The sequence below is a fragment of the Metopolophium dirhodum genome, chromosome 3, assembly GCF_019925205.1.
Source record: "Metopolophium dirhodum isolate CAU chromosome 3, ASM1992520v1, whole genome shotgun sequence".
Classification (NCBI taxonomy): domain Eukaryota; kingdom Metazoa; phylum Arthropoda; class Insecta; order Hemiptera; family Aphididae; genus Metopolophium; species Metopolophium dirhodum.
The window spans coordinates 14230511-14348766 of NC_083562.1; the positions used below are offsets into that span (position 1 = coordinate 14230511).

Sequence of the window (118256 nt, forward strand, 5' to 3'; positions counted from 1 at the left end):
ACGCGGAAACATGTTGGCTTAGAGAAACTATTTAAAAGTGATCTTTTTTACAGTCAGAAATTTTGATCTTGGAGAAAGTTTTTGATTTAGTATTTCATTGTTTATTATATTGTAACGACAGCATATTAAAATATCACAAAATCCGTAAATAAAATTAATAAAAATGCGGGCATTGGTTGTTATTCGTTTGGCGTTAGTATTATAATTTAGGACTTAAGTACTTACGAATGTACATCCTACTTATTTATTATTAAATGTTTGAAATTAAACCCATAAAACCTACAGGTTTTTCTCAGGGAACAGTTTCTTATTTGTTACCTTAGATAAATTAAATAATGTTGTGTGTATTATAATCTAAATTTTAACCTATCTCAAATAAATAAATTATAATTTACTTCCTTTTTAACGAAGGTCAATGATATTAGTCAGAACATTCTCAACAAATACTCGTTTCACTTACGGCGATTTCTCTAAAATAATAGTTCAGCCTTGACAAGATTAAATATATTTGTAATACTTAAGTTGTTGTCGTAAGGACTAGGAGCATTTTAAGCATAGGCCCTAAGGTAAAAATGTTCAAGGTTTGACATTTTATAATGTTACAAAGGGCTGCAATTATAAGGAATAAAAAAGGTAAACTTACGCTACGTAGTAAAATAATATTTTAGATAAGCATTTTGAATAATATTGTAATTATAAAATATAGGCTATAGCAAATTAGTTATTGTTGTGAAAAACAATCAATATCTGTATAATTTACCTTAAGTATTTTATTATATTCTGAAAAATGTTGTTTTCAGTTAAGAACGCAAGCTAAACTAAACGAGAATCATACAGAAATTTATTTATGAGTGATATAAACTTTTTTAATCCATGTTCCATTTAACAGCGGTATAATAAATTGTCCGATATTTTAATTTGTAATCTCTTATTTAATCTTTGAAATAAAATAGTACCTATACATTATTAATGTATCATAATATTGTATTTATTATTCATTTATTACAAGCATAATGATTCTAAACTCGACATTTGATTTTAAAATTGATGCGGTTAAACAATTTTAAAATAAAAATAAATAAATAAAATAATTTAATTACTTCAAAAAATCCCAACAATATTGTACTATTTTATCAATCACCATATTATTATTATAGATAGTGTTTCGATTACCGAAAGAGAGAATAACAGTTCCATTGCGTTATTGAAATTGAAATTGAGTACGGAACAGAAACGACGACGATCGATCGATCATAGGTACAAAGCTGTGATAAAGAGGTGGAAAAGGGGGCAAGTGCCCTAGGGCGACAAAAGTTGTAATATTTTAAGGGGTGGAAAATAAATATATATGTTAGGGGCGCTCTAACTCAATGAAAATTAGTACTGCACTGTAAATTGGCATAACATTTTTTTTTTTATTTCAATATTATTTATATTTCTTGCTTACGTCAATACCATTTAGCTGAACCCCTAAACACGCGCAAACGTATAACGTTTTTGAGCGAATTGGTGAAAAAAAAATAACAAAGTATAAATAAATATTATAATATACCTACTGGTTTTGATATATTACTAATGTTACGGCGGCTATGGTGTTGGCGGGGAACAGTATTGTACACTATACAGGGAAGGGGCGAAAGTAGGCGGTGCGAAATTGGCCAAAAACATCGTCAAACGCTGTGATCCGCATGTGGCCTGAACGCGGAAATCGGATCACGCGCGCGGGTTTTTTAACGCGCAAGGTCAAAAATAATTACTGCCAAGGTTTTTTTTTGGAACGGATCGACGACGGCAGTGCTCTATGTTTTTGTTTTTACATTACTAAATTACTTATTATTGTTATTTTCATTAAGTATAATAAGTTCACTATATTATTATGTATTATTAAAAATATTTAATCGATACAGCGACACGACGGGCGAACGAAGACGATCCGATAGCTGATTGTTATTTATTGTTATTATTAGTTTTTCAATTCTGTTTTGGTAAGGTTTTTTCCACCAATTCTATACTACCGGCTATTGCGACCTGAATAAAGAAGACTATGACGTAATTTGTTGTGAGGGAGGGCACACAATATTAAAGTAAAATTGAAAACCATTATCATCGCCTTGTCTGCATACAATATTATTAGACGATACGCGTGCGCGTCTGTGTGTGTGTGTGTGTGTGTGTGTGTGTGTGTGTGTGTGTGTGTGTGTGTGTGTGTGTGTGTGTGTGTGTGTGTGTGTGTATGTGTAATTATTCGGATTATTGTTTACTTTTTGTTTGTTTGAGACCCGGAAGTCTAAAATATGTTCGTTCGCATAACGATCACATAAACATCATAGATCGATTGATTTCCTTATGCTGTTTAAATAAACTAGTTTACCGTGGTATAGGTATATATTATAGATATTACGACAATAAATTGAAAATAATTTTTTTTTATTCATTTCTACAGTTTCAAATTCATGGTTCTTTGGCCTACTGTGGTTTTAAATAAGATGCAAGTGAATTGTAGATAATTATAATAACACAGTAAAATAATATTTTAACGTTTGTTTTTGGTTTCAGTAGAAACTAATAGCAATTTTCGAATTTGATTCCTATGGATATAGGCCAATGATCATTTGAAAATATTTTATCGAGTAGGAATCGAATATAGTACATTAAAATTTTTTTGGTTGTACTTGTACATAGTTCTAACAACACATATCTTTCATATTATAATCAAATTCATTTTTCACTTTTGTAGATTCTGATATGATGTGTCTATACGGTTTGGTACTTATACTTCAGTAGTTAAATGCAGTACCTAATGCATACCATAAACTAAAATTTAAAAAAAAAATGCTAGTAAAAATGAAATAGATTATGTAATATATGCATATACCAATGTATGCCATCGAAAGTTCGTAACGTTCATGTCATATTATATAGAATCATAATATAAAGACGTATACTGTATAGCTATAAATTATTAATTACGAAGTAATTGTCATTGAACGGGTTTTCAATAACATATGTGTATAAGTGTGATAGGTTAAGTCTAAGACAATAATAATTGCGCTGACTTCCTCAGTTATATAAGTCTATTTATTGAAACGTTTTTAAAAAGATGATAATGATGGAAAGAGTATGAATTTATTTAATAAAACGCAATGGTTGGTAATTTTCTTATTTTTGTATGGTTACTATAGTTTGAATGAATGACAAACAGGCAGACAGCTGCTGCTTCAATAATGTAACATGTCTTGACCAATAAAATATGCCTAATAATGTGATGTCTAAACCAAAATTTTAAATTATTATATTATTATAGTTTAATATCATTTATCACGATATAGGTAAATAATATGTATTGGATTGTAATTTGTTAAGACTCGTCATAGGACTATAGGAGGTCTACACCATGGGCCAATTGCAAGGTATTTTAACTTATTATAACTTTGAAATTCAAAGTAGATACTATGTACCTACTCTAGTTGTATTTATACGCTACAAGGTATAATTTATTAAATTGTTTGTTAATAATTGGTCAAATACGAAAATGTTAAAAATATATCAACCAACATTTGATAGCATAATACTAAAATACCTACAGAGGTGCTTGTAAATATATCTATAATATAAAAACAACAACGGATGGTTAAAGAAAAATCACATCTATTGTTCAAAAGTGTTGACTGTAATTTAAAATTTTGCAAGACATAACATGATATATACGTATGACTGTGTGAGCACTGATCAGTGAGCAGTACCTATGTGCGTAGTGAAACAAAAGAGTTTTAATATAGATAGAATTACACGAAGGATCAGCTGCAAATTTATGAAATATATATAGTTCGTATCTATTTTCTTTAGGGTTAAGTAGTATAGTTATACGTTTAGGTAGTTCAAGGCAACGCATGATACCTTTATTTATTCGAGCAATATAATATTATAACGTATGAGAACATAATAGTTTATACCTATCACACTATATCTGTAAACAGCGTAAACAGTTCTACTCATAACGTTTTATTTAAGATACTTTAACTTTGACGAATTAGAAAATAATTAAGTCGTCAATATACAATGACAATGATAATACTTCCTAGTTTAATGCCATTTAATCAGCATAACTACGTTTTAAGAATATTTTATTTATTAGGTAATAAAACAAAACAATATAGAGTTTCATTTATATAAGTAGGTATACAATGATATACAAGTAGTAAACAAGATAAAATAATACAAAACTATATATTTACTTCCATTTTATTATCTATCAAGTGCTCAAACTTTGAAGCACATAAGTATAAGTGAATAACTATTTAGGTAAAATAATATTATTTTTTCAATGTTATTATAATTAATGATATAACTAGTATATTATTAAGTAGGTATTATTGAAATACTTATAGATTTGTAAAAACACAAAGTTCCTATGGGTTCAATATATTTAATATCAATTAATTTTAATTATTTTAGTATTGCATTTGATCAAAACTGGGAATATATTATTAATTTATATAAAGTATAAACAATCCACATGAAAAATAAGCATTGTTAACAAATTACACGCGTCCTACGCCTACCATTACCTATCATCTTTAAATGTGAATTTAAATTCAACTCATTCCATATAGGTGTGCCTCCCGGCTACCATGCAGATTGAAAAGTTTTTTTTTAATTTGTTAACCTATTGAAAATGTATTGTAACTTAAAAGTTAAAGGTAATGTTGTGAATTTTAATATTATATATAATTATATCCATACTAAATATTTTATTTATAATACACTTACGTGAATATGATAAAGTTGTTTCATGTTCTACAGTATTGTTATATTTTGTTTATCAAAAAATAGAATAATTTAAATTTAAAGGCAATTTTATTATTGTGAACAACAATTGTTATTTTTAGTAATCAACTATCCAATATTTTGTAATGCTTAATATTTATTCACTTTAATTCATTAATCGATATGATCTTATTATTTAAATTTCAAACATTTATTATAATTTGAGTAAAATAAATTACGAAATATTTAATGTACTTCTAGTTTACAAGCATATTAGATTCTGAGTGGAGCAAGGAATTTATTAGTTTTATACTGATGTTTGTTTTCTAATGTCTGACAAAATATAAATATTTAAGAATGGATAGCACACGCATAATAATGTTATGGTGCTAACATTAGATATCGCGGAACGAAGGAGCGGATCTCCTGTTTTCCAAAGGTGCCTGTTATCTATATGCATGTACAAATTATTAATGCATTGGTTTATGCATTATTTGAGTACAATTTACGAAGGAGGAAGGCAAATAATTAATTTTACATTCATAAAAGCATTTAGTTTTTAATACGAATATCTGCAGTAATGCCCATTTAAAGACAATGTAAAATGTTTAATTTATGATTGATAATAACCTTTGTAGTTGATGCTAAGAATATAAGAAAAAGATGTTTCACGTTTAATAAATATTTTAATATGACTCTTGAGAAAACTATTCTATATATTATATTTATATATCATGCACGATATTGTAAGAATAAGCTCTCTGTGGGAGTCAAATTCCTTCCCCCCTTCAACAACGCACCATTACCGTTTAACTTGCTTTTCCTTTAACGCATGGTAAGGAAAATAGAATATCCATAGTCGGAAAGCAAATTCTATACCGAACTTTGTACTAAAATTATTTGTTCACCGTTCGGGTTTCTGGTGCTTGATGTATTCGAGTGTTCAAAAATAAAAACAAAATAAATGGGTACAGTTGAACAACTCAGGAATAACTTGGTTAGTAAACTGTTAAACTGTGTGTTTGTGTGCCTAATACTTAGATTATACCTACGAGATTATATTATATATATCCTCTTAGATTATTCCTCAGAATATTATTTAAATTCCTAAAACATTAAAGTGATAGATACTCATATACTAAATTAATGGACGCACGAAGCATAATGCATAAATGTTAATACTAAGTGTTAATAACTAAAAATATTTAATATATAAAAAGTACTGTTATAAAGTACTTGAGTACTATATTCGACTAAAAGTATTCAAATATTTTCTAAGTACTCAAAAACGTATTTTAAATACTTTTGAAAAAAAGTACTCAAAATCAAATACTTTAATAATTATTTTCAGCTTATATATTTTATATTTTATTTAGATCGAACTGACCACAAAAATACATACAAACCAGCATATTATTAGGTATTATGGATGACATTTCTTTTTTTTATACATTTTTGGAATTGGTATACAATCTACAAATTGTTTGTAAATAATAAGCTTAATTATATTATTTAATTTTAGCTTGATGACTTGAGGGGAGAAACCACGCATTGACGACACTTGGCGTGTGATTATGGGGTATTAAATTAGACGGGGGGAAGGTCGTGACACCATATTATATTCTTTTTACTCTTTTGGTAGTATTGCCGGGCATTACTTTTGCTAATTTTTTTGATAGAATATATTTTAAGAGTGAATAATTGTAGTAACGTGTATAAGGCTGTCTTAGGGGGGGGGGGTCAACCCCCTCTTAAACTTGTTTATAATTAAGAGGACGTCGTACCCGCATGTGTTGTCTCCGTCACAAGTAGTTTATACATACGACATACCAATTTTACGTTCACCAGTTTCAATATTGTGCTGTTAGTTTTGATATTAGAGTGAATCCCCTCCGATCACAACATGTATATAATAATATGAATCTAATATGTGTATATGATGTAATATGTCTATTAAAAATTGTATATCCCCCACCCCCTTTGAAAAAATCCTAGATACACTAGTGATTGGCCTATTATACAATTTAAAGGTAAAATTATTATATAATGTGTACAGTTCAAGATAAAATGTACAGTTTCGAAAATATCATAATTTACATAAAAATAATAATAACAATATAAACCTTGATGGGGCCATAGATAATCTTACCTTCAAATTGTGTAGGTAATTTGTCAATTCATTCTAATATCAAAACTAATAGCACACTATGAAACTGGTGAACGCAAATTTTCTATGTCGTACGTGGTACGTGTGCAGTAAGACGGAGACAACACATGCGGGTACGACGTCCTCTTAATGAATTTAATTCATGAAACTAAATTAATTATAATAATTTACTATGTTTCCCTAATAATATTTTTAACTGTATATTATTATTTTGGTATTGTTATGTACACTTATGTGTTTGATATGTAGGAGGGAGCCTTTGTATGTTATTGAACAATATTTTTCTAAGTTATTTGCATTTTATTTATATTTGCGATTTTTTATGGAGCCAAAAATTTTGAAATCTATTTTAGTAGTTTTGTAGAATTATAATTTGGAAGACAATTTGTTTTAAATTGGATTTAAAGTTAAAACAATTGTAATATGTTAAATTAATAATAACTATATAATAATATATAAAAATAATATTTATGAATTTATGAAGTAAAATGCAAAAAAAATTATATTGATATATCCTAGATACGCATTATGATAAAACCCCTGGAATTTTAACTAAAATTGATTGTATATTGGTGTAGTCCTTAGATCGTGAAGGTTATTATCAAAAATCAAATAATTTCAAGGAATTATATGCACGTAATTTGGCGTATTGGTCATTGACCACAGTACGGATTAGTGATTAATATAGCATTAATATCTGTAGAAAATAAAATATATATGTATAATAGGTATGTATATAATATGTGTATATATTATATTTCATTAAAAATAACCTTCCCATGCTAAAAAAATATTAATTTTACATATTATATTATATTGTATCTATAATATTTTGTATGATATTTTTATTTCCTGATATTATGTTTATCTAATTTTAAATAAATTACAATAAATATACATTTTACATTTATGCAGATTAAGAAAGCAATGATCCAGTCGCCGTGATTGTTTTTAATTTGAAGTATATACCAATAATAATTTAAGCACCTTCAATAGTTAATAAATAATAACATATATATATAAGTAATAAGCAGTAAGCATTGACAGCGATTAAGCATCTCTGTAAAGTAAGCCATTTTAAAATGTTAATATTGAGAAACAAATACCTACATATTGTTTAACTATCGTTTTACAATATACCTAATATTGAAAACAGTAAAACTGTAAAGTAACCTACCTATGTAACATTACCTTTACAGGGAAGGAATAAACAGAGAGTAAATTTTTTTGTACAGCCCGATGATGTAAAAATATAAATAAGTACAGAAATTGCATACATTTAAGATAAAGTACATATACTGTTGTCTGTTTATCATTCACAGTCAAAACTATTGACTTTTTCTATATATTATATCGAATTTTTGTAATTAATAGTGGTTTTTAAAAAGTGGTTTAATAAGTAATAACTCCACAACATTGATTACTGATTACTGATTAGTAATGGAATGTCGAACTGAACTTAGTGATATTATCATACAAACATTGATGGTCGATCAGAAATCACAATACATCTAAATTATTATCCTTGTTCATATGCAATGATATTGTATCTTACATTTTAAATTATGTGATGAAGTTTTAAATACCTACAAAATACAAATACAATTTAACTAAGGAACATGATGGCCGGAATAATTTTCTAATGCTAACAGTATGGTAATGACACGCGTAAACGGAATATCGTATTCTTAAGTATTTTGTAACCCTTCGGTAAATATGCGTAAGCCTTAATTATATAGAGAAAAACCATTGTGCTATTATAGGTGTACACACGCTCGCACACACACACACTCACATATTTACAAACTCAAACTGAGACCCTATAATAAGACCAATACGATAGTTTGGCTCATGTCCCGACTGGAACGCGTCCAAACACGTTTTTATTCGGCCGTCATATAAAAACATTACTTACATAAGAAAATCTAAACACATACACATTCAGTTCGCAGTCGGAACTCTGAATGTTATAATATGTATATACTATAATATAATATTTATCCATTTTTTTTTTTTTTTACTGTCGTTGACGATTATGTGTATACGTATGAAAATAATATTTTAATATGTGATATTTATTTTTACATCAAAACACCACCACACGTTGGTGAACCTGAAACACCAGTCTATTTAACGGATAGACACAAGCGACAGCGATCAGCGATGGCGATCACCACAGTCGGTAGTACAACAACTTACTGTAGTAGTAAAAATAAAACGAACGTCTATAAAACAACGGACATCCTTGAACGTCATCGTCGCACCGTCGTTGACAAAGGGCCGTTTGAGGTCGCGAACGCGTTCGCAAATCCTTTCTTTTTATTTAATTATAAAGATCATAGTGGCCGAAAATAGAAACGACACCCACCGACGACGTTTAAAATTGTTTAAAATTAATCGGTTTTATATGCGACGAAAATAATTACACAATACTATTGTACATACTACGACACTCATAAAAATATAATATAAAGGTGCGTGTGTACTAGGCGTGTGTATGTATTTTTTATATTATAAATTACATTATGTATAATATAAGTGTGGTTTTATTTTCTCCGTCTCCGGCGCCAATCTTGGGAAGAAAGTCCACATGTAAAATATCTCTTTAGCTGATGGCTGGTTGATGAAAATAAATAAATAAATAAAAACTTGCAAACATCAAATCCACTCTCTTCTCGCCTGCGACCGCTATCCGTCCGTAGACCGTTAGCGGTATTATTTTCGTGAACGATTTTGTTTTGAAAATTTGTTGTTATAATATTATTTACTTTAAACAGTGACGGTGCTACATATTTGACGAAACAGGTGGGTCGTCGGAGTTGAATTCGCCGCCACTGTTCTACAACCAGCCCTGAACTTTGCAAACGCTCGCGCACTCGTTGACCTTGTTGGCTCTCTCGAAAACTGTTTCCGGGCGTCAGCAATGGCGATGGCCGTCATTTTTATCTTTTTTTTTTAAATGTATTTATTTATAGAGCCATGCAGTTTTTGAATTACGCTGCAATCTGTATCAATCTATAATATAATACTAATTACTATTATAATAATTATACTATTGTAGATCGAACACGTGTATTTAGGTTGCTGTAATTATTTATGCGTTAGGTATATAGGTACCTAATATTATACCAGTGACCAGTAATATAATGATTAGATAACACTCTAATAAAATATTAAAATCAACATTACAATAAAATGTTGAAGGTTATGGTGGTTGTGGTAAATGTAGAGGGGGAGAGGTTGTATAAAATTTAACTTTGGCTGTGGGAAAGTTCTTAATTTTTAATACTATGTAAATGTTGTTTTAAATTTCAAATTAAGTGCTAGACTGCAGGGATATGAATGCAGAATTTAATTTAATAAATAAAAACTAAATATTTTGAAACTATGATTTGCTACTTTGTGAGTATATAATATTACAACTTTTAAAAGTAAAGAAGTTAACATTGTTGTTAACAACGTTGAAACATTAGTCAGCTATCAGGGAGAAGGACTATCAGGTATTTAGACCCTCAGAAGTTTCAATAGACCCTCAAATTTAACTGTATATTATTATGTACCTACATCTGTGGAACATGTATACATCGGGGCGCGGATCACAAAATTATTATATTTTTCCTCGAGATCAAAACAATTGCACACTTACCAGTTAATATATTATCAATATATTGTTATTAAAAATGCTTGAATGTATAGTTAGTATTTAATGTCATAAATTTTTGTTGGATTTAACCTTTTTGATTTTTTGCTTTCAACTCATTATTCTCCAGCCATCACCGTAAATAAGCAAAGTGCACAAAAATAAAAAAAAAGATAGTGGTAGTCTTGTTTATAGGAAGTCGAGAGTACGTTGAGTAAACGTGTTTCATGAATCCGGAAGCAAATTTATTTTATATACACAGACATTCACTTTTCATGCAGGCAAAATGTTTCGTAACAATTTGTGTATATATATATATATATATATATATGGCGCCTCACGTTTGATTTCAACTGGACAATGTAATCTTACACTCTCCGTAGGACATGTACACAATATAATTATTGTATTAGTTACACACGGTAGCCACCACTCCGATTTCGGTCAAAAAATCTGAGTTCTATCGATTTTAAATTAATTCTGCTGTGACCTTAAATTATCTACGCATTTCTCTAGAGATCATGAAATCTGTATATTGCTGTACAAGACATTTGTTTTCTATTGTTTATTAATTTATTCACCATTTTACTCGATTTATAATAAAAACCTCCTAAGTCGAAGGAAAATATGTATGTATAATGTATGTACTATGAACTTGTTAAACTGGGTTTTTGGGACAGTTTTTGATATTTTGTAGCTGATTGTATGCGTTACCATTGTATCAATAACATTGCAGACTATTGAGTAATATAATACTATTATAATACACACTTTAAAATCGGACGAAAACGGTAGCTGCAGGTTGCCGCTGCTGCCATAATTGCGTAAACTCGTTCGGAAAATTACGAAACAATTTATAATATGTGTGTGTGTGTGTGTATACCTATGTAAGAGACTTGTGAAAGATCCTAATTTGTGTTATCATGTTTAAAAGGTAATTTAAAAAAAAAATTAAGTAGATGCTAATTAGTAATTACTTCCTGTGTCCATACTGCATACGTATTTATAGTGTTACTTTCTATCGATTGGTTTTATTTTTTTAATCGAAATAATTACTTTTAAATTATTTACTTTTATTTTTAGCACAAAATTGTATGGCGTTTCACTTGTTTGTATTTTTTTGAATCGAGTTCGTGAATCGAAGACTTAACACCATTACATGTGAAAGTTCGCTAGAATAAGGAGAGCCAATGCAAGTCGTCGGTAACGGTCACATAATAAGTAGTGTCGGATTCATCTACATTGCACAATCTACAATATCATCTTGATGAAAACAAATGGTCTTAATCTTTATTTAACATCATATTCTTTTACAGCTATTCTTACATTCTTTGTGTTTAAAATATATAATAATATGTCCATTGTCCAGTCTTGTAAAAACATTTCATATTACTTGAGCAAAATTGTTTAACTGTATCAATGTTTTTAATGTTCATTAGAGAAAGATGAAGCTTTTTATTATTGTATCTAATTATTTAGATTTCAATTATTATATAAATTAGTATACTTTACTATACATTTATTCACATAATAATTTATTAATATGTATACGTAAAACGTATATATTGCGTTATTTTCTACGCAATCTATTATAATTTACAATTATACGTTACAATTTAATAATAAAAACACAATAATAATATAATATGCATTACGTTATTATAAATACAAAACAAGTTCATCTTCAATATTCCCTTTTCGAGAAGGATGTTACGACTTACTGACCATTGTCAACTTCAAAAAACAATAATTATCTAAACATTTTGATGAACAAGGATTGTTTTCTTAACCTTCATAGTAGTCTATTATTTTTTTCAAACATAATTGAATTTCAGATCGGTTAATTTATTTACGCATATATTACTATAAAAATATTTACAATAATAATTACAAATAAATATTAAACATAAACATATTGATTATTGACATAATATTATTATATGTATATATGAGGGCATTGTAATATTGTACTGATACTGTAATAAATAAGCTTATATTATGTGAAATGTGAATGGTAGATATATGTATATATATTATAAAGATTGTATTTATTAAAATATTACATAATATATTAACATAATATAGTCAAGCTGCCAGTGTAAAGGGCCAAAATGTGTGTATATATTTTTTTTGAAGATATCAATTTACAAATCCATACATAACATTATATCTAACGATTAATGAATCATATTGAAATTCGTACACCCTTATAACAAGCAACAAGTAACAACACACGTCATGGTATAATATTTAATTTCCCCTTTTATTTGGTTCAATTAAAACGATACTTAGAGAATGAGAAACAGAGAAAATAACATAATTCAGTTAATTTTACGCAGTTTTGTCCACCGCTCGTGTATAATTGCCACGCATTAGGAAAGAGTGAAATTCAACGTATAATCTTGTGCAACGGACAATGGGTTCGCCCGCGCAACCGTCATGTTATTTCACACACACAATAATACAGCATATTAATATATAGTATATAGACATACAGCAAACGTTTTCTAATCCATTGTGCTGTTATTCATCTTGTAGTGTATATTATAGTTCTATACTTAATATGAAAAAATCGAATTTAAATAATACCAACTATTTATAATTAATAATTATTGTAGACAGTAGACACCCAATGTCTTTCATATAATATAATCCCACGAAAAATATTATGCTTAAATTGTATTTTGTTTTGCTCATTTACAGAAATATGGTACTCTAAACGCTATATTATAGGTGTAGATACCTACTACCTACTCACTATATACTCGTCTATAGGCACAGTAGCCAGTAGGTTACATATAATATAGGCTCAAGCCTCGAACAAGGTCGTTTATATAATGTGGGAGAAGTGAAATTTCTATAACTCGGAACACCCAATAAATATTTTAAAAGTGTATGAATATAATTTATTGATCAATAATTATATTTTAATAATTTGTCATAAATCTTCTGATGGTCTATATATTATCAGTGATAGTGTGATCTATATGTAACTATGCATGAAAGAGCTAGAGAGCCAATATATAACTGTCTATTAATTTTTACTTAAGAGATAAGGAAACTAAGTGAAATACTGAAATTACGTCTATATACCAATTATAATTAATGTATTCCTAATTTTTTTTTAAAGTTACCTATTATTTTTCAACTCTTTATACGATAAAGTAACATATTATAGAATAGTATAGATCCCACAATATTATAAATGCAGGATTACAATGGTGTTAGATTTGATAACATTTAATGAAAATCCTATATTAAAATATATGAATTTGTGTGAAACATGGGTTATTATTTTAAATAATATATTTTAATATGTCTTAATGGTTAATATTACCTACTTACTAATAATTGTAAAGATATATTGTTAATGACACTTAGTAAAGAAATATGTCAAGATTACTATTTATTTATATAAGTTATTAAGAACTGAAGGTTAATGACTTACAGACAATGTATTATAATATCTTAATGAAAATTATACTTTTTAAAAATATATATTTTATACATAACCAATTTAATGCCATATCGTAAATAAAATTCAAAATTGATGATTATTTTCAAATTAGAAGTAATTAATTATTATGAAATACTATCTAATAGTTGTGATTTTACTAATTTTAATATGGTTTATTTTCAGTATAATCAAAAATGCAGTCCAGAAATATTATATTATATGGTTATAAGTTATAGCACAAATTATAAGTTATGGTTAATTGTTAATAACCAAAACAAATACCTACAACAAGCATAAATTATAAAACTTTAACTCACTCTCAATAAGTCAATTTTTAAGATAGAATAAAACTTTATAAGTCAAAGTTGCTTAAAAATTTGTTTTATTACGCTTGCGTGGATTGGTGGACATCTTTTTTTAAATAATCGGTTTATTAGGCCTATATTAAGCCTTTTATGCAGTAAAAAAAAAACATAAACTAAATTCAGCGTCATGCGTTTGAAATATTTCGTGTTGCCTCTTTCGTTGAACATACTGTAATTATAATCGAGTTTAATCTATATGGTAGCCGTTATATTGAGTCTTATTATACGCAACTAAATTACAATCTTTAGATCACATGTCTTTGATAATAGTAAGATTATTAAGACGTAAAATATAAGTAATGTCTTTACACTTAAAGAAATACCGGATTGATATATAGTTTTCGATTGTTTTTAAAAATGTTTTATACTTTTGAATACGTTTATACACACATTTATGATTTCATATTATATTGAAATGACAGGTAATCAATTACATGGATGTATGACAAAGCCACGTAGGTATTATAAAATATTATAATTGCATAAAAACTGATACTATATTGTACGTCAGATTACGTCTATATGTCATACGAATACCGGAATACATTATTATATAATTGAATGCAATATATGTATGTACTGAATTTACTTTGCATTTGTTTTACTTGAAAGTTTGATAACTTGAGGAAACCTCTGCAATATGCCCAGCGAAATCACTGAAAATACAATAACCGTTACAGGTTACAGCTGTATGGCATCGTTTTGTTCCAGTCTTCTAAAACACAATATTATACAATTCTAGTTTGTAAGTACCTGCCTGGCTACCTATAAAGCTATAAATCAATTATACCTACATTTTGTATAATGTCTAAATTAACGGGAAAATAAAACACTGCAGAGAAGACATTCGACATTGCGGGCCGTCGCAACTCGCAATGATAGTCTTAACTCTTGTAAGCATAGGAAGGCATGTTTACGTGCTAGTCACTCCAGACCTGCAAGTTTGAATTGACTCATCTTTAGAACTTTTTTTATGCAATGGGGGAAGTGAATTCATACAACTATACAAGTATACAACCATACGCAAGAAACAAACACGGGTACTTGTAATTTTACTCGAAAACAACATTTGTAACTCAAACTGTCAGTAAGAAAGTTAGTATCCATAGATTTCAAACCATTATAATGCCATTATAAAGTAAATGCACAATAATATTATGTAGTATGTGTCTGTGTACCATGATTGTTAAGCTGATGAGTGATGGGATGGCTGCAGTGTGAGATTTTCGAGAGGTAAAAGAGACTATAGACTTATCATCGTAACAATTATTGTTATCAATTATAAAATAGAACTAATGTAGGTAATGTATGTATATTATACAGCCAGATTACATAATACCGGCAGTCGGCACACATAGCGACGAACACCTAATTTTCGCGAAATATACGTGTGCATATAATATGTTATGCGCGTATTGTGCGCACAATAATACAATATCGCAAATTAGTGTTACAAAATAGTGTTGTAAACAGTTTTTTCGATTTCTGTATAAATACGATATACCGATATTATAAAATAGGTATGTATGCAATATGTCTACTTATAATATTATAATACATAAAACATATAAATTAACACATGACTGTACGTACATTATATACTCAGACGTCACTATAATAGTCAGTTCTCATGCTGGTCTCATAATACTATCACAATACTTATACCTAATAGTGTATATAATAATAATTTATAATTTATAGTTTTTGTAACCACGGCCGACTGCATATTTTGCGCAAATAGTGGTGGCACTCAGTAGCAGTGCCGTGAAGAAATGCCAAGGTAACTTTAGCCCCCTTCGAAATCACAATAAGATTTTTAAACTAAAAATGTTATTCAGAATTTCAGACTATTCTACAAACAGATGGATGATAACATAACTTGCTTCGAGTTTTTATTTTTGTTCGGAAAATGATTTAACTATCATTACATCGTAGCAATACAGGGAGTTGGGAGTAGAGACATATCGTGAATATGGTGTATCTATTGAGATCTAAACATTTTACATTGGAATACAATTTAAACATTATGACGTCAGGTCTTCGTAGATCCCGAATAATGTATATTGTATAATACGTTATCTACAGTCTATACTCCATACTTTCTAGTCAGTAGACACGCTATAATATATTTTGTAATACTCAATAACAAATATTCAATATCACCTTTAATATAATCTTTAACATCTCGACAAATTTTCGACAACTTAGCATCTCCAAAATATTATGTCAGTTGTGACTTAGCCGCTAAGGAGTAAGAAGTATACAAATTATATTTAATAATTGTATTTATTATATACAATCGTAATATTGCTAATAAAAGACAAATAATAATAATAATTTTAACATTATAATGCTATGGTTTTCTATGCTGTGTGTCATTTAGTATTGAGCATTTACCATAATTATTTACCACAATTTAATATATTTTTAATTTAGATTTTGGATATACTATTTTAAACCGTGCTACGTGTGATGTGTCTAATAAAATAAACAATATTATTGTTTAATGTTATCTAAATTCTACTCCCACATAACACACAACAACAATGCTCAATGCGATGTCCAGTGCGTACTGGCGTAAGTTCAAAGTTTCAAACCATTATAGGGAGAAAAAAGTTTTGTTAAGGGTCAATCGCTAGTATCTAACCTTTTCCGCTTTCCACAAAGTGTGGGCGGTGACCGATTATAATAATAATAATATATAACATCATAATATATAATAATATTATATACGTGTCGGCGGCGGCGGCGGCGGTGGCGGTGGTGGTGGTTGACGTAACGGCGGGCGAAAGGATTCAAGGCCGATCGCGTTGGCGATGACCACCGCCGCCGCCGCCGCCGCCGTCGTGTCGTCATAATTGCTTTCTACTATTATACACATTATTATTATATTATTATTATTATATACGTAGACGCTGGCCCGCCCGTACCTACCATGTGCTCGTGTTGCCGTGTTATTACAATGCGTTCGTCGCTCGGTGAAAGCGAACGCGTTTATTCAAACGTGGTTCCGACCGTGTGGCGCGTGTGTGTGTTTATGCATACATTGCTAATTATTATTTACTATTTATTATTTTAATTTATAGTATACTGAGTTCGAATCGGTGGGTGATTACTGATTCGCCGTCGAGACTCGTCGTATGCGACTCTGTCCTCTCTCCGTCGTACACCTACGTACTGTGCGCCTACAATGTGCATGTACACAATATCTACGTCTGCACATCACACGCGCAATTCAGTCGTGTTCTGTTTCCAACGTACCGGTCGATCCGACACACGGGGAAAACCAATTTTCCCACATTTTGGCAATTTTTCAGCCTCGGGTCTTAGGCACCAAACATTCGAAGAAGACAATTTTTTTAGTTCCGTTACTTTTTCAATTTTCTACGATGCGTGACTTATAACATAAAAATTAAATCAAACAGTGTGGAAAATGACGTAATTAAATTTTGTATTCGATCAATACGATCATAAATCGACGAAATGCCTAAAAATATTATTATGTACCTACTTCCTTGGAAGTTTAGGCGTTTAGGTACTCAGTTTGTTGCCAATATAACATTCCGTTATTGTTGTTTTTAATATTAGATGTTAATATATTTAACATTACATTTTGCAGACAATATTATGTACGACACTGCAACGATAGTGACAACGCGACGACGACGACAACAACAACAACAACAACCGACGCTTACGGTTTGCAAACCGAGCTGTCGCTCACTCGCTCTCTCGCTCGCGCCCACCGGTTCCACCGGCTTTCCAGTTTCCATTCCATTCGCAACGTGCACCCGACGCTCATCGCCGTCGTCGTAACTACTCGTAACGACCGCTGGTGCACTTCCTCCATAATAATGTTATTATATGTTACTTCTTAGTTATTATATTATTCTGTTTCGCCACCGCGTTACGACTCACGCTGACCCGCACGCAGATTTCTAACCTGGTAAACGGTATATACCGTCCACATAATAATAATTGTTGTTACCTACCTATTATATCGTTGTACGCCAACGCACACCACTACGGTAACCTCGACGGAGCTTTTCGGCGAAAGTAATGATATAATAAATATTAAATAATAATATAATTTAATATTATTATCATGGGTAATATAGCAGGTACGATATAATAATATTATTGTGCCACGATTCTTCGGTGCGGGTAGGATGCCGAACGTTGTATACAAATATTTTTTATTAAACTTTTTAATCATTGTTTAATATTGTTGTTATATTTGGTTATTAATTATCACAAACGCGTGATAATTGATATTTAACGTAAACGCGCACCTTATAATAATATTATAGTTTAAAACAATGTAGTTTATATATAGTTTAAATGATAATATTATAATGATATATTATAAAAAACAATGTGTCAATAGGAAAAAAAAACATTTTTTTCGTTGGAGGGGTAATAATATAAAAATTGTATATCATATTATATTTGTCTAGTATTAGTCTATATTATAAAAATGAATATCAGTGTGTCCTTTATGCATTCCTAATCCGATAATCAGATTGCGATGATATTTGGTTCGGAGATACATTGAACTTCTGGGCAGAAGATAGGCTAATTTAAAAAGGGTAAATAAGAGGTCCAACCCGGGGAGGCGCTCAAACAGGGATTTTGAGATTTACGATGGAAATTTTTGTTTGTAAATGGTATTGCTATATTAGTTTTAATAAAAATAATTATTGGCGCAGTGGCACTTCTATGTATCTTAGTACAGAATGTTTCAAGTTCGAAACTCGGTTTCGGAGGCCCAATTTTTCGCATTGTTTTTACATTTTTTTTTCTTATTTTTCCTTTTTAATTTCTTTTTCTTTTTCTATACCTACATACAAATGTTTGATCATTCACAAAAGTAGACTTTTAGTATTAAATGTTATTTACTTATATTTATGGTAGACAGTACTAGTAGACAGTACTGGTAGGCAGTAGACACTAGGCATTAAACCGTTTTCTTCACGTGGTATCTCATTAGGTACCGGTCAGCCGACCGAATTCAAGTCTGTGCAGTATTGTAATATTTACAATTTGATAACACATATTGTTGTTTTCTCGTTATGACACGTATTTTGCTATTTTCGGTATGCAGTCATGAGATTACAATAATTTATAAATTCATTTTCATCGTAGATAATTGTCTCTGCAGCGCAATATAATTATTATTGTGAGATACGGCGCAAGATACTCAGCGATGATATCACTCGTATTTTAATATTTTACGCTGCGGCTGCACGTCCAATTTTTATACACACATCACACATAATATGTATAGTGTATACCTATAATCACTATAAACAATATTGTATAATAATAATAATAATATGTTATAACAATTTTGATCAATTAAAATTATATGATACTGAATGTTTTGATTAATTTTTCCATACATTATTTGAGTGTTGTGTTATGTACAGCTACTGCTGCTGTATTAGGATATAGAGTTGGTACTTATAGAATATACTCTAAAGTTGAAACTACTGAAACGCATAGACGTAGAACGGGGAGGGCTAAATGGGCTATATCCCACCTGGGATTTTTTTTACCCTCCCCCCAAATAGACTATAGCCTCCCCATCCCATCATATAAATTCATTACACTGCACCTATGCTGAAACGTTTGTTTTATTTATAATATAGCTTCGAACTTAAAATAGACGTGTATTATTATTTATGGTTTATTTTGGCACTATTTGATATTTATTTAACATAACATAAATTAAAACTTTTATAAACACGCAATTACTCCGCATTTATACACTATTAAATATTAATCCATTAGCACTTATTTTCAAAATAAAACTAAAAATTACTCTCAAATACTTGAGTTTAACAATGATGTAGATTGACAAAAAAATATGTGATTTAGTATTGTGAAATATTGTTTATATTATGCAATTTGTATAATTCAAATGTAATAAAACCGGTACATAGACAAAATGTGTTTATTGCAGGCAATTCACAAATGAAATCGTGGTTATAGATTTATAAAAACTACAGTTTTAAAATACGATATGTTCTGATGTTTGTCAATATGACAATATGTCAATATGTAATTATGGAATAATATGTTAAATAGAGAAAAAAATAGCACTTTCGGTTTCAGTTGACCCATATAATTATGTTAATATTATTAGGTATGGGTTATAGGTAATGGGTATTGTAGTACTGTATAATATTATTGTGTATATTTTCGTGTAAGATATTGAATACCTATTGATATACAAACAACAACAACTATTGAACTATGCCAAAAACTAAAACCTGAGATATCGTTGTGATATTGACTCATTGGCTCACTCTTTCATATAGTTAATGGTTTCACCATTGCTCGTAAATAGTAAAACATAGTTACATAGTAAATAGTAATTTCATACCTCTTAATACATATTATATACAATTTATCAAGTTAAAACAGCGCTGGATTTTGATTAACTTCGTTTTTTACTATAATTTATTTGAAACTATAAGATATCCGTTTTTATAATGTTAATCTATATTGCACAAACAAAGATTAAAGTAGGTAGCTATTTGGCTATTTGCTATATATGTTGTTTTTCGCTATGCAATTATATGGTGATTTACAGGTATTGCAGTTTAAGATGTACTTATTATTAATTTAAATAATAATCATGTAATCATAATATATTCTACAAGTTAATACAAATTATAAACACATTTTTTATTTGATACTCTGACATTTTCTCGTTAAATATTAATTCTCACTCCTTATCATCTAAAATTTTTTTTATTTGCATTAATAATTATGTCTCGCTGAAAAAAAAATAAAAACCTTTTCACAAATCCATAGGAAGTACCTAAAATTTACAGACTAGATATAATATATTATACTATTATACTGTACTGTATTTGTATGAACGAGTTTCTATTCTATTATGTATATACAATAATATAAGAAAATAAGAAATGATTATGAAAGCATATTCTATACAAATTGTGTGTATTATTATACGATTGACATTTTACATCTATTACCCTACATGTCTCATTATTATAGTCAATATGACTATATAGTATATATCAATATATGTATATTTAGAATTTAGATAGGTGCATGGGCCCAGGCCCGTGTTTAAGAGAGGCAGGGTGGGAAATTATTCCCCTGTGGAATTTTGGGGTGGTAGGTACATATTGTTTTGGAATAATTTTTTATGATTAGCCAACCTAGAACAATTAAAGCTACATAAAAGTATTTTTTTTTATGTATTGTGGAAATATAGCCGAAGTTTATTATGGGTTATTCTATCAAATTTATTTTTATACGAACGTGGAACAATTCCTTGATTAACTGATTACGACAATTCGACATTATAGATTTAGTTAAAAGGTGTATAACACAAAATGTCAAAATCCTAATAATATTATATTTATTTTACTCAACTTTTACGTACCTAACAAATTTTTAATTATTCGGTAAAATTTATCGACGTTAAAGACGAGTGCGTCTGGTACTGTTTCATCTTATTCAAATTGTACGTAGGGCAAGGGCAGGTACCTAATATTTTATTTGTCTATAGCCTAATATAAACGTTAAATAGTATTTACTATTTACTAGTGCGTCGAACACTCGAACTAGTCTCTCCGAGTTCCATTATATTCAAATAGAGCCCAGTTATGTTGTTGAATTGTACAATTTACTGATAGAATACACAAAAACATTACCTAAATACCTAATACCTATGAAAAATTGGCTCAAAATAAATTTGAAGAAAATGTTAAAAATAAAAATCGGAAAATATAAAGTGATGAATCAAATGAGCCCGATAATACTGTATTTTATCAATACTTTAAAATAAATACTTTTTATCTGTGACAGTTTGTTAAATGAGCTAATAAAAAGAAAAGAGCCCATTTTAATTTAATTTGAAATTATTTATTTTGTAACTACGAGAATACTTTCCACCTGAAATTAGAAAAGTTGTTATAAAGTTACAAATAAGCAATAAGTAAGTTCATGTATGATATACCAATAAACCATTATAATATTATTATATACACTTTAAAGTTTATATGAAACACAAGTACATTTTTATATTTTTATTTTAACACTGGACATCCACACCCCCCTCCAAAAAAAAAAAAAAATGGTGCGTAATTTTGTAAGTGCTCGGGGCGCCTAAATTCTAAACGCAGCCCTGCCTATACGTAAAACGAAACGGAATGGAAACAGTACGTAGTGATATGTGGGCTGTAAGGCTGTTCAATACTTCAATTATATTATGCAACTGTCAACTAGACTGGATTTGTAGGTACTTCGTACTTATGGAATATTAAAAAAACATAACCAATAAAATTGTATTAGGTAGCCCACTATCCATCAACAATAAAGGCCAAGGATAAAAAGTTCAAAGAAATGCAGAAATGCAATAAAAAAACTAATCGGAAAAAAACATACACACAAATTATAGTTTATAAAGTTTATTTCTTATAAAGTTGTCTAGACTATCTGACTGTAAGTACAAACGTCAAACACATAAATAAAATATTAATTTAAAACTATACAAACTAAGTAATAAAATAATTTACCTTCACCTATGAATTATAGAAGTATCAAATTACATAGTACATCCAATGTTTCAAATGTTTGTTCATTTTACGTTTACACTTGATTTTTATTTTATGAACATATTTTAGTTATTTGACGGACAACAATATTCTCATTAATTTTTGTCAAACTATTCTTAATTGGATTGATTTTCTTTATCTAGCATTTAATTGCGTTTATTTATTTTGTTTTCAGCAGTCCTGCATCATTACCTTATAATTTATAGGATTATTTAATTATGGGTTTATGGCTATATAATATTTAATATTTAGTATTTATCAATATTCAATAATAAATACAGGTTGCAGATTACACACACCTTATGTAACTACTTTACACCTACATGGTACTTGTACAGTTGTACTATTCGCTAATAATGCATATAATTATTCCATTGCAATTAGCTAAATTATAATAATATAGCAAATTTAACAAGAAGCTATATGTACCTATAATTAGTAGGACGGTTTTATATTCTTCAAAACCATAACATTTGTCGTTTTTACACAATCAGACATTCAGACGTGATAATGTGATTTCAATGGTATTATATAGGTACCGAGGTGAACAATCATTCAATAATAATAATACATTGTCTATTGTATACGTTATATTATATTATTTACGTGTGGTTTTATACTTAGTTTAAACGAATTCAATAATAATAACACGAATGAAATGCGTAACAACAATCATCATCGTTTTCATGGTTAATTACCTGGGTAATTGCAACACTAAGAACACTTTATAGTTTATTAGTATTGTATATATAGCTACTGCACGTGTTGACAACTGTCCAAATGTATTATTACTTATTAGTTATTACTTATTACTCATTATAATTACCCCCCGGCCCGTTTGAAATAAATCGTATTCTCGGCACTGAGGGTTAGGTGGAAGGATGACTCGATGCCATCCTATGTAATCTAGTCTAACTAATAGCCAATAGGTACATAATAACTAATAAATAATAACTAATATAGAGTGTCTAAATCCAATATATTACATAGTATATACACTACGCCAAGCTGTGCAGGGGCGTCTTCAGGTTAGGTTAGGTCCATGGGGGACATTTTAGTCTTGAATACCACTTTTAACAATTAACAAAAATTATAATATGTATTTATCTATTAGCAAAAACAGAACATTACACGATTTACGGGGGGCGGTCGCCCCCATCAACCCCCCTCCCCCCAGAGCCGAGCCTGATGCTGTGTTCATAAATATTTAATATTTATGTACCCTCCTCCCAATAAAAAGTATTATTAAGGGCTAAGGGTAGGCTAAAAAAATAAAATTAGTAAGAAAGCTCCCTCCAAATAAATTTCATATACAAACTAGAAAATAATAAATTAAGCTATAAATAAACTAATAACCTAATTAATTTAATAAATTAATGATTGTTGAACATGGGGCCAAACTATAAAACGTTGTAATTGGGTATTTTCTACCAAAAGATGGAAAATATCTGAAGAAATTTTTGAAGACTCCAAAGTCAGTTATAAATTCTTATTAGTTATTACGTATTATACTTATAGCAACTTACTGTAAAAAGATATTTGTCTGCATTATATCGATTTAAAACGTAAATATACTTTCGAAATACTCATTGACGTAATTAGGATTTAGTAGTTACCCCGCTCTATAGAGTCTAAAAAAATCAATGTTTAAAAAAGGTAGACATTTAAAAGGTTGCCTTTTGTCATTAAAATATTCTTTTCTAAAAAATCAAATGTAAATAATAGAATATGTATATATTTTGTATTCTACTGTAAGCACAGTTAATATTAGATATAGGTATAATATTGTATACGTGATACCGATACGCCTATATTTAGAAGGGAATACTTTTAAAATATGATCAATGATGATTTATCATTAATCTTATTATATCTCTTTCTATATGTTTAGTATAGTTAGATCACTGGCTCTATATTATGTTTACATGGTCGTCCATAATTTGTAGGTACGTTTTTATAATCTTCATAAAATCTAGAGAACCAATCACATTTTATATTACGTCACTTGTTTCTGCAAAAACTGAAATAACCAATAATCCACATAAAAATTAAAAGTAATAATATAATATAGTTTATGTAATTTGTAATTTGAATTATTTATTATTATAGGTACACATAGCTATTATATAGCTTTTTTCGAGGACTTGGGAGGGGGGGGGGTAATGCAAATTGAGGTTAAAATAATCTTAACGCCAATGGAAATACTATAGGTCATAAAAAATTTAATGGTTTGACGTTTGAATAGCATATCCAAAGTACCTACACCAGGACATTCATATTGATCCAGTAATATAAATGAGATTATAGCAAAAACTTCAAAAAGACAATTAGTCAGTACCTAAGTTATTTAGTTTGCGTATAAAATATGCATATTGAATATGATATTGGTTTTTGTATCTTATAATTATTATTACATAGAATAATACAATTATCATAGAAAACATTTTGTTCATTTTAAGAAATGGTTTGAAATACCTGTCTAATTTGTAATGAATATATATATAATATATACCTATATTAGATTGCAAGTTATAATTTTAAACTCCTCCTAAAATTTATCCTTTGGGGTTTTTGCGCCACTGACTGTATCAGATACTTATTTATTAGTCATTATTTATTTGTTTACTTATTATTTGTTTGTACGTAATCTTGCATGGAACGATGTAGGCATATTATAGCTATAGCTCATATAATATTTTGATAACGTTTTCAAAAGTATAGGTACCGGGTATCGTAATAATATTATGTCTTTAAATAATTAATACCTAATTTTTGTACTTGCGAAATGATTCAATTAACGTAAAAACCAGTATAATATACGATGTACATTGTACAGTCACATATTATAATAGTATGCATCGATAATTGTTGAAAATAAAAGGTGGGTTTTCGATTAATCATTTGATAACATTTATAATGAGTTACTTTCGATCAAAGGTTTTAAACAATTATTTTATCATTTTATGATTATACAGACATGATACTAAATTTAATATAATTTAATATATCTATCGTGTCTAATGACTAATGAGTAATGACTGATCCGAAACCAATGATGCAATATAATCAAATAATTTGATAAATTATAACCACCGTTCATATAAATAACTCTAAATTACCACATATTTATTTTATACGACATAGTTAGATCATGAATACCCATTAACCGGATACCTACATAAAGGCTAAAAGTACCTAAACCTAATCAGGCTAAAATATGCTAATCGTTATATTACACCATTAAGATTTAAGGCAATGATGTCTATACTGCAAATAATTGTCAACCTGATTAATTATAAAACGAAGAGTGATTAATATATAGGTTCTATATAATATAAAGATCATAAGAATAAAAAAATACATCAAACAATCTTGTCACGATTATATAAATTATAAGCACACAATATTATTAATATACATATAATGATTGCTCCCTCCTATATTATGTTGTTAAAATTTAAAGTGTTCAATTAAATTGAATAATGATAATAATAATATAATTTTCATAATTAATATTTTAAAAATATACAAGTGTAGTACCTCTAATGTTTAGAAATAGAGATGATTACAATGAACAGCTATATGAGTATACTATAAGTAATGATTGAAAAAAAATGTAATTTGTATAAAAATGTAACTAATATCTTATGGCTAATATTCGATACATAGTATTCTGTATTATACTGTGAACAGTAAACTAATACCGAGTTTAAATACTGCTATAACATTGGTAGAACTTAGGTATCGAAGGTTTTCAAATATCTTTAATTTGGTTTGACAGTTTTCTATGGTAGTTTTAAGTTTATCATTTTGCAGGTAAAAATGAGAAATAAAATAAATAATAATTAATTTAATTTCTTATATAATAATATAGTTTTATTGGGAAAGGCGTACAGGAATATTTTGATTAATAAAACTTCAAATCATTTGACCGTTTGACATGAATTATATAATAGAAAATGTTTCGTTATTTGGAAGTATTTTTATTTTAAAAATCAATATGAAATAAAAAAGTTCTATTCACTGAATTAATACAATACTCGTGATAAGTGTGAAGAATAAAAACATTCTAACTACCTACCTATGTGTTTATACATTTTTAAAAGGTAAAAATGGTCTATACCTGTAGAACATAATCCAGTTATTAAAAGTTAGTTTTAAAGTTATATTTATTTTGAACGCTTATATTTAATTAGTTCATTGGATGACAATAGTTGTAATTATATGAAGCCTAAGTCTGCCTAACATCCATTTGTTTTAAGTGATTAAAAAATAAATATTTAGATTTTTGAATCTTATTTCCTGAAAATTTAAAAAAAATAAGATATCATTTTTTCATTCTAGGTTGAATTAATTATGGTAGAATGAAACAATGACTTTAATAGTTTGATCATATAATTGGTCTACTTAATAATTGTTTCTTATAATATAATTAATAGTCTTAGTGTCCTTAAATAACTACTGTTGTATTTGATCGCACAAAATATGGTTTTAACTTTTATTAGCATAAACTATAAACACGTCTAATGTCATGCTCCAACAAAGATCACCTTAAATATTTCACAACTAATTTTTGTATAAAAAAAAATGAAAAACACAATTTTTTTTATCATTTTCTCCATTTCCGCGTTTGCCTGTAGCCGACTGAGAGTGATTTTAACCTTGTATTAAATTCTGTGTAGCGAATTTTAAGAAAAATACGTTGTATGTTGAAACAAACTCCATAAACCGTTTACGGTTTTGCTAGTTTCGGTCGAATTAACTTAACAACTAGTTAAAAAAAATCCAAAATATTTGCTTGTATTGATTGATTATTATTAACGTAATATTTTATTTTGAAATTATGTTCAAATTTCCGTAACTAACGAAAGTTTTGAAATCGAAAAATTTCAGTCTGTTATATATATTATAATATGTACTGTATATATATTTATCTATAAACAAACATTTTAGTAAGTATTTTAAAATAAAGTAAATATTTATCATATATTCGTAGTTTCATACTTTCATACATCAGACCTTTTTTAAAAAGAAATATAAAATTAATTATTATTGAATATAAAGTAAGAAATTAACTAAAAAAAAATATTAAATGATATATTTCAAAATAACCAACAATTTTAGTGTTACATCTTTAAAAAACAAATATTTTTTGAATTTGTGGTGTCTAATATAAAGTTATAAGTTATAAATGTTGAATAGTTAGGACCTTATTGCGGCTGATAGTTGATTTCGAATACATTATTTGTAGCCGGCAAGTGGGTATAACGCTCTTCTGTACATTAGTTTTTTACTTTCTAAAGTTACTGTTGTCGCTGTGACTGATATTATATTAATGATCACGATAATCACGAAAAACGATTCTGAGCGAAGACCTGTAGTTAACCTAAGTTATTACTAAGTATATTTTATGAAATTATTTTTATTAATGTAATTTATTTTACTATTAGATATTACTAGATTAGTAATACAGTAGGTAAGTTAAAAATATTGCAATTAAAAAAGTCATTGTGTGACTTTGAAAATTTCAAGTACCTACCCACAAATAATATTTTTAAACTATAACAAAATAAAAAAACTAAGTTTATATATTTTTTTAGATTCTTTGGTTACCATATAATCTGTTTATGAGAAACCTTATTTTAAATTTTCAATCATTTAGCTATAAAATTGAATATTTTATACATTTTTAACTATAAAATAATCACATTTTTGAGATTTGAATGAAATATATCAACATTTGATGTTTAAATGCTTATAAAAAAAAATTCAATACCTTATATCTGTATATATTTAATATTTGTGAAATGCAATTATAATAACTTATAACTGCAGTTATAAAAAAAAATTTCAAGCTTTTTTCAAAACATTCATCGCTCTGCTCAAAACCTATAAAATATAACGGAAAACAGGAACAAAATGCTTGTTTTTTTCTTGCAACTTAAAAATTAAGTATTGTAGATACTTTATATTTTCACCATATATTTTTATATTAGTATTTTCTTGACATGATATAAATTTCAAAAAATGTTGGCTCTTTTTGTATTATTTGTATGCATATAAAATTTGTGACTTTTCGTAGTTTTTTTAATGATTTATGTATGATAATATTTTGTCTTGTGAGTACAAACACTTGAAAATTAAATAGAAAGTTCTTCATAAGTTATTAGGATATGCTAGGTTAAGTTAAGTATTTACAGCAATTAAATCTATTTTATTCTAAAGCACTTAAAGTTCAAATTAAAAAAAAAAAAGGTTTTTTAATCGAATTATCTAAAACGTCCAAATATTATGTTCTAGTTAAAAATGTATAACATTATTAATTCTAATAAATAAGGCTTGAAAATACAATACAAGATTCTTCGGAGCAGACGTAATCATGTCCTTCAGAATCATTTTTCGTTTGCAATGATTTATCAATGAATTCAAATGTAACACATGCAGATGCTACTATAGATATAAGTGAGCCTATTCTATGACTATATATAGTACACTCTAAACATATACCATACAGTAGAGGTACTTCCTAGTTTTTCTTCTTTTAAGTATATTGTCATAAAAATATGAATTTTTTGCATAGAAAATTAGAACCTTAAATACATTTTGGTACCGGTTTGTTTTTAATAGTAATGTTTCACTTTCTATTATAATAATTCAATGAGAAAACAAATATCGAATAACGAATACAAAATAAAACCAATAAAAACCGATACATATTTTACTTATTATTTTGTTCCGCATTTATTATTAAAATAAATAAATAAGTTTACTTTAATAAATAACAAAATTCAAATATTTCCATAGTTAATTGGTGTTGTGTATGAACTATGAAAGACTAATTTAGAAGAGAAGATTTATAATAATTTATAATTTATAATAATTAAATGATGAATTTAATATTTATTTATTTTTTTTTTTTTATTTAAAAGTTTACAGACTTCCACTGCTAAGGTTATTAGCCAATAATTTTTTTTTTAATAAAAACAGATTTGATATTTATATACATATACAATTGATAAATAAAATTACATATTAACAGTTAAATTATTAATTGTGTTTACAAGATAAATTGGCTGAATCAGAATTTGTTGATGAAATTGCATATTAATATTTATTATACCTAAAGAAATATAACTCTGACAGTCTGACTTAAAATTTGCCTTTTTTATCATAAATTAAAAAAAAAATGATATTAATAATGATACTTAAATAGTATAATAGTGCTCTCTTTTATTTTAATTTACTAATAGGTATAATATGACAAACATTTTAAATGGACATGTGCTTTTTTTGCAAGTTATTTTATATTTGTATAACTTTATAAGTTGGAAACGCTGGTAATCAATTAAATTCATAGACATAGCAATGCATTTGAAAGTACCTATAGTATAATAGTTATTTATTATTATACCAAAGTCAATGTGAGTTGTGAGTTTGTGACCAATGTGCCTTTTCCATTATATAAAATAAAAATACATACCTAATGTACCTATGTATCCATATTATATTATACTATATAGAATATAGATCGATAATATTAATTGTAAACAATATCAATAACAAGTTTTACGAGTAAATGGTTTGCGATAGTTATCACGAGTAACGAGTAATGGGTATAATATAGTGCTTTTTTTTTACAGAAATCGCCTATTATGACCGAAAGTCTGGCGGCGAAACTGCGCTCACGGCCGAATAAACAAAATATTTGAGTTTCATAGAAAGTCGTTTTATAGTCAGTCGTGTGTTGCTTACTTGTGTATCGAAATAAAACAGATTACATTACCGACTTGTCGTCAACTAAATGGGTATGACTGTACGAGGACGTCAGAAAAACAGGCAACGTGTTGGAAATAATATATACATATTTATCGTTATACATCTGAGAGAATCAATTTTGTTTGTGACAGTTGCTAAAAAAGATTTCTACGTAATCTGTAATTATTGTTCATTTATTTGAACATAATTGCATAGCCATGGGGGTCTTCAGATTCAAAACCTCCATGAGCTTTTTTTATAATATTAAATCGATTATAAATTTAAAATATTTTTGAAAGGATATATATTAATAAGTATCAATAACTATCATTTCAAATTAGTGATAATAGCTTATAACTGTTGCCAAATAAATTATTATTTATAATTGCCCAGTATTAAATGTGTACGTAAACAGTTAGTTGTAGTAAGTACATTGATATATTACAATGTATAATATAGTTGGAATGTAGATAAACATGAATTATAAATTATAATTGCATGTTTAATTGCTATACTATATATTATTCAATATTCAGGAGTGCAGGTACCTATAGGGAAAACATTTTAGATAACCACTCTTACAGGAAAATTCTGAATTTACGCTTTGGAAAGGTAGTTAAAAAATAAATATTATTTGATTTACATATAATTACATATCCACCCATATAATAATTTAACAACGTATCTATCATTATATAAGTATATAGCGTGTACAAATAATATACATAATGTAACTTGCAGAACACGGAATTATCCAAAAATTGTCATGGAATTCTACCATGTTGTTTTTTACACATAGATATCATGGTACGTTATGTAAAACTACACTTTACATAATAATACATATCTTATATTATATTTATAATCAATGATAATACATTTTAATATTGTTGTGAATAATAATATTGTCAGCACCGATATGAATTATTTCAACATTATCAACTAATAACCGCAACAATATACAAAAGGATGCACGAACACAACTATACAGTGTGTGTTTTTAATATTATATGAAAAACCTATTCGATTCAAGTCATAATCTACGATTAATATTCATTTATAATACTAATTTAACAGGTTTTTTTTTTTGAGGTGGAAAAAAATCCATTTAGGATTTAATTATTTTAATTTACATTATTATTATTATTATTATTACGTAACGAAGAGACAAGATAAGAAAATAAGATCATCATAATAATAAAATAGTAAGTATTAAAGTACTTGGTTGTTATTGTAATTTGTATTCATATTTTTTTATTGAACGTCTAATTTTTTTTCAGATCATACACCCAAAGGCCAAAGAAAAGACAAAATAATATTTTAAACAAAAACAACACACCGTCACGCGTTGACATCAATATAAATATTATCATAAGTCTCGATGTCAAATGTTTCAGTTATAGAACAAAAAGAATAAATTTAAATTTAAATCAGTGGAAATTAATTCACGTTTAATAGCCTATAGACGATTATGTGTATTGTATACGTAACCTATTTATTACAAGACCGTCGCTATGATATTGTATCGTGTATTCGTGTACGATAAATTCAAGAATATTATCGGAAGTTGAACACGGAAATAAAATACAAATCGTGTCGCAACTATCGAAAGTGTCGACGTTTTTTTTGTTGCTCAAGCCTGATGGTGATGTAAAAATAATGACTGTGTCCACGATTATCATGTCCGATGACATTATAACATCGTGATAAAATGTAGGTCGGCAATAGAGTATTGTCGATGGTCTTCTATGAGAAATATTTACAGATTTGATTGGAAAAAAGAATATTGTGCACCTGAATTTTATATAATTTAATATTTACCTATATAAATATAGCGTTATCTGTGTATACTATGTTTTATGTTTATATGTGTATTATAAAATAGAAAATTGTCTTTCTGTTCCAGATGTAAGATATTAGGTGCATCGAACTTCATCAGAATCAGCAATAAAACTGGTTTTAATAAAAAATATTTGGTCGGGGAACCGAAAAAAAAGAAATAATTTGGCGTGTATTCAAATTTGATTGCCACGTGGTTGCACGTGCGAGTACAGTGCAACATAATATTACAAAGGAGCGTCTTTATTATACGATAGAAATATATGTAATATCAAATATTTATATTATATATAGTATACGATATAAAAACTAATATTAATACAGCTGATTTGTCGATTGGAGAGTTTTAAAACATTTTTTACACAGCATAAATTGTAGGTTTCGATAAATATAATATCACTTTAATTTATGTACTTAAATTGTATACAATATTATTTTAAATTTATACACGTCATATAAATACAAACATACTGGGTATTCGCTTTTCGCATCGATTAAAACAAGACGCAGTATAAATAAATAAAAGATACAATTGTGTATCTTTATCACAAAGTCCAAAGTCTGATAAATTAATAGTCAAATTGAATGCGCCGTAATTTATTTTGGGGGGTGGCAAGGTATCATTTTGCCCCTCCCATAGATATACCAACCTTTTTATTAATTAACTCTTATGTACTTAATATTATTTACCGATATGGGTACCTTATACAACCTACAATTTGTTTCTTAACCGTAAAATGAATCTTGTGATAAGACTTGTGTAAAAACAAAGAATTAAGTATAAAAAGAATACAAATATATTTTAACTGATGAGCGGTGGATGGGGGCTCAGGGTTTTGATTTTGGTTGGTAAATTATTTGGCCCACCCTCCCAGATTTTTACCCAGTTACGCCACTGGTCAAACGTGTGTATCGTATAATTATTTATTTATTTATAAATGTTTTTGTTATTACTTATATCAGGTATATTGTTTGTCGTCAGCGTAAAATAAATATTGACGATTCAATATGATATTATTATGTATGTTTGTGTAATGTGTAATATATCTTATACCTAAGATGATGACCAGTAGTAACTACACCTAGTCCACTAACGAGAGCATCAAAATTCCTGGTAATCTAAATGAATGTTTGAACCCAACTAGAAGAAAGATGCAAACAATTTTTAACTACCTTTCCAAAATCTATCAACATGTATGACTCAGTTATAAGCCAGTATATTGTACCTACATAAATTCTGGGGATATGGCCATAATATATTTTTAGTAATTTTTGTAAGCTCGCATTACCTTATAGTTGTTGATGCTGGATCAAGAATAGAAAAAATATATTATCTGAAAATTGTTATTTCCTAATATTAATTGTATGTTTGTATGAGAAGAAACGTAACTCGTAAGTAGCGTACTGTGGTATTAATGTAACTTGTAAGTATTCTATACCATCGATTAAATGCAAAATATAAATCATTTACGATAATATATCAAGTAAATTATAACTTATAAGTATATTATACTATATTTAAGTCTTGTAAGATTTAAGTATACTTAATCTGTATGACTGTACATATAAAATATACCTATTAGTGTATTATGCGTTAGTTATATTTCTTTATCACATTTCACAGAATTCAGAAACTTACAGTAATACAAGATAATAAGACCACTGATTTTAGAGGTGAAATATAAAAGTTTTATGTAATTACAAATTAGGTAGTATAAGCAGGACAGTAGATTATACACTTGTACGCAAACCCGGTCAGTCGATTAGTTCATATTATGAAACAATTATATAGATTTGTTTTATCGAATACATTAATGTACTTATGTACCCCATGTACGTAATTCGATTGTTCTAAATAACTCATTGCTACAATTATTCAACTATATTTGTATACTCTTTATCAAAACAATGACTACAATCAGATATTCAGATATGTAATTTTTTTTTTATCTTTTATGGTTTCGACGAATAACACAACTATAATATTATTATGTTAATGTACTCAAATGTAAACCTAATAATCGAATGAATATCTAAAATTAGCATTATTGACGAATGATTCTCAATTTTAAATTACATATTTTGTTTTATTAATTATCTTACAATATTATATTGTAATAACTAATAACTAATACGTTTCTAATTCTTATATGATATAGACCTAAAGTTGACTACTAAAACTAGAATGAATAATATTCAGAAACATTAAATATTTTTTATTATACAAGACGAATATTTCCAAAATTGCAGGTCTTCTTTCGTTGAAAATTGAAGCAGTTTATCAACCACGCGTAATTGGGAAGTAATCACATAAAAAATTTAAATTTGTTTCAATGACAAATTCAGAAAATTCAATTGTATATTATGCATTTTATTAATTTAATATTATAATTGATGGTTTTCACAGGTCGAAAAAGTGTCCGTGATGCAAAACATTGAAAGTTTATCATTATCTATTATTGAATGGGTCGTATGCTTGGTGGCTGGTGCTAATATTTTTGTTTACTGTTAATATAAATAATAATAATTAATCGTTACCTATTTAGGTACAAGGGTCAAATACACTGTTGATCGCATATTATACCAGATTTCAATGCGTAAAACGAAAGTCATAAAACATATTTTGTATTTTTTTTTTCCACAGAATCTATCAAACGCGTTTGCAGCCTTCGAAAAACGATAATTATGTGTAATAAGTTCAAAAAGAGTTTTCAGAACATCGGAACAGTATAAGTTATCAGTGTTCAATTAAATATAAATTACACAACTACTGTTATACATACTACGTGACGCTGTGAGCACGTGAAGATCAGCAAATGTATGCCAAAATATTGTGCAACACAACTGTGACAGTGCAGTCTCCGTAATTATAAACAACGTATTTTATTATTCGAAAATAATAAGAAAAGCAAAAAAATAGATACCCCCCCCCCCCCCCCCCCCACCAATCATTTAAATGTATAATGACATAAATTGGCATTGTATATTAATATATTATTATGTTATTTGTTTATTCTAAGAAAAATTTGAAAAATATAATATATTATAATAAAATCGCCAAAGAGTGCAGTACATATTTTATAACATTTTGTTGATATTATTTACGGAAGCTGTAAGGGGCAGGTAAAAGTTAATAAGCTTATAGCCGCTGAGGATTAACCAGATAAAAAAATTGAAATAGTAGAGGAAGTTAACACTAAAAGTAGATAAGAATAAATAAAATATGTCTATTTTAAATGTCTATTATAATTGATTCATAAACAATGAAATAACTTTAATTGAATATTTGAAAACTCTTGGATGTAATTGCGTATTGTGTAATCCAATTTAAACATTTTCAAATACGTCTTATCTATAGGTACTTAATAGTTTATATTAGATTCTGAAATCTGAATGGAGCGATGGAATGTATATTGTATATTTGTATATGTACAATGTGATATGTGTTTTTTTTCTGTATGTCATTAACATTTGGAGTAGTAAAAATGCTCTGATTTTTGACATCAATGTCTTTTTCTGATAGAAAAGTGAATCTATAGTTGGTACTTTTTAGAGGAGGTCTATATAGAAAATGTTTACAAGTTTTCGGGGCAAAAAAAAAAAGTGAAAATAATGGTAATTTTTACGCAAAACCAATTTTTGGACAAATTTTAGTAACAGATTCCCCACAAACTCTTCTACCTTTCACAAATGAAAATATTCACCAGAAACATTTTTTATGAGCGTTTGAATTTAAAACTGTTACGATTGATTTTCATCGGTAAATTAATTATTTTCCATCTATCGATTTTTGATATTTTGTTGTAATTTAAAAACGAATAACCGCAGACACTCGAAATTTTCACCAAAATATGTTAAAATCATATTTTTCCATTCGTGGTAAAATATTCAAACAATTTCGGCTCTTTTTGTGCTATTAATAGACGTGATACATTTTTTCAAATGTTGTAAATTATTTTTCAGTTAGAAATTCATAAAAGTTTTTCTATTCATAGCTAATATTAGAAATTTTAATAGAAGATTCCACATAAATATTGTTCTACCTTTAACAAAAAAAAAAAAGTTTACCGGAAAGTTATGCTATTTATAGCCATGAGATATTTTCTAGTTTTATTAATTTTTAACAATAGACAAACTGTGTGCGGTTTCGAACGACGCTCATAATGAATTGTGTATTTGTATGCCTTAAATTTATATTTATAAATAAAAATAAAAACTATGTACCATGTACCAGTTCTGAACGCTACTCAGGTCTAGTTTGAGTAAATATTGATGATGTAAGTATTAATCTGAAAAGACGATCCTATCAGTCGTGCATATAATATATAATATTAGGTTTTCGGTCCATTCAATAGCTGAAGATTAACTCTTTTAATTTAGTGAAAAATGCCTGCGTGGTATATTTTACTCCTTTATATTGTTATACCCCCCCCCCCCCGCGCTCACCAGACACTGTGGCCTGTAGTTAGTATACGCGTATAGTACAACAATAATAACTGTGTATGATAAATAAATAAAATAATAGTGATGATTTGTACATAATATTTTACTACGAAATGGATTAAATTTAAAATAGCACACGTCACACGTACCTATATATTTCTTAAAATACACGCACATATTCGTTTATTCGTATACAATGTGTTCATATCGTGCCAATTATTTTTTACGTCATTCCGAAAAGAGATTATATGAGGATACTGCGATTTAAATAACAAGTACACAACTTGTATAGTCTGTTGTATACGGTAAATAAGGTCGAGTGTGCGCTCGTAAAATCCGCGTTAAGGTTCAATAACAATAATAATATGCAATATTATATTATGATAAATTATAATATATCGAACGATTAACGTAATTTTCTCGTATAAGAACATGATGGCTGTAATTTGTATGCAATTAAATTTTATCGTCTCGCAAATATTATAAAATGGACGGCGACGAGCTCTCTTATGAAAAAAAATAGTCGTAATTCAAAACGAAACGCAATTTTTCAACGGCCCGAAATAATGTTCGGCTGGATTAACAAATGTTTTAAGACCCACTAAGTATAATAATATAGATATGACATAAAACTGGCATACCGGCATCGTAAATTTAGGTTTTTTTGGTGGGTGGGAGGGGGGGGGGGCAAAACCACCCTCAATCAAATCGATATTTTAATTTATTTAGTAATGAATAATGATTGTATGAATATATTCAAATAATTATATTAAGGTCTTCACACCAAAAATTATTATTTTGGATCCTTTCCACTGAAAACAATTTCAATTTGCGTTACAACATTATAAATGCGTCGACGTAAACAATACAAAATATACAATTTTAAGTCTGCAATTTGTTGAGCTCGAAATTGATTTATATATTTGTGGAACGAATAACGCGTATTTACACGTGTGTAATTAATATCATGCGCACTTATTTCAATGCGACGTTGATTGTTATTTGTTAATGTGAGTGTATTATTCCACCGGCCTGAAGTGATACCTACACATATATTATGTAAATAATGAAAAAAACCAAAAGTAACGGGTTTTCAAAGCGTCTCGCGTCATACTCGTGCCCAACATTATTTTTACTGATTGTAATATTAAAGGTATTGTATAATCTATAATATATTATACGAAACGCGAGTTATATCATTATTATTTTAGTAATCGAGTATGCAGCGACAGTGGCGCGTGGCTTTTTCTATTTGGTGTGAAGTGTGATTTCCCCTCACTTCATCTCCCCACCACCCAAACAACTATAATACACCGGTACAATCCACTACACAATCGCTCATAAAGATAGCCAGCCGAATATTGCAATCGGGACCGATCGATTGGCAGACAATTCACGCGTTTTTTTTTTTTTGTCGAGTTTTGCACGTAGATAATACTATTATTTGTCAAACCGTTTCGATTGATGCGGGTGTGCGTTCTCTCCGTATACAACGACCTTTCGGTCGCCACGCTTGCGAGTCTGTGGGAATTGAAACATTAAAAACCGTTCTCGTTTCTAGCAATAATTAAGTACAATACACCGGCGCGATCGACCCCGTCCGGACGTAAGTCTACAGAGAGCTCGTGTGATACATGTATAATATTGTACATGTATATCGTTTGTACAATATAATAAACCTACCACAAATCGCAATATCATCGCGTATCACTGCGGTTCTCGTCGTGCGTGTTACGACGACGACGACGACGACGACCGTAGACGCGGAAAAGCCTCGGGCACACGATGCGATTGAAAAGTAATAGGGATACAAAACCACTTTCCCCGGCACAAGCGATCCGGTCCGTAACACGTATTACGTAAGAGACACAGCCGTTCACTATACTACCTATATATATCATACACTATTACTATTTACTATATCTCACTATAATACCACAACACTACTACTAATACCACTATATTCACAATACCGGTCTGTACGCGCCATTATATATATATACACACACACAGATATTCTTGTTGTATACAAATAACAACACGCGTGTATGCCTTCGCATAACGTAGTCTATTTAGGTGTACAACACGCGTCCGATATCCATATTACCGGCGTGTGCCCCTTCTTCTCCGGACTCGTGTCCGCGCGCGTTTTGTTTTTGCCTCGAGATCGCTTCCTCTTTCTCTCAGTCCGCGGCGTGGAGTTGGTGTACGGTGATGGCGTAACATTATAATAAATTATAAAACTGTATATTATGTGTATAGGTGGAAGAGAACAGCGGCCAACTGTAATAATGCGCTGCTACGCTATCCAATATAATAATATACTGTCACTGCACAGCGATTTCGTTGCGTGGGTAGCAGCGGTGACCGTATAGCCAACGCTTTATTATATACGGCGACAGCACGGCAACCGGACAGCCGCATTTCAAGTTTCGACTTGCGGGGAGCGCACACTGGATAGGATAGGTTCTGGAGGCGAACGTGATAAAACAATACAAACGAGGTTTTTTTTTTTTTTTTATCGATATATTTTTATTATTACTTTTTTCGTTTTCACTATCAACCAAACACACGTTATAATATTAATAATAATATAATAATAATAAAAATAAGAGTAATACAAAACTGGTTTGTCAGGATGACATTTGGATAATAATTAAGTACAATTTCGATAGAACACACATAATACATGAATAATGTGTACTTACATAAATATTATTTTTTCAAAATAACCAAAGGTCAAAAGTAATTAATTTGTTATAAATCAAACAGTAGAGCAGTGTAAGAGTAGCTAACGAGGGTTGGCTAAATACATAAATATAGAAAAAAATAAATAAAAACTCAATATAATCGATTTTTAAAAAAATATTAAAAGTACAAAAAGAACGACTGGGGAGGTACGTTCTGCCAAAATAATAAATTAATAAATTACGATTCTACAGTATAGTAAATACGAGCTTAACACACGAATACAAATAAAAAGATAAATAAGTCACACACGACGAGCACATGTACACACATAAGTTTTAAGTCGAGTTGAGTTAATTCTGCGTAGAACACGGATAGGATATTGGAAATGATTGCGTAATTTTTATTTTTTTTTTTACAAACTTACACGGGATCAGACATTAATTACGAATAAATTAAATTGATTGAGTTCCAGCAAAACGGGTTGATAATGTTTAATTTTTATAATACGAAACATTAAAAAAACAAACGTTACCGGAGTCTATAGTTGTACACACACACACACACCTGCGTCGTAAGATTTACACGCGTTACATCGCATAGAATGGATGGCGCGTATGGTAGGTACGTTTCGCGTGGTATGTATATTTATATGTACACAATAAATATAATAATATTAAAGTTGTTATGCGAGTCGGTCAGCGTGCGTATAATATTATTAATAATAATTAAATAAATAAACAGTTTTTTTTTTTTTTTTTAGTTAAGTTATGTAAATAGTAGTTATAAAAGAGAGGAGTAATAATAAAAATAATAATAATAATCATAACATTGAAGTCAGTTTGATGAAAGTATTGTGTAATAATTATAATAATAATAAAAATAATAATAATGGTTTGCCGCACGCGTACGAACGCAATACGTACTGACGTGATCGGTGGGCAGTACCGTTCTAAAGGACAAATTCTGAGAAAAACGCGAGTGGCGACGATAGCACGTAGACCGATACAGATCCGAAAAAACGCGACTTCCGGCCAGTTTCCGGTTGCAATCAGACGCCACGCTCGGTTCCTTATCCTCCAGAAATGTTCCCCGTAAAACGCATATAGCCCACCGATTACGATCATCCAAAACTTAATCACGTTCATATACGTACGGTCAAAATAATATTAATAATAATAATAATAATTATAAAAAAAAAAAAATAATAATAAAAATAACGGCACCCCCGCGCGGTACGACGGGGTGCACCGGTTAACGCGGACCAAAACTAATGCTAAATAACATAATAATAATAATAATAATAATAATAATATACGAGTATAATAATTAAAAAGTAATAATAATAATTAATAAGAATAAATCGAGTAAAATTCGTTACGGGCGTATAGTTATCGGTTTCTTTTCGTTTCTTTTTCTTTTAAACGCGCGCGAGGGAGAGTGATTTGGAGAGAGGGAGTGAGAGGGAGAGGGAGAAAGATAGTATGTGTGTGTGCGAATACGATAGGAATGATTACATAGTATAGTAGTATTATAGTACCTATACGACATAATAATATTACATAAGTTAAGCGTAAGTATAAAAATTCGGAACATCAGAATAATATCATAATAATTGTCTGTAAAACGAACGCCGTTAAAGTAGTAAAAAAAAAGAAAAAAAATACTAAATTAATTAACGAGAAATATAATTTAAACTATGTACAAGACTGTTATCACGTTTTGGTATATATAAAAAAAATTAGAACAATGTGGCAACGGCCGATGGGCGGGGGGGAGAGGACGCTCAGAACCCGTAGAAACCAAAATCTGGTTCGCTGAGGCGACGCGGTACGACTGTGGCCGGCACGTGGAACGAGAACACGTCACCGGTGGCCGGTGGAGAGCCGGACAGCCTGTTGAACACTGGTAATCGGCCCTCGGGCGACTGCGGCGGCGTGAACATGCTGTCAAGCATGCCGAGCCCGAGGTCGGCCAGCGAACCATCGCTGCCGATGCCGGACGACGATGAGGTGGACAGCGGCGGCGAAGCAGGCGACGCTGGTTGTATGTAACCGTCGCCCTTGTGCACGAAATGGCATCGTTGACCGTAAGGGCAGTAACCGGCCGAATTGAACGAGCGGCACGGTTCCGTCTTGTACTTGGGGTGTCGGAACACAGGGCGCAGATCTTGTTCGCCGTGCGCGAACTGACACTTGTCGCCGTACGCGCACTTGATTTTCTCGATGTACTGACGGCACATTTCCGTCTTGTACCGCGAGCCCATCGGTGCCTGCGGCGGCAATGGCTGTTGGTCGTCGGTCAATTGCGGTTGTTGTTGTTGCTGTTGCTGCTTACCAGATCCACCGCCCCCGCGACGACCCTGTCCCTGGCGACGTCTGGGTTCCGATGACACGGATCCCTGATTGCTGCTGCCACTGTTGCTGCTACCTGTCGACGACACCATCTCTTGCCACCAGTGTTCCACTTCGGTAGCCACTGCGCGTGGTCGATTCTGTGTCTACGGAAAAAGAAAATACAATTAAATTTGTATATAATATTATTTTTTATAAGCTACGATTAGTACATAATTTGGACTGATAGGTAGGGGGAAACGTGAGAGGTGACTGAGTACCTATTTATTTTATAATATAATAAATGTTATATAATTATTAATATAGGTACTCGAGCGATGCGGTGCGTAAAGAGAAACCCAGTTTTATTTTAATTTTATAATAACGCGATCATCGTATTACAAGTTACAACATTTGCACACACGGGGACCGGTATCAAGTTATTCGTTTGGAAATATTACAAAAGAGTTTTTTGATTTTTTCTATGTTTACTTATAGTTTTGTTTCTGTGCTTTCGTATATTATGCAAGATACAACGAAAGACTTTATGCCAATACAGGCTCAGGTTTTTAATTTACCATTAATGCAGTTATTCCACTTTACGATGGGTTATTAGCGAAATCAAATCTGTATAAACAAGGTTACCAATTATTAATTTCTGAGATAAAACAATAATTATAATTTATAACTGTTATTCCCTAACAATAAAACGAATACCTAGTTTAGTAACTACATTAATACTACAGATTACAGAACCACTCAATCGCCTACATAATAATATACTATTATACTAATCAACCAACTGCCTATAATAATATGTTGTTCTACCAACTGTCTAAGTGTACTTATTGTTTGATAGGTTTATTTGTTTATTTTTCAAAATTAATTCAAAATTTTACATAATTTATAGATATTTTTTAAATTTTAATGATCGAGTGGGATATTGATTTATACCTTAACATATTTTTTGTTTGAGAACAATATTTCCATAATAGACACTGCGAGATTTAAAGAAAAATAATGTACTATAACTTTTTTTTATCGTTTTTAGGCTCAAGTAAAATTACAACGTGTGTAATACTGTAATAACATTTTTCCCGCACATGGCACATCAGCATATGTTTGAGATAGCTGATAATGATTTATCTGCAAACTGTACATAATAATTATGCTGTGGTAAAATATTAAGTCAACGAATATTTTGAAACGTACAGAAAAAATGAATACTTCTCGTTATAAATGTAAAATCACAATGCAAGTACGTTTGTAAGGAAATACACGAATTGATATGTTACATTAATTGTCAGGTTCACGTAGCATACATATTAATATCAGAAGGTTATAAAAAATTATATTCTTTTAGTCAACACGTCGCACACGAGATTTATTTGTATTCACTACCGTCGCGTAAACACATGGTTCAAACATTTCAAACGCGTCAAAAATTCAAAAAAAAAAATATCGTCTTTATTTTCAAATTTCTTCCGATAATATTATTGCCATTGATGTAATGATTTTCGGTATACTAGACGGAGGGTTCCGCTTCCATATACATTATATAGTATTATACACACACACAATATACATCCGGTCATTATCTATATAGGTACAAACTACGCATTCGGGGAGCTGTCTAGACGGGCAAAAACATCGCACACGTTACAATGGTAATTTATAAGCAATAATTGTATTGTGTTTTTTTCTTTTCGACAGATGATAGTCTATAACCGAGATATGGAAAACATAAAAGTCGAACGAACAAACGCGTAATATACAGACATTACTCATAACTGCCATTCCTCAGTTGTAAATTATTATTTATCAAATAAATTTGATTTATTTTATTTCAATGATTACACACTTAGAACAAAGAATACAAGTCAACTATATGAACGAAATTTCAACTAAAAAGATATCAGTACTTATGAATTATAAGTTCGATATTTGGATAGTGCGCGATTTTCGGAGTAAGAAATAGAATAACAGGGTAATAAATTACAGGGTATTTACATTTAAATAGTAACGTTTGAGATAGTTAAGTCTTACTCATTTATTTGACATTAACATATTATTGATAGTGACCTACTAATTTTCTGAGTAACTGCGTGTACAACGGACTGATCGATCAGTTAATTATTATTATTATTATATTTAACAAATTAGGGATAGACTAAATGGGCTAGACCTTTATAACAACAAATACTATAAAACTATTATAGGGTGTACATTAGTAATTCCAGAGATAGCTAATCAGTGATCATAATATGTTCTAATCTGAAGATAATATAATATTGTTAGTAAGACAATATATTATTTGTTTTCATTAATAACTAATAATAATACGTTTTTTGAACGGCCGTATACCACGCGTTTTGTTTCATGTAAACAAAAATGTTCGAAATCAAAGATAATTTTTCTCCATGATACTATTTTGTCATCTGAGCGCGTTTCGCCTGGTTTTTATACCGTGACTATATTCCTTACTATTATATTGGTTTTTTTTTGTCTAATAACGAAAATATGCGCAGACACAGATATTACAACAAACGGACACGGTCAGTGTTTAGAAAGTGAAAATATAACCGGTGCGGTCTTGAACGCTGTTGCATAAGGCTGTTGCGATACTCCACACGCACACACAATATTTTCACGTGTAGTAACAAAAAAGAAAAAAAATTATCATCGTTTATTGTGTCCCACACCGATAAGTCCGAAAAAAATTACGATGACGTTTATGCGTTACATCAGTATTCTCTCTTTTAATCTATTTTTATTCCCTTCAAGACGTCGCCGACTATGTCGCTGTCGTGGGAAACACGTCACACAGACACACACACGCGATGCAAACATACACGCGGTCGTACACACACACATACGTCACACACGCACACACACAAAGGTATACGATTACGCGACAACTTCGGGAAGGACGAAGAAAGTGAAAAAATAAAATATTCTAGTCAAAAACAAATGACTAATGATAGAAATTCGAACTTTAAGAAAAAAAAGATGTACCAGCGTGCAAAATGTATGTCATCCGCGAAATGCGCTCGCGAAAAAACGCAACGCAACGTCAACAAGCGAAGATATTATAGTCAAATTAAGAGCTAACCCAAAACGATATTGAATTGATAATGATTACCCATTGTCACCGTCTACAATATTATTGTATACACACACACACACACACACACACTTACATTATATGTATGTAGGACGGACAGGCGTCTTCTTGTGTGTACGATTTTTTAGTGACAAGGTCATGTGCTTGTGTGTGCAATTATACGCAGCGGTAAGCACTACCGGGATAGCGTTTATACATAATTTAATAATACCTAATAATGGTAATATTAATAATTCAACTATACGGGATATGTATGTTTTTAATTATCTAGGGTGAGAGGAGTATTAGTTTTTCAACCACATCGTCGTTGCTACAGGCTGGTAACGTTCAGAAAATTAAAGAAAAAAATTGTGAAACTGGCAATTTTTATTTATTTGAGCTTGCAGCTGCCCACGTGTTATTAATGTATGGGCCGCGCTGCGCACTCTACTAATGATAGACGGGTATCAGTACGGTTCACGAGCGGGGTGTGGTGGTGGTGATGGCGGCGGCGACGACAACTTCCTGGTCATGTAGCGAATTTCCTTTCTCTTGTTTCTCTAACACGTGTGACCCCCCCGGGGGCAAGGACGTGTTCGATAACCTAAACGTCCCAAACCATGAATCGTTTGTCCTTATTTTTATTGCTGTTTTTTCAAAAATGTACGATACATATTAAATGTAGACATGTAGTATTGTAAGTATAATTGATTATCGGATACTACAAACAATATAAAGCCATATAGCGGTACCTAACGTCTGTGTTTGAACATTATTCAGTCGATTTTTAACACGTGATCGGCCCCCACAGACGACACACACATAGTATGAAACGCATTTGGTTCTTTAACGTTAATTTATCGTCGTTTGTTTACCTAAATACTAGGAGGTGTAGACATAAGTAGGTACGACTACATTGTGTCTAGTACGGCCAACAATGCGCCATGCGGGTCGATGACATGATGGTATATCGTATATTTGAAAATTTACGTTTTTTTTTTAATCCAATATCATTTCAAGATAATAGTTTTTTTTCGTATTTATACCTTGAAACTTATTTAGAGTGTATAAAAAACCCGTGTTTGGTTATCGATTATGGGGATTGAAACGTGACAATAGGATTTATGAGAAAATTGTGGTCGTCTGTTTGTTTTTGGTGAAACATTGTCTTAACGGTTTTCCCAAGAGCAGAGAAAACCGGAAGACTGACGTATAACGGAGGAGTCTCGAACCGTGACCACTTTCGATTTTTATGAAATCATACGAACGGCGGTTAAATTACTTATTCAACAATTCGAAATCATTATTATTATTATTAATATTATTATCTTATCGCATTAGGGATTTTCATTGGAGCACTTAAACGGTGTAAATAGCGAAAATGTAAACACGCAATGAGGATAGGCTATCGAAATCGATAAAAATAAAAGGCGATATCATAATATAAAACGTTTGGTATTACCGTGACCTTAGGAGTTTATCGCTCTACCTGCTTGTTATTGAGTATAATAGTTAAACAGTTTTAATAAAGATATTGTTATTTTTGTATGCAAATTTGCTTCATCTCCATAACTGCTAATAATAAAATGTTCGAGTCTTATTGATTTTATACGTTGAAATTGAAACCAGCGCGAAAGAATCATTGTCAAAGCCCCAAGGTAATATAAACGTATGTACAGCATTGCAAGTGTACACCATTGTAGACCATACTACATTACTACACTTACAGTAACGAAGTAAACACAACAGCCAATTGGTCGAATATATTCAGCACTACCTAGTAGGGACAAACACACTACAATCTAACAAATGCGGTGGCCTTCACAGCATACAATACGTACCTAAAATTTCAAATGGCGACCAATAAAACGTGTTTGGCCTTTAAAACCGTACGACACATTATCAGTTATATAATCACGCGTGAGCTCATGTAACCGCGTGGTGCATGGGGATTGAAAAAAAACCTGTTGGAATAGAAAATGTTCGTCTGCACATACGGCGGTCGTTATGCTTTGTGCATGTGAGAAAGACGAAATATAACGAGGGCGGGCGGACGGGACGGACCCTTGCCGAGCACACAAAGGGGATCGAACAGGTGGTTGCTGTGTAGGACTAATACCACCCGAAGATTCGGTCGACCCTTTGGGTAGATATGGGGATGGGTAGAAAAAGGAGAGAATAAAACGACAAACAAGAGGTTTCTATATTATTTCTACGAGTGTACAGATGATTTTTCGTTATTGTGTTTGCGTAGCACGAAAACAGACAAAGATGCACCGAAAATAATATCAATAGGTCACAAACCTTATGGACCTAAAACAATTAAACCCGAACGGAAAAATGGCTCGCCTGCCGATAACAGCTAATACCAATTTGACGTTCAGGAATATTTGTTTCAGAATGAGCTGTTCATATATATTTTTTAAATTATTATTTTGTTAGGTTCTTAAGTCAGCATACCTATATTGCCGCTATTGGCCAATTAAACCGACTCCGTTATCGCAGACGAGCACGTGATTAGCTGTAACGCAGTAGGGCCGCATTGGAAAAAACTCAATTTTTCAATCATACAACAATTATACAGTATTATTAATTTTATTTGTAATTTATTTATATTGTTATCATCATGACGCACGTCTCCATGATGAATCGACGTCAACGCTCGCGACGAAGAGGTCCGACCTAACAGAGTGGCGGTAGGGTGTTAGGGTCTTGGGGATTCGCTACGATACTGTAATTATTTATAATTAATATTATGTCGAAAACAAAAGCCCAACGACAAGCACGTGGCCCACGTGGTCGTGCGACAACGTGCTTTACGTGCCTACTCCGCACCACTTTTGCTGCGACACTACTTTCACAATTAACATAATTCAGTAAAATAACTTAAATATTACATACTATAATAATATGTATAATTGTATTATTGTCATTAATTAATGTGTGTGATTTTTACCTTGGCGACTGTTTCTCCACTGTTGAACAACGAGTTGGTCATTTTTTCACGTAGATTGTCAAACTTTTCTGTTTTCGTAAATATTTCTGAGACGCACTCGTTTTATTATTTCGTTTTTAATAAATAATAAATTGATTTACCGTAGGCTAATTTTCAGCACGTTGCGTAAAAAACCGAATCGGTAGACAAAACAACACACTGGTTATTATTTAACAATATACTATAATAATAAGTGTATAAATACAATATTATTGTTATAATAATAAAATTATTATGTAATGTAACACTGGGCGATTTCGTGTGATGAACAACGACTTTGCCAATCGACGACCGTGGTCAAGAGGTAAAAAAACAAATTGTTTATTGTGTATAGAATCGAAAACCTCGCGGATTAGTTGTCGCTAGGCACAAGTCGCTAAAAATATACTGAAAAACGCCGTGTGATGGTTTGCGTGTTTGAAGCGTGTCTGTCTCGTTGGACCGCGTATGTGTACGTGCCGATCGCGTTATTCGGACTGACGAGCGTACGCGGAGGAACAGTCGAGATTGGCCACGGCGTGCTGGCCGCCGCCCGATAGAACGGACTAGTTTGCCCCCCCCCCCCCTCGCCGCTGCGAGCCGTACCGCTCCCGTCAACGTCTTCCCGTCGAACCCTCTCTTACAACCCCCGCACCGCGCGCGCCCGACCGGCCGACGTTCGTGTGCGTTTTCTCTGCGCCGCACGTTACCGCGCTCGCACCACCCCTCGCTTGATTTCCCCTCCCCCCCACACCTGTTCAAGGTCGCCGCCACCGCACAGATGATGATAATATTATTATCGTCGCGTCGTGTGTACTACGTACGTCGTCTCGCGTCACGTGTTTTCGACGAGCTCGCCACCGACGACTTGACGCTCACCACTCCCCCCACCCCAAGCAATACGGCAGTGTATCATAGCAATAATTATTGACATAAATTATACTATATATATTATAAAACAAAATTATTGTCGTTAAAATATTGTTATGTATTATATTTTTATTTTCCGTTTTTCCGCCCCGCCGCTCCGCTTCGACCCGTCACCCCTAACTTATATCTATCGCTATCATGTGTAATATCAGTAGGTTTTACCATTTAAGTTGGTAGGTCGTTTGAACCCAGTGTTTGAATATTATTATCCTGTCACACACTGTGCTATCTGGATATCTGGACGAGAAGTAAAATAATAATATATTGGTTTACAATTTTACGTTCAAATTCTGTTTTTCACATTCGTCTTGTTTGAACTATTTAATTTCATAATAGCTAAACATTAGTTTTCTCCAACAAATAAGGAAAATTACGTTATACGTGCAATCATTTTGGTGTCAGTCCGTGGTTTATAAGTGGATATAACCAATAATTGTTTTATTTACTAACTAGTAACTACCTAATCAAATCCACACACATTATACTGTTTACTAAATCGTCAAATACAAAAGTGATAAGTATAAATATAAATACTAAAAAGTAAAAAGTTTATCGACAATAATTTTACAAAAAATTACAAAATTCGAAAAATATTTCAAGGCTATAAAGTATAAAATATAAATAGATCAAAAAGAGCTTTAAGATATTTCAAAAATGTTACCGTTTATGAAAAATGCAAAATAAATATTTGGTGAAAATTTCAAGTGTCTATTACTGCTGGGGATTTTCTATTTGATCTCTTAAAAGTACTAACATGGTTCACTTTTCTATCAGTAAAGATGCTAATGTCGAAAATCAGAGCATTTTTACTTCCACAAATGTGGATGACAGACAGATTAAAAACACTCATTATTGTATATACCTAGGTAGGTACCTAATACTTACAATATATTCCACGCTCCGCTCAGAATTAAAAATATTAAATATACTAAATACATATTATATTATGATATATTATGTGTATTATACACAAGTACCTAGGTACATAACGCGCGTGATAAATATTAATTTATTGATGATTACTAAAATATAGTAATTACATATTAACATTTAAGATATTTATAATATTATACATCCTATTATATGCATAGTCTATATCGTATATATGAAGAATAGTAGAATATATACCTAATAGGTACCTATATTACACCTACCTATGTATTATATTATTAACCCGATGTATATTGTGTCAAAAAATTAAAATATAATATTCAATTTAAGAAAGTTTGCCTAATGGTACTACACAAGTACACTAGGTACTACATAAATATGGGCGTATGGCATTACCCTGGAGCAGGGCTTTCCGACCATTTTGTACTGCAGTCTGTATCTTTTGGGTATGATTAGTGATGTAATGAGATTGAAAACATAGAAGAATCAATTTATTATTATATTTATCCAACTGATTTCTTCCTGAGATTTATATATATATAATATTATATAGCAAGTACCTATCTTGTAGTCCAAGATAAAAACATCAATCAGTTTGTTGGGCTGGCTTAGAATCTTCACGGGCCGAAATCGACCGATGGGTCGTAGTTTGGAGACCCCTATTCTATAAAATTTAACAACGGAGTTTACGATGAAAAGACGAACTAAGAAAGGACATAATACAAAATTAAATTTAAAAGGAAAACGTTTTTCTCGATGTAAGTAAAATACTAACCACACTATTCAAGCGCGAGGTGTTGAATTCATTATTTTGAATATGTTTATCTTTTGTTTGGATAAGAACAAAAAACAATAATAGGTAGGTACCTACATATTTTGTTTAGAATTGTAGTCAATACATTTTACTAAGATTCAGAGAAGTTATGATGTCTTGTTCAATATTTTAATTAAAAATTAAAATCTAAAAAGGAGCATGTTTAATAAACACCGTAAATGTTATCTGCTGAATGAGCAAGCAATATACCATATACGGATGTGCACGTGTATTGTATAATAAAGAAATTAAAATTTACCATTAGTTTTGTTTTTAATTTTCCGAAGATAATATCAGCCCTAATGTATATATTATACTCATCCCGTTTATTCAAGACAATGCAATAAATAATAATGATGAGAATATAATATTATTTATTTTATTCAATAATATTTTTGTTGATGCTGATTAGTGATTAATTTATTGATGACTATGAAGAATAGAATAATATATATATTGCTGAGTGCTGATGACACTATATTATATCATATATGACACGCTGTAGCGCAGTGCACTACTGTCACTACATAATTATTTGCCATAGTATTCACTATTAAGTATTAACACAGAAATACAAAACATTAATAATATTTAATAACGTAAATATTAACTAATAATCAGCTTCAGTACAGTGTAACTACAACTTACTATCTATTGTTGACGTTTTCGGTTGTGCTGGTTTTACCATGTTTTACTAAAGGTGTATCGTCTCACAATAGGAATTAAATACAAGTTACTCAATTTTAAATGATTACGAATGTGTAATATGTATTAGTGTATAACCCTATCACTTATCAGTTGTCGGTTTTTTCATTTATCAGTGTATAACGATGGCGGAGACGTGTTTAGGTGTAGAACCTATAAATGGACACAGGTGCCATTTCACGTCACTATTCATAAAAAATGTAGGTATATACAAAATACAATAGAAGGTTTTTAAATGTCTAAGATTAAATAACAACTTATTCTAATAGCAGGGTGTCTCTCAACATATAACTTTTCTACAATTACATATTTGTTCTGTGTTGTTTTTTATAGCATAATAAATTCTTTAAAATAAAAAAAACCTAACCAAATAAAAGTAACAACGGAAATTAATTGATTAATATTTGTATAATAACAAACGTTACAACAAACGATACGAACTAAAATTTAAAAAAATGTATTGATACTTAATAATTACATAGGTATTGTATTATTGTGTTACCAACCGTTTCCATTCACATTTCACATACACACAAACGAAACACACATAATAATATAGATAATTATGAACTATCATTAATGATCAATCACATGGTTATCACTTATATATTATAATGTATGACTGCATGAGTATGTATTTGAACTGCATATTAAACAACATACACTTTTACCCACTTACTGCTCTGTTGAAGCATTAAAGAGTTAAGCGAGAGTTAAACGTGAAACAAATTGTATAGTATTCGTAAATTATGTATTTATGAAATAATATGTATAAATAAATAAAATTATATAAATATCATTTCTTAAAATCTAAATCGTATTTTAGTTGTTTTTTTCTCAAATGACGTGCCTAGCCGTACCTTTATACTACGGTTCAGAAATAATAAAGTAATTTAAAATATTATGCAAAACAAATAAGGGTTTTATTCCAATAATTTAACAATTTAATAACGTCTGGTAGTAGGAAATAAACAGGTTTTAAGTTGATCGTTTAGTTTTCAAGGACGTAATACACAATAGGGTTCGATAGAGGGTCACTTGTTTATCATCCGATTTTTTTGATCCGTCTTTATACAAGTAAAATGACGTAGTTACGTTATGAAAATCCTTTTTTAAAGACTATATTTTATATTGATTAGTAGCTTCAATAAAATAGGTTACAAAAAAATATATGTATAGTTTTATATTAAACTCGGTTAATTAACAAAAATATACATATTTTTGATTAGGTATAAAAAATAAGTAAGAAACTAAGAACACTCGACTAATAGAGTTACGCTGTTTTATATAACTTATCACATTTTCCCCAGCAAAAAATAATCTCAAAAGATTATTCATTTGACCTCATAACTAAAATTAATAACAACATAAAATACATATTACATTATTTTAAACACAACATTTGACGTTTATAACGAGAAAAAATTCTCTTAATTGAAAATAAATCAGATTATTAGTTAAAACACTATTAAATTATCTAATGAAACTATATAATCAATGCAATGATAATATTATATTTTGTTAAGAAATATTAAATAATATCGTTCGTTGGCACAACTCAATGCAATGAAAAACGTCTGTAGTTGTATATTTTATTGCTGTCAGTGCTTATATTAGTAACTAGTTTAATGAAAATAATCAAAAATCGAGTTGTATACGAATCAACACTTTACGTGATAAAACTTCTAACAAAAAATGTACGACTGTAAAGATCAAAACGTCCAATATACAACACGCATTATACATTTATACCTAATACCTGCGTTTAAATTTTGTTAACACTTAGTATATTATACACTGTCTTAGAAATGTATTTATGTATTCATCTGAAAATCTTCAATCTGAAAAGGGGCATCGGGAGAAGAGAATCTAGAAAGTAATAGCAACACAATTTTTGGTTGTTTTAACAAGTAAACGTTTCTTTTTTATATACTATCCCAGAACAATGCGTACAGATTATTACAGAAGACAGAACGTACGCTTAATGTTTATAGTAGGTATTTAAATTATAATGCTTGAGAATGACGGATGAAGTGAAAGCAAAATAATTTGTCATTATTTTATAAACGTGAGCACTTGATTTTACGGTTTTATTTACCCAGTGGTAGTATATGACTCATTTGTATAACTATTGTACATTTGTGTAGGTATTTATTTAAAAAAATCGTTTTATTACAAAAATAATAAATATATAATAGGTAATTAAGACGTTTTTTTTTTGGATCATTAATTATTGTTTCATTAAAATAAACATTCCGGAAATAAAAGCATAAAACGGTTTGTTGGACTAACGTGACGACTGAGATCATAATGGTATCGTGGAAATGACTGTTAATTAAGTTAAAGGCTTATAGGTACTTTTCTCTTATAGCTTACACAAATATGGTCAAAATGTGAAGTTTGTTTTATAACGTACTTTGACGTTACAGTGTTGTGTTAAATTAATTATTAGGAAATAGGTATTAAAACGTAATATCTATAGTTGGATAATTTAAAGAAAAGTTTAAGATATTAAAATAATATTTAAATACAAAATATTATATATACCTACCTAATAATCTAAATTAAATTTAAACAGACGCAATATGATGATATGCAATTTTATATGGAATATGCATTTAAATTAAGTAATTATAATAATTTATAACGGCTAACGGGAAAAACACTGTTTGAAAATAATTCGAATATTTTATAGGCAATTAAATTAACAATATTAAATAATGCATTGATAGACGATAGTAGAAGTTTGGTATAGTAGTTAATCAATGTTGTTTAATTTTAGGTTTAAAATATAATATATAATAGTATAAACTATTGTTATTCTAACATCTGATTTCCAATATTTTTTTTATAAATACGATTAGCCCAATTTAAATAAATTATTCATCTCAGAGATAATAAAATAAGATGTAATAATTTTATTTTATAAACTTTTTATCCTTAAGTATATAAAGTTAAAAAATTGAAGCATAGCCAAATCTTTATAGTCAATGATTATGAGTTGTATTATTCCTTCTTAAAATTAAAAAAATAATTACCTAAGAAATGTCTATTATATATTTAAATATTTTATTAAAATGCTCATTGTATTTATATCGCTATAATATGCAAATAATAATTATTGTTTTGCACTACAATCTTTAAAATTTAAATGTTATTAAGTCAATCGAATCACCAATTCAAGGCGCTGCGTAGTACGTAGGTAGGTATAAAATATTTTTCAACTAACAGTTTAATAATTTATTTATATCGACTGACAGTTGTATCTCAGTAACAATTAAAATATAAAAACTACAAGTGGCATTTTGTCTTGAGTAACCATCACGTGCTTATTCAATCAAATTGATTATGATTAATAATGCAGCTCTTGCGTACAAGACGTGAAAATTGCATAAAAATATTATTTTGTAATATATTATGTATCAAACCTAATTTAAGTTTGATTCATTTTCGTGATTAGACTATAATATGTAAGTATGTATAGTACGTATAATATATCATAAAAATATAATATAGACAATTACGCATATCTCATGTTATACGTTCGGTTACGTACTACATTGTACATATAGTATAGTATTATATACATCATACATATAATGTATACAAAAACCTAATTAATGTTGCGTTGTTTTAAAATATTATATACCATGTACGATGTACCTTGCAGTAGATGTAGCATATAGGTACATATCTATCTTTAATAAAAAAAAACCATGTATGTAGATCAATATATCAAATATTGTAATCGTAACTACGAAACATGTTATCTCTGAATTGGGATTAAAAAAAATATATTTAAATATGTTATATTAATTGAATAATATTAATTTTAAATATTAATTATATACATTTAGGTAGTGATATTGAAGTATAGGTACATATATACGTGTAAATATATAAATACTAAATCAACATGATGATGGATTTATTAAATTGTATATGTTGTTTGGAGATCAAACAATTACTGGAAGTTTTATCAAACTACTAATATTATTAATTAGCTCTGTTATAACTCCATCTGTTTGAAAAAAAAATATTTCTATTATTTAAATAATAGAATAAATCTGATTAATTTTATCTTTGATAGGCAAAGCACTATATAGACATATAGGTATAACATATATAGATCTTAGATGATAAATTTAGACTTCTTGTAGCCCTAATATATTATTAATTATAATGTTTAAGCAACTAGTACATTGTTGTCAAGTGGTTACATTACATCATTACAATTTGAGAATAACTAAAGGTGGATATTCCGGTATTATAAACTTTATAGTTTATATATATTATTATTATTTCATAAATCATAAGACGTTACAAATTTTAAATTGTTTCAAAAAAAATTTATCGTTCACGGTTTATTTTTTGGCAGATACAAACTATATTTTACAAAATCTTGACTCCAGCTTAAACAATATTTTCTTAAATACATTTTTCATTAAACTCAATTTTATTTACATGATGTATTATACTCTATATTAATTGTATGAACTATATGGAATAGATTATATTTTTATTTGTTATATTATTAAGGTGTTCTCCTTGATGAAACGATTTATAATAAAGTTCCGCTGGCATATTGTGAGGCCAACTCGTTTATAGTAACAGCAATATCGCGTAATCGCCGTACATCACGGAAGTGTTCACCATCATTGAATAATTTACCTATATAGTATACAGTAGGTTTATGCCATAGATGGACTATATGAATGGACATATATGAGACTAATGTGTATATTATGGACATAGAAAACACTTATCATGTATTCATGCGTATACACTTCTAAAAAAACGTATTATAATAATATTATCTATTATATTTTATCAGCGTTTAACAAGGCTCATTAAAGCTATAGAAACTTATCACGAAATTACCAAAATATAATATGCATATTTCAGTTATTTCACTTACATTTGAGTTCCTGCTGATACATAATATATAAGACTAAGAATAATGACATGTAATTGTATTTTATTCAAAACTCATCTCCTTCATTTTTTATTTACAGAATTCATCCATAAAAATTGTACCTACCTATCTATACAACATTGATTTTAATTGTTTTGATTTCGTTTCGTATATAAATGACATATCTAGTTGTATTAATCTCTTTTGATAAAGTCATATAAAACAAATCGCTTATCAAAACCTAACACAATCAACTAACAATGTTTGTGAATTGTGACGACTGACGGTCTGACGATACTCGTGGTAATAATATGAGCGTTGGTAATTTTTTTTGTGTGTCGATGAAAGTCGATATCTCATCTGATAATATTATGTGATTTATCTTAAATTCTTAACCTTGGATTTTGATATTTTATTAAAACTGTTCCATTCAGCGTATATCAATCTACATACAACAATACGTCTAAATAATATTATTATTTATACAGGAAGTCGAACTAAGTTTGTCTTTGTCAATAATCGTTCCCATATAATTAATATTTATGAAATCTATATTGATAATGTGGCATTATCAAATTTATTGAAATTGTAATATTTCTTCTGATGCAATAAAATCAAATGAATTAACGAACTTAATCGACTTTCAATCATCACTTATCACGGTGCTAATAACATACATTTTAAGTATACTACCAATTTATAGGTGCACTACCAATGGGGGTTTGCGAGATGATTACATTATTTTAATATAACTCTTGATAGACCTCACATTAATAAACTTTTTGAATTTTTTTTAATACAACTCAAAATGTCTTCATTTGAAATTTTAGATACAATTATAAATACATAAGAAAAAAGGTTATCTCAGCAATTATCAGGGAGGAGACCATCATTCCCTCAAATACGTCATTGATTATGTCTTGGATTACCTACAATTAACCTCTCCTAGCTCAATTTGAAATTTATCAAAAAATTATATTAATAATTTATGTTCTATTATAAATAATTTGTAGACGCCTGCAACGTTTCTTTTTTTGTAATGTAGGTAACGTATTATATTTTGACATTTTTTCCTTGCATATTTGTATCATATTTTTTATCTTTTTTTTGTGCTTATACTTTAATATTATATTATAAACGCATTGTGCATTCAATTCCGGTCTCTATAACTACATTTAGGACATATTACGTCTTTGTATAGTATGCGCATAGTATATATAAACTATATCTATATAAGTACTTAAAGTACCTACTTATTGACGTATTGTATACCATGTTTTTTAATGATTGGACTTATACGGAATAATATTGCTTACATACGGCATTCCATAATATAAGATACCTACTGTAGCATAGAGTTTTGCTTGTTTTGATATATTTATAACGTCATGTCAAGTATCTACTTACCGTTCTGGTCAGTGGTCAACACATTTACAAAATATTGAAAGTGTATAGGTGGCAGTGCACTTGTGCATATTATGTACTTAATATACTATTACAAATTACTATAATATTATTATCGTATAAAAACTAAAAACTTATCATCTTTACAACTTATTATAAGTAGGTGCAGCGCTTATCATAAAAAGTTCAAAACAAAAAATGTAAATGCACCAAATAGATATTAGATAAACATAATATTATCCCATAACTCATAAAGTCATAAGGTAAAATAATCGTATTATAAATTTAAATTAAAAACATTCTTATATTAGGTACCTACCTATAGGTTTTTTCGGGCTTGATGATATGTGCTCTAAGCCCTTTAAATGCATTGAAATACGTGTTTTGAAAGTTTGAAAACGTTGAATATTATATTGTGTTTAATTGTGGTACCTGCAGTGGTGAAAATAAGAGGCATACAGATGCTGTGCTACATCTAAACGTAAATAGCATTCAAAACTGGTGGTGGTATATATATATGTTTTCTGACTTTCTGTATATCATATGATTTTTTAGTTGAAGAAAATCAAAACAACTCTCTGCAGCGGCGACCGGTAGAAGCTATAATATATCTGAGCGCACAAGGCAAGTTCGTGCAGCATCCATCCTGTATTCCTGTGTAGTTTTACAAAAACCAATTCATCCGGGTTTTATCACGCTTATATTTCTGCTTCCAGCTTCCTTGAATTTTGAAATTCGAAACATTGATTACGCCGAAATAGCTTAGGACAATGTAAAAAATTGAGCCTATTATATATTAAGCCGTTAGTACAGGGGAAACTTTCTCAGTTTATATTATTGTCACTAACTCATAATCAAAATTATATGACCCTTCCTGTACGGGTAGAATCGAGACATTTAGCACTATGATTGATATAGTGTAAGTAAAAACAAAAATCTGGAAATCAAAATGTTCTTAAAATTAATGTCACTTTAGAAAAAGAAGTTCTATATACGTGGAATAAAAATAAAAATAATAATTTATAACGGAATATAAAAATGGCCAACTTGGCAGGTACCATATTATTCAATAAAAAGTAATTCATAAAAATGTTCTTTTATTTTCAGATACGATTTCGTAAAACAAATATTGTATACGCAAGCAAAAATTAAGAATAATGTCTAAAAATTGAAGATTCGTAAAATATAGTAAGTTATACAAAATATACCACTTACATAAATTATAAAGAAATGTAATTAATTTTAAATTTATGTGAAATAATAGTAAAAATGTAATTTTTTTATAATATAATAATATTGGTGTAATGGTGTTATTTCCTAGGTAGGTACATTATTTTATCATTGTATGGCTCATGAACTATTTATTATTAACATATATTTACGTAATTTTGACGAACGATAACGTAATGTTATCGAATGCTATCCTATAAGTTTTTTCATATATAGTGGAAAAGTGAAACGGTGTCAAAGGGAAAACATACTTTCGGAGGAAAAGGGAATCTACCAATTTATGATTTGGTGGAAAAGAGAAAGATATACTTTTATCAGAAACCTGCAGCTATGCCTTTTTTGAATGAAAACTTCATTACTGTAATGATTCGCTGTAGAGCTATATTATAACTGTATAATAAAGATTATCATTTATAAGATACGTATTCATGAAGGGATTTGGGGGTTCAATAGAATTAATTTGAAATATTTTTTTTTAAATTATGCTCTACACCTTGGTTTTTTATTCTGTATACGTGCCTGTAGATTATGGACCTATTCTATAGTCTTACAAAAAAATACGAATTTACTAGTTGTATAATATGTCTTTTTAAAAACTTTAAAAACATCCGTTCAAAACACTTTGCTTGATTCGGCGGAATATAGTGTCATTGATTAAATATACAGTATATTTAATCAATGATAGTGTTGTAGCTGTTGTAAGTATATAATTATTATAACTAATTATGACGTCGTGTTGCTACTCGGCCAACGTTGTTTGCTTGACAAATGTTTATCAATATTATTAATTGTGCTAGGAACATGCTTACATAATAGTGGTGAGTACGTGTGTTGTTAATATAATATAACATGTATTACTTATATAGTTATATATATATTATATATATATATATTTATTTATATATATAGAGCGACAGAGTGCTTACTATACCAATATACCTACTCTAAAATAAACATAATATATAATGTACTCTATACATGATTTATTTATGTATTATTATTATTTCGTATTGAGACTGTATAAAAAGGAACGTAGATCATAATATATAATTATTATGTCCTTCTCTGGTAAAAAATAACAACTAAAATTAGTAATTTACGCCCTTGGGTACCTAACTATGGCCGGGGGGTAAATAAGCACATGCAATTCATGTAGAGAATAGAATATGATTATTGCTCCGTATGTACATAATCTCGAAATACTATTAATATAAGCAATAACTATATAATAAAATTCAAAGTTTTACATTTACATTCGCGGAAATTGGTGTACGTATATACTGGTTTTGTATTATTATTACTTGTTGTGTTAAGGCGAGTGGGAGGAGGCTGAAGGAATTAAATATTGCCCGAGGACGTGGAAATCTTGTACCTTTATTCACATGACATTGTGTACATCAACCCTCGTGCGGTGGAGGCGCCGTAACCTGTATAGAGTCTGCTGCAGATACATGCCGAATGCCGATCACCTGCGCCGTGAAATCGTTTAAAACAGCTAGTTTAGACTGTCTAGCGAACTCGACGCCACGAGGTTGGCTATCGATATTCTACAACTACAAAAACAAAAACAGATTACTTTATCCTATAGAGGGGGGGTCGCCAACCTTTATCAACAAGTGAGCCACGTTAAACATTTTAAGTATGGTGATTACCCATCTACCATTATTTGTTTAGGTATACTATTTTTATTATTACGTGTAATATAATAATAAATTGTATAATAATATTTATTTTTTTATTATTGTAAAAATTGTAAGTTTTTCTTCGATCATAAATACTGTAATTTGTATATTAAGTGTAAAGGTGTGTTTAAGTCTCAAACTTTAAGATTACGCATGCGATCAACAGATATTAGTACAAATAATTTTTAAGAAGATGGACCAATATTCTTCTAAACATCGACCAATCGATCGCGATCGACTGGTTAGCAGCCCCCTGTTCTATATCGCTATTGAACGTTGTACGTGTGCAGCCGTGAATGTACCTATATAATATATTATGTAATATAATAATATGGGCAATGAGATATGAAAATGTACTTAATTCGCCAGTTTTGAGTCCAAACAATTTACTGATTAGATTTACCTACTACATTTCCAATGCGTTAGGTTGTCTATTGTTTCCCTTTCATCAGCCACGTCAAATTGATTATACTTGCTTAATATTATTGAATAGTTAAATAAATAAAATATAGTATATAATATACAGTGGGTTGTGGCACTATATTATGCGAATATCCCACGGTCTGACGTGCTTCGGTGTTAAACGATTAATATAATATATATTGTTGTATTTTTTTTATTTATTATAATTGATAATAATACGGTCGTTCGACCTTTATATCGCAATCAGAGAATATGCCTGTAACTTACACGCGTGAGCATTTTAAAAATATGTTTTTACACGCATGTCAGATAGTAAGACAAAATATTTTTAAATAATAGGTACGAAGGACGCGTAGGAGCTCACGCATAAAATCATAATAATATCAATTTAATATGTACTATACTACAACTTGCTATGTAGACACTTGGGTATGAAATATGTAGTATATAGGTGCGCAAAACTCACAAATATTTTGTTGTTATCGGTAGTAGACAGTAGTGATAAGAATGATAAGATTGTATCAGCCATGCTGAGATAATATAATATTTATATTATATTATTAGCGATTAGTGGTAGCCGCCTACAGCTACGGTGGAATAATGGACGATTATAATTGTTAGGGCATTTGCGCACCAGACACATTTTGGTGTTATTGATGTGACTTATAGTGTATACTATCATTGATTATAAATCAATGATACTATGCACGTATTTTGACGTATAACGTAGTCGTATAGGCACGGTGGATGAGATAAGAAAAAAAGTCGTATCGTACTAAAGCGCCAAAATCGTATCGTACGAAAGCGCCAAAATCCTAGGTACCTACCTGTGTGCCAAGGTTAATAGATATTAAATAACAGATATTAAATTTAGAACTATATCGTTTAAAAACTTCAAACGTTTAAACTCAATCGACAAATTTATTAACTGATTAACTGATAGATTGTCGCATGACAGTGCGTGTGAGCAGTTTTGTGTTATAAACTTATAACATAATATAATGTTAATACATACCTATTGTTAGTAATTATTTATAAAAACGCAACTAACCAATTTTTTAATTTATATTAATTACTTGTATACATATTATAATTTATTATTGACATTTTTTTTTATAAAATCGCAGTCAACCAATTTATTTAATTTATATTAATTACTTGTATACACAATATAGGCAGATGTTTAGTACAAATCAATACGAATTAAAAGATACATATGTAGGTTACAGGTAATACACTCGTATTCGTATATTGTTAAAATTAATATGAAAATGACATCTATGCAACAAATATAAAATAAAGTAATTTTATTATGAATTTTCATTACGATTAAATAATAATTATTATCGTTGTCACTATATTGTCAATCATTATTCATTATTCATTGGCAGATAATTTAGTTATAGGAGAGGTATGTTTACGACTTTTGCTTAACTTTTCCTTTTGATCCTATAAAATGCTAGCTTAGCTAAAAATTAATTTCATGTTTCAGAATTTCAGATGATTGATTCAGAATATATTAATTTAATTTTGCATTTTTAGGTATTAAAGAATTTTTGATACTTTATTAGGTTATCAACATCTTATCTCTACTAACATGAATTTGTCATTGTAAATAATCTGAATGAAAAAATTTATTGTGATTGTCATTAAAATATTAATTACAATTTTGAGGTAGGTCATCTAGCAAACAATAATAAAGATCATACTTATAGTCACTGATTTATATAATAAAAAATAAGAGTGTATCCAATATTAAAGTCGTAACCTTTCTGGAATATATACAATATATATATATTTATTTATTTGAGTTATTTTACTAAACTACCTATAGGACACAATTTGGACACCCTAGTAAATTATATTAACAGACCATGTGTAGCATAAAAGACTCATACTGTAAATATATATTATATTTGTGAGTGTGGGAGAGGGTGTATGACCCATAAAAGATGCAGGTGCAGTGTGCACAGCTGAAATATGTCCATGTTTGTCCCACATGTATAAGGCAGACGTAGTACAGAGCTGAACGACTTGTTCTGAAATCGGGGATCTTTTGTGATATTTAATATACTGCAATATCATTTTTATCGTTGTACCTATGTTGATTATAATTTAATTGAATAGTTTCGAAAGTATTCCCAACAATTACTGTATTAGACAGTAAAGACACACCTAATAAGTTTCATGTAAAAATAGCTTTAAATTACCTATGTAGGTAGCTAATATAGTAATATGATAAATGACTTTAAGTAATAAATATTAATTATAATAATGTATGGATACATATTTAGTACTCAATGGTAATAATATATTTATAATCATTAATCGGCTAAATGCCTAAATGCCAATAAAGGTGAAAAACTATGTGTTAAAGTCCGTTTTGAATAAGCCTCCGCGGCGATTGTTAAGAAATAAGAATATAGGTAATAATACATTTTTCGTTTTACGGATTTATTGCCATTTATATTTATATTTATATATATAAAATATTTATTATGTACCATATTATTTTTATTCAACAATGCACGACTGGTTTTAAAATCTTTTGCTGAGGTCATTATCCTTATTTTGTTATTGGCAACTGTCCAAAAGTGTTTAAAATATTTTTCATGAATATAAAAAAAGAAAATTGTGTCATGGATTATGGTTGACTGGTTGAGACTAAGGCAATTTAATCATTGATTTATATCGAAATATATTATTGGTTATTATTACTTATTTTACACTTACTGTATTTGTGGAGCGATTTAATTTGAAGCAACATCTATTTTTTGATATTTCGTCAACTGTTATAGTAGGTAACTATTTATTTAACTATTTTAAACACTATAATAAATAAATCACCAGTTAACCTACAGTTAAGGTATAGTATAATGTAACCTAATACATTACTTAAATACAATGTCACAATTAATTACTTCATTATTTATATGTTTAAATTATTTCGTCTTTTAGTTAAAAATTGCAAATTGTAAGGAACTAATAGATTACCTATCTTTGATAGATGAACAATAATCCACTATTTATACTTGAATAATAACTTAATATTACATTTTATAATAAACCATTAAATATATTGTTTACTAGCGTCATTAAAACAGAGTAGGTACATATATACAATTTTGAGTTAAGTATACTCAATAAACTGAGTATTATTTTATTCAGTTTTAAATGATATATTTACTTATATTATATTATTATACATATATATTATTATAGTAATAACAAACGGTATAAAATATGATGATAAACTTTAACCATTTACACTAATCTAACCATAGTACCAGTATTATAGTATAATAGTATACATTCTAAGTTCTAAGTTCTACCAGAAAATTGAACATTTTATACAAATAGTCAATAGAAGTTTGTTTATAAGACATGATGTACGCAACACTAGTACGCTAGTTGATTTACATTACTTATATCATAGATATTGTTCAAATAGTATATATTTTATAAGAGTGTCATTGAACCACGAACTTATTTTTAAGAAATTCTAAGTTAACAATAATATAAATATTAATGTTAGTATCTACATTCTAGTATTCTATATAATACATATTATTCAATGATTATAATAACTTGTTAAAACTACACCGAAAATGTGTTAGAGTTAGACCAAAATCATTAGCGTAAAGCGCGATTTAAGATAGTACTATCTTAAATCGTGGTGTAAAGTTAATAAGTATATAAAGGGTCATGTAGGTACTCATGTATAATGTATAATGATTACCTATAGCCCTATAGGTACCTCTACTGATTAATAATCTAAGAAAGTAAGACATTAACGTTCTCCAATGAACATACATAATTGAAAATGAAATTGATAATAATCAAATTAAACATTTTTACCTGTAATAATAGGCAAATCTGCAAGTATCAACGAATAACTCAATTTTAAAAGGACATCACACCTAGGGCGCGAAAGTAAACTCAGCCATAAGCAAAACTTTGCAAAAGTTAAGCTGGATAATTTTTCGGTTGAAAATTATTGGTAAGTAAACTCGACTGGTATAAAAAAAATGCCCTGATATTCTCCTATATTATTATTATGGGTATTATCTTATAATATTTTATAATAATTTTGAGAACCATTTGTCCATTTAATATTACCAAAGGACACACAATCTACGAAGAGGCAATTCTCATTATCCTCCAAAAATTATTTTATTAAATCGACAATAATTGTGATGATTATGTAAACATCGTTTCAAAATTCTAGTACAAAAATTAATTGATTTGTCTCAACTTTAAATTATATTTTAACAACAAATTGTCCATGATAAGAAATAGATACGTTATTTATTATTCTCGAACTAAATTATGCAGAGTTTACTATATTTTACCCGTAAAAATTATCGGCCGAGTTTACAATCGATATTTTTCATTGCCCTCTATTGCCGGGCCGAGCTTTCATTTTGTCCCACACCCAATAGTGCTGTCTCCGTCTCACATCTGTGAAATGGACAACATGTCAAAATTGCTTTCAGCAGTGCTTCTATTTGTATTAGTCTAATTATTAGAGTGAATTTACCTATCAAACTTAAACGTAAGAACATTATCTACGTCTCGTTGGTTTTTTACAATATTTAAATGTTTAAGCGAGTTATGACTTATGAGAATTTGTATACGTTTTTAAAATGTTACATACTCATAATTCGACTAAAAATTTAAATATCGTAAAAACCGACGACACAACACAGATAATATTGTTACATTTAAGTTTGATAATAGGTCATTCTAATATTTAAACTAAAAATACAAAATTGGAACTGCTTAACGTAAATTTCAATTTTATATGCGTTGGTAAGATGGACACATTACAATGTGGGTGCAACGTCCTCTTAAGAATAAAAAAGAAAATTATTCTATAATGAAATAATATTCAATATACTAATTTTAATTTTGAATACCTATAAGTACTTCTAATACCTTAAAATAGTAAAATTTAATTTTTCAATATTCATAATAATTTGGTTTATTTTATTTGAGAATATATTGTTCTATTCTTTAAAGTGATTTAGTTGTGATTAGGTACACGCCATGTGGTACTATAGAGTTTCATATAATTTGTTAACCGATATGCTGCAAACATCTAAGAATAAAAACAATAATAAATAATACGTGAACTCGACGGTCAGTATTATTGTTCTATGTTATCAAATCTCCCTTCTAGTAGTTCATCTAACCACTCTAAGAGATTCGTAGCCACCGAAGCGAAATCTTCCCATTGCTTGTACTCTGCCACTTTCTCCTCGTTCGACGACAATAGCTCACCAAATAATTGTTCTTCGTCTAATATATAATATAATAATTTCTTTGAAAAATATTAACGAATTGTGTTCTCCCATTCCACATTGTTTATTATATTATCGTGATAAATTGTTGATTGTGACTCTTACCTGTGAGTTTGACCAGCGTGTCGAGTACTACCATAGGGTCACCAGGAAAACGGTCACTGCCTGAACACACGTTCCACAGGGTTTGGCAGATAAGCGCTGACAAGGTCCAATTGTGTTCACCCAACGACCTAAGAATATTTACCATTTTTGAAACACCATTGTAATTTTTGAACGCTTCTCGGTTGTTCTCGTCAGAAGTCATATTAACCAATACGCCGCAACATACGACCAGTAATTCCTTGTCGCCACTATCCAAGCAGTTGGTCACCGCCAATAAACCTGAAATACGTATGCAGTAGGCCAGTGGTGTATGAGTAATTACGAGAATATTTTTAGGTAGTACCTATGCTTATTATGGAGTAGATTTTTGGAATTTTTAAATATATTTAAAAACTTTATTTTAAAAATCATTAGATTTTCTGTACTATACTTAATGAGTGTTCTGTGGAGATACAAACTTATGTTTTTCAAATGAGAACCACCGTTTACAACCGTTAATTATTTAGTGGATCATTTTTTGGAATTGTTGACGTATCAGAATCAAAATTTGCACGAGTAAGTTGTGAGCTATTTAATTTTCAGTATTATAAGGATAATATAGGTCTATGAAAATGGGTTTGTAAGATAAAGGGGCTATGGTGGTTTGAACATTTTAGTGATTAGTATTAATCTATTAACATTAATAATTTGTAAACATTGTCAAAGTATAATAAACACTGGATCCAAAGTTTCACTTATTTTATATTTTTCTAAAACCATTTTTAAGGACTTTTACCCTTTCTATGGGGTGATGTGAACTGATATATCAAGATTCATGAGCCAGTACGTTTTTTTATCAACCTAAATAAAATTACACTAGTAAATACAGAAAAATATAAAATGATAACATTATGGAAATAAATAATTACCCATTTTGAATGGAGGAGAAATTATTTTGATTTAAATGAAATTCCACAGTATTTTTTGAAGAATAAGTTTAAGGGGTCGTATTTTGAGCGCAGTCTGAGGTTGGGGAACCGAGTTCTTTTGCGCTCCTCCCACTTTAACCCCTGTCCCCTGGAAAAATGATACGGTGGTAACCTAGTTCTAAATGGGACCCAAATATAGCATATACCTATAGGTATACTAGAGTTAGATGGGCAGCTAGGAAGGTTTTTAAACTCGTATATATATTATTATAAAATATAAATCAATGATATGACTCAACAAACTGCAGAAAAAATATTCTGATAGCGAAGCTCGGTATAGCCAAAGTTGGTTGAGACTTGTATAAAAAGGTATATTTGGTTTATTTCTTCAATGATCAATGGTTTGTTTTCTGAACCTTAAGTCTAACTATCGGAATTTTAAGAAACCCACATTATTTACTTGTTTTTAATTTTCAATCTACAGAGATATCATATTTTTTACGATCCAAGTGTTTCACACACATAGTTTGGAAACTAACACATTCCTCGCTTCATTTAGAATATACAACTAAACATTATTAAATATTGCGTTTACCACTAGTCTCTAATAAGTAATCTCGAACTGTAGCTGATCTTGTTAAGTTTCCAAATACTCTAGCTACCTCCACTTTGCAAAACTGATTTCTGGTTGTAAGTAACAAACTCAATGCTAAAACAATATATTTTTAAGCAATTATAATATCGTATATTATTAATACCTACCTACGCTACATAGGATATAATGATTTGGCTTATAAATACCATGTGTTATATCTAACTGACGAGCGCCAAAAGGACCATGATTCGGATTTGACATGTCCGCATAATATGATAAGTTGTTCAAAGCCGCTAACGCAGCGAGTACAAGCTCTTCATTTTCATCAATAGATTTCCGCCTAAGTATAGTCAATAAAGAATCTAAAAATTGTTCGCATTCTTTAACTTTGTGAACTGGATGATAATCGTCTGCCGCCTTTACTAATTTAGCACCAATTTCTGGTTGTATGCTCATATTTACTATGACACGTATAATCTATATTAACCAAGTATACGTTAATTTGTTTCATATTTTAAAACAAAAGGAATTATTTTACTTTGATAAGCACGTCTTCAACAATGTTAAATTTAACATCACGTGATATATTGTTTAAATCTTTTTCCAAGTATAATTGCATTAAATTCAAAAATGTTCCCAAAGAGCAATGTGTTTCGTATAACTATATAATATGGAGTTATACAAAGTACAAAATGTATTATTTTAATTGGTAACAATTTTCAAGTAATATTACTTGGTGTCTAGCGTTTTCATTATTAGTCAGTATATTTCCTAATGTATAGGTAATACGAACTACAATTTCTTCTTGCCCTGGGTATTTGTCTATTATTGACATTAATACGGATACATTTGACCAGCAATCCACAAGTGCTTCGCAGCATTTCCCATCAGTGGACATAATACTGATAACATTCATTAATATGTTATTATTTTTACTTTACAAGTTTATAACACATTAATATAGGTACCTATATTAATTGTTCTACCTAAATATACATACATTATATTTATTATCGATGCTATAATAAATATTTTCGGTACCTTAAAATTCTTGAAATGTTCGTAACCACATCAATATCTCCAGAAAACAATTCCAAAGCACGGTATATAGTCACTAAACCACCGGAAGACAAAAGTTCAACGTAAAATTTTCTGTCGTTGACTACGTTTCTGAGAGTACCAGTTAATTGGTAAAGTACGTGGTTGATGGTTTCCGGCAAGACTTGCCGTTCTGTTCTTTCTAAATTTATCATTTTCAAATGTAACAGCATTAGCGATAGACAACCGTTATTCATGGCACGTTCCATTAAATCTGGATTCATAGTAAGAAATTTTAAAGCTCCGTAACCGTAAATCAATGACTCGGCATCTTCGCGTGGAGTAGCCAAGCCAAGTATATCCACAAAAAGGGTTAACACGTTGGTTTTGAGAAATAAATTATCGTTTTTGTCTAAACGAGATATTTTGAAAATTAGTTTGCAAACAGTTGCTAAATATTTTCCAGTCACTTGCATCTAAAAATCAACACTTACTTAATTATTGTATATTTTATATTTATATATCGAAAATAATTTAAATTACCTGAAGTAACACTAATAATATATGAACAGTAAGATCATCGTCAGGTGAAGTATTAACAAGTTTAAATACTGTTTTCAATATAGTTTCTTTTTTATTTTCGTCACGTATTACCGATAGGTTTTCGCGTTTTATGGCCATTGCTAACTTATTTAAAAGTGAGCACATCTCGCTAGTTTCAAAGTCTACAAATATAATTACATTTTAAAAAGTACATAACCCTTACTTATATTTTACATAATATATTAATATGTGTATAAATGATGTAATCCATTAATAATATTTATACATTAGGTAGGTATATGGAGTTTTTATAATATATGGAACTACCCGACAACTGAATTTGACTTAAGTTTTACATATTAACTAACTGTTAAACTTTATACTTCGAGTAACCTTATCTATAAGCCAATTAATTTATTCGGTCGATTTCGGATTTTTGTATGTCAATATGTCATATATACACGCCACACGGGAGGATGATATATGGGAGATAGATCTCTCATGACCTTTTTTATGTTTACTATTAGTTAGGGGGGGGGGGGGGGTACTACCCTGCGATTTATCTTAGAAATGTAATAATAAATATATATTCCCCCAATGAAAATTACTGTTTATACCACTGACATATGTACTTACTTACATAATTACTATATAGTACCTATAATATAATAATATAATGGTAAATAGAAATTGTAAATTGAGTAATATGATATATTGGTATCACAATATACTATACAATTTATTATACAAAATAATAACTGTTTAGTAATTCACTAAACATGCCCACTAGTTTGTGGTGATTGGTAAATGATAATACAATACAAAACCCATATCTACTCCAAACCCATACACTAGTATTGCTTTACATCAAACCATAAAAGCAATGAGTACCGATAATGACTAATGTACATGTTAAGAGCGTTACTCTGTAAATATTAGGCATTAAATAACTAAAAAATGAATTTTAATAATTCGGGAGTCGTGAAAATTTTATAAATTTTGTTAAAGTAATATCATTATATCAATAAGTAATAATTAATAGCTATACAAGTAAGTATGAAATAAATTGTCACCCAATACTTTTTTTCATTTTGGTTTCAATTAGTGATATGATCCATAAGCAGTCAGTGTCGACATCAAAACATAATGCTCTCGCTTCGTTGATTTCATTTTCATGGCTCATGTATTCATGATCGTATACGTTTTGTTCATAATGGTTCTAAAATGTTTTATTCATAACCATTAATTTAAAAATATCTCAATGATTATAATTATTAATATATAATTTATTTTATATACCTACCTAATTTTATTATAATTTAACATTTTTAACTACCTAAGTAATTATATGGTTTTAATTTAATTTTAACTATCTAGTTTTTATTTTACAATATTAGGTTTAACCAAAACATAAAGCCACTTATTTAAAACAGGGCACACTGCTAGCTAGTCTACCTGTTGAAAATATTCTATCCATCAATGTATATAGTTATACATATTTTGAATATCAATAAATATAATGTGTTTTTAACTTTTTGATTTTTTGTGTTTCATCAGTCAAGGCCGTATCTGAGGGGGGCCCAGGGGGGTATATTTCTTCAATATGTATTATTTTTAACCAAATATCAAAACCTAAATTCAATAAAATTACAATATACATGTTTTGGACTCCCTCCGAAAACAATTTCTGGATACGGCCTTGTCATCAGTTATCACCTTTTGGAGCAGTAACATTGTTTCAATTTTTATCTTTGGACTGGTGTCTGGTAGATAGGCGCAACTAGTGTTAAAATTCTGGGGGGCTAACAAAACTATTTATTTAAAATGACCTATAGGAGGCTTATATCTAAATTCTAAATCAATAAGGGATATTTTTGGGAGGGCTAAACCTTAGTCAGGGGGGGGGCTAATTTTGCGTAAAAATTTCCGTTTTTCCTTAATTTTTATTATTTTTTCACTGCGCTTTTGAAAACTACTAGGAATTTAAAATATTAATCTCCCGAATGCACTAACTTTAACTAAGATTATACTGTTGAAGAAAATCGAAGCAATTTTACTACCCCAAACGGCTACCTACCTGGCTTGATTATCAAAAATATAAGGTATAATAGTTATAATTTATATTTTATAGGGTCGTATTTTAAAAAATGATCAAAACTTGCATATTATTGGTTATAAATTATCAATACATCAATAAGATGTTAATAAGGGTGCTTAATCTAATGATAATACCTATTCGATTTTTTTTACCTATAAAGTACCTAGGTATAAAATAATATTGATTTTTATATTTTAAAACTTATAGTTATGATGTAGGTTAGCTAACCTATCTTGTATCTATGGATACGGTCTACAAACAATAATTGTATCTGCATTATTCTTTATAATGAATTATTAACATAATAATAATGTGAACTAAATAGTAGGTAGTTATATAATAATATCATGGATTCTTCTTTGAATATCGAATTAAATAGAGTAATGCAAGTTGTATTAGAAGCAATCAGGATCAATCGATCAACGACGATGGACATATTATTAGATGCATTAAAATTAAATTATCCAAACGTTAACACCATTCACTTGCAGTACAAGCTCAATAAAGTAATTCGTAAACTAAAAACGGAAAACATAGTTCATGAAATCAAAAAAAAAAAAATAGACTTTGGTCAAAATGTCCATTGTTGGACTCAAAATATCGGTTTGATTGATTTGAGTATGATTCAGTGCCTGAAAGTACTTGATCAACTTTTAAGTGAAGTGTAGGTAATGTAGGAACATGAATAAATATTTTGTTTCTAAATGAATACTTTTATTTAATTTCTGTTTAGTAAATAGAAATTCAAATCAATTTTTTTAATGGATTAAAGACTCATTGTTTTATGATTAAAATTTAAAATACAATACATAGACCTACATAAAAAGAAAAGTATTAACTTATAAGTAATATAAAATTATATAACTCATATTTCATAAGTAGATTAAGATTACCTAGGTACCTAACATAAAAAATAATGTAATATATAGCAATAGAAAGCTGTAGAGCTAGAGGTCATATACCATAGACACAACAAGACCAATATTTTTGGGGATGTATAAATTGTAAAGAATTCCTAGACCTATAGACCCTTAATAGTTAATACTATAATATATATATATATTATTAACAATAATTTCAGATGTAGGTTTATTTAAATTGTATGTTCTATATAAAAATATGAGTGAAACAGTAACAGATTAAGAAAATAAAATTGTCGCAATAATAAAATAAAATTGAGCCTATATATCTTTAATATTTTTGAACTTTGTGATATTTATAGATATGTATTTTTTATTTCCAAAATAACAATTTGAACCAAATGCCTTTTCATTTTCAATATTACATTTTGTATAGATTATTGAATACAAAGTCAAAAGAAAATACCTAGTCAATAATAAATAGGTTCCAGAGGTTCCTACTTAATATTATAATCTAATAAATAAAATATAAATTAAAAATATTATGAAACTATAAAAACATCTACTTTATACATTCATAATTATAATGCTTTAATGATTTTCCTACGACATGTGGCTGTTATATTTATTTTTACTGTGCCTATTTAATATTTATATACATTTTAAAGCAATCTATTGACAGTTGATACTATACACACAGAATAGATATACCTAGGTAATGCTTTACATATCACATAAATACATAATACCCAATCAAGGGTATATACTATATAACAATAATATCAATAATATTAATCAATTATCAAGTTAGCGAATTGTACCTTAAGTAGCGTATCAATTGACAGAGGAAAAGATAATGATGACATTTTTTTTCTTGATATATTTGCGTTGTTAGCCACATCTGAATTAGAACGTCGACGTGTAGTGCTTGCCGAACTGCTATGTGTTTGTCTTTTAATTTCTTTTTTACAATCTACTACATTAGAAATAAAATATTAAATTTATCATGTGATGCAAAACAATTGTAATGTGTCTTACAACTATTAGCTGTTGAATATTTTGGATTATCAAGAGCTGGTAGTTTTGTACAACTTGTTTTTTTATTTTCCTGAAATTGCACGTGTTGCAACCTATTATACAAACGAGCTTCATAAGTATCACCATTGTGTTTATAATTTTGAAACAGTTTTCACATACTTAAAAGCACTTGGTGGACGATTTGTTCGTCGTTGACAGAAGAAAACCCTTTCCCTAGGGGTGAATGGTCTATTTGTTGTAAGTGGCTTTATATAAAGGGGTGGATTCAGAGCTGCTTTTGCTTCACTAATAATTTCTGAACTGGTTTTTGGTAGCTTAGTTGCGTGTTCTCTGTTATACATAATAGTATTCTATAAATATCAAACACATAAATAACTTAACTTCTTAATTTTAATTCCACTGTTATAGTTAGTACTTCTTTTAAGAACTTAAAACACCTTGCCTATCAACTTATCAAAACTTGAAGAGCACATTATGTTTTGTTTGTTTTCAAAAACTGTTACCAAGGAGTTTATGGAAATTTAGGGCATAGTAAATAAGAGTTTTATTGATTTTTTCTCTTTATTATAGAATGTTCTACTTGATTAGAAAAATATATATACAAATACACAAAATCAATAAATGTATTAAACTAAAAGTTTATTCAATTACATTTTCAATATAACACTTGATTGAATTGTCTTTATTTTAAAATAAAATCCAAATAAATGGGACATAATAATGTTATGAATTAGTAATACAACTATATTCCATTAATCGAGTCTTCATCACAATCACCTGGAGGCCTAAGCTCGTCTTCTTTCAAATTAGATATTTTTTCAGGTGATTGTTTTTCTTGTTTCTGTAAAAATATAAAAAAAAAATCATAAAAACATGACAATATAACTTAATTTTAACGATATGTGAACACAATCATAGGTAATAAATCCAATCAATGTGTGTAATATTTATATCATAAATTAAAAATAAAGTAGATATTGTACCTAGGTACCAAAATCAATAAACTATAGTTTTATAGTTACTAAACCATAAGGTACTAAGATTCTTTGGTGGTAGAATTCATGTTTGTGATATACTATTAATTAAATAGTACTAAATACTTATGATTACATTCATGTAGGTACATCTTATTTTATGACTCACTTTAATATAGTTTTGTGTTATTTTAAACAATCACTTGAAACTAAAATCGTTTTAAATACTTATGTTTATGAGAAAAAATATTTCATTCAAATATATAAAATACCAAGTAGCATACGCAGGGGGAGGCTAGCAAGCTGAAGGCCCCTTCCCATTATTATATTTTTTTAAATATTTAATATTTATCAAGTTTAAACTGTATAATTAAATAGTAAACAAGAGTGTAAATTAATATTCCTTTCAATGGATTAGCTAAGCTTAAATAAATAAAAAAAAAACAGGACAGTGAGAACTGATCTGCTGTTCAGTAGGTGTCGAGTGGGTCACTGTAATGGATATGTTAAATTAATTCAATGATACAAAAAACGAATCTTAGTGAAAACGGCATTAGCCTAGGATATTTTATTTTATCTTAATATTGTTTTATTATATAGTATATTAGTATAATATAGGTAGGTTGGATTCATTTTTGTGAAAAACATAGTACCTATTTCATAAAATGATCATTGAATTTTTGGTTACAGTATGAACTACTTATATGTGGGTCCTTAAGTTGTCAAGCTTTGAATTTTACAACCTTGATTTTATTTGAAAAAGCAAATATCTATTTTTAGAAAAAAATTTAAATTAATCAAAGGCAATCAAATCAAGGTTATAAAATTATTTTTTAATAATTACATTAAAATGTTAACACATTTTCATTTTTTCCGTGATTATTTTAAAAAGTACTAAGAATTTTCAATTTTGACCTCATAAAAGTTCCAAATAAACCCAATTTTCTACCAGAAACCTAACCTAACCTGTTGATGATCAGAGGATTTTTTCTGCTCAAGAAGTTGAAAAGTTGAAGTTGTTCAAACTCTTTTAAAGACCTAAATGTTTGAAATTATAAAACTAGACAAAATGAACAAAATTTTTAATTATTTATTTTAAAGCAACCCCCCCCCCCCCTAAAAAATCCTGTATACGGTAAATGTAGACAATTTAAACTATTGTACTTTTTATGCAAACTATATGAAACTTGTGAGTTTAGTAAATCACTAGTGACAAAACATGAAGGAAGAGAACCTATTAATATACTTTTAATATTTTTAATTTATAGTAAATGTAGACAATTTAAACTATTGTATTTTTTATGCAAACTATATGAAACTTGTGAGTTTAGTAAATCACTAGTGACAAAACATGAAAGAAGAGAACCTATTAATATACTTTTAATATTTTCAATTTATAGTTGGTTCCATATTATTCCAAGTTATATATATAATAATCTATAATACATACAGTGGCAAAAACTATACCCAAGTATATTATTTTAATTTACTTACAGACACTAAAACATGTTGATTATTTGTATTGCTTACAGGTTCACATTTAACTTTTAAATTTTGATACATTGGTACTTCCATTTTTTTTCCAAATATAACATCCATAATTGCTTGACGAATGTGTGAGCGCTTAAAAAATTAAAACCATTTTAGCTTTAAAAATGTATTTTTAATTAATTGATTAACCATTACCTGTACTTCAGTAAAACTAAGTACATGATCTAATAATGATTTTCTCATTTCTGGACATTGAAATAAGACATCTTCCAGCTGTTCTGGTGGCAATTGAAGTAACACCTGAAAACTATTAGGTTTTGTCTTCTGACAACACTTTATGAATCCCTCCCATTGTTTCTTTTGGTGCCAAACTTTTTTTAGGATAAGTCTCTGGAGTATATTCATTATAAAAGCAATCAAACGGGGAAAAGTTGTTAGAGACTGTATAACTGTACGCATCAATAAAGTTGGTAATGGATTTACATCCATTAAATTCTGCATGACAATTGCCAATATCTCTTGTGTGAATACTGATTTTTCCGCAAAACATAGTGATGTAGCTATCAAAATAAAATAATAATATATATTAGAAAATATAATTATACTTTTAATAAGTACAAAAAGTTTAAGTTGTCCTAAATTGTTATTACTTATTAGTTATTATTTTACCTTTAATAATGTATTTGAGGTCATTAGGATCTGAATCCATTGTGTGTAACGCAATCAAAAGTTCAGCTGGACTGACAGGAGGATTTGAGTTTGAATAGTTAATGCCCAAAATTCTATTGAAAACCTATAGTTAAAGAAATATATTTAATTGTATTAATCAATTAATAAATTTGTAACTAAATGTATTTGTAAGCCATACCTCTTTTACAACATTTGGATTTAATTTTATTAGTTGTGGTAAAGCATTCAAAATATATTTCTTATCTAAACCAGATATTATTGGTACCAAGAAACGTACTTCAACTATCTGATTTTCATATAATTTTTTAACTCTTGATACTAACTCTGTTGATGGAATTTCTAAGAGAAAAAAAATAGGTATAGATTTAATAATTATAAAATCTAATATCTAAATGTGAATTTTTTTATTTAATATTATGTTATTCTTGTAAACTTATAAATTGTAATATTATAGTATTTTACAGCAAGTATTTAGGTATTACAGAAAACCAACGTTATAATCATGTATATAAATATATATTAAAATATGTTATATACCAAATTAATTGCTCTTATTTCTATAAGATCTTATCTTATTAATAAATATCTAATTAAATGTATATATTATTCATTCATTCATTCAAAAAACAATATTATGTATAACAATTTGCAAAATATATGTCAGAATAGAGCATACATTCAAATATTTGGGCAGCTTCAGGAAAAGTGGTGACCAGTGGTGTTTTACCAGTTAAAGCAAAATGAAGAGAATAAAATAATAATATAATATTATTCAACAAGTTTCAGATTATAATATATGAGAGTGTGGCGTATCATATTATATTGCTACTTTATAATATAGTATAGTCACATTGACTAAATAAATAGGTATGATTACAAAAAAAACCAGTTTTTGTCCAGTTTACCCATTTCCCCACTATTCTACACACAAAACTATTGCTCGTAAATCTCCGAATTTCATTAGTCGGCAATGGTAATAGAATATTATAGAAGCGGAGACGTGGCAAAGGTGGTACGCGTATCACAAACTTGTGATCATACCTATTTATTTAGTCATAGGTACTATTCTGTACAATGTCTATAGGAAAAATTAATTTAAAAATAGTTTTTATGTTGGCCACTTAAGATTTAAAAATTGTATTTATATAAAATGCATAGGCGCGATTTGGGGGATCTAGGGGGGGCTTAGGCCCTCCTAGTTTTATTTAAGCCCCCTAATTTTTAAATATATTCATTCTTAAATCCATCTAATGATGTGGGTCTGTATTGATTTTATAAACTTAGCCCCCCCAGATCAATTGTCCAAATTGCGCATATGATAAAATGTAATTAAAATATTATATTTTTTTATTTAAAATTCTGGGGGGTCAAACCAAACTATTTATTTAAAATAACCTATAGGGGGCTTATATCTAAATCAATAAGGGATATTTGTGGGGGGCTAGATCTTAGTCAAGGGGGCTTGCCCTCCTAGTTGCACCAATGTTATTATCATAATGCAACTACATTAATTTATTTAATTATATATTTATTAAATATCTATACAAATGACAAAGGTATAAATAATAATACTACAGATTTACCGAATACATATGCAATGTATTCAAAATAAATATACAATGATTTCTTAAAATTATGTTTTATTAGGGCTAATGTTTAACAAGTTATAAAATATATTGTTTTAGAAATGCATAAATAGATAAGCGTGAATTACATTTAAAGCAAAAATGGTTTTATTACAATATGAAATTAGGTACCTACATTCATTTAGTATTAATATTAACATAAGACATTTTATTCTTTCAACCAAGTTAGGAGTACATCAACAACGATTTTGGCTTACAATATATTATAAAATAATTAATGGGTATAATTATTTTATTCACTTGTTAAGCAGCCGCCTCACTTTACTTTTGGATTTGGGTCCATCGTCTTCATCAGACTCTGCATATCTTTCTGCATGTGAAACAATATGTGTATTGACCAGGTAATCAGTACCTATGTGTTTTTTATACTCAAATAAGTTTGGAACACTCATAACAAATGTTAGGCAATGCATGGGTACCAATCTGCTATCAATAGAAACGTGTACAAAATCATTTGGTTTGAAAGTGTCATAATGCACCTTTTTTGATTCGTCAGTGACTCCAATGTTTGCTTTAGGAGCCAACCACATGATTTTTGCTCGTTTTTCACATAACTCATTTTCATGTAACTTAATAATTTGTGCATAAAAGATTTTGTTTGATTTTGATTCACTCAGTGATACAATATCACCAACAGTCCAAAGTTGATTCATAAATCGAAACTGTTCAGTCTTGCGTAAAGTGTATGGACAGCGAAAAGTATATAATTCAGATGGAGAAGGAATTGGATTTTCTTGTGATAACCAGCCTTCGAGTTGTCTATGAGATACTAATATTCCAATAGGATTTGAAGGTGAATCTTCTTCACTTGACGAATTCATAATATCAAGCGACACTCAACAGTGTGATTTATATTATAATTAGAACATCAATTGTTAATGAAATAATGAATCAACCTCTTTGATTATTGGTAATTTATTTTAATTTAAATAAAAGTTTAAACTATAGTCAAACTTATCAAAAATTAAAATAGATAATAGTTAGATGGAAAAAGTAAGAACAAAATATAATTGATAACAAAATAGTTTTGTAAGCGCTATCTAGTCTAAAATTGTACAACCACAATAATTTAATTTTTTTTTTAAATGTATCCATAACTACATAAGTCCACGAATATTAAGATAATAATGATAATATACGTCTTTCTTAATTTCTTATACTAATTATTTCTTAATTCGTGCATAATTTAGGCATATCATTTTAATCAAAAAGGTGTCTAAATTTAAACCACAGAATAGATTAAATCTATTCTGTGTTTAAGCTATGACTAAAGTGGATTGAATCAATAAGACGTAATATTATGATTATCACAGATTATATGAACATTTTTATAAAATCTGTGCTATTAATTATTAAATATTAACTATTATAGTTTAATAGTTCATAGTAGTAAATAATAATTTTATCAAATTGTAAAAATTAATATGTTCATTGTTCACTATTTTAGATATTAGGATTAAACCCGGGTTACCATTAAACCATTTCGTGTTGCCTTTCTTATATCTAATTGGTAGGTAGATAACCAGTGGTGCATTTAGACATTAAGTGCCCTGTGGCAACATTTTACTAGCCCCCCCCCCCCCCCCAAGAAATATAAATTTAATATTGAAATTGTCTGAAATCAGCTCAAAACAAATCAAAATTTTATCAAGTATAGGAATTGATAAGATAAACATATTAAATAAATATCAAGTGTCTACGGTTATTTCGTCATGGTTATTCGTTTTTAAATTACAACAAAATAAGAAAATCACTATCGACATGAGTCGTAAAAATTGTTGTAAAAATTTTAGCTTCAAACGCTCATAATATTTTAATTTAATTTTTTTATAGTTATTTTTTTTTTTGATAAAAGTAGATAACATTATGAGGAATCTCGTATTACATTTTAAAACCTTAGACATAAAAAGAAAATTTTTTAGAAATTTCTAACTCAAAATAATTTGCATATTTTTGTGATTTTTACGCTTTAGTCAAAATTTAAACTTTAAATCAAAACATTGAACTAGAAAACATTTTCTAGCCCCTATAATTTGGCATTTGCCCCAGTTGCCCCCTACCCCTTAAGTACACCACTGTAGATAACATGTCATCTACAACTTCCAAATGTATATTAATTTCTACGCCTATGATCAAAGTGTCACTATTATTTTGAAAATGTTGGACACAATAAACAAAATTATTTTTCCTTAAAGCTTATAAAAAATGTTCACTAAATATAATTGAATGAAGTGTATTATTGTTTATATAGGTATATTTTATGAAATGTATATAATACAAATTCAGTGTATTAAAAGTATTAAGTAAAAGTTTATTTTTTGTTATTTTATTATACATTTATAATATATTATTCCTAGTTATATCCATGGTAGAACCAACTATCAAATAGTCAACAGATCAAATAATCCAGCCATTCGATTTTAATGATTCTTAATTTTTTTAACCAAAAACAAAAAACCCTATTATCTATGGAAATTTTATCACATATAATTTTGTAGTGTGCCCTTAAAATTAAAAATAGCCACTTACCTTTTTCAGTAATAGTATGCAACACTCTAGTTATCATTGCTTCAGATCCTTTTGGTATGTCCTCAAGAAGTCTAAACATTTCAGCTGAATTCATTGGCATATTTTGAATAGGTTGTGGTAAAAGTTTTATAATTGAACGTTTTACTTCTCCTTGAGAGTTAGAAAATACAGCTGCTAATCTATTGGATTATAAAATAAATTGTATATAATATATACCAGCATAAATTAAATATTGAATTAAGTATATAAATCATACTCATGAATTAGTTCGTAGTTATCGGCCATTAACATGAAATATAGGTATAAGCAAGCTGTAGTCGAGTCTTCATCCCACACTTCAGATTTGACCAATCGGCCTGTTTCATGACCAAAAAGTACATCAGGGGGAAGTTGTAATCTTAAGAATCCCAAGTAAAAAGTAGCATATTCTTCAATAATATTTTTCAAATCTTTATTTTTATACAATTTACTGATAAAATTCAATGCAATCTCTCGAAGCTAAAAATATTTAACACAATTCAATTGGTACTAAAAGATACTAAAAATATCAAACTTTTTATTTTATAAGTATTTATATTTAATAAAATAAAATTTTTCCAATAATTGGAAGTAAAATAAAAGATAAATTATTATATTGTGTACACAGTACAGTTTAATATTGATGTTACACAATTTAAATACAGTAAATTTTCTCGAGTCTCAAGTCTCAAAATTTACTTCAGAAAGCTGTATTGCTGATTAACAATGCCCCCTCATACCCAAGGGTTTTGAATTTTTTTTTATCAAGTCTATGTTTTTTAAAGTGGGAATTTACTTATTTAAGGTTGTTGCATCACTTTATTTTGCAGATAATTAAGTTTACTGTATTTATTTTCTCTGATAATATTTAATGATCTATACAGACAAAAATCATAATATTATTTTAGGGTTTAGTCTTAAAAGAATTGTAATATTTAATCAATTTCACATTTTATTAAAAAATAAGTATTATTTATCGACTTATTATAGGATTATTATCTAGGCAATGACATAGGCTTTTTATTATATTTTAATTTTAAAGCGAGTTATGAGTATTTTAAGATGTACAAACAATTTACAATTTTAAAATACTCATAATTCTCTTTAAAATTAAAATATAATAAAAAGCGTATGTCGTTGCCTATATAATAATCCTACCTTAACATTTTAAAATAGGGAAATTCATTTTAATTTTTAACTAACAGAGATTAACGTGGTCTGTCTGCTGGGCATAAAATCTGCTTTGTTACGCACTTATAAGATAGAGACAACAAATGTCACTACAATGTCCCCTTAAATGTCACACATTTTATTTGTTGTAAAAATTAATTTTCAGTATTAAAAATATATTGCGAGAAATAACTCATCAAAATTTATTTTTAACAATATCATTAAAGTTAATAATGTAAATATTGAAATTTTAGATTAGAGACTACTGACGTAAGATCGCCCGGTGGCGGGGTGATACATTTTATATCTCTATATCTGGTTAGTATGTGTAAGTTGATATCTCATTATAATATTTTTTTATATCAACATTTAATTATTAAATAGTAAATACACTTATATATAGTATATTTTAATACATTACTTTATCATTCTTATGTGAAGTGAAGAAAAGAAGTGCATTTAAATACACTAACTGTCTTGGAGGACGTTTAGTAACCAATTCATTGAGAATGAATAGACCAAATGCATGATCACCACAAATTTCTTTCAAAATATCTACAGCATCATCAGTAATAAATGGACTTTCAAAATAAAAAGTGGTTATAGCACTATAAATATTTTACAAGAATTAAAATCAAAAGTATGTTATTTTAATTAAAAAATCAATTTACTCTTCTTTTTCTTTGGGATCTCCAATACCTAATGCGCCTCTGATAAGTGCACATAAAACAGTACTATAATTTTGTTCTGAAGTTAAAGTATTTCTGAATGCTGTTGGCAGTTTAATAAATCCTTGACATACACTATACTCTTCATACAACCATGATAAGCATAAATTCATATTTTTAGGAATATCTAGATTTATATAGTCGAGTATAGCTAAACAAAGAATGAATACAATTTATACTAAGTTTGTAATTATTTTTTCAATGAAGTACATTAATAAATATTACTTACTGTTGCGAAAATCATCACTACACATAACTGCCACTTTAGTTATAGCTTTAATGTGTACTTCTTTAAACTGTTTTGACAAAACAATTTTACTTGTGTCTAAAACTCTAAGTAAAGCATCGATAGATAGTTCTTCAGCTTCAGTAGGATCAATTTGACAGTTATTCATATTTAATTCTGCTGGTTGAGCTAAAAGTATATCTTCTTCCTCCATTTTTATAATTTCTTCTTTTACTCCTTCTAATGATTCATCATCATTTTGGATTATGTATTTCAGATCAGGAATAACAATATCTGATCCACATATTTGAGTTGCTAATAATTTGGCAACATGTTTAATGTGGCTATCAGTACCAGCTGCAGCTATTGGAGTATAATTTGTTACAAAAGCTGAAGGCAATTTTGATGGTAATTTTGGCTATAAATTAAAATATAAACAACTCTTAGAAAAAAAAACGTTTTAAGAAAATTTTTAATTAGGACCCCCCCATGATTATGTTTAAATTATGCATTTATTCAGTATTTAAGAGAGTTATGACCATTTTTAATTTTTGCTATATTATATACACATAACTTGTTAAAAAATTGAACTATAGTAAAAAACCAACATACGAACACAGCTAATGTTCTTACCATCAAGTTTTATAATAGATCGATTCACTCTACTTTTTTAAACAAACGGAGCTAAACGCGATCGGCTAAGCGTAAATTTGCTATGTTTTGCACTTTTAAGACAGAGACAACACATGCGGGTGTGGTGTCCTCTTATAGTTGTTTGAGCAGTTTATTTATAAATGGCAATTTTCATGGCAAATTAATTTATGGATGTGTTATATTTGAATTTAATGATATATAATTGCATACAAAAATGATTTTAACAAGGATATGGTGTATCAGTCTCTATTTCTAAGGACATTATCTAATTTATTTATATGATTAAGTAATTTAATATTTTCTATTAGTGATACAGTAAGGTGCATTAATTTTGCCCAAAAACATCTAAAAAATACTAAAATATTCTGCTAATAATTCTTAGGCAGATAAAATATGCTGATAATGTGTTTTTTTTACTTGTAAGAGTTTAAAAATGTGTGCACAAGTTAAACATTTATAATAAGAAAGTAGAAATATATGTGTAATAGTATAGGTTTACATTAAACTTTATACATTTATAATATTTACATATACCATCTATATTCTATTAACTAAACATCATGTAAACATATGCATAAACTGAAAATAATTATTTCTTTTCTTTGGCCACATTTTAAACAGTTAAACAATTATTACTGATTTAATTACAAACAAATTATTGAAAATTTCTATCATTTTTAATTTTTAATTTAAAATATGTTTTTTCTTCGGTGAAATAGTAAATACAATATATTCTTAAATATGAAATGTAGGCTGAATTATTACCTAATCCTTAAAATAGGCTTTACTATGTAAAATAATTTTTTTTCAACAAATTCTATAGTACATAAGTTATCCACATTTTTCACCCCCATTGAGCTGCATGGTCAATAAATATAAGTAAAAATCTAAAAATCTGCTCTCTACATATAACATACTATCAATTGTTATAAAATAATATCATATATTATTGTTATTAACTTATAAGCCAATACTGAAATATAGTAGAATGGTGTAAATATGTTCATGGTATAAATAGCTTAAAATTAGTCTAAATATTTTGAAAATTTGATTGTGCATAGAAAATAATATTTTTCATAATGGTAAAACAAATAATAACAAATAATCTTAACAAATCTTAACAAATAATATTTTTTAAATTACAACATAACTATAGTAAGTTGTTTAAGAGGACGCTATACCCGCATGCGTTGTCTCCGTCTTACAAATATACAACATAGCAAAAACTGTTTAGCGCAGGAAAGGCTACAATCATAACTAAGAAACGAGATTTTCACCACATAAAAAGGAAAACTTTGGCTGTGCAACATTGTTTTTATTTTTTTGATATTGTTTATATGAAAAAAGTTCTTATTGTTTTAAAAACCATAATTGTTTGTTTTTCAAACTTGAAAAACTTTTTTCATATAAATGATATCAAAAAATAAAAACAACATTGCACAAACAAAGTTCTCCTTTTTATGTGGTGAAAATCTTGTTTCTTAATTATGATTGTAGCCTTCTCGGTTTTTTCTCCGCGCAAAACAGTTTTAGCTATGTTGTACATTTGTAATTCGGAGACAACACATGCGGGAGTAACGTCCTCTTAAGGAAAGTTCCATCTAGATCTAATTGGCTACCAGAAACCAGAAGTTGAAGGTAGAATTATTTTTTCTGATTTAAAATGTGATAAATTATCATTGATAACAGACAAAAATACATCATTATAATACCAATACATTTATTTCACCACTCAGAATCTAAAATTTGGTGAGCATTGTTCAGAACTTAAGAAATCACTATGTAATATTTATATTATCTTAATATAATTATATATATTTACCATAAATGTCATTATTAGGTTTGTGATGGATTCTGGTGATAATTTTTCAAGTACCCATGCTTTAACTGTATTAATATGTCGATCTGGTGGTGTACCTTCAGTACATCTCTTTTTTTCTGGAATCTCATCTTTATCTGGTTTTTTATCTTCTTTATCATCATTCTTACGTTTTAAAGATCGCAATAACTTTTTACTATCTTCATTTTTTGACAAAACCTGAAGTGCTTTCATAATCTAAAAATAAAACAGAATAATATGTAATGCAAGTTTAAATGTTAAATCAATGTAACTGTTGTATAACTACTTCTTGATTGGAAGCGCCAATGTCCAATAATAGTCTTCCAATAGTTTGCTGATGTTCAGTTGAAGCAGGGAGACGCAATAAACTTAATAATTGTAGTTTTAGATTTTTCTGAACAGAGGTTGATTGACTCAGAGTTAAAGAATTTGGTATGTTTTCTAAAAAAAATGAATTAAAAAATACAAATTAATTTTAAATTGTTTAGTAATGATTTTTACATTATATTTCTTACTAGTTAATGTTTCTAATGTAGTTACAACTTTTTCAATAAATGACACACGGAATTTGGCAATCAATGTTAATGACCCCATGCAAGTCATTAAATTTGCACAGCCTACATTACCAGAATGACAAAATCTTGAAAGAAGATCAAACAATACCCTAAAATTCAATATCGTTGTCAATATAATATTATATTTTTTGTTTTATACTTTAATATATAAATATATAATTGTATAATCAGTACTTTGCTTCATCTTCAAGTCTTCTACGGCGGGTAACTTTAAGAGTTAAAGGTATATCTTCAAGTGACATATCATTTTCACGATCTACACCACCTTCACCTTTGTATGTTTGCACAAGTATTACCGTTTCCATGAATTTAATTACTTGAGTACGAATACTACAAAAAATTGTTAAAATTAGGTTATTCCTAATAGTACATATAAAAAAATATCAATAATTCTTAAATACCCTTCATTATCATTGTCAATCATGTTAATTACATGCGATTTCAGATTGGATAAATCTTGCCATACATTTGATAGATCAGAACTAGGTAAATCAATCATTGATATCCATTGTAATCCAGCTCTGTATATATTGCTAGCTGCTTGAACCACTCTTTTTTGAACTACAAGTGATCGATCTTCCAGTAACATTAATACATTTGGTAATGTGACACATACATTCGACTTTTCTTTATTGCTAAAAAAAAAATAGTAATTAAATATCTTTAACAGTAGTAGTTCTCAAACCAAATTACCAGCATTCTTCTATGAACGCTACAACAAATTTTCTTATTGTTGAACTATGATCATTTTGATACGCAATTACATCATTAATAAACTGTGGTAAAAATTTTGGTTCTTGATACAACAGTACTTCTTTAGCCTTAAGTAGTAAATCAAGTTTAGTGTTTTCATCAGGAGCCACAGCAGCTTCATTTAAAATACTGGTCACCTAAACAGAATAAAATATGGACAACAATGAATACTATTTTCTTTAGAATTAAAATTGTATTCTTTAGTTAACCTGCTCAGTAGGACTTTGACTACGTTCTACACGCATTTTTTTTTTTAAATTTAATTTTCAGTATCTATATTCAGGTGAATTCAAGCATTGGAAATTGACAAAAGACATGAATATTAAATACTAAGTAGAAATCTATAGAACAGCAAATCGTTATTATTAATTGATACAAAACACGAATTATGAATTATGAATTATGATTAACTATCTTAATATTCTTAATTCGTGATACAAAATAAAGAATAAAAAAGAATTACTATTTACAAGGATGGTGCGTTGATGGTTTATTAATTTATATTATTGGTTTAATAGTTTGATACCTCAGCGGCTCAGCCAATGGTTTCCGTTATCTATTATCAGTGTTATGACTTTTATCAATGATAAAGTGAGCGTAGTCACGTGACTTCAGCTTTATTTTTTTAATAATAAACGTAATTTTTTGGTTTTTACTTTTTTGTAACAAGAGTTATTTATCACAGTTAATTTTATTTTTATCAATCAATCAATCACAAGCGATGAAAGGATAACAATAATTCAAAAAAAAAAATATATATTTAAAAAAAACACAAAATAATAGTGTATTGAAATTGTATACATCCATACTTTTCAACAATTACACGGTTTGTTTGGGCGATGTACGGTGTCGAACACATTCTATGCCATCCGAGGCACATGCACAAATCAAATGGCTATTAAAGAGACACACGGACACAGACAAAAGTTTGTGGAAGAAATTGATTACGATGAAATTGAAAAGCTTGAAGTACATAATTTATATATATAATTGTATAGTAGAGTTTGTTATGTCCAAAGTATATTGATAGGGTTATTTTACGCTATGTAGATTGTTGGAAAAGGGTCATTTGGTGTTGTTTACCGTGGACGGTGGCGTAACAACTATGTAGCTGTCAAACACATTGACACTGAAGCTGAGCGTAAAGCATTTACAGTTGAAGTTCGACAGTTGTCACGAGTCAACCATCCCAATATTGTCAAATTATATGGTGCATGCACGTCAAATCCTGTATGTTTAGTAATGGAATTTGCGGAAGGAGGATCATTATACAACGGTTAGATTGTTGTATTTATTGATAAAACTTAATTTAAAAAAAGTTAACAATTATTAAGGTATTGCACTGAGTTTTACCTGAAGTACTCATTTTTTTTTGATTCTAAGTTTTTAATCTTAGTATTTTAATGTGTAATGGAAAAAGAAAAATACATTTAAATCTATTTGTCTTATCAATATATTACTCCATTGATTGTCATTGAAATATTTATATATTTTATTTAATTTTAAATGTTAATAGTATTACATTGTAAACCTGAGCCTCAATACAACTTGGGACATGCTGTTAGTTGGACGTTACAATGTGCAGAAGGTGTAGCATATCTTCATAACATGAAACCTAAACCATTAATTCACCGGTATCCAATTATATTTGTGATTTATAAGCTTTAAACATTTAAAAGTAGAAAGAAAATATTATTCCTTTTTTTTTCAGTGATTTAAAGCCACCAAATTTACTATTAGTTAATGAAGGAAAAACACTAAAAATATGTGATTTTGGGACTGCTTGTGACAAAAAAACATATATGACTAATAATAAAGGTAGTGCAGCTTGGATGGCACCTGAAGTATTTGAAGGTTTGAAATTAATAATTTGTACAGCACTAATTTTTAACTAATCATATTACATTTTATTAAGGTTCAAATTATACTGAAAAATGTGATATATATAGCTGGGGTATTATTTTATGGCAAGTTTTAACAAGACTGAAACCATTTAATGAAATTGGTGGATCTGCTTATGGAATTATGTGGGCTGTACATAAGGGAACCAGACCACCAATATTTGAACAATGCCCTCGACCGTTCCAGGAATTGATTACTGAGTATGAAATAATTATAAAAATATTTGTTTGAATATGATCCTATATGCTACCTAGTAAAATAGTCATCAGTATATTATACCTACCTAAATTTGCCATCCTTATACTATACTCTATTCAACATAGGAAGCGACCCGGGCTACAACCGGTTTTCGTTGGTGAGGTGCAAGTCATACAGAACTGTTTTCCCTACTTAATCATCCACCAGTAACCAATACACAGAATGATGCCATAATAAGCTATTTTATTGAATAAATATAATCTAAATATTTTATATATCCTTTAAAAACTGTTTGAATGATCAATGAATTTTAATTATACAACACTATCCTTTAATTATTTGTTGTTTCGTTAAATTAAATTCTCTTTTATTTTTAATTACTTGTATTTTTAATAAACAACATACTCTTTTATTATTTATGTGTTTATCTTGGTTTCAAAGTTAACAAATAATTTTACATAATTCACTATTTTATGAATTTGTTGAATTTTTTTTTTCGCGTCTAATACAAACATTGCTTAGAAAGTTCAATAATATAATATTCATATGAGAATAAATTCAGTCATTTAAACAAGGAAAAAAAATTCAACTAAGTTCAACAAGTATTTTCTGGTAATATTCTATAAAAGTTATTAGTTTTAAGTATATAAAACTGAATTGTAGATAGTTAGCCTATTGGATCATATTTTTTCCAAATACATTTCAACAGTTTACTATAATGTATATTGTTTTTAAAGGTGTTGGGATCAAAATCCAAATGTTAGGCCATCAATAGATCATGTCGTTCAGGTTATGAGGATTTTAATACAATTTTGTTCTGGACATGACCAACCATTAATGTATCCCAATTATTGTTATTCCATTAGTATGTATACAATTATTGTATTTTTTTGTATACACTTAATAATATATTATTGTATTTGTAGGTAGTGAATTTGAAGAAGACTGTACTTCTGAGGATTCATGTCCAGACATTTCCGACTCCTATATTGAAAGCTTAAGTATGTTTATTTACACCATGTGTAATTAAATTAATCCCCAGACAAAAAGTACAGATACATACAGTCCAATCTGAAAAATGTCAGATAAAAAGTCCAAAAATACAAATTATTTAATTCACAAAATAACATTTTTTTTTTGCATGTGATTAATACATAATAGTTTTGGTAATAATATTACCTAAAAATGCCTATGAAATCAACATTTTTTTTTAAGTTTAAATGTTGTCAATTCAATAATTTGGATTTTTGGATTTTCCTAATTTCTTTTGGATTAGAGTTATTGTCTTTGGCCTTTGTCCAGACCTTTTGAACAATTATCTTTTGACTCATTACTTAATTTATATCTTGGAAAATATTGGATATTTTTAGTTATTACTGAAAATGTTTTTGCCTAAATCCCTTGGTTTTGATAGTATATGAAATAGTTAGAGGTATATCATTTTAATAGGAAGTTTTTAAATTTAGTTAGTTTAATAGAATTAGATAGAACATTTTAACCTTAACATAGTAAATCTAATTTTTTGACATGAACCCTGGTGCTTTTTAGACATAATCTGTAACAATTATTTAGGGTGATTTATAGTTTCTTAATTTTTTTCCTTTTGGCGTCTCCATTTAAAAAAAACTCTTTGGGTTCCCCTGGTGGCCAATCCGACACTGTTATTATCATTTTATGTTAAATTTCTTCATTGTGGAATATTTCTTATTGTAAAACTAAATGTTATAACTATGACATGGAACTTCACACATTTGCATCCTTCTTAGGAAGCTTCAAATCAAAATGTGATTTGATACAAATTTGTTTCATATTACATGCAATTAAAATCTAAAAATGTATGTTGCATATTATTGCATGTTTATTAACTATAGATATTATGAGAACACAATACACAAAGAATAAGTTTTTTTAATTCGAAAGAATGTTTAATTCTAAGAAAAATGGTATATGCTTAACGTTTGTAATTCACATTATTAAATGAGTTATGAGGAATTAAATTAAGACTTGTGACGTCTTAAAATTTGCTCGCTTCACACAATAATTTAATTACCTTTAAAGTATATTTAAAATTATTGTTGTAGGTATATGAAGTGTTTATATGCACCAAAGACAATAGTGAGACCAGAATTTGTCTAAAGTGTTTAGTATTTTTTAAATATTTAAATTGTATAAAAGTAATTTTTATTATTTACGCCTCTGTAACCACAGCAGTTACTTATCAGAATACGACATGATACTGTTGCCTGTTGGCCATTATCTCTTTCAGTATTTTTAATATTTAAAAAAAAACTTGATGTTTTATTAAAAGTACAAAAATGCACACATTTCTACGTAAATCATACATTAAAACATTTTTTTGGTGGGTAAATAATTTTTTTGAGTGAGCAACTTTTACATTTGCAAGATAGGCAATTTTATCGAGCTCGGGCCCAATGATGTTACACGGCCATTTTAAATATTCTAATATTTCCTTAAATACATTTTTTTTTTCATTGAATTTTGACAAAATTGTTTTTATTAGTTCTAATAATTACAATAATTTAATATTTAATAATAATTTGAAGAGGACATTTAGTGTTGTGTGCTCTTTTAATGAGTATTTTGTTCATAAATCAAAATAAAAACATAAATTTAAAATAAAGATAATTGACTATATTTTGAATTATATTAAATATATAATTGTTATATTGACTTTTAATATTTAAAATATAATCAAAATTGAAAATATTTGTTTTCATAATAATAAAAAAAATAATGCATGATATTTTAACATGCTTGTACTTTTAAACGTTTTAAATAATTATGATTTTTTTAAATCTTACTCTCATATAAACTTATACAGTAGTCACTCAATAATTTGAAAAACTCCATAAATCGAACTAAACGCTGAGTCTCCTGAGAAAACCTCTATTATTAGAAGAAAATACATGTATTCCAGTCCCTTCGATAATTCAAAATGTTTGTTGGGTGGACACATTATAATTCAAATTTTTTTCCACAAACCTCTATAATTTGAATTTCCATAACGCGATTATAATATTTAAGTTCATAATATGTATGTACATATAAAGATTATGTACAATCTATTTGACGTACTCGTAATGAAACTAAAAACGACGGTGGTTAAATATTATCGTAGTTTATACATGTTATCGTACCTTACCTACCTTATCTAAATTTTAATATGTATGTATAATAAATAAATGTAGTATACACATACAATTTTTCACCCCTCTTTAATTTGAATTAATTTGTTTTCCCTCGATTAATTACAAGTTTAGACTTATCATTGTTTTTTAGCGCATAAAGTTCTGAGCTCTGGTTATAACAGTATAATTATTATATACCATAAAAATTAAATATGTATAACCACTATCAAGTTAAAATATCTTAAAGTATAACTAACTGTAGAAACTTAACTTACAAACTAGTTAGTAGATGATAATTAATATATTTGTTAAATTAATATAGATAGATATATATTACTATTAAGACCAGTTTATTTTTAGACACAAATGTTAATATAATGAATTATTTATTGACAATCTAGCCTAAACTTAAAGTATAACATTTTTGGTATTTTAATAAATCATTAATATTCTCAAATTCATCAATTTGTTGATATTTTGTTCTTGTTAAGTATCGGTATAATTTATAAATATAATCAGTGGCGGTACTTTGAACTGAATTTCAGGGGGTGGGTGGTCCTCTTGTTAGTACGCCACTGAATACAATGTTGGTGTCTTAAGTTTATAAATAACACTAACGTTAATAAATTAACTATCTTAATTTGTATTTAAAAATCACAGTTATTATACTATAAAATAATATGTATATTTAATGAAGAGAGGTAATTTATATTTATTTATTTGGTAGGAAGTCATAAAGGAATAAATGGAATGTTGACAAATGATAGTTTAAAATCTAACCCCAATTTATCAATACCATTAAATGTTAATGTAGAGAACAAGGTAAGTTTATTTTTTATGCCTTATAATTGAATTATATATTTATACTTTATAATTGGTTATAATCATTTCATTAGTTTGATCAATATGAAGACTTAAAAATATTAACCATGCCTGGATTTGACAAAATGGGGGCTTATCAGACTGTTGATTCAACTGACCGAGAAGATGAATCAAATTCACAGTGTCAAAGTCTAGATGACACTAATAATGTAAAAGGTATGTTTCTCCAAAATTATTATTTTCAAGTTTTTTACAAATACTTAAAATAATATAGATTTCCATTTTCTTTTTCTTTTTTATTTACATGGTTTATAATAGTTTATCTAATTTTGAGATGTTTATGAAGACCAGCTTTTGTGTGTTGTCCAGGTTGATCACCAGAGGAGGGGGGGGGGGTGAATTGGCCCCCTCAATTTTATTTTTAATATTATGGCGTTTAATTGCCCCGAATCCTGGATGTATATTATAGGTACTCTGTATAATAAACAATCGTAAATCGTAATTAAACTCCATGATTTTATTTTATAAATATTTATCACTCGAAAATTGGAGATAGCACAATAAGACGTCTAATAATAGATTGAAAGCTGGAAAACACTATTTAAACTTATTAACTATTAACCAATACAGACAATATATTTTTTTTTATAGATATTGGTAGTAAGGAGAGAGCAGTAGGGGGTACAAAAAGCAGAGAGGGGCAAAAAAATGTTGGCCCCCTTATGGAAAAATGTCAGGCTACGTATTGGTTTCACCGTAAGGGGGGCATCACAACTGGTATCCCTGTAACAGTATTTAAGTTTTAATATAAGCTTAAACTTGAATTGAATAACTTAAATAATAAAGAATTAACTTCATGCCAAATGTAAACGTCAGTCTAAACATAACTATATACTCTATCTACAGTATAATGCGGTCTATCATCTAATCCATCTAACTTCTAGAAATTTGTTAGAGGTTTAAAGTATAAACTACCAATCCCCTCCACAGTTCATCTCCGTGACGAATCAGCCTCTTGCCTTATCGACTCTGCTAATTTATTCTCAAATTATTTCCTCTCTGTTTTTAAACCCCCTCTCCCCTCACATTCTGTTTCTCACCTAGATAATCTATATCCATATAATCTTGCCTCTAACTGCTATATTAGCCTTGATGACATACTATCAGCACTTAAATCTCTAAAACAAAAAAAAAACAAATCTAATGGTCCTGACGGCATCTCTGCTCGACTGCAATACATCTGCTGTTATGCAATTGCTTTTCTTATATTTATTCAGTTATTCTGTTCAAACGTTTCCTTGATGAGGGTATCATCTCTGATGTGCGGAAAACCTGTTCTATCACCGCTATTTTCAAGGTGGGTGATCAATCCGATGTTTCTAACTACAGACCAATTTCCATCTTAGCTGATCTGGGCAAGCTTTTTGAGTCCATTATTTATACCTTTATCAAAAGAAGTTTCAACCTCATTATTCCGGATTCCCAACATGGTTTCCGCCCGGGTAAATCAACAATAACCAGTAGTATTTCGTTTACCACCTACATATTAAACAGTTTTGAGGCTGACAGTCAAGTTGACACTTTTTTTCCAAACTTCAAAAAGCTTTTGATACTGTTGACCATGGTCTTCATTCTTCTCATTGCTACATTTGATTCCCTCGGAATCGGATATCCCATTATCTCCTGGTTATCATCTTATTTAACTTCTCAAAGACAATTTGTCACCATAAATGCAGCTGTTTCAGAACTATCAATATTCCCCAGGAAAATCACCTGATTCTATTGTTTTTTATTATTATTGTTATTTCAATAAATAAATGTTTATCTTTTGCCAAGGTTCTATTATTTACTGATGACATTAAAATTTTCTGTAAAATAGACTCTCCGTTGGACTGCTTATTATTGCAAGCTGACCTGATGCCTTCTTCGTTTGGACCCAGCGCGTTAACTTATTCCTCGACATAGACAAATTTCACTCAATGGCTTTCTCTAAGAAACGTTGTCTCATACTTCACTCATATTCTCTTGGTAGCTCCCTCTCACCTCCAATTGTAAAAACCAACCTCTTTGTAGAATGTTGCGCCGGCTTAACCAATCTTAGTCTATCCACTTTTATACTTCAGCTTATTATATTATATTCTTACTATGTAAAAAAAAAACTGTATTATCTTAACCATTGACCTTCCGGGCGTATAATTATCAAATTAATAAATAAATAAACAAATATTTAAATTTAGCTCTTGTTTTTTTCACAAATATTTGCTTATACACACCTAAACTATTAGATATTAATTAGAAGTTTTGTCATTATTTGAGGATGTCAGTGAACTGTTGGTTTTCTCTCTCTGGCCTATGCGCAACATAGATAAAATGTATTTATGCGGAATCATTTTTTTAATATTTTTGAGTAATCTTATAGTAAAATTACCTATTAAAAAAATGATAGAAAATAATAATTATTTTGAGAGAAAAAAAATACTGCACTTACATCCTCTTCATCAAGTTTTATTTCTTTAATAATTGAATTATTTCATTGGTATATTTTAACTTATTCTATATTTGTGTAAAATATAAAATTAGGCGTATATGGTACACATATTGAACTTACACCTCTATAGGATTATATTTTTCTTCTAAGTTACATGAGTTATGAATTATTTATATTTCATATTATGGTATTTAAAAAATGTATTCAGTATTTCATTTTAATAGAAACTTAAAAAAAATTGAATTCAAAAATATTTACAAATTATTTTCAATAATACATTTGGTATGTTAAACTCCCAACTTTACTATTAAAACTTTATAATAATTTAAATCATAGTTAAATATTATTATTGGTTTATTTATTATTGTTATTACTGAACTATGGAGCTAACCAGGGGTATAACGAGGGGGAGGGGGTTGATGCTGCAATGCCAGGTGTGTATTAGATCCAACATTTTTATAACGATTCCTTTTAAAAATAAAATATAAGCACTGATATACCTAAGTATACTAAATCAAATATTGAGTCAGTATCTTTAAAAAAAAAAAGTTTATATACTATAATAGTATTTATGTATATACTTAAAAATAAAATATAATGTAATGTATATCATACATATTTAGAATAAAAATGTATGAATTGTTTGGATATTTATATTTATAAAATATAAATAACTCTAAATAATTAAGACCACTCAGCTACTCAAATGAATCGTAGCAAATTTTTTTGTTTGGCTAGCACACGTGTCAATATATTGACTCTGTGTGTGTGATTTATACTTGTATGCTGATTGTCAATTCGATTGCCAACCAATGTGTCATAAAGTTTAAAATAAAGTATCATCAAAACAAGATACAATTTTAACCATACTTAATTAGGATACAACCTACATACTAAATTATATATTATGAAAAAAATAAGGAACTAGTCTGTTATCATCCACCATAATACAGCTAATAAATATTGACATATTGTTAAAATTATATATTATTTATTTGAATTAATTATTAAAAAAAATAAAAAATATATTAGATTATTAAAAATTATATAAAAGACAATGATCAAATATTAAAAAGGTGGACAACTGGACAAGTGGGTACTGCTCTGCTGTGCAGTAGTTCTCGAGCATGTCGTTGTAATGGATGTGTTATATTTTATTTCATTGATAAATCATTGTATACAAAACAAAATTCTGAGCCTAAGCATACTTGTATAAAAAATCAAAATTTCTATGTGAAAAAAAAATTACTAAAAATCGAAAATATCTTATGGCTATATATAGCATGACTTTCCGGTGAACTTTTTCTTTTTGATAGAGGTCGAAAACTTGTTGGGAAGCTTCAATTAAAAATACTCATGTGAGCTTATGAAAAGAAAACATTTTATGAATTTCTAACTGAATAAAAATTAACAAAGTTTGAAAAAATTATCATGGCAGTAGCTCAAAAAGAGTCAAAATTGCTGGAAAATATTACCATGTATGGAAAATGGTAATTTTAACATGTGGTAAAAATTAAAAATGTGGTTATTCGTTATTCAATTACAACAAAATATCAAAAATTGATGGATGAAAATTCGTTAATATACCGATGAAAATCGAATATCGTAAATATTTTAAATTCAAACGCTTATAAAAAATGTATGCTACTTTCCGGTAGACTTTTTTTTTGTTAAAGATAGGAAAATTTGTGGGGAATCTTCTACCAACATTTCTAATGTTAGCTATAAAAGAAAAACTTTTATGAATTTCTAACAGAAAAATAGTTTGAACATTTTCGACATTTTGTTGAAGTTTGTCAAAATTTGAACTTTAAATGTATATAAATATAATCTTGACTATGTATCTCTGATTTTTTGAACGTACATTAATAAATTTTATAAGGAACCTTGCATTAAATTTTCAAGCGTTTTTACAAAGTGAAAAAGTTTTTATCGAGAATAATAAAAAAAAATTATCGAAAAATGTCTCAAGACTAGAACTTGCTCAAAACCAGTCAAAATATTTCAAAAATGTTACCATTCATTGAAAATGCTAATATAAATATTTGGTGAAAATTTTAAAGGTTTACGGTTATTAGTTTTTGTCGTTATGAGTTACACCAAAAAAAGATTTTTTCAAAAATTAGTTTTGCGTAAAAATAATTACCACTTTTTTCACTTTTGTTTTGTTTTTCTTGACGCTTTCTAAAAATACTTGGAATGGGATACTTGTTCTCTCAAAAGTACCAACTATAGCTTCACTTTTTTTATCAGAAATGATGCTGATCTCGTAATTGTAGCATTTTTACTACCCAAAATATTGATGACAGAAAAAAAACTCATCATTGTAAAATCAATACATTCTTCATCCTCGCTTAGAATCTAAAAATAGTATTATTTTATTTAGAATTACAGTAAATAAATTAATGTGGTATCAAGACGGAGGCCAGAGAGAAACATCTGATAAAATTTGTTCAAAAAGATCCTTTTCACTAAATTGAAAATTCGTAGTAGGTATTTATCTAAATAATTGGGAAAAACGTAAAAAAAAGGTTAGCAAGTGAGTACAGGCATACCCTCCAACTAACCACTCTGATGTAATTACAGTAGGTTTCGAGTAAATCACGGTAATAGATGTATTATATTTGAATACCTACAACGATTACGAATCATTGAATACGCTAAACGAATTTGAGTCTTAGCCTACATTACCAAAATATATCTTTATTCTTATGATATTATTTCTATTATTGTTATTTGTTTTACTATTAGTATTAGTAATACAGTAGGTTGAAATATTGTTGCCGAAAATATTGCATTTGGAAATATCATTGCGTATAGTAAAATGTATAGTAATATACGTAAAAGTTTTAAGTAGGTACCCACGAATAATATTTTTATGTCACAACAAAATAACAAAATTGTTATTTTTCATTCAAATAATAAATATCTAAATTCATCCAAATTTGAACTTAAAATATATCCATTAAAAAAAAACTGTCTATATTTTTTTAGACTTTTTGGTTACAGTATGAAATACTTATGAGAAACATTGTTTTAAATTTTTATTTACAAAAAAATTTAAAAATTTTGTAAAAATGTATACTTGCTTATAAAAAAAATTTTGTTTATTTATCTTTATTATTTTTTAACTGTTATTATAACAGAAACTTATGAATAACCACCGTGTATCTATAACATTTTCAAGCTTTTTGTCCCAATGAAAAAAATTTTATCGAACTTTACAGACAAAAAAAACTAAAAAATTGAAAGTGTCTTTAATCTTTAATTTACTTGTGAATATCATACAATGTCTTAAAAATTTGAACTTCTAACGTTTATGAAAAACTAATTTGACTTTCTTGTTTTTTTAAGTTAACTTTTGTTGTATGTAAAAAATTTATTGAGGAAAATATAAAATTTTCAAGATTTTAACAAAATTCTAACCTCCGATGCTCTTAAAAAATTATTGTGGATTTAAGCTTATTTTTTTTAATACACTAATAATAACTTTTGAGAAAGAATCAAAATGTATTAATCTATAATAATTGAATAATATCCAAAATGTCCATGTCAATAAAGAGCTCAAAAATATTTAAGTATTTTGAAAATGTTATGTATGGAAATTGTCATATACATTTTTCTAAACATTTCAAGTAGTTTATTTTGAGTTACATAGAAAACTAAAACAATTTTGTTATGAAATTGATTTGCGTAAGAATCCTCGTTTTCCTTGGCTTTTTGATGAAATCAATTCAGTTTTTTTTTATGTTACTCAAAAGTGAAAACGAACATCCTTCTATCAAGTATTTTATCGCTTTTTTGAGCTATTTATAGACATTTGGCATTTTCGATATTTTTTCTATAAATCTATTAATGTTGATAAAATGTAATTCCTTAAGTCAAAAAGGTTAAAATTTGAATACAAGGTTTCCCGTAAGTTTTCCATACACCAATTTAAAATATCGATCCACATTATTTTAGATTCTGTGCGGAGCAATGAATGTATTGGTTTTACTAAGATGTGTGTTTTAGATTCTGAGCGAAGCGATGAATGTATTGATTCTACAATGATGTGTGTTTTTTTTTTTATTTTTTTTTTTTATTTTTGTGTCTGTCATCACCTTTTAGGACAGTAAAAGTGCTTGGATTTTCTTCAATAGTAACTTTTCTGATAGGAAAGTGAATCTAGTTGGTACTTTGGGGGGTCAAAAGTAAAAATTTCCCAGTAGTTTTCACAAGCGACGTGAAAAACAAAAGAAAAATTAAGGAAAAACGGGAATTTTTACGCAAAATCTGTTTTCGAGAAAATCGATTTTGGTTTTTGGTGTAACTCTAAAACAAATGACCGTAGGGACATGAAATTTTAACTGAATGTTTATATTAGCATTTTCTATTCACCATAAAATTTTGAATATATTTTGACTCTTTTTGAGCTGTTTACGGACATTGTCAGTCTTCAATATTTTTAGTTTTTTTTTCTATAAATATCAATAAAATTTTATCTGTTGAGTAAAAAAGCTTGAAAATTTAATAGAAGGCTCCTAAGTTATTGTTTCATAGGCAGATGAAAAAAATTAAAAATCCTTAGTCACAGTTTTTATTTATAAGCATTTAAAGTTCAAATTTCGACAAAATACGGAAAAACCACGAAAATTAGCAAATTATTTTGAGTTGAGAATTCATAAAAATTTTTCTTTTTAAACCTAAGGATTTAAAATGTAATATAAGATTACTCATAAGTTTGTCTACCTTCATCAAAAAAAACAAAATTTCTACAAGAAACTTAAATTAAATTTTTATTAGCGTCTGAAATTTATATTTTTACAACATTTGATATTCACTTGATTTCTCATGTAACAATTTTCTTATTTTATTGTAATTGAAAAACGAATGACTGTAGATACTTGAAAATTTCACTGAATGTTTATATTAGAATTTTGTATACATGATGAAAATTTGAAAATATTTTGACTCTTTTTGAGCGGTTTACGGACATTGTCAGTTTTCAATTTTTTTAGTTTTTTTTTCTATAAATATCAATAAAAATTTTTTGTTGGGTAAAAAAGCGTGAAAATTTAATATAAGGCTCCTGATATATCGTTCTAATAGCAGTTGAAAAATATTAAAAATACATAGGCACAATTTTTTTTTATAAGCATTTAAAGTTCAAATGTTGACAACATTTATCAAATTTATAATTTATTAATTATTTTGTAGTTAAAAATGTATAAAATGTTTAACTTTTATGGCTAAGGATTGAAAATTTAAAACAAGGCTCCACGTAAATAGGTTATATATAAATTACTTTATTCACAATAATATCATCAAATATACTTGGTAAAAATCATAGGCTGACTGACCGTTTTCGCTCAGAATCGTTTTTCTTACTCAAAAGTAAAAAATACCTAGTAGTTTACAAAAGCGCCGACAAAAATAAATTTAGGAAAAACAGGAATTTTACGCAAAAGCGTGTACATGAAATTTTTACATTGAATGTTTATACCAACATTTTTCAACATACAATTTTCAAAATATTTTGTCTTGAATTATATTATATTATGTTTTGAGCTGTTTACAGACATTTTCAGTTTCCAATTATTTAGTTTTCTATAAATGTCAATAAAGTTGTAGGTATTCGTTGGGTCAAAAAGCTTGAAAATTTAATACAAGGCTCCTGATATAATGTTACAATGGCAGTTGAAAAATATTAAAAATATATATTGACACGGTTTTTTTCAATAAGCATTTAAAATTCAAATTTTGACAAAACACGTAAAAATCACGAAAATGTGCAAATTATTTTGAGTTAGAAATTCATAAAGATCTAAGATTCTTTCGAAGATTTGAAAATGAAATTCAAGATTCCTCATAAGTTTGTTTATCTTTATCAAAATAAAAATCTCTACCAGAAAGGTAAATTAAATTTTTATGAGCGTTTGAAGTTCAATTTTTTACAACATTGGATATTCACTTGATTTCTCATATAGCGATTTTCCTATTTTGTTCTAATTCAAAAACAAATAACCGTAGATACTTTACACCACGTTTATGTTATTGTTTCCTAGACTTGATAACATTTTCAAAATATGTTGTCTCATTTTGAGTGGTTTTACTTGTTTAAGAATATTTTTAATTTTCAATTTTTTTAGTCTGGTTTTTTATAAATTTTTATAGCTAAGAATTGAAAATTTAAAACAACCTAGGTTGTACGTTTTTTAAAGATTTTCACTAAACGTATGTACACAATTCAAAATTGGAGCTTCAATTTATTTATAATATTATCACAAAATAGATACAATTTTAATATTGTTAATAAGACCATTTTATTATTATCATTTTTATTATTATTACCATTTTATATATTATCATAACGTGTTTTATCCAAATATTATTATTAGTTTTTATTGTTTTCATATATTCATGATTTAAGTAAATTAAATAATATAATAGAAAATAGTATCCTCAGTATCTAGTGAATAGACTAATAATATGATGCGTATTAAAATCTTCTCTGATGACATTTTTCATACTTGTGTACACAAATTCATACAAAATTTAATTCCTATGTTGAGCAATTTGGATTCTTGTCTTGTCTATGTTAAATTTATCAAATTAATGTCATAAGTACAATAGAAATTAATTGGATCTGGCCCAATAAAATAAATAGCAAAACTAGCAAAACTAGATGCAAACTGTTTGTCAGAAGAAAATATCTCGCTTAATTTCACTCAAATTACAATCAATTTTAGTTTTGATTAAAATATACCTATGGTTACATATTTTGTATAGTTTGTAGTTGATAATTTGATGTTCAAATATTATAATTACTATAAGCAAAACGATCACAAGATATCTAGGGACACTATTATTTCAATGGGAGTTAAAAAAACAATTTATGTTTCTGATATTAAATTTAGTCTTGGTAAGACTATACCTAAAAAAATACCCCCCTAAAATATGCCCCTCTGTGTACCCTCTTTTGAATACTCTGATTTATTTTTAAAAGTTCTTTAAGGCGAATGACCGCCAAGTTAAATGATCCATCAAAGAGATCATTTTTTCTGATGACACGTGAATGCCAGTTACTATTTTAATAATAAATCACATCAGCATGAGTCATATTATGGTGAATGACCCATGGCTTGGCCAAAAAAAAAACTTTTGGATTATCTGTTGTATAATTTACCTATGTGTATATTACAATGTTTTAGCAATCAACTATTATTTGGTGTTTATTATTAAGTATTAATGTACAACAGCACAACCATTACAAGCACATAATTTTCATTGATTGAAGTGGTAAAATAATTTTGTTGGTAAATATTTTTGTCTAGAATTTTTCATTTAATATCCCAAAATTTGATAAAACTGTTTATATTCTAAGTAATTTTGGCACCAAACAATATGTTAATAGTAGGTATTAAAAAATTGTTATTCACTTTTATTTAATAGGTATTTACTATTGTTCAGACTTTTGCTGCCATAATAATGTGTTTAATCAGATTTTAAACAGAACATATCTTTTCCAGCACAATGTTTAATGCAAAATGTGTAACCATTAACCTATCTGATTATCTGAAGGATATTTACATTACTTAAAACCTAACTTGAATAATATATAGGAATAATAGATAGGTACCAGTATTTATCTACATTATATTATCTGTGTACGTAAATACAGAAATAGGTATTCAACAGTTATCTTTAATAATTATTCAAATAAATATTTTAAATGAAATCATCCTTCCGAGATGGGTAAGTTTGCATTATAAATTGGTCCGGAAAATATATTATTTTAATTTTATTGAAATCATTATTTTATATTCGTGCATTAGGCAAACATCGAGGGTCAATGATTAGGGGGGACTTAGCCACCCCCCCCCCCAAAAAAAAAAAAAAAAACAATGTCCGTCTGTGTATTCCAGTTTTGTCTCGTGTTATGAATAAGATGGCTATTTGCCAGTATCAGTATGTCAATGCAAACATTTTGTTTCCGGTGTTTATAGCCTCAGAAGGACGTGACCTTATAGCTGCATGTAATGTTCAACAAATATTCCTGTCATTCCAATACCGATGTCCGATGTTCAGTTTAAGATTTTGTACCTTAACAGTTTGTCTATAAATAATGAATTTGTTCGAAAAAAATTTTCTACATTTACGATTTTTTTTATTCAGTTATTACAAGTACAAATATAAATAATATAATTTACCTATAAAATATAAATTTTAAGTATTAACTAAAAACAAAACGCCCGTCTGAAGAATTTCCTCTCTTTTGTGTTTTCTAATTATTTTCAGGTATAAATTATTATATTTTTGTCTTATTGTAGTATTTTAAATAATTTTATTGAAAAATTACCTAAAAATGTGTAAAACATCTCAGTTTATTTAAATATATTAGGTATCGTTCTAAAACGAATATTTAAATATATTTTAAAATAATAATATTTTTGAAATGTTTTATTATTTCTAATATAGAGCTATCGGTTTTCGGCTCCTGCGTTTGAATATTAAATTTATATTAGATTTACCTGTATGTAAAATATTTTGTGGTCCCTTGTTAAATTTTAAATTTATCTCATGTACCTATTATTATAGCCTTTATATACAATTGTTTAGGACAATAATAAAATTATAATTTTATGTAAGAAAAACGAATGAGAGGGTAGTTGACAAAAACGTATCTTAATAAAGAGCATGGCCAGATAAATTTAGAATTTACGTAAATAGCTGGCGGAACACAAAGACGTGTACGGTGTTTAAAAGCCCGGTTTACTAAATGGCTGCCTAACACCATAACGTAATAAATATTGGCGCTGTTACAATTAATAATAAATTACTAAGCGGCAAACAATTTGAGAGTTTATAAAACTTACATTTTCATTTTAATTTTGTTTTCTATTATAATTGCTATCTACTATTGATTGATTAACTGGTTCTACACTAACTGGTCAGCACAATATTTTTCCTTCAGACTCATATGCGTGTTTATACGGAATTAAAATGTTATAAAGCGATATTTGAGCATTTTTAATTTGTAATAATTTACGAATTCACAATTAAAAATTAAACTATTTTAAAAAAGTCATCTTACAAACACATATAATGTCCAGGTGTTCTAAACTTTAAGTTTAATAATAGGAAAATGCACTCTAATACTAAATCTAACAATACAAGATTGGTTCAAATTTTCCATATTACACGTGTACCAGAGAGAGAAAACACATGCGCGTATAATCTTTTAAATATCAGTCATCACTACTCACTAGTCAGTCATAATAAGACTTGTATTATATAAAGAATTCTTTGTAATTTGTAGTCAGGGTCGTATTTAGAACATTTTCAGTTAATTTGGGGGCCAGTTAATTTTCCAACACATTTAATGTACACCATGCTCCCCCGCAAATACGCATTGGTTTGTAGTTGCATAGGTACTAGAGAATACTACTAGTACACTAGACATTGGCGGAGTTGTGAATGCAAAAAAAGTATCTTTATTAATGCTCGTCTGCAGCTCACCAGAACACTATAAAAAAATAGTCATGACATCTCGATCTCGTGTTCATAATTAATTATGACTGAGCCACAAGCAATTGAATAATACTTATCTGTACTCCATAGAATATTAGAATATCGTAGGTCTCTAGACTTTAGTAACAGTTACTAATTATTATACTAAATACCACAAAGAAATAACCCCAGAAATGAACATTGAAACCTAGCTTTACATTTTCAATCATTATAGCTATAGCTATAAAAATTTAACATTTTATAAACTTTTACTACAAAAATTAAATTTTTAAGTCTTATGACCGAGTAAAAAATGATTATTATTTACCAGTAATTTAAAATAAACTAAAAAAAAATTGGGTAAGTGGGTGTCGCTCTGCTGTACAGTACGTTAAACATGGGTCACTGTAATGGATGGTGTTAAATTTGAATTCAATGATATATGATAACTTCAAACGCTCATAAAAATGTAATTTGACTTTACGGAAGACATACTTTTTTGATAAAGGTCGATAAACTTATGAGGAATCTTATATTCAATTTTGAAATCTTAGAAATTTTTATGAATTCCTAACTCAAACAATTTGCACATTTTCGTGATTTTTACGTATTTTGGAAAAATTTGAACTTTAAAATATTACAAAAAATAATTGTGTCAAATTGTTTTTAATATATTTCAACTACCATTGTAACAATATATTAGCAGTCTTGTAATACATTTTTTTTAAAGCTTTTTGACCCTACAAATAAAATTTGATTGACATTTATAGAAAAAAAAACAAAAAATATTAGAAACTGAAAATGTCCAGAAACAGCTCAAAACAAGTCAAAATATTTTGATTGTTTTATGGTGTACTTGTAGAAAATACTGATATAAACATTCAGTGAAAATGTCATGTATCTACGGTCATTTGTTTTAGAGTTACACCAAAAATCAAATTCAATTTTGTCGAAAACCGATTTTGCGTAAATTTCCCGTTTTACCTTAATTTTTTTTTGCTTTTTCCTTGCGCTTTTGAAAACTACTGGGAATTTTAAATGCTGACTTCTTAAATGCTCCAATTTTATTCACTTTCCATAGTAATAAGATACTGAAGCTGAAAATCAAAGCATTATTTCGAATACCTACTTATCGTGTACACAGACACACAAAAAAAACACACATCATTTTATAATCAATACATTCATCACTCGCTCAGAATCTAAAAATCGAACATTTCTCATAAATACTTATAAACTCAAAAAAAGTCAAAATGTTTTGATTTTTTTTTAAATGTTTTTTTTTTTATTTTAATACAAATTTATTGTAACTGAAAAAAATTTTCTATTTGTTTGGTTTTAAATCATACATTCGTCATTCATTGATTTTGAAATTTTATGAAATGTGTTATGATGTAATTTTTACTATATAGAGTTATTTTTTCCGTGGTTATTTCTCTACAGGTTTTTTTTTGTTATTAATTATTAGTTATTTATAACTTATAGACGAGTTCAATTATTTCCTAAACCCATGAACAGGTAGAACGCTGACTTGGACCTTAATACCTTCTTGTCAATAAATATTGTTTTATAAATAGTTAGGTAATTCATAATTCATACATTATTGGTGATATAATATTAATTGTAATTTTATTACTATACTATTGATTTTAATTTTTTAAAGGAAAGTGTCTAATTATTTTGTGGGTATGGTTTTTTGTATTGCATTCCCCGCCAATGAATTCTTTGCATGCCTATGCTCAAAACTTAATGTTCATTCACACTCATGAGTCATGACTCGTCCCATGTATTGATGTATTTATTTGAACAAAAAATGTCCAGAATATTTATGACTGTATCTGTTGCAATTTCTAAATCGGCAGAATTAGTTGGAAACGGTTGCAATGACTCATCTTCGAAATAGTTCGAATTAATTAGTTCAACAAAAACACACAAAATTTACTTTGATAGGTAACTACTAAATAATAATACAGTATTACAGTAATAATACCTAGGTACTTATCCCAATTTCAATTTGAATTAAATATCAGAATATTGCGTTATTGTCCTTGGATGATGCATTCCATTACATATATAATGTATTTGTTGTACTGTACATTATAGTTGAAAATAAATATTAATTTACGTTTTTAGTATAGTTACGCATTATATTATGTAGGTACGGCATCTTTTTTTATTCAACAAAATACTTTCATGATTTGTGGTTAACGGGATGTCAGATCTGTGGTCCAGATGTCTGGAGTGATCTGGCTCACGTTGTAAAGGGTGTGAGTCATTCGGCTAGATTTAGACACGACACGGCTGTAGAGAGAGTAGTGTTTTCCTAGTGTTGTGTATTTGTATGTTTATTTCCTTGCTCGATTTCTGACGGACAACAACTATGTGTGAGCTTAGCGAGTGCGTCACAAATGATCACTATAGTAAGTAGGTAGCCAATCTATTTGGCTTCATTTGTTTAATGACCTGCCTCATCAATAGACATTATTTTAAATCAATATATTATAGAAAATTACTTGAATTACTATTTATTAAACACACCAAAATAATTATTGATTTGGAAACTGTGAACATAATATTATAATGATTGAATGATGTATTAACATTTTTAACAATTCTATATAATATTATAATCCAGGTGTTTCTGGAACACATCCTGAACTGGATAATTTGTACTTGATGTTAGATCAACAGTTGCATCCAATACCCCCAGATAACACTTGTCCACAATCAGTTCAAATATTTGAAGAACACAAACAGGTACCTAAATAATGATTAATTTTTTTTAAACTATATTACCGAGGTATATGATTTTAGTTTTGATAATTATACTATATTTCTATTTCTGTATAAATGGATTTATAATTGTTGTAGGAATTAATAACTGTTGTAATAAATAAGTAACCATAAGTAATTCATAGCTGATATGAAAATCATTTATTTGGAATAATAGTTAACAATAAAAACCAAAGTGAAAGTTGATAAAATCAATGTAATTTGCTAATAAAAGATTCCAATGTTAATTTAAGGCTATTATTATTTAACAACCTAGTATTTTCAATTCATTCTAAAAATATATTTTTGAGTTTACCCAGAATATTTTCCACCAATAAATAATTTTTATATTTTTAGTTTTTAAATTTTTTAATATTAACAAGCCACACAATTTAAAAAATAAACTAATACATTTTTACATATTTTTAGCTTGCTCAAGAATATTTAAAAGTGCAAACTGAAAGAGCATATTTATCTAGACATATGGAGCAATTGGCAGAGCGGTTAAGTCAGGAAGAAATCTTGTGTGATGAAGAAGTAGATGAAGATGACGAAGAACTTAAAAAGCTCAAAAATGAAAAAGTAAATATTGATAACATTTTTTTTTAACTAAAAACTGGCAATGCTATTTTATATTATATAAATGTAGTGCTTATTAATTATTAAAATTTAATAGTGGTGAAACTATAATGAAAATAAAACCCGTTAAATCAATGGTAGCTAGGAAAAAAAATCTAAAGGAAAAAACACAAAAATAAACACTCTTCAGTAAAATAACCGACAGAATTAAAAGTCTATGCGAGTACCAGAGAATATACTTACTATATTACTCTGAAAATATAATATTTTACAATTTAATAATTTGTTGTTTATACTATAACATACAAACATTTTGAACAATTTGAAGTCTGGAAATACTGTACTACCTCAACTATTAAGTGTACACTAATGTGGCAGTACTTATTTAAAATGTTTTAATACTGAAATACCCATTTGAGTGGATACCTGTACGATACAGGGGCGGACTAATTGGGTTACAGGCCATCAGGCATTTTTTTATACATCAGGCATCAGTGTCATAGCCAGAAAATAGGGAGAGGGGCACTTTATATTATTCTCTAGTTTTTGGAATCTTAGAATATCTAATTATGTCCCTTTTGTTCATCAAGTTCTCTTGGATGGTGTTAAATTTGAATTGAATGATATATGATAACTTCAAACGCTTATAAAAATTTATTTTGACTTTCGAGTAGACATTTTTTTTTTTTACAAAGGTAGACAAATTTATGAGAAAGCTTAGTTGAATTTTCAAATGTTAGATTAAAAAATAAACATTTTCATAAATTTCTAACTCAAACAATTTACACGTTTTCGTGATTTTTACGTATTTTGTCAAAATTTGAACTTTAAATACTTATAAAAAATAATTGTGTCCATGTATTTTTAATATTTTTTATCTACCATTGTAACAATAATTAGCAGTTTTGTGATAAATTTTTTTTTTTTCATTTTTAGACCCAGTGAATAAAATTTGATTGATATTTATAGAAAAAAAACTATAAATATTGGATATTGTAAATGTTAGAAACAGTTCAAAAAAAATTAAAATATTTTGAAAATTTACCATGTATAGAAAATGCTAATATAAACAACCAGTGAAATTGTCATGTATCTACGGTCATTTGTTTCAGATTTACACCAAAAATCAAATTTGATTTTGTTAAAAACCAATTTTGCATAAAAATTCCCATTTTTCCTTAATTTTATTTTTATTTTTCCTGGCGCTTATGAAAATTACTGGGAATTTTAAATGTTGACCTCCTGAAAGCACCAATTAGATTCACTTTCCCATCTAACAATATACTGTTGAAGAAAATCGAAGAAGTTGTATTGCCTCAAACTATGATGACAGTCACAAAAATTGTTTTTAAAAAAAACACATTGTAAAATCAATACATTCATCGCTCCGCTCAGAATCTAAATTATAATATTTCTCTATTATGTTATAATTTGTATATTTTTTCTATGGTTTTTTTTCTGCAATTCTAAATCAATATACAGAATAGCCTAAGAAATAAATTCAGAGGAATGTCCAGCAGGTAAGCCTTGTAGGCCCTGGACTATCCTGAATATGAACTCTTATATATACTTAAAATATGCATTTTAAAGAAATTTTATATTCATTTTTTATATAAACACATAGAACATTGAAATCTCAATGTGAAATGTAAATACATCGGTGTACTGTGTAGGTACCCGTATCAATCGTATTTTGTGACGTGTACAATAATCTATCTATAAATAAAATTAATAAAGGTAAAATTAATCAGTGACTTTAGGAAAAACATGCATCTGCGAACCTTCAACTACCATATTATATGATAAAAATTAAAAATAAATAATATATTAATTGACTGTATACATTTAAAAAAATATATTATAAATTCCCTAAAAAAAATATGTAGCCTAAATTAAAACAAATTTTTCTTATAACCAGGCCTGGCCTGAATTTTTTTCCTTGACACGCCTGCTAAGGATGACCATAGTATAATTATAGATAATGTTGAATAATATTTGATTAATTTTTTTATACAGGAAAATTTAACACAATTAAGCCAGAATCTCAAAAAACAACTAGAAATGATACATGTAAAAAAAAGTAACCACTCAAATGAAAATGAACCATCATCATAGTGGTCATGAATTGTTTTGTATTTGACTAAGAAGCTTAAAGTGAACATACTTTGCATCATAGTTCATTACTTAGAGTAACTTATTGATTGTTAAATACTTAAATATGGAGCTGGCTGACAGTATAAGCAATTCACTCTCCAGTATTTTTCAAAATTTAGTCTACTATATTTAGGTTTTTTTCTAGGTAACATTATAAGATACAGTAATTGCACATCATGTTAAAACCCAATATTTTGACATACTTACGAAAGTATTCTGTACACATAAAGACAAATTTTAATACTCATGTAATTTATTTATGATCTCTCAAACCTAAATAAAATATATATTTGATTTAAAAATTATTTCCAATGCAAAGTTTTAACTCTCTTTTAAATATTATTAACATTTTGTTTTAAAGGAAATAATTGGTAAAATTGGTAAAATTATATACTTGCTCCCCACAAAATTATCAGTGAAATAACAGCATTATTAATTATTATATACAAAAAATATTGATTTCAACTAGAAATGCGGTGTAGAAACTTAAGATTCATTATTTTAAACACTTCTAAGTATATAGCGGACAGCATAATGCTTAAAATATCTATTAAATTACCTATACTTACTTAAATATGTAGAACTATTCACAAAAATCTAATTATGATGTTAAGTCACATCCATTTTTTACCCATCAACAAATCATAATTAAGTTAAAATGACCAACTTGTATATAAATAATTATAGTTAAGAACATTGATATAATATTATCAGTTATCACAGTATATCAGTATGTGAAAATAAAAATTAACCATAATTTCACCAAAAATACAGCCAGCTCTATTCAACATACTAAAGACAGTACAAATAACATAATACTTTATCTAATTTTATTTTGGTAACTTATTGTGTGTGTATTTGTTAATTTTAATTTTTCACATTAAACCTGGTAAATTAAGGGGTTTGGAGTTTTGTATCCCTTAAGCCGCATCCAGATTTAGGATACAATTGTCTTTGTTGGAAACAAAAATGTATGTTAAAAGGACGTTAAATGAGTATTTTAAAATTGTTAATTGTTTATACATCCTAGAATACTCATTTAAAATTTTTTATGTTACACACTTGTAAGACGGAAACAAAATGTATCCTATGTCTGAATACGGCTTACAAAAAATTAATGAAGAATTATATTGTATAAATATTAAATATGATAGTTTATAAAAAAATTTGAGATGAACTTGTTACATCTTGCATTTATGTCTAGTTCACATATGTTGAACGTTTTTTTCATTAATTTTCAGTATACATGTTTTTAATTATATATAATATTAACATACTAATGTTAATATTTTGATAGTTTTAAAATATAATTTATTTTGTATAATTAATTAATATTATTATTTTTTTTATCTGGTGTGTTATTATGTTATTATTGTATTAAATATGTACATTTTATTTTTATTTAACATTTTGGTTATCTTTTGTATAAATGGTTGTCAAATTTGAGCTCTAGTCCAACAAAATTGCCTAATTTTTGTTTATGAATTTTAAAGTACTAGATTGTATTTAGAAATATTTAAAATGTATTATTTACATTTAAATTTTAAACCCATTCATAACATTGATAAAACAAAAATAACAATTCTTTTATGTTATTATTAAATAATATTATAATATAATATATAATATGTTTAAAAAATAATAACAATATTAATTTTAGTAAATACATAGAAACGTAATTTTATGTTATACATATGTAACACTTTATTTTTTTTTTTAAATATACACTATCTTATATCTATGTATATTGTCATATTGAAATGGATTTTTATCTGTTTGTTAGCTAAGGACTCAAAAATCATTTGACCGTTTTAAATAAAAGTTACACCAATGGATACCTTGAGTCTTGGAGGGTATTTATAACATATTTAATCAACCAATACAAGGTGATTTTTTTAACAAATATTCAAATTCTTATTTTTGGAACTTTTAAAAACACATAGAGACCATATTTTCGAAAACTTGAAAATTGTTGTACTTTTTGTATTTTATTTTTTTTTGTTTTAGAATTCCTGTTTTTCAACAAATAAGAACAGAACACCCTTTTTTCACTTTTAGTTATTTACCGGTTTTTTTTTTTTTGACAATTTTTATGTACCTATCTTAATCAAAATTATTTTTGAGTTATATAACTTTGGGTATTAAGGATAATATGCATATGGTAATAGGTTAAGTAAATAATATAATTATACTTTTATGATTTATTTTAAAATTAGGAACAGCATACCAACTATTTATACAGAAACAAATTCCAACTTCATCAATAAAGGATAAGTTACAAGGGGCAGAGTTAGTAAAAAGTTAGTAAACAACAGATGGATAACGAAAAATGTATAAAATATTACATTATACAAACATTATGAATATTTTTTATGCACGTTTAGAATTAATTTTTAATTAGCAACATGATGAAAAAATAAAACACTTAAATCTATCATATTAAACTGTCAACATAAAAATGTACAACTTTAAATTAAATAGAAGAGAGGGATATTCTGTCCAGTCGCACGTTTAAAACACGTTCATGTCCGCGCATGTCTCTCGCTACTGGTAGCGCTGCGGTGGGCTGACGCGCAGGGAATAGGGATGCTGTTTATTGGGTAAGACAGATTAACACTGGGAGCGCTGTCGACGCCTATCGTACTAATGGACGATGGTTAGGCAGATTGTATGTATTTTCCTGACATTTCGCATATATTTTGCTTTAAGTGAAGTGTATTTGAATGTATTTGATAATATTAGTAGAAATTGTACTTACCAACGTATACAGTTAGTTATAAAAGAGTATAAAGTTTCGATACCAGAATTAATTTATTATAAAAAGTAAAATAACCAATATAAAATTATATCTATACATCCTGAATTGGAAGGTAAAAATTGTTTCCACCAGAGCGCGTTTTGTTAATCTGTTTCCCCAATACGTATCCGGCTCCGATGGACAGCGACGACTAAGGGCCTGTTTACAATCATAGTTTAAACCTCGGTTACGCCTAACCCACTGATTTTACCGGCCGAATTCGGTGGTTTAACCTTAGTTCAACGATTGTTATACGGGATTTTAGTCCGTATTTTATACAGTTGGCGTAGTAAACTCTCGGTTCTCATTGCGACCCCCCTCCCCGCTCTTGCCTATAGAGCATATACATTTGTGGCCACTGATAGCTGCTCGTTTCATCAGTGGTTGGCGGTAATTTAATCTGAAACAGCTGAGAGTTGAGAATCACTAGCGCTCGTAGTGGTTTAAATATGTTATATTGCATCGGCATAACAAAAAATAAATAAATAATCAAAATACATGTAAAAACAAAGGTGAATAAATAGGTATGTAAGGAAATAAATAAATATGAAAACAAATAAATAAACAAAATAGGTAAACACAGAAAAGTTTTTGGTAACTAAAAATGATAACTTATAGTCGGACATATAAACAAATTGGTTAACCATTCAGTTGCAATAGTTGCATCACTACCTCCTTGGTGAATTCCAAGCATCCCTCCAACATATTTCCTATGAGGGCAGGATTCTACGATGTGTCTTACCGTTTGAAGTTCACCGCAATCACAAAACGGAAACTCAGTCATCCCCACTTATGGAGCAGGTAATTGCACCTACCCTGCTCAGTCCTAATTCTATTATAAGTTGTTTATAGTTGTTGTCCAAATCGAGCGTGGAAGTTCGAAACCAGGAAGTTTCTTAGTGGGATCTTTGATGAGTACTGAGTGTTTGACTGATGTTTCCGTCTACTGCACTAACCATTGATTCTTCAAGTCCGATTCAGTATCAAGAGATTCCCAAACCAGGTTCCTTGATTTCAGTCTTTTAGTTGGGTGATTAAAAATATCTGGGTGAGAAGGTACTCGGTAGGTTAGGGTTTCCATTTATTTTAAGTAGTAGGAATCCGGTTGATTCTTGCCTTCTTACGTTTGGCAGTGTGATGTGTGCTAAGACTGGTAGCCATTGAGTATGTGTGCTTTTTACAGTGCCTGAAATTATCCTCATTGTATGGTTCATCTGTGTATCGATTCTCTTACAGTGCGTGCTTCTTGACCATATGCGAATGCAATACTCGGCTGCACTATAGACTATAGTCAAAGCTGAGGTTCTTTGTGTGTTTGCTTTACATCCCCAACTTGTTCCTGCCAGTTTAGATATTATATATTGTTCCTTGTTTTAAGTTTGTCTTTAAGAGCTTTTAATTGTTGTTTGAAAGTCAGAGTTCTATCTATTATAGTTTTACCCCCAGGTATCTAGGAAAATAATCATTACTCATTAGGAATGCGAGTTCCGTTCACCATAATTTGTATTTTAGTACTGACCTTGCGGTTATTAAGGGGAAAGGCGATTGCTGTCGGTTTGCTGGCGTTTAAGGTAAGGTGCCAGGTTTTGAAATATTTTTGAAGTTTTGCAATATCTTTGCCAAGAGTACTTTCTACTTCGGACATAGTTGTTCCTTGTGAAATTAAGCCTACGTCATCTGGCAGACCATTTGGTATCACATTTTTCTTGCCTATTTCACCATTAAAGTGCACTTTGAAATTTCTGTCGGATAATATCCTTTCTAGTAATTTAATTGTTGTTTTATATTTCAGGACTCTCGCTAAATTTAGGAGCAGCCCATTTTTCCACGCCGTATCATAAGCAGATGATAAATCAAGGAAGGCTGCCCCTGATTTTAGCTTGTTTTGAAACCCATTATCTATATGCTTGGTTAGTTACTACACTTGTTCACTACAGCTTCTACCTCTGACAAACCCAGCTTGCTCATTTAGCATAATCTTTTCTAGTTTATTTATAAATCTACCTAAAAGAAGTCTTTCAAAGGCCTTGTAGACCACTGAGAGCAGTAAAATTAGCCTACAGCTTCTAGGGTGCTGGTTTGTTAGGTTCTAGGATTACAATAATCTTAGCATCATGCCATTCTTTTGGGATCTTGCACTTATTAACAATCGCCGTACATAGATTTGTAAGCCACGTTTTACCTCTAGTGCCTAAGTTATTTAAACATTCTGATAATATGCCATCATTTCCAGCAGCTTTCCCATTCTTTATTTTGAGTGACACTGCATTAATCTCCTCTGTAGTAAAATTAAGTTAATTAAGTAATAATCCTCTATTTACATTAAGAGTTCTTCTTGGGTGTGCGTTTTTACAATAGTCAGCACCATTGGGTGGTCCTATCACTGCATCACAATCACATTTGGTGACTAGTTGAATATAATTGTCTCACTGAACTAAAAGAAAATCGGGCACTGCCAAGAAATATTCTTAATGTCCATTGACAACATATTATATAAGAAACATACAAATGTAATTCTTAGACTACATAATACTTAAAGGAATATTTATTTTTAACTGTTCTTAAATACAATTCAATTTAATATTTAATAAGTTAATAATAAGTTCAAATTTAGCAACCCTTGTTTTTTTAGGTATACGTCTCAACTATTATTATAGCTAAATACTGAAATACCATCAATTTTATGTTTATAAATTATATATTATTAACCTAGGTAAACAATACGTTAATTTTATAGGTTATAATGATTATAACAATTAATAGGTTAATGTATCTGTGATACATCATGTTTATTTAATATTAGGTTAAGCGAACCCAAATCAGTGCGTAAATACACAGCTTCTCAGAAAACCCATACGTTTATAATAAGTCGCTTTCAAATTAAATACGGTAAACTACCCTCTCAATAATCTTATGTGTCCAACCCCGGGGAGGTACTTAAACAGGGATTTTGATATTTATGATGGACATTTTTGTTTATAAAAAATTAATTATTAATTGATTTTACAATGATTTTTTTTTCTGTATTTGTTCATTGAAATGACCTCAATGGCTTTGTCAATGCTAATAATAAGTGGGTATAATAGCTGGGAGATCATGTGATATATTTATCTATGTATATATATGAGCTGTTTACGGACATTTTCAGTTTCCAATGCTTTCTCGGCGATTCCTGTATAAAAGAATAGGCCACCGCGCGTCTTTTGACGTCACGCGGTTATCTCTCTTGGGCTCTAGCACCTCAACGAATCGACGTATACAAATTGTAGTACCACTGTTAGTTATAGTAATTAACTAACTATTAATTAAACCTAAATCATTTTTTTTGTTTCGTGGTCCTTTAAATTAAGTAAAAAAGCTTAAAATCTATTATCGTTTTGCATCACAACAAGAAAATATCAATTTAAACGAAATTAGCAATGGCCCAAGCAAATATCAGGAAGCTATGAATAAAATTATGAAAAACTTCAATTTTAGAATTAATCTAAATTATATTGATGATTGCACAGTTTTGAAAAAACTTTTGATAAGCACTTATATTCTTTAGAATCAACTATGAAAAGATTTAAACAATATAATTTAAAATAAAAATTGTCAAAATGTAGATTTGGGTACACGGAGTTAAAAATTCTAGGAAATATAAATGATAACAAAGATCCGTCCTACAGCTTACAGCAATTACACAGTTAAGTTCTCCGACTAACATAATTCAATTAAGTAAGTAGGGGAGACCTGGGTAAGTTGACGAATCTAAGGTTCGGTGCATTTTTAAAATATACTACCTTTATATATATTTGTAAATTGTACACACATAGATAGAGGTACTTTTGAAGAATGTTCTAAAATTAAAAATTAGACTTAATTTTTTTTTTGAACGTGTTAAAAAAATTAAATAAAAAATAATTTGGAATTCGTCATCTTACCCATGTGCTGGGGTAAGTTGACATTTTGCCGGGTTAAGTTGACAAAGCATAATTTATATTATGTTTTAATGAGTAAATATACTTTTTATAAAATTCAGTGCATTTATTTAAAAATTTAAAAATTCAAAGAGTCTTAAAAACTTAAAGACAAATAACAATAAAATAACATTTTTCTTTCAGTCTGAAAATCAAATAAAATAACATAAAATTAAATTGTAACCTTGTTCAGTCTTAATATCAAATACCTATTTAAAACAATAAAATAAAATTGTAACCTTTTCAGTCTTAATATAAAATATATTAAAATATATAAAACAATAAAATAAAATTGTAACCTCCTAAGAGCCTTAATATCAAATATCTAAAACAATAAAATAACATTTTTCCTTCAGTCTAAAAATAAACATTCAGTCTTAATACCTATAAAATATGAAAGTAATATGAAAATCAACTTATAAAATATGTTTTCTGCAAAACTCGCAGGTGAATGTTTTCCAACATTCAACTCCTACATAAAGTTCGTGAATAAACGTACACGAATTAACAAAAATATTTAATATAAAATATAATCAAATGGGATAAGTTGACGATAGTCATCTTACCCACGTCAACTTGACCCGATCGATAATATTTTAATCATGATAATATTTTTGTCATTTTAACATACGTAATAAACATTAATTATACATAAAAATAAAGCTTAAACTATACTTTATTGATTAAAAACAATATATAATGGATTTCACTTTCCTTTTTTCGGAAAAACGTTATTTCAAAACACAAAAAATTAAAGTGTGTAGTGTGTACGGTGATAACAGAAAATCGTAAATAAAAACACATGGTCTTTATCGTGATTATTTCTTATCGGTAAAATAGTTGTTCCTGACATCATTCCTTACATTTGTTGTAAAACATTAGCTGTTAATATAATCTACTATCAGTTATTATAAATTCGTCATATTCTTACCCAGCTTGCTCGTCAACTTACCCGGGTCTCCCCTAGTTTTTTGGGATTGGAAAATTATTTTCGATGGTTCCTACATCCCAAATTTTAGTAAAATCACTTATTCCCTTAA

General features: G+C 28.5%; 5 protein-coding genes across 7 annotated transcripts; 1 reads left to right on the plus strand and 4 right to left on the minus strand.

The window, feature by feature from the left end:
- Positions 1-39536: 39536 nt before the first annotated feature.
- On the minus strand, positions 39537-48651 carry LOC132940547 (mRNA decay activator protein ZFP36L2-A). The gene is made up of 2 exons (XM_061008266.1): positions 48111-48651; positions 39537-42218 (listed from the first exon to the last, which is right to left on the minus strand). Exons 1-2 carry the CDS (start codon positions 48150-48152, stop codon positions 41505-41507), a joined length of 756 nt encoding a protein of 251 aa, XP_060864249.1. The 5' UTR covers positions 48153-48651; the 3' UTR covers positions 39537-41504.
- A 15585-nt stretch (positions 48652-64236) lies between these two features.
- LOC132940748 (armadillo repeat-containing protein 2) lies at positions 64237-74075 on the minus strand. The gene is made up of 12 exons (XM_061008480.1): positions 73770-74075; positions 73611-73702; positions 73394-73548; positions 70695-70833; positions 69615-69796; positions 69075-69547; positions 68767-68935; positions 68572-68694; positions 68240-68510; positions 68034-68147; positions 66531-66809; positions 64237-66423 (listed from the first exon to the last, which is right to left on the minus strand). The coding sequence occupies exons 1-12, from the start codon at positions 73949-73951 to the stop codon at positions 66272-66274; spliced, it is 2331 nt and encodes a 776-aa protein (XP_060864463.1). The 5' UTR covers positions 73952-74075; the 3' UTR covers positions 64237-66271.
- A 77-nt stretch (positions 74076-74152) lies between these two features.
- LOC132940747 (symplekin) lies at positions 74153-87408 on the minus strand. Its single transcript, XM_061008479.1, has 17 exons — positions 87114-87408; positions 86845-87041; positions 86553-86786; positions 86326-86481; positions 86092-86240; positions 85863-86017; positions 85559-85792; positions 83086-83500; positions 82800-83007; positions 82550-82736; positions 81197-81438; positions 80941-81119; positions 76944-77104; positions 76745-76868; positions 76271-76635; positions 76079-76207; positions 74153-74451 (listed from the first exon to the last, which is right to left on the minus strand). Exons 1-17 carry the CDS (start codon positions 87147-87149, stop codon positions 74353-74355), a joined length of 3270 nt encoding a protein of 1089 aa, XP_060864462.1. The 5' UTR covers positions 87150-87408; the 3' UTR covers positions 74153-74352.
- Positions 78277-79951, minus strand: LOC132940749 (GATA zinc finger domain-containing protein 1-like). Its single transcript, XM_061008481.1, has one exon. It carries the CDS (start codon positions 79230-79232, stop codon positions 78648-78650), a length of 585 nt encoding a protein of 194 aa, XP_060864464.1. The 5' UTR covers positions 79233-79951; the 3' UTR covers positions 78277-78647.
- A 125-nt stretch (positions 87409-87533) lies between the features above and the next one.
- Positions 87534-112177, plus strand: LOC132941052 (mitogen-activated protein kinase kinase kinase 7-like). Of its 3 annotated transcripts, XM_061008900.1 has the most exons (12): positions 87540-87873; positions 87955-88180; positions 88421-88538; positions 88616-88758; positions 88820-89006; positions 89742-89869; positions 89931-90005; positions 92881-92975; positions 93050-93191; positions 107591-107712; positions 108157-108309; positions 110323-112177. In XM_061008900.1, the coding sequence occupies exons 1-12, from the start codon at positions 87796-87798 to the stop codon at positions 110419-110421; spliced, it is 1566 nt and encodes a 521-aa protein (XP_060864883.1). In that variant the 5' UTR covers positions 87540-87795; the 3' UTR covers positions 110422-112177. The 3 variants fall into 3 exon arrangements, 2 of the variants coding, with proteins under 2 accessions (XP_060864884.1, XP_060864883.1); XR_009664129.1 differs by lacking the exons at positions 107591-107712; positions 108157-108309; positions 110323-112177 and adding exons at positions 94855-95002; positions 95066-95183 and having other exon boundaries at positions 87534-87873; XM_061008901.1 differs by lacking the exons at positions 107591-107712; positions 108157-108309; positions 110323-112177 and adding an exon at positions 94855-95202 and having other exon boundaries at positions 87534-87873.
- Positions 112178-118256: the final 6079 nt, after the last annotated feature.

Coding starts and splice junctions, on each gene's coding strand:
- LOC132940547 (XM_061008266.1), bottom strand. CDS start 48,152: ATGACCAACTCGTTGTTCAACAGTGGAGAAACAGTCGCCAAG. Junction 42,219..48,110: donor GTGGAGAAACAGTCGCCAAG/GTAAAAATCACA, acceptor CTTTTTCCGTAG/ACACAGAATCGACCACGCGC.
- LOC132940748 (XM_061008480.1), bottom strand. CDS start 73,951: ATGTATAACAGAGAACACGCAACTAAGCTACCAAAAACCAGTTCAGAA. Junction 73,549..73,610: donor ATATTCAACAGCTAATAGTT/GTAAGACACATT, acceptor TTTCTAATGTAG/TAGATTGTAAAAAAGAAATT. Junction 68,148..68,239: donor TCAGTTAGATATAACACATG/GTATTTATAAGC, acceptor ATATTGTTTTAG/CATTGAGTTTGTTACTTACA.
- LOC132940749 (XM_061008481.1), bottom strand. CDS start 79,232: ATGAATTCGTCAAGTGAAGAAGATTCACCTTCAAATCCTATTGGAATA.
- LOC132940747 (XM_061008479.1), bottom strand. CDS start 87,149: ATGCGTGTAGAACGTAGTCAAAGTCCTACTGAGCAG. Junction 86,241..86,325: donor AGACTTGAAGATGAAGCAAA/GTACTGATTATA, acceptor ATTGAATTTTAG/GGTATTGTTTGATCTTCTTT. Junction 76,636..76,744: donor CCTCAAATACATTATTAAAG/GTAAAATAATAA, acceptor TTATTTTGATAG/CTACATCACTATGTTTTGCG.
- LOC132941052 (XM_061008900.1), top strand. CDS start 87,796: ATGGCTATTAAAGAGACACACGGACACAGACAAAAGTTTGTGGAAGAA. Junction 88,759..88,819: donor GGCACCTGAAGTATTTGAAG/GTTTGAAATTAA, acceptor CATTTTATTAAG/GTTCAAATTATACTGAAAAA. Junction 89,870..89,930: donor CAATTATTGTTATTCCATTA/GTATGTATACAA, acceptor TTGTATTTGTAG/GTAGTGAATTTGAAGAAGAC.